This window comes from Dryobates pubescens, chromosome 10, assembly GCF_014839835.1.
Source record: "Dryobates pubescens isolate bDryPub1 chromosome 10, bDryPub1.pri, whole genome shotgun sequence".
NCBI classification, from domain to species: Eukaryota; Metazoa; Chordata; class Aves; order Piciformes; family Picidae; genus Dryobates; species Dryobates pubescens.
In genome coordinates, this window is record NC_071621.1 from 34,010,736 (window position 1) to 34,140,914 (window position 130,179).

Below are 130,179 nucleotides of genomic sequence, written 5' to 3' on the forward strand. Positions count from 1 at the left end.
TCCACATGAGGCATTTGCCATTTTGCTCTAATTTGTACAGTTTAACTCCTATAATGGGAGGCATTACAGTATTTCATTAGAACTATTCCTTAACCATTAATTCCTCAAGGAGCAGAACATTACCAAGCAGCTGTAGCAGCTAAGACCAAACAGTCCTGTTTATTGTTTGGTTATATCTTCATCCTGTAGGGACTAAATCCATAAGGATATCATTGAAGAAACCGGCCAAGCCATGACAGAACATGAATACAAGCAATTAGTAACTACAAAACAAACCTTTATCTTTAAATAAACACAAGCATGTTTATTTAAGTAAGCATCACTCAGACAAATGCCATTGGAACCTTCAACTAATTTTCTTCCAGAAAAGTATCCAAACACATGCTTTGGAAGCACTACTGGCTTGTATTAAAACATGTGCTGTTGCTATCCTGTATATAAACAGTATTTAGGCACATGCTCTCTATCTAGGGATATTTAGGCCTTTTTTTTTCCCTCCCTGCTCAGTACTTCAGGAAATGCACTGGAAAAAAAATAAAGGCAATGTTATTGATTATCAAATGGTGAATCACAGTATCACAGTCTCACAGTATCACTAAGGTTGGAAGAGACCTCAAAGATCATTGAGTCCACCCTGTCACCACACAACTCATGACTAGACCATGGCACCAAGGGCCACATCCAATCTCCTCCTGAACACCTCCAGGGATGGTGACTCCACCACCTCCCTGGGCAGCACATCCCAATGATGAATAACTCTCTTGATGAAGAACTTTCTCCTCAACTCCAGCCTAAACTTCCCATGGCGCAGCTTGAGACTGTGTCCTCTTGTTCTGGAGAATAGAATAGAATAGAATAGAATAGAATAGAATAGAATAGAATAGAATAGAATAGAATAGATTAGAATTGAACAGGTTGGAAAAGACCTTTGAGATCATCAAGTCCAACCTATCACCCAACACCATCTAATCAATTAAACCATGGCACCAAGCACCCCATCCAGTCTCTTCCTAAACACCTCCAGTGATGGTGACTCCACCACCACCCTGGGCAGCACATTCCAATGGCCAATCTCTCTTTCTGTGAAGAATTTCTTTCTAACATCCAGCCTAAACTTCCCCTGGTGCAGCCTAAGACAGTGTCCTCTTGTTGTGTCACAGGTTGCCTGGGAGAAGAGACCAACCCCCACCTGGCTACAACAGGTAGTTGTAGAGAGCAATGAGGTCTCCCCTAAGCCTCCTCTTCTCCAGACTGAACAATGCCAGCTCCCTCAGCCTCTCCTCACAGGGCTGTGCTCCAAACCTCTCCCCAGCTTTGTTGCCCTTCTCTGGACACCTTCCAGCAACTCAACATCTTTCCTAAACTGAGGGCCCCAGAACTGGACACAGGACTCAAGGTGTGGCCTAACCAGTGCTGAGTACAGGGGCAGAATGACTTCCCTGCTCCTGCTGGCCACACTGTTCCTGATGCAGGCCAGGATGCCATTGGCCTTCTTGGCCACCTGGATGCACTGCTAGCTCATGTTCAGCCTACTATCCACCAGTACCCCCAGGTCCCTCTCTGCCTGGCTGCTCTCCAGCCACTCTGACCCCAGCCTGTAGCCCTGCATGGGGTTGTTGTGGCCAATGTGTAAAACCTGGCACTTAGATGTGTTAAATCTCATGCCCTTGGACTCTGCCCATCTGTCCTTCACACACTGCTTATCAACCCTACGTTTGCCACAACATTGCTGCAGGCAGCACAGAGAGCTGTGTTTTGACACAAAGTCCTACCTTTTATGCATTAAATCTGAATCCCTATATCACACCAAAGGCAGCTGGTTCAGCTCTACAGAGGATTCAATAATTTTTAAGCAGCAGAAACCAGAATGGTGTTTTATATCTTTTCCTTCTCAAGGGCTTGCTTACACAGGCCTGTGCTTTAACACATCTGGTATCTATGCAGAAATCTTGAGCTTGCTTGAACTTGATTTCCAGAGCTTGATTTCAGGCTGTAGGGATATTGGCCTAATGCTCTGGAACAGTTCCAGTTTGCTGCATAAGGGTACAAGAATATGAAGAGTAACTGAGGCCCAGGTTCTGGGCAGAAACAGCAGTTAATGGTGCTGAGTTCACATAAAAATCAGTTCTGGAAATCATGCTTCTGTAAGGAATATATTTCACTATATCACCCAAACTCTGGAGCACTTGAAATGATACCAAGTCTCAGCTTCTATAGGTTTCCAAGATTTCTGTTTTCTTCTCAGTTTGCTAATCTGTAGCTTTAGCATCTGACAAGGTTTTTTTCCTTACTTATTCAGAGGGAAATCTAAGGGCATGAAACTGCATTTGCTTCCCAAACTCTCCTTGATGATGCTCTCCTATGAGCATCTCACTGTTTCATCCAGAAAAACAGAGCACTCTCTTGTGTCAACAGAACCAGTGATCCCAAGAGTGTAATGTGAGCTAAACAAACATGAAACCAAGACAAAGAGCAAAATACTTCTACAGAGAGAAAAAGAGTTATAAAGCCTTCTGAGCTAATTGTTTAGAGGTAGTAAGAAAGGTTAAGAGAGTACAACAGTTACAAATTCCTCCTTCCCAGTGGAAACAGCATTGCTTATCTGTGTTTACACTGCAGCACACATCAGCACAAAAACATGATCATCACTGCAAGAATCATGTACCATTTAGACAGGCTTCAACACTTAACAAATTGTGTGGCTGGGATATAAACTCACCAGGCTTAATGTGCAAATAAGCTTGATAGCTAAACGCTATCTTTATGTAGACGCCACAGTAAAGACCCTCATCTGCTGAAATCTGCAAGGATCTTTTTACTCTCCAACCAATCTCAACACAGAATTACCACCAGAGGTAAACAGACAGCTGGGCTTTTGCTGCTGGTGATGCTTCTCTGTCTCAAGCACAGCACCAATCCCACCACGGCCACCACTGTAGCACGGTGTCTAGAGGAATTCAGTTCCTAGACAAACAGCTGGCTTCAGTGTAAAAACAGAATATACACCATAGTGGGGTTTTAGCATACTTTTAATGCCATACTGATTTTCAGCATACTTTTAATTTTGTTTTTTTTTTCCCCCAAACTGCATCTCCTGAGACCTAGATCCTGACTTTGGATTGTTACAGAGGCTACAGATTTGCACAGACATCACTCGTGAGTGGAAATTGGATTCAAGAGTCTTGGGGCTCTAAGGATATTTTGATTGGGGACTCTGCCTGGAGCATCTTTGATTCAACAAATCTGGTTGGCATTTATGATGAGATTATGTTATTCTCCCAAACTTGCTTGATTACACTTCTGCCTTGGATCAGCTATGATAATATGTATTCCAGTGGGATCTCATTAGTTGCAATGGAGGAAATTATTGCTAAATTAACTGACTCAAAATATTAGTTCTGTATAGTCTGGCCAGCCTGAGACCAGCCTAGCAGTGGGGGGGAAGAAAGAGCCCTGGGTTTTTGGGTATACCCTCAGGTGAGGAGAAGGGAAGTGTTGGGAGGCTTTTTGGTGTGCTGTAGAGGACTCTGTATGCTTTGGGATTCTTTTGTCACTATGCTTGTAGCTCCTGTGACACACTTGCTGCTTTGCCATTTATACTTTCCATCACTTCTGCACTCCATTTGTGTGAGTGTCATTCTTTTGCCCCTTTCTTGGGGCAAGAGAGGATCTGCCTGGCCTCAAACCAGGACATTATCCAATATCAGTTCTTTACACATGATGATCTTGAAGGTCTCTTCCAACCTGGTTTATTCTATTCTATTCTATTCTAGTCTATTCTAGTCTAGTCTAGTCTAGTCTAGTCTAGTCTATATTACACGAGTCACTCCTGTAACTCTCCAGGCAAAAAGCATGTCAGGTAAAAAAAGGTATATGGCCAGAACTGGTTACAAATGTTGGCCACATTCTCAGAGCTATTACTTAGATCTCTTGTGAGCTAAGTTAACTAAATTGAGCTAAACTGTTGGTTTAACAAAGAAAATGCTTCTCTATACCACTGCTCCATAAAGATCCAGATCATTATTCCTTACTGCTAGGGGATTTCTTGTCCTGTATTTAAAGAATAGTGAGACAAATGGGAAATTAAATCTACATTTACCTTTTCTCAGGAGAGGGAAGGATTCTTACACACAACTGTTCCAGGTGCTGATAACACTGTTGGATTCTGCAAGCTGATTTGCACAACTATGATAAAGAGAAGCTGTTTACAGGAGTCCACCACACTCCAGAGTTTACATATGTAGGGGCAGGTTATTTAAACATTCATTCTCCCTCTCTTATTTCCCAGCAGCATGGATGTAGCCGAAGGCAATGCCTGCAGTCACACATTAAATTCCTTCTCTAGCACAACCAACTTTCAAACTCTTTTTGCCTGCAGAATAGAGCAACCATTTAATTGAGAACAGTGCATGGCCTGTGCCAAGTCCTAAATTATGCCAGGGAGTTGTTTAGGAAACTGTGAGCATAAAAATACCCCAGGCTTTATCCTGAGAATTAAACAGGGTAAACAATCACTTGCTTGTTTCTAAGCCTTTGCCCTGGTATTGTTTAATTTACTGTTATTGCTAACAGAAGTACATGCTGGTGATGCAAAGTATCTCAGAGTATATCAATTCTGAGCCACGCTCAAAGGAATTAGAATAAACCCCAATAAGTGTAATTCAGAAGCAGATAGGGCTGTGTTTGGAACAAGCACCAAAGGAGATATTTCCATTTAAGAACTAGAAATACCTATTTCTTTGCTACACATGTCAGTGTATTCTCACCTAGGGTTACTCCCTGCTTTGTGTTCTGCCTGCTATACTCAGTGGGGTGAATGGTTAGTATTTATAGATGTCCAGTATGAGTTACATTCATCTGGGTAGTTGTCCCACATGGATGAGAACCTGGTTGAAACAAGGCAGCCAGAACCAAGTGTGCACTTGCAGCACAGAAGGCAAATTGCATCTTGGGCTGCATCAAAAGAAGTGTGGCCAGCAGGTCAGGAGAGGTGGTTCTGCCACTCTGCTCTGGTGAGACCTCACCTGGAGGACTGTGTCCAGCTCAGGGGCCCTCAGCACAAGAGAGACAGAGAGCTGCTAGAGTGGGTCCAGAGGAGGGCCACAAAGATGATCGGAGGGCTGGAGCTCCTGTCCTATAAAGACAAGCTGAAAGAATTGGAGCTTTTCAGCCTGCAGAAGAGAAAGCTCTGGGGAGACCTTATAGCTACATTTCAATATCTGAAGGGGACCTACAGGAAGGCTGGGGAAGGGCTGTTTTGAAGGGCTGGTAGCAATTGGGTGAGGGGCAATGATTTTAAACTGGAGCAGGGTAGATTTATGCTGGATATAAGGAAGAAGTTCTTTATAATGAGAGTGGTAAAATACTGGAACAGATTGCTCAGGGGTGTAGTTGAGGCCCTGTCCTTGCAGACATTCAAGATCAGACTTGATGTGGCCCTGGGGAGCCTGATCTAGAATAGAATAGAATAGAATAGAATAGAATAGAATAGAATAGAATAGAATAGAATAGAATAGAATAGAATAGAATAGAATAGAATAGAATAGAATAGAATTAACCAGGTTGGAAAAGACCTCCAAGATCACCGAGTCCAACCTATCACCCAACACCATCTCATCAACTAAACCATGGCACCAAGTGCTTCATCCAGTCTCCTCTAAAACAACTCCAGTGATGGTGACTCCACCACCTCCCTGGGCAGCACATTCCAAGGGCCAACCACTCTTTCTGTGAAGAACGTCTTCCTAACATCCAGCCTAAACCTCCCCTGGCACAGCTTGAGACTGTGTTCTCTTGTTCTGGTTGCCTGGGAGAAGAGACCAACCCCCACCTGGCTACAACCTCCCTTCAGGTAGTTGGAGTTGTCCCCACTTGCTGCAAGGGGCTTGGACAAGATGACCTTTGAGGATCTCTTTCAACCCAATGCAGTCTGTGAATCTGTGAACACCCCCGCTGTTTACCCAGATTCCTCCTGGACCCTGTTCTCCCCTAGCAGCAGCCTTGCTTTGCGCTCCCTCCCTTTTCGCTCACAGAACTCTCCCAGACGCCAAGTGCTGTTTCTAGCTGCAGCCATCCATGTGAATTCAGAGTTGCTTTTTGGGAGCAGAAAAGATCTAGTCTTGGCTTTTTGACATTTTTTCCACTATGTCCTTGCTGCAGCACTGGCAGTGTGATCCACACTCCAGTCTGACTTCAGCCAGTGCAGTTCTTCATTCAGATGATGTAGCTACAGACCCTGACTTCTCTGGATATGGCTTCTGTGAAAAAGAGAGAGTTCACCCTAGAGTTAGAGGAAGGGAATTCCTTGTTCACTGGGGATTCTCCAGATATAACTGGACAGGGCACTAGAAAGCCTCACACAGGATCCCCTTCCCACAAAAGGTTGGACCAGATGGTCCTCTGGAGGTCCCTTCCAGCATGGGCTGGCTCTGGTGGTGTTGAAGGATGGAAAGTCAAGCGCCTGTGCCTGCTCTTGGGACTTCATTGTTTTTCTTGCCGCCTCTTAGGTGTTTTTTCTGGGCTACTGTTCTGCAGGGAATTTTCCACACAAGATTTTCACTTTGCACATTAAAATGAAAGGCAAACTTTCTGTCTCAACAGTGGCAGTGAAAGGTTTGTGAACACAGCTTCCTTACATGCCTCACAATTACGGAAGCACCAGAACAACTCCAAATTCAGATTCATGTTTTTTTCAACCTCCTCCCTTTGAGGCTTCTATGGAAACTTTTGAAGTAATCAACAACATTTGAGTAACTGATTTTACCAGTATATGGTAGTTATTTAGAACTCAACTCTGCCATTCTCACTCTGAGAATGTGGGCTATTGCCTTACATTCACAGAATCATAGAATGCTCTGGTTTGGAAGGGACCATCCAGTCCAACCCCCCTGCTTCCTGCAGAGACATCCCCAACTGGATCAAGTGGCCCTGTTGAGCCCACTTTGAATATCTCCAGGGATGGGGCCCCTGGGAAACCTGTTCCAGTGTTCCACCACGCTCATGGTAAAGAACTTGCTCCTAACATCCAGGCTAAATCTGTTCTTCTCTAGTTTGAAGCCATTGTCCCTTGTCCTGTCACCACAGGCCTTTGTAAACAGTCTCTCTCCAACCTTCTTGTAGTCCCCCTTTGGGTACTGGAAGGCTGCTGTTAGGTCTCCCCAGAGCCTCCTCTTTTCCAGGCTCTGTCACTGCCCTATGACAGACAGGGTTCTTCCTTGTTCAGTACATTAGTTAAAAGAAATGAAAAACAAATCATCATAAAATATTACATGCAGGGCTGTAGCCACTAGATGGGAGGCAAGAGCTGGGTAGGAACTGGGAATGTGAATGCCAGGGGATGCACTTGGGGAGCTCTCATCAGCTGCCACCACCAGCTGTGACTTGCCACCCTGGAGCTGCACACTAGCACATCTGAGCCCGCTTTCAGAAGTGCACACCAGCAGGTTATCCACTGAACTGGAAACCTTTTCTGTGCACTGGCAGTGGTGGTGAATTGGGAGTGGGATATGTTAAAAATAAGTGGGATAATTCTCTGCCTTCTAATGGCTTTGCTGTGGGAAACTCCCTGCTTTTGTCTGTACCTGATGGAAAGGAGCATCATTCATAGTATCTCATTTACATGGAGTCTATTAAAAATACAGCTGCCAAAGACTTTTTTTTTTGTTGAGGCAGGAGTGGTATTAGTCTGTGTGTTAAGAGTGTGGAATTGAAGTCCTTACAATGGCACAGACTTAATGCACAGTTTTAGGCAAGGTGAATTTTCCTTCTATATTTCAGTTCTTCTTTGGCTGCTCTTTTTTATGCTACTTAAGCAGAATATAATGGAACTTCCTTTCTTCTCCAGTGGAGATTAATACTGTAAGGCTGTGCCATCATAATACTCTGCAATATAGAAATGTCTTTGAGCAATCTGTAGATACATTTTTAACACAAAAAAGTGTGAAGCTTTTTGCAGTTTTGAGTGTCTCCTTTATCCAGAACAACAGAAATCTGGACCAGCCTGTTGTCTAAAACTGTAACAGCTGACCATAGCAAAAAGATAAAGAAATGGAATAACTGGAATGGAATGGAATGGAATGGAATGGAATGGAATGGAATAGAATAGAATAGAATAGAATAGAATAGAATAGAATAGAATAGAATAGAATAGAATAGAATAGAATAGAATTAACCAGGCTGGAAGAGCTCTTTGAGATCATCGAGTCCAACCTATCACCCAGCACCATCTAATCATTTAAACCATGGCACCAAGCACCCCATCCAGTCTCTTCCTAAACACCTCCAGTGATGGTGACTAAACCAAAACACTTAGAAAAGGTTGAGTAACCAGTGGACAGCTAATTCAGATTTGCATTTTGGGATGTACCTGGCACTTGGACATGTTGAATGCCATCATGATGGGCAGAGTCCAGTAGGATGGCATTTAACAAGTCCAAGTGCTGGGTGCTGCACTTTGGCCACAACAACCCCATGCAGTACTACAGGTTGGGGTCAGAGTGTCTGGAGAGCAGCCAGGCAGAAAGGGACCTGGAGTTACCGATTGGCAGCTGGCTGAACATGAGCCAGCAGTGTGCCCAGGTGGCCAAGAAGGCCAATGGCATCCTGGCCTGCATCAGGAATAGTGTGGCCAGCAGGAGCAGGGAAGTCATTGTGCCCCTGGACTCAGCACTGGTGAGGCCACACCTTGAGTCCTGTGTCCAGTTCTGGGCCCCTCAGTTTAAGAAGGACATCGAGACTCTTCAACGTTGCTTCGTAAGCATGCTACCAGCCTCTGCAGTAGGGAGGGAAGCCTGCAACCAGGAAATGTGCAAAGGAGAGTCCCTTGCTGAAGCTACAGCCAGCCAGCGCTGTATTGACAGCCCCACCAGCTCGGAAGAGAGCCTGCCACTTAGCCCCAAGGGTAAGCCTTTAGCCGAGAGGGGGAGGACTCACCTGAATCCCAGCAGTCCAAGTGTGTGCCACAGCCTTAAGCAGCAGACGACAAGCCACAACCATGCATGTTAAAGCAGGAACAGTGCCCAGTCAGAGAACCATAGAATCAATAAGGTAGGAAAAGACCTCAAAGATCATCAAGTCCAACCTATCACCCAACACTTCATGACTAACTAAACCATGGCTTCAAGTGCCACGTCCAATCACTTTATGAACACCTCCAGGGACAGTGACTCCACCACCTCCCTGGGCAGCACATTCCAATGGCTAACATCTCTCTCAGTGAAGAACTTTCTCCTCACCTCCAGCCTAAACTTCCCCTGGCACAGCTTGAGACTGTGTCCTCTTGTTCTGGTGCTGGTTGTCTGGGAGAAGAGAATAACCCCCACCTGGCTGCAACCTCTCTTCAGGTAGTTGTAGACAGCAAGAAGGTCTTCCCTGAGCCTCCTCTTCTCCAGGCTAAGCAACCCCAGCTCCCTCAGCCTCTCCTCCCAGGGCTGTGCTCCAGACCTCTCCCCAGCCTCATTGCCCTTCTCTGGACATCTCAACATCTTTCCTAAACTGAGGGGCCCAGAACTGGACACAGGACTCAAGGTGTGGCCTAACCAGTGCTGAGTACAGGGGTACAGAACAGACACCATTTCCCGCCCTGCATGCTGGCTCCTGCCTGTAGAACAGAATGGAATAGAATGGAACAGGATAAGATAGGGTAGGATAGAATGGAATTAACCAGGTTGGAAAAGACCTTTGAGATCATCAAGTCCAACCTATCATCCAACACCATCTAATCAACTAAACCATGGCACCAAGTGCCCCATCCAGTCTCTTCTTAAACACTTCCAGTGATGGTGACTCCACCACCTCCCTGGGCAGCACATTCCAATGGCAAATCACTCTTTCTCTGAAGAATTTCTTCCTAATATCCAGCCTATCTGCTTAAGGATGGATTCATGTTCAGCTCCCTTCTTGAGCTGTGCTGATTATTTTACTTAGCTCTGAAGTTCTGACAATAGAATGGAAACCTGATTCATACAGTGCTGATACAGAGTTCCAGTCCTGTATGTAGCATAAAAAGAAACGACACTATCTTCATCCCTCTCTTGGTTTTACTAATCCTTTTCATTATTCCTTCCTCTTCTTTATTTGGGTTAGGGCTTGAGATAAGCTTGATGTCAGAAACCACATAACAAACAAAAAAGCAAAGTTATACAAAGGTGAAACTGCAAAGAAGGCATTGAGACAAGAAAGAACTGCTTCTTGGTGGAAGCCATTGATGGTTCCAGTAAGGTCTCCCCCTCTGTTGGTTTGCATTAAAGGATCACCTACTCTCTGAAAAAAAAAGTGTATGTCTTTGGAAATCTACCATTTTACATTACCAGGTCGTGTTCTAAATAGCAGAATTCTGGTGGAGATTGCTATTTGTTAGGAAGGAGCAATCATGGCTTCAGATTTTGAAAGGTGATAACCTGGTGTAAGTGTGCCAGTCCTCATTTGTGGGTGGGCTCCATGCCCTGTTACATAACCACTTGGACTGCGTCTATACCAGCAAGCACATTAGATGTTGGTTACAACCACTGCTCTGTGATCATCTGCATTAAATTCTGATTAAAAACCTGGCATCATTCTGAGCTGAGCTGAGCTGAGCTTGCACTTTCTCAGGCACAGCTTGCATGTGGACTGTTCCCAACAAGGAGATTGGATGTGATTGTCCCATTCTGGAGGGTCATGGACTTTAGCCATATGAGCTGTGTTTGGCAAGTTCTGCTAGTTCTTCTTACTTCATGCTCAGGAAAACAAGAAAGACTCTGCCCTGTTTTGGGCACTAGTCCAAGTTTGTTCACTGATACAGATTTTGTTCTACTGGTATAGATGCACTGAAAAAAGGGTCAGCAAGCAGGTGCTTCTCAGAGGAGCCAAGAGGTTGCAAAGTCTCCTTTGTCTGTAGCTGGAACAAGAGCAGAGCGTCTGCTAGGTGGATAGAGAAGGAAAGAGATGCTGTGTAAAGAAATGTTATAAATCATTACTGGGAGTTACAGGTTAACCATCTCTGATGCAGCTAATGGACACAGAAATGGAGATCAGAATCTCCTGAGCACAGTTATCCCTGACACTCCCAGTAAAAGGGTCTGTAATGATTTTTTTCAGTCATAGTTTGCTCAATAGCACCACACTCAGTAATAACCACTGGGGAAAATAGGACATAGTTCTTTTGACCTTCACCTGTTCAAACAAATTAGGATACTATGAAAATAAAACTCTCAGCTGCTGACATTTACCAGCTTCTGGTTCTGGTAGCACAGCAGTGGGAGGCTTTAAGGAAGGTATGGATGTGATTCCTGCTCAGTTCACCCAATCTGGGTCAACTCTCCCTGTGTGCACGGTAGGACTGTAATTATTAGCAGTTCAACAGCATTTCACAAATTAAATTGTTATGTAAATTGTTCTCCTATTCAGCAGAGCACTTTTGCTCTTAAAGGTTAGTCCAGACCAAGGAAGCAGCCAGAGGCTCCTTGAAGAACGGCTATCACTTCTGAGGAATGGAGGGGAGAAAAACAAATGAGCCAGGTCCATTTATATGTTTGTGTTCTAGGTATGCAGGACTTGGTCACATTTTGGGCAGAAGTAAGATTTCACTAATTAAAGGTGTTTATGTAGGAAAGAAGAGGCAGAAGCAGAAGAGACCAAGCATTGCTGGGCTACGAAATGATCCTAGGCAAATCCTTCCTTCACCCTATAATAAGAATAATTTAAGAACCTGGAGGGAGAGAAGAGGGAGATCTTCATGCCTAGTCAAAGTTACAGGCTTTCAATGATATTTAGTCCTGTAAAACTCTGTACTGAGGACACAGAAGGCTTTTCAGTGTGGGTTAATGCTGTTGTGTTTGCAGGACAGTGGATCATGTAACCAAAGTGGCTACCTTAAGATATCACAGGTATGCAGAGGACAGCAGTTCCTCTGAGACATCTCCATATACTGATAATCAAGCTCTAACCTCTACAGCATTAGTGGAGGTTGGAGCTCCTGCATCAGTCCCTTTTGGGAATGCAGACACATCTGTCTGAATTTGAGCAGCAGCAGAGAACAGCAATGAACAGCAAGGTTCTAGTGGTGAGCTTAGGGATGCTAACCCTTACTGTTAACAAAAGACTGCACCTAAGCAATCATTCAAATACCTGGAGTGGAGACAGGAATAGACTGCACATGTCAGGGGACTGAACTTTGGAACCCCAGGTGTGGTGAAGGTACCATGTGACCAGAATTATGCCCCAAATACTGTAAAACTTGTCCCAACATGTTTGGCCACATTCTCCCTTCTGCCTTCCTTTCTGCCCACTGGCCAAATCCAGCCTCGAGAAACCTACAAGCATTACCCCAACTTGTCAACAAGTCACTCGCTCTTTGGAAGCTCTTTGTGCTTAAGCCTTCGCTATTAAGCTCCGTAGCTATTGCTTCGATGGGGGAAGTTCAGGCTGGATGTTAGGAAGAAGTTCTTCATAGAAAGAGAGATTTGCCATTGGAATGTGCTGCCCAGGGAGGTGGTGGAGTCACCATCACTGGAGGTGTTTTGGAAGAGACTGGATGGGGTGCTTGGTGCCATGGTTTAGTTGATTAGATAGTGTTGGATGATAGGTTGGACTCGATGATCTCAAAGGTCTTTTCCAACCTGGTTAATTCTGTTCTGTTCTGTTCTATTCTATTCTATTCTATTCTATTCTATTCTGTATCATGGGACTTCATGGCATGCTGTGCTGGAGAGGTTGGTCATTGTAGAGTCCTTTCCAACCTGGTTTATTCCATTCTATTCTATTCTATTCTATTCTATTCTATTCTATTCTATTCTATTCTATTCTATTCTATTCTATTCTATTCTATTCTATTCTATTCTATTCTATTCCATCCCATCCCATCCCATCCCATCCCATCCCATCCCATCCCATCCCATCCCATCCTATCCTATCCTATCCTATCCTATCCTATCCTATCCTATCCTACCCTATCCTATCCTACCCTATCCTACCCTATCCAATGGGCAGGAGCCTGCGTGCAGGGTGGGAAATAGTGTCTGTTCTTGATCACACCCAGCCACAGTGCAGCGGTCCAGCAGGACTATTGCTGGCTCACAACTTGTATATATTATGCAGGCACAAACAAGGCCATCAATTATTTTATGAATTGCTTACACTGGGTCTGCCTATAAAGACAGAGCATGAGATATTGATTTTTACCCTGTTTAATAGGATGGCTTCTGTGGACGGAAGGACAGCTTCTGTCTAAATGCTTCCTGCATACGAGTGGCTGACCTGAATTTCTAAGGTAAATGCCAAATGGTACACTTTCTAGTTTTCATAGACTGTTACCTAAAGCTAAGAGCAGCTGAAAAAGGGCTGGATTATCATGTTCACTGAACAAACCACTACTACTGCAGGTACTTGTACATGCAGATTATCTGTAAACTTCCCAATTCTAAACTGATCCTGGGAGAATCCTACGGATGCATTTATTCCAGCACTCAGTTTTCTGATGATCACAGATTCCCTAACAGCTAGTACTTTCTGGCTCTTTCCAGGATAGCCTTCTTCTTTTTAATTTGATTTAATTGTTCCTCAGAATTAAATGGAGATTATCTATGCAGCTATTTTTTAGTTCCTATAACCAACATTTCCTGCAGCTCGAAAAACTGTTTTCAGCATCATCTTTATAAGCACTAACATACTATGGTTTTATGGTGTCCTGCAACTACTTTTACTTCAGGAAGCTCAATAATCCTCCTCTTCACGCTCCTTTTTTAACACTGCTTCACAGGAATACAAAGGCCATGAAAGCCTTGCAGCTGCTGGAGGAAGAATCCCCCCAGGGTGTATGAAAGGAGTCCCCATGGCGCATGCTGCCGTGTGGATGTTCAGTCGCTCTGAGCTGTAGTTCTCTGGAGGCTTTTCATAAATTAGAGCAGACACTAGGAGTAATGCTTTATGCCATAGGCTGCACTAGCTCCCAAAGCTGATGTGAATCAAAGCAGAGAGAGGCTGGGTTGCAGCTACCTTGTATGTCTCTGCTGGTGAGCCACATATTTCTGTGATATCACAGCTTTGGGCACTGAAAGAGACCTGCAGTGATGCATTTGTTGTATCTAGCTATGGAAACTACGAGTGGTAGAATTCCCTTTTAAAACAGGAGGGATTTGCCTTACATCACCACAACTCTTTTCCCTTCTTCTGTCATCTAGTTTCAGTTGTTGTGGGTATACTAAGTGCTCTGGAAACATTGCATGAGGACACATGGGCTGTTTGAAGGTGCAAAGCCTGGTGGAATAGTGTTGGAGGAACTGTGGAAATGGAGAGAGCCAGACTTTGTGCGTACTTATCCACAGTGAAGAGGACTGCTGTTCCCTCACTGTGCCTGGGCACAGTCTGAATACTTAGTACAAGACACAACTGACCATAAACTGGACATAGATGTTAAGACCTGAAGTGTGATCTGGTTATGTGCAGAACCTTAGACATCTAGCTCATTTCACAGGCTTAAAGGTAGGCTCTTGCAGATGCTTAGAGAAAACAGAGCGTTGCATTGCTAGAACACCCTTAGAATTCAGACTGTAGCTCTGGTGAGGGTAACAGGATAATGTGGAATACTGTGGTAAATCTGAAACACTGCTCAAAATTCATAGAATACATAGAATACATAGAATACATAGAATAAACCAGGTTGGAAGAGACCTTCAAGATCATCGCGTCCAACCCATCAACCAATCCAACACCGCCCAAACAACTAACCCACGGCACCAAGCACCCCATCATAGAAGCAATAAGAATCATAGAAGCAATAAGGTTGGAAAAGACCTCAAAGATCATCAAGTCCAACCTATCACCCATCACCTCATGACTACTAAACCATGGCTTCAAGTGCCATGTCCAATCCCTTCTTGAACACCTCCAGGGATGGTGACTCCATCACCTCCCTGGGGAGCACATTCCAATGGCTAACAAATCTCTCTGTGAAGAATTTTCTCCTCACCTCCAGCCTAAACTTCCCCTGGTGCAGTTTGAGATTGTGTCCTCTTGTTCTGGTGCTGGTTGCCTGGGAGAAGAGACCAACCCCCACCTGGCTACAACCTCCCTTTAGGTAGTTGTAGAGAGCAATAAGGTCTCCCCTGAGCCTCCTCTTCTCCAGGCTAAACAATCCCAGCTCCCTCAGCCTCTCCGCATGGGACTTGTGCTCAAGGCCTCTCCCCAGCCTCGTTGCCCTTCTCTGGATTCATTGAAGAGTCTCAATATCCTTCTTAAACTGAGGGGCTTACCACATGATCTCCTTTAGTGCAACTTGGTAGGTTTGTCATGCACTGAATCTGTTCCTATTTAAATAGTTAAGATAAATGACAGAAGAACTGACAAAGATCCACAAGTATCTGCACATTTGCAGTATCTTCCCAAGTGACCTACTTACTGAAGGGATGCTGTACTTTGACTCTGTACTGAAAGTCGTCACTGGCAGCCCACCAATTTACACAGTAGAAGTGAACCTTGATGTTGGCAAGATTGGAGTGGTAAGTCCCAGTATACACAGATCTGTATGCAAATACAGACCTTCCATTTTCATTAAGTGACAGAAAAAGTTTTTTACTTTAGCCACATGATTATGATTCACGCTAGAAAAAATCCTCTTGGCTTTCTCCAATGTTTTTCGTTCTTGAACTGTGCTGATAATTTCTACTTGAAAGTATGAACTACCACCAACACTTTTGACAGCTGCAGCATCTTCTGTAATCATATTTATTCTTCATCAAAACTTAGAGAGAGTCAACACACACACCAGGCTTTTAACGTTTTGTTACTCAACAGCAATCTTTCACAGATTCCAGTGGGCACCACGTAACATTCCTGTGCTCATCACAGCTGTAGCAATCAAACTTGCCATCGGCAATTTTTGGAGACCGAAGCATATCTGTTGAGCACAATGGTCCTTTCATGGTCTGTGTTCTTAACTGGTGACATTGACAGCAAGACCACTGTCTTCAGCCACACACCTCATGAACAGCCCTGAGCACAAGCTGGCAGCCACCTAGCTGGAAAGCAGCTTGATAAAAAATGTCCTGGGGGTCACAGAGAGAGTGATTGCCCACTGGAATGGGCTGCCTGAGGAGGTGGTGGGGTCGCCATCACTGGGGGTGTTCAGGGTGAGGCTTGACAGGATGCTTGGTTGCATGGTTTAGTTGATTGGGTAGTGTTGGATGATAGGTTGGACACGATGATCTCAAAGGTCTCTTCCAACCTGGTTTATTCTATAATTCTATAATTCTAATTCTATAATTCTATAATGGACATCAAGTTGAATGTAAGCCAGCAATGGGCCCATGCTGCAAACAAATAGTATTCTGGTCTGCATTTGACAAAAGTATTGGCACCATTGGCAGGTTAAGCAACCCTTTCTGTCTGCCCAGCACTGGTGTGCCCACCTGGAGTACTGCATCCAGTTCTGGGCTCCCAAGCACAAGACAGACATGGACACAGTCTCAGGCTGCACCAGGGGAGGTTTAGGTTGGATGTGAGGAAGAAGTTCTATACAGAGAGAGTGATTGCCCATTGGAATGGGCTGCCCGGGGAGGTGGTGGAGTCACCATCATTGGAGGTGTTCAGGAGGAGACTTGATGGGGTGCATGGTGCCATGGGTTAGTTGTTTAGGTGGTGTTGGATTGGTTGAGGGGTTGGACGTGATGATCTTGAAGGTCTCTTGCAACCTGGTTGATGATGATGATGATGATGATTATTATTAATATTATTATTATACTGGAGAGAGTGCAACGAAGGGCCAGAAGGATGATTAAAGGACTGGAGCATCACTCCTATGAGAAAAGGTTTACACTTGGGTCTGTTCAACCTGGAAGCCTGGAGAAGAGAAGCTCAGGGAGGATCCTGTCAAAGTATGTAATACCTCAATTAGGATATTGAGACACTTGAACGTGTCCAGAGAAGGGCAACAAAGCTGGGGAGGGGTTTGGAGCACAGCCCTGTGAGGAGAGGCTGAGGGAGCTGGGGTTGTTTAGCCTGGAGAAGAGGAGGCTCAGGGGAGGGCCTCATTGCTCTCTACAACTACCTGAAAGGAGGTTGTAGCTAGGTGGGGGGTGGTCTCTTCTCCCAGGCAACCAGTACCAGAACAACAGGACAGTCTGAAGCTGTGCAAGGGGAAGTTTAGTCTGAAGATGAGTAGAAAATTGTTCCCAGAAAGAGTAATTTGCCATTGGAATGTGCTGCCCAGGGAGGTGGTGGAGTCCCCATTCCTGGAGGTGTTCAAGAGGGGATTGGACTTGGCACTTGAAGCCATGGTTCAGTTAGTCCTGAGGTGTTGGGTGATAGGTTGGACTCGATGATCTCTGAGGTCTTTTCCAACCTTACTGATGCTATGATTCTGTGATTCCATGAATATAAACAAAACACACAGACACTGCCTAAGGGCTTGACACAAAAGTTGTAATTAATGAGTCGGTTCCTTAAATCAATAACCTGCAGTCACGAACTGCCTATGCAAACCCTTTTTGAAAACATACATTTGACAATTGAAAATGAATGGTATCCCCCTTGGAATGTCTTCAGTGTAGCTGAGTGAATTAATGACGCATGTCTGAGGATGAGTGAAGCTTCGGAGAGGCTCTCGCATTTCTCCTGCACAGAACAAAGCCAAACTACTTTATCATACATTCACAGTGCAAAAGAAAGTTTTATTTTAGGACTTTGATAGCTGGAAACTTCATCACTTAAGTCAAATCAGCCATAGATACAGGCAGAACCACGAAAGTTTTGATGAAAAAGTACCAATGGATTGTTTTGGGAGCAGCTAGCATGAAAGACAGGTTAAGGGTGTATGCCACATTAGTGGAAAAGCAGTCTCCAAGTGTGCAGAATCTGCACTAGACTAAGCTTGCTGGGTGATCCTTTTAGGCTACTCAGCCAGCTGAAAATCCTTTGGAGCATTCTGTTTTTCTTAAAGACAGGATAATATCCCTTTCCTTTCCCCCCACTCCCCCAAACCCACCACAACCAGCAGCCTTTTTAGTCTTCAAGCTACGAAACCAAGAGTTACAAAATTATAGACACTTTGTTGTGGAAGTCTAAAGTGCTTAATTTCAAAGGAAAGATGTAGAGAGTAAGGATTCTAGGATTCAGAGTATCAGTTCAGGCTGATCTGGAGCACTTATCATAGCTTTGATTACAGAGTATGGTTCAAATTTATTATGGCACCTTGATACATCTGGTTTCCAAAGATTCAAATAATTTATGAAGAATTACAGGAAAAAGCTGCTTTCTTTTAACATGGCTAAAAACATTTACTTAGAAGCAGGGGATTTCTAAATCCATGTTGCTTTGCATTGTTTTACTACCTGCATTTCCCTGATCTTTATTTTGCCTATTGGTGAAGCTGTTATGAAATCAGCTTCTTTACAAGAGTGGCCAGAGAAGATGCAGTGTTCCTATGGAATTCATGAAAGGTCTGAGGAAGTGAGTAATGTTATATGAAACAGGTTGAAACTTCACATTAGCAACTCTTTTCTTGTTCCAACAGTTGATCCATCATTAACTACGATTCTCACAAACATCCTCGTGAGCAACTAGCTGCGCAGTGCATCACAGGCCCCACCGCTCTTGCCGCTCCTCATGAGGGGAGGCCAGAGCTCCTGCAACCCATAGCACCATAGGCACCACAGCTGTGCACGGCCGAGATGCACAGAAAGGAGAAGCAAGCTCCGTGGAGCGTGAGGCGCAAGAATCTGCTGCAACGGAGATCCACGGCCAGGCTGTCTGGCAGAGTCCCTGCTCATACATACTTAGTGGTTCATGTCTCTTAATGGTCAAGTGGCTTAACGGTGCGATCCGCTGTGGCGGAAAGCGCAGGGCGAAGCGTCAAGCAGTTGAACGCGCCCCCGGCTGCCTTCCCACCTGGGAGCCCCAGCACCCACCCCACGCAGGCCGGCTCTTTCCGGCTGCCATCTACCGCTTGTTCCCGCGGGCTCAGCCCGTTGGGCGGGGCGCATGCGCAGCGCCTCGCCGCGCCGGCCGGCTCCACATTGGCGGAAGAGTGAGCGGAGAGCCGGTGGGGAGATGGACAACGGCGGCGGCAGGGAGGAGTTGGGTGAGGCTTGTTGTGCGGCCCGGCGGGGCGAGCAGCCGAGGGGCAGCGGGACGGCGACTCGCAGCGGGACGGAGAGTGGGGGAGCATGAGTGTGAGAAGCGGGTGTCCAACTTCCACCCCCCTCCCCTCGGGGTGGAATGGTGTGGCCCATGGTGGAGCCGGGGGGGGATGCGCTGCAGCGCTCGGCGCATTGAGGCGGGTGGGATGAACCATCCCACCCGGAGGAGGGGTGGTCCTTGTCCTGCTGCTGCTTGGCGTTAGTCGGCCGCAGCCGGGACCCGTCAGGTCACCGGGATGGGGAAGTGGGTGGCGAGGGCTGAGCGTCCCGGAGCCAACCCAGGGATACCTGGGGCCGAGCGGGGCTGAGAGGAGCGGAGCGCCGCGCAGACACTGCGGGGACCGTCTTCCCACTGCGCCTCCTCGGAGAGGGAGAGCCGACCGGGGGCTGCGCGGCGGGTCGGCGGGCGGAGGGCCGGCCGCGGCCCGCGGCGCTGTAACCGTCGCTCGGGGCGGCTGGAGGCGTCAGGCGCATCTGGCTGGTTCTTGGTTTCATTGGGAGGTCACGGTCTGGCATAGACGTTTAGGAAGTACTTTAGCATTACATCCTTAGGTGATGCGTTTATCTGCGATAAAAAATCGTGAGGTTTTAGGGGGGTTTTGTTTGTTGAGAGGGGGAGGGGTGCTGGGGGGACGGGTGGGATGCCTCTGTGTGTGTCTTGATACGTTAGCAGATTTTATCGCTGATTACTCTTCGGACCTTCAAATCTGAGTGTAGGAGGGTACACAGGTGCTCACGTTTGCATTTGTCCATCTGTGGACGGACAAGAGAGAGCTGCTAGCAGGTTTACTTGGAAAGTGTAGCTGATTCTGGGCTGGACTGGGCAGACTGAAAGCGTCGTCTCAAAGCTGTGTTTCACTGTAGTCTGCATCATTTGCCCTGTCCAGTGGTAATGATAGGAAGCAGGAGATGCGCTTCAGATCTTATTACACCGTGTAGCAGCTGATCTGTCGAGCAGGGAGAAATTGCCACCTCTGGACCAAGGGTGGCAGCAAGAGATTTTAGTCTTTTTGTGGCTGATTCTCAGATTTGCCAATTTCTCTGCTAAAAATGGTAGAATCTTTTAAAAATTTATTTATTTTAAGAGATTAACTGTTTAAAAATGCAGATCAAAACCTGCTAAGACTTCAGAAGTTCTCTATATGGTTTGTACCTATTCAATTGTACTTACTAAAATGTGAATCTTACCCGTGTGTCATTACTTGAAAGTGTGCTGACTGGGTAGAAATTTGGAGTTTGGGCCTGACAGGGCAGTGGATTATTGAAGACTTAACATATTTCCAAATACAGGAGCCATTGTGGTTTGGGGAAAAAGTACTCTGAAAGCATATAATGAACTGTGGAGACCTGTGTGTGCTTTGGTTTAATAATTCAAGTATCGTGCTTTATTAGCCTTCTGGATCTTACAGTTACAATGCAAAAGCAAACAGTGCTTCCTGCTTACCAAGTGCTGTTATTGACTTTGCAGCATTTGTTTAGAAACAACCATTCTCATGATTAATAAATTCTACCATAACCCAGAGCAAACTGGCTTTATTTTGTTACAGTCTGTACTGAAGAGGAATAACATGTCACAAAGAGGTATTTTCCAAAGAAAAAGAGTCGTTAAAAGAGCAGCACCAAAACTAGCTTTGAAGTTCTTGAAAGACAAACACCCTAAAAGCTAATACTATCTTCCCCTAGTCCCAAAAATGTAATTGTTAGAATTTAAAAGGACTCTTTAAACCAAATGGGGCTTCCATTTTAATTTTTGTTCTGGAAAATACATTTTTGTTTGAAGGGTTTTTGTTTTGTTTGCTTGTTCTGTGTCTTGTACTCAGTAGGAGTGACAGTAGTGGGAAATAAATAGGTATCTGGTCTGTCTGTGGCTGAATGGGGTTGTTTAGGATAGGATAGAATAGAATAGACCAGGTTGGAAGAGACCTTCCAAGATCATCACATCCAACCCATCATCCAACACCATCTAATCAACTAAACCATGGCACCAAGCACCCCATCCAGTCTCCTCCTTGTGACCGTTTGACTGTTTCCTTGTACAATATACTCTCATTTCTCCGACTGGGTTTAGCCGTGGTCTCTTTCTCAGTGGGGGAGGGAAAGCAGAGCCTTTCCTTTCAAACCACCACACTCCTAAACATCCCCAATGATAGCAACTCCACCACCTCCCCGGGCAGCACATTCCAATAGGCAATCACTCTCTCTATGAAGAATTTCTTCCTAACATCCAGCCTAAACCTCCCCAGGCACAGCTTGAGACAGTGTCCTCTTGTTCTGTTGGTGGTTGCCTGGGAGAAGAGACCAACCCCCACCTGGCTACAACCTCCCTTCAGGTAGTTGTAGACAGCAAGAAGGTCTCCCCTGAGCCTCCTCCAGGCTGAGCAACCCCATCTCTCTCAGCCTCTCCTCATAGGGCTTTGTTTGGGTTCCCCTTGAACTAGAAAAAGCTACAAAAGTATTCAAGAACCTTGTCAAGCATGGCCCTGGCACAACCATTCACAATCACTTGGTGTTGACCTGCAATTTCTATGGCAGTTGTGCAAGCACATGCCTGAGTAACACAGCCACACTAGTGTGTTTGGGGGACAATGCTGTCCTTCACAGTTTGATGCCTTCTGGCACAGTGCTGGGAAGGTTATATATAGGCTGAAGTTTGGGAAGTGGAGAGAGAGGTATTTGTCATTGAGGGAGTGACTGAGAGTTACACAGTGGGCTGCTTACTGAGCCACTTGCAGATACTGAAAATAGTTGCAATGTTTCCTTTGTTCTTTTTTTCTTTTTCCCCTTGAGAGCCCTGGTTCAGAACACTGAACTGAAAAGCTGCTCCATAGAGTCCATCACTTGTCCCATAGGAGCAGCCACATGCTTGATTAGGTGACAGTCTCTGTCGTGTCCTCTGGATCATTAATATGGCTTTCTATAGCCAGGCAACCAGCACCAGAACAAGAGGACACAGTCTCAAGCTGTGCCAGGGGAAGTTTAGGCTCAAGGTGAGGAGAAAGTTCTTCACTGAGAGAGTAATTTGTCATTGGAATGTGCTGCCCAGGGAGGTGGTGGAGTCGCCATCCCTGGAGGTGTTCAAGAGGGGACTGGATGTGGCACTTGGTGCCATGGTCTAGTCATGAGGTCTGTGGTGACAGGTTGGACTCAATGATCTTTGAGGTCTCTTCCAACCTTGTTGATACTGTGATACTGTATGGAGTATGTTTAACAGTAGTAATGGTTTCCATTATTGTTGTCTGTATTGAGTTCAGATCTGTTACTGTGATTCTTGGTTTTTGAAAAAGAACATCTTTGTTTCCAGGGATATGGTCAGATAAATAAATGTCTCTGTAATAACTGGGTTAAAATAAATGCCTCTCATCTAGTAAAAAAGGGCCAGTCTTTCAAGATAGTTAATGAAGCCTCCTACTGTGCTCTGCTTGTGTTCAGTTTTGCTGCTGTTGTGACCAGCTACTGCCTCAGAGAAAATCCAAGGGCAGTGGTCTTGGCCCTTTGGAAGGTCTGGTTGTATTTTTAAAATGCATTAGGTGGACTTTGTTTTCTTTTCATGATCATCAATGTGATGAGCGTTTTAGAAGTCTTAGGAGTACAGCAGTGTGGTAAAGTAAAACCAGATGCGTACTGCAGATACTGTGAAGAGTGGCAGAGACTGTAGAAAGAAGCACACACAGGTGTTTGTTTCAATTGAATGCAGCTTCACAAGTTTTTTAATAGGTGGCTTGTGGAAAATCACCTTTGTGGTCAAAAGGACCCATTTGTGATGTCAAAGTGAAGTGAAATCTTCCCTTCTCTCTGGAACAGTGGGTGCTACATTCTACACACAGGGAAATTCCCTGTGAAAATACCAGCACATGAATGTTGTCTGGCTGCTTCTGCTTAGCTTTGTTTGAAAGAAGCAGGCTGAAAAGAAATGCCTGAGATTGTATCACAGTATAACTAAGGTTGGAAGAGACCCCAAGGATCATCAAGTCCAACCTGTCTCGACAGACCTCACGACTAGACCATGGCACCAAGTGCCACGTCCAATCTCCCCTTGAACACCTCCAGGGATGGTGACTCCACCACCTCCCTGGGCAGCACATTCCAATGATGAACAACTTGCTCAGTGAAGAACTTTTTCCTCACTTCGAGTCTAAACCTCCCCTGGCACAGCTTGAGACTGTGTCCCCTTGTTCTGGTGCTGGTTGCCTGGGAGAAGAGACCAACCCCTATGCCATCCTGTTAAAAACTGTAGAAGTGTAATAGATCCTGTGATGCAGGACACAGCTTATCCAGGGAGTTTATTTAAAAGCATATAACTCAAACTCTCAAAAGAGCCAAGGATCATCTGAATTTGGTGTCAATGGAGTTGGCAGCCAGTAATGAAAGCACTTGACAGAAGCAAAGATGTCCAGTGGAGAGCAAAATCAAAGGTCAAGGACTCAACTATAAAGTGCACTGAAAGGCTAACACATGCTCCATGGTATTCTAATAGATAGATTTAATCATCTTTCATTACGTGGCCTATAATCTAGGCCAAAAAGAAGGATCAGCAAAGAAGTTCCTTCCCTCCCACAACATTGTGTTGAGTAATTCTTGAGGATTCCACAACCATCCCTTCTCAGCTCTGACTGACTGCTGGGCTCATTCAACACTCACCAAGACCTGCTAGTTCTGGAGTAAAAGTCTGCTCCCTCAAGGGTCAGAGGAAGTGAAATGCTGACACTGGAAACTTCCCCCAGTAGGCAGTGGGCACTGACTTTAACACTCTAAAGTGTTTTTAATAGGAAGAAGCCAAACTGTAAGTGTGCAAAGTCTGTGATCATATGAGATTCAACAACATATAAATCATAATTAAGTTGCTTTTCCAGTTTTGAGTCCAGGACATTTTGTAGGATGCTATTTGTAATGCTAAACAAAGACAATATGCAGCAAGTAAGGTTCCTTTGTATGGGTACAAAGGCAGCAGTGTGACTCAGGACCAACAGCACTGGTGAGTATCAGCAAGTATTCAGTAAAGGGGGAAAATGAATTTCCCTTATCATAGAATCACAGAATCAATAAGGTTGGAAAAGACCTCAAGGATCATCAAGTCTAACCTGTCACCCAGCACCTCATGACTATTAAACCATGGCTTCAGGTGCCACATCCAGTCCCCTCTTGAACGCCTCCAGGGACGGTGACTCCACCACCTCCCTGGGCAGCACATTCCAAGGGCTAACAACTCTCTCTGTGAGGACCTCCTCACCTGTCTCCCATTTCAGCCTGACACCGAGAGGTCTGATATGTACATCATACATGCACAGTGTTTACCAGGAAACCAAGCACCACTGAGAAGACTGAATTTTTTAGAAATCCTATTTTACTGTTCTTCCAACTTCTTGACCCTTCTTCTGATCAGAGGTAGTCCTTTAAGGATGGATTTAGACACACTGAAGGATTTAGACACACTCAAGCTTTCCCCTTATTTTTTCTAGTAATAAGATTTTTTTAAAGACAAGCTATTCCCACCCTCCCTCTGCCCATGCCTAAAGCTATGTAGTCATCTGAGGGTTATTGTTATTGCTAGTGCTGCTCTGATAACAACTTACTGTCATGCCTATAGAAATGCTAATCAACTCACTGCTCCACAGAATACAAAGAAAACAGCCTCTGCCCTAAGGAGGTCACAGTCTCATCATTCTGAGTTCACCTACTGTGGGCTCTTTTTAAAGGTTGTTTTATATAATTTTTTTAAAGCATTTATGATTTTTAACTTTTCTGATAAAGCAGATCTGTAGCTTACTGAAGGGCTGCTGCAGAGTCAGCTGTATTTTTAAACAAGATTGCTTTTGAGTAGTTCTTTATGGCTCATTCTGTCATATATGCAAATATCAACCCTGATAATCAGGACATTCCACCAATGAAACCTTACACCAAATAAGCCCAAACCAAAGTACACATATTTTAAGTAACTGCTAGGTTTAATTCATAGTGGAAACATCTTAGAATCATAGAATCAATAAGGTTGGAAAAGGCTTCAAGGATCATCAAGTCCAACCTATCACCCAACACCTCAAGACTAACTGAACCATGGCTTCAAGTGCCATGTCCAATACTTTTTTGAACACCTCCAGGGATGGTGACCCCACCACCTCCCTGGGCAGCACATTCCACTCTTTCTGGGAAGAACTTTCTTCTCGCCTCCAGCCTAAACTTCCCCCAGCACAGCTTGAGACTGTGTCCTCTTGTTCTGGTGCTGGTTGCCTGGGAGAAGAGACCAACCCCCACCTGGCTACAACCTCCCTTCAGGTAGTTGTAGAGAGCAATAAGGTCTCCCCTGAGCCTTCTCTTCTCCAGGCTAAGCAACCCCAGCTCCTTCAGCCTCTCCTCACAGGGCTGTGCTCCGGACCTCTCCCCAGCCTCGCTGCCCTTCTCTGGACGCATTCGAGTATCTCAATATCCTTCAAACTGAGGGGCCCAGAACTGGACACAGGACTCAAGGTGTGGCCTAAGCAGTGCTGAGTACAGGGGCACAATGACTTCTCTGCTCCTGCTGGCCACACTGTTCCAGATCCAGGCCAGGATGCCATTGGCCTTATTGTCCACCTGGGCACACTGCTGGCTCATGTTCAGCCTACTGTCAACCAGTACCCCCAGGTCCCTTTCTGCCTGGCTGCTCTCCAGCCACTCTGACCCCAGCCTGTAGCGCTGCATGGGGTTGTTGTGGCCAATGTGCAGCACCCAGCACTTGGACTTGTTAAATGCCATCATGCTGGACTCTGCCCATCTGTCCAGCCTGTCAAGGTCCCTCTGCAGAGCCCTCCTGCCCTCTAACAGATGACACACTATGATATCAAAATCTACCTTTTAAAGATATTCAGGGCATTTCCAGAGAATTCTAAGTAGATGTCTGTTTTTCCTGGGCAGTGATGTCCATCAGACACTGTCAGAGAAGTTAACTACCTCTTTGTCAGCACAACCAGACTAGCAAATTGCAGAATCACAGCATGTTATGGGCTGGAAGGGAGCTTGAAAGATCATCCACTTCAATCCCCCAACTTGCAATGATTTTTTCCTGAGTTCTGCTCTGGCAGGCTAATAATCAGCAGCTGTTTAGACACTAATGCCCAGCATCTATGTGAATTCTGCAATATATCATTAAAAATAAAAGGCTGCTTCCCAGTGTGCACTGCAGACATGCACAATCTGATTCTTCTTTTCCACTCTACCATTAATAAATGAATAGAACAAAAATGTTTGCTATACTTTTGCTACACTCTAGAGCAAGATGACCTGAACATGCATACATTCACCCTCACAAAGTGTGCTCTAACCTGGTACTTGCATTCTTTGCTTTCAGGATTTTCAGTTTCATCATCCGTTGTCACTGCAGCCAAGGCTGCCATCCATCACCTTCCATATTCATCAGTAGCAGAACCAGCAACACATTTGCTCTGTCTCATTAATCACTTGAATGAAAGAAACCATCCTGCAATCAGTCTACAAAAATTTTCAATTCTTTGGGCCTTGACATATTGCCTTGCTAGGAGGTTTTAGGTGGTAAAACTCCCCCATGAGAACCAGGGTCTGTGAAGAGAAGGTTTCTTCCAGTTGTTTAAAGAAGGCCTCATACACTTCTTCTTCCTGACTTGGTGGTCTGTAGCAGACATTCACATTTCCATTCCCCTGGTTGGCCTTACCACCGATCTTGATCCACAAGCTCATTTGTCCCACACAGCAATTGATTATGACAAACAGCAAAGCATTTTTGGATGTGAGAAAAGAGCAGATGGAAGGTGCATGCAGGTCAGACAAAACATACCATCCTATTCATTTTAATGCATTGTATTTGTCATGGAAGACTGAGAGAAACAGGATGGCAGATAACCCATGAAACAGGAGAGATGCTGCCTTCCCAGGCTTCAATCATCATTTAAAGAGGAGCCAGCCTCTTCACCTTTGTGAGGCTGAATGCCTGACCGTTACTGTGTCATCTTTTCCATGTTCAACTTGCATCCTGATCTTGCTCACGAGCAAGATGATGGCAGCAGTGAAAATACAAGCATTCTCAAAAGGGGTGGGAAAAAAACTCACACTGAAAGATTTACATCAGCAATCCACTTCAACAAGCCAACCTCTCCCCGAGGTGATGGACCTTTTCCTGCTTCTTCATCCTACTGTCCTTCATGAGTCATCACTTCCAATACATTAGTGTGTAGTGAAAAAGTCTTCTGCTCTCTGAAATAGTAGTAAAATGTGTTTTCCAGGGATGCCTCCTGAAGAAATGAGGACAGCTGGGTAGTAGGCTACTTTGTCTGCTACTGATTATGATAAACTTGAGTTTTAAGGAGATGTCTGTCTGAGCACGATGCAGTTTCTAAGAAGTGTCTTTCACATGGAACTTTCACCACACGGTTTACTCCTTGAGCTTGCAGCCAGTCATTTGACCCACCACACTGACCCAAAAGAAAGAGAACCAGCTTCCCCATCAAAAGCAGGGTTTTGTTCCATAAGTATAGTCAATGTAAACTTGAACATTTGTGTAACCTTTCATGATCATACTGTTCAACCTTCCTGCCATGGCCAGGGACAGCCTCCATGAGATCAATTTGCTTGAAGCCCCAACCAACCTGACCTCAAACACTTCCAATGATTGGGTATCTACAACTTCTCTGGGCAACCTGTGCCACTGACTCATCAGCCAAGAAAGTTTCCTCCTTGTGTCTGATCTAAATCTACCCTCTTTCCAGTTTAAACCCCTTGCCCTTTTTCCTGTCACTGTGTACCCTCCATCTTTCTTATAAGCCCCCTGGAAGTGCTGAAAGGCTGCAATAAGGTCTCTGCAGAGCTTTCTCTGAACAACCCAAACATTCTTAGCCTGTCCTCATAGGAGAGGTGTTCCAGCCCTCTAACCATTTTTGTGGCCCTCCTCTGGAGCCACTCTAACAGGTCCATGACCCTGTGATGCTTGGGGCCACAAGGCTAGATGTGCTGTCCAGGTGGAGTCTCATGAACGTTGAGAAGAGGAAAATCACATATGGTGGCAATTTTATACTGTTTCCTAAGCTAACAGCCACATTGTAATAGTTCATTGTAATAGTTCTTTGTACATGAGAAGAGTTTTTGCATTTCCAAACATATACTGCTGGAATATGATGGGATGTTCCCCTCTGCAGCTATCGCTGTGCTTGAGTAGCACAGACTAACTTTTACTGGCCTTGAGTTTTTGTTGTGGAGTATTTTGTCCTCATGCTGTTTCTTGAGCTTTCACTTGAATGATTTCCCAAGCACACACAACTTTTGTAACATTATCTTTTCAATCTCTTCATTTTTTGCTGGATCCACTGAATTGTCTCCATATTAATAATATAACACATAAGTAGTTTGTGTTTTTTTCACAGTACAAGTGCTTATGAATTCTTCTTCCTAACTTCTCCTTATGCCTGTTGGTGCATGCTGTTCTGTACTTGCTGTTCTGTACCTTCTCCAGACATTCTGTCATCACAAGATTCATTGACAAGATTCAGGAAGACCCATTAAAACTGCCTAAGATCACAAGGGAGTTCTCTGAACTGTGTCACACAGCCTCACAACTGAGAAGAAACAGCTGTAAGCATGTGCTCTTAGCATATTTTTGTATTCCAACTTCAGATCACTTCAAGCACAGTTGTGCTCCTTTCTCCCTGCAGTGTCTTCCAAACTATACAGTCATCTTATCCTGAAAGGAAGGCAACAGTGAGTTAGAATACAGAATACAGAATTAACCAGGTTGGAAGAGACCTTTGAGATCACCAAGTCCAACCTATCACCCAACACCATCTAATCAACTAAACCATGGCACTAAGTGCCTCATCCAGTCTCTTCTTAAACACCTTCAGTGATGGTAACTCCACCACCTCCCTGGGCAGCACATCCCAATGGCCAATTACTCTTTCTGGGAAGAATTTCTTCCTAACATCCAACCTAAACCTCCCCTGGTGCAGCTTGAGACTGTGTCATCTCCTTCTGTCACAAGTTGTCTGGGAGAAGAGACCAACTCCCCCACCTGGCTACAACCTCCCTTCAGGCAGTTGTGGATGGCAATAAGGTCCCCCCTGAGCCTCCTCTTCTCCAGGCTAAGCAACCCCAGCTCCCTCAACCTCTCCTCACAGGGCTGTGCTCCAAACCCCTCCCCAGCTTTGTTGCCCTTCTTTGGACATGTTCCAGCAACTCAACATCTTTCCTATACTGAGGGGCCCAGAACTGGACACAGAGTTCAATCTAGCCCTGCTCTTTTCACTTAAACCACTTGAGTGAAGTGCTTGATCTTCCTTTCAGGGAACAGGTGGGATCTAAATACATTTATTATAGGGCTTTGAATATTTATTTCCAAATCCGAGGGAGGTGTAAGCTACAGATTTTTTAATGGCTGTTCTCCTACACCATTCTGCTATTAGTGTCACTTATGCAGTAGAACATCCCAGTTCTGAAAGCTGTGAGCTGTGACTGATCATGACAGGAAAGCAATGCATCATAACAAATGCACTACATTTGTATTTGCGATGTGGCTCGATATACAAGGCAATAATACATTTCTGCCTCAACACGAGGAGACACTTTATGGTGAGGGTGATGGAGCACTGCAGTGGACTGCCCAGAGAGATTCTGACAACCCTTTTGGTGTTCCCCCCTCCCCAATATCTAATCTAAACCTCCCCTGGTGCACCTTGATGCCATTTCCTCTTGTTCTATAGCTTGTTACCTGGGAGAAGAGACTGACACCCACCTTGCTGCAATATCCTTTTAGGTAGTTGTTGAAAGGAATAGTCTCCTCTGACCCTCATTTTCTCCAGACTAAATTACCCTAGTTATTTACCCTAAGGCTTGTTCTTTAGACCCTCTCATGAGCTTTGTTGCCTGTCTTTGGATATACTCCAGCACCTTCTTAGAGTGAGATAGCCAAAACTGAGCACAGTATTTGAGGTGTGGCCTCACCAGTGCCAAGTACAGGAGGACAATCACTTCCCTAGTCCTGATGGCCACATTATGTCTGATACAAGCCAAGATGCTTCTGGCTTTCTTGGCCATCTTAGCACACTGCTGGCTCATATTTATCCACCTGTTGACTAGCACCTCCAGGTCCTTTTCCACCTGCAGCTTTCCAGTCACATTTCCTCAGGCCTGTTGCTTTGCATGGGGTTATTGTGGCCCTAGTGCAGGACCTGGAACTTGGCCTTGTTGAACTCATACCTAATTCCTTTCTCTTGGTTCTCTTGTCAGTGGCAGGAGACCTCTCCAATATCTCTTAGCTATGCATTTTAGAGTGAGATGACTGGGGAGTGTCTTTGTTCATCGCTGATGAGGGTAAACTAAATGCTGAGTCTTGCAGTAGTTAATGGTGGGTAAGATAAAACTCATCCTTCTGTAACAATGGAAGGCTTTTCTGTTTTCCTTTGTTCTAGTAGCTTGCAAAATGATCTAAACTGATCACATTTTGATGATTAAAAAAAAATAATGTTTTTTTCTTGATAAAAAACTGTAGTGCTGGACCACAGTAATAATGATGGTAGTGACAATGAGACTGTGTGCCACTTTAAAGAGAGAGCATTTCCTGTGCAGACTTGTGCTGTGCTTTTCTGTCTGCCGAAATCAACTTTATAATTGAGAACACTCATCACATTGGAAGCTTGAGCCTCATGTTTTACTTCCAAACTATAAGTTTGTTTCTAATGCTAATGTAGTGTTAACTCTGTTGTACAGACATGGAAGTAATGAAGCCTTTAATTGATGAACAAAATTCAGATGGCATCTCAGATGAAGAAAGTGAAAATAATTTCCTGCCAGTTGAGAAGCATTACCAGCTTGAAAATGAAGAAGGCATTACGTATGTATTACCCTTAAGTATCAGCTTGTTAACATTTGTTGCCTCCAACTTGTTTCTCATGAGCAGTTTACTGAAATCTCCAGAGGGTTTCTTGCACCTGCATCCAATTTTGTGGCTGCATGTCAGGACTTTGCACAGTTTTACTGAAAAGCAGCCCATTCTGAGTATGTTGTCTCTTCTTTGGAAGCTAACATTGTGCCAGGCATAAAATGTTCCAAGTTGCCCATTGCAGAGTGATTAGGTCACTCAGAATCCAAGCACTGTGTCAAGATTTTCATTGGGTTTGTTTTTTCATAGTATCAGTCAGGGTTGGAAGGGACCACAAGGATCATCTAGTTCCAACCCCCCTGCCATGGGCAGGGACACCCCACACTAGATCAGGCTGGCCAGAGCCTCAGCCAGCCTGGTCTTAAACACCTCCAGGGATGGGGCCTCAACCACCTCCCTGGACAACCCATTCCAGGGTCCCACCACTCTCATGGGGAAGAACTTCCTCCTCACGTCCAGCCTGAATCTCCCCACCTCCAGCTTCATTCCATTCCCCCTAGTCCTATCACTACCTGAGATCCTGAGAAGTCCCTCCCCAGCCTTCTTGTAGATACTGGAAGGCCACAATGAGGTCACCTCAGAGCCTTCTCTTCTCCAGACTGAACAGCCCCAGCTCTTTCAGTCTGTCCTCATAGGAGAGGTGCTCCAGCCCTCTGCTCATCCTCGTGGCCCTTTCATACAGAAACTTAAGAAGACATTGGAAATAATCTCATTGGAAAGAATCTCATTGTTAAAGTTTAATTGCAGAACTTGTAAAGCTGTTACTTTTTTGTCCCTTTTGATAAATTGTGGCTCTCAGACATGATTTGCAGCTAGTAGGTTTTTTTTTTGGTGCCTTTTTTGGTGCTCTTGATTCTAAAATAACTTCTTAAATAAAACTTGGTAATTGTAACTCTGAGGCAAAAGGACAGTAAAATTGCACAGAAAATAACCTTTCACAAGCTGGAGCAAGGAAGTGAAGATCAGAGTTGAATGTTCTGTTTGGGGTGGCTGACTTATAAAGATGAGTAAGAACATTATTGGAATGTGCTGGACATTTTGTAAGGTAGCCAGTCAACCTGAAAGTAGTAGAAGGTTACAATTTATCCTTTTATTAATAAATGACAAAGGCTGTGGGGGTTGTTTTCTCTTTTTTTTTTGTTCTTTGTTTTTTCCACCCACCAATCTCAGTTTCCTTTTGATGTGACTCTTAATAATTTTATCCTCAGGTTTATACAAACACTTACACATCTCCTCAAGGGAAACATTGGAACTGGCCTTCTTGGTCTTCCACTTGCAATAAAAAATGCTGGCATTATGGTAAGAATTCACTTATTTTTCATAGATTAGAGAAATTATCTAGGAAGGTCTGCAGTTAGGTATCTGAACTTGAGAAACTAAAATCTCAATACTTTTTTGTCACTACCAGCTTCAACAGAGGTATGTTCTGTTTCTCCTCTTCAGTCTAGTGAAGTTATTGTTGAAGATTGAGTTCGATGGTTTTTTTGAAGTTACTACTTCCCCTTGAAGACTTGATTGTGTTTTTGCTTAGTCAAAGTGGTTTTCTGTTAAAAACAAACTCAGGGCCTCATCCAACCTGGCCTTGAACACCTGCATGGAGGGGGCATCCACAACTTCCCTGGGCAACCTGCTCTGGTGTTTCACCACCCATATTGTAAAGAATTTCTTTCTAATATCCAGTCCAGATCTGCCCTCCTCAAGCTTCAATACATTCCTTCTTGTCCTATCACCTACTCCCTTCCCAGCTTTCTTGTAGGCCTCTTTCAGGTACCGGAAGGCTGCTCTAAAGTCTCCCCAGAGCCTTCTTTTCTCTAGGCTGAACAGTTCGTGTCAATTTGGTAGTGGCTTGATTGACCCTGAGTAGCCTTCTGTAAGGTAGTGAACAAAAAGTAAGGAATGCCATAAGACATGAGCAGCAAATCCCCTTCTGAGAGGGAGAATAAAAAAATCAGTTGTGTAGAATTTGTATTTCTTTAGGTACCTTGTGGAATGTGAAGATTTTACATCTAAAGAAATAGTTGCATTTTAGTGCATTTTCAAGCAAAAACTCTATTTATCTCTTGTGTCTTTTTTTCCCCCTTTCCCTCCCCCCTACTGCAGATTGGACCAATCAGCCTTGTGTTCATAGGAATTATATCTGTTCACTGTATGCACATCTTGGTACACTGCAGCCACTATCTGTGCCAGAGGTAAATGTGGAACTCCTCATTCTGTTGCTGAGTTTGAGTCTTCTTTTTTTTTCCTCCTTTTTTCTTTTCTGTTTCTGATTCTTGGCCTGCAGAATGCTGATGCTACATGCAGCAGTGTCTTCAATTCAGAATCCTGTACTTGCAAGAAACAGCACTCAGATTCTTATTGTGTAGCTGGAAGTGGCAGCTGAGCTTTGTGCAACACTGCTTAAATACCTTGAGAAAATATTTGTTCTCTGCTCATACTGAAAATGAAGCTGGTTTGACTTGGGTTGCCCAGGGTCTGTTCCCTGTGTTTGCTGGAAAATAATCAGGTTTTTATCATTGCAGTATTAATTGATTAACTTCAGTCCATTAGTCATAGAATCAGAATCACAGAATGGTGGGGGTTGGAAGGGACCTCTGAAGATCATCAAGTCCAAGTGCCCTGCCAGAGTAGGATTGCCTAGGGCAGTTCACACAGGAGTGTGTCCAGATGGTCCTTTACCTTCATAGCTTCCTTCATAGATTCTGATCTTCATAGCTCTGAAATAAATGTCCAGTTAATGAATAGTCAGTTTATAAATACTTTATAGGAATGAAAGACAAAGTAAGAATTGCTGTTAATGCCTTTCATAATTACATGTTAGCTCCATCTCTTTGGATTGTGACAACCTGATTCTTTGAAATTGCAGTGGTGAAGGAATGTGTTAAAATGATGCTAGTGAGTAGATAAACACTGGGTCCTCCTCCAAGTGAGATGCACAATACTGGGAGGGAAGCAGTTACTCCAGTTTGACTGATGGAGTATTTTAATTACCAGTGAGTTTTATTAAACATTTTTATCTTACTGTCAAATGTTAAAGGGAAGCTGTGGAAGGGTCTCTTATTTATAAAGTGCAAGGAAGTTTCTGAACAGAATAGAAACACAAAACTGTTCATGTCCCTGCAGCTTGAAAAGCTGCATTATCAGTTTAATGTGATACTGTACTAGGAAGGACTATTCTCATTCTTGAATTCTTTGCATTCTCCCCTGTAGTTTGGAATGCCTTTGAAGATGTACATAAATCTAAGACCACTGAAACAATTGGGGTTGCTTGTCCAGAAAAATCTATTGAATCCTGTTGAATCCTTTGAGATTAATTTCAGCACTGGTTAGGCCACACCTTGAGTCCTGTGTCCAGTCTGGGCCCCTCAGTTTAGGAAAGATGTTGAGTTGCTGGAAGGTGTCCAGAGAAGGGCAACAAAGCTGGGGAGGGGTATGGAGTACAGCCCTGTGAGGAGAGGCTGAGGGAGCTGAGGTTGCTTAGCCTGGAGAAGAGGAGGCTCAGGGGAGACCTTACTGCTGTCTACAACTACTAGAAGGGAGCCTTTAGCCAGGTTGGGGTTGGTCTCTTCTCCCAGGCAACCAGCACCAGAACAAGAGGACACAGTCTCAAGCTGCACCAGGGGAGATTTAGGCTGGATTGTTAGGAAGACATTCTTCACAGAAAGAGTGATTGGCCATTGGAATGTGCTGCCCAGGGAGGTGGTGGAGTCACCATCACTGCAGGTGTTTAAGAAGAGTCTGGATGAGGCACTTGATGCCGTGGTTTAGTTGATTAGATGGTGTTGGGTGATAGGTTGGACTTGATGATCTCAGAGGTCTTTTCCAACCTGGTTAATTCCATTCCATTCCATTCCATTCCATTCCATTCCATTCCATTCCATTCCATTCCATTCTCTTCTATTCCCTTCCCTTCTATTCCATTCTATTCTAATTTCTTAAGCTGATATTGTAACAATCTAATTTTGGATCAATTTATCCAGAAAGTTGTTCTGTAAGAAACTTCTTTAGTCCTGTTGAATTAAGGGCAAGCAGCCTTGTGTTTCACATGGGTGTAGAGTGCTGGGGAAAAGAAGCCTGAACTGTACCTCTAAAATTCAGCATCCCCAGAATGGTGCCAGAGGTGATTGCTTATAATCATGGGAGAGCAGCAGCATTGTCAAGGTAGGTATGTAGGCTCTCATAGTTTTTAGTAACTTTCTGCTTGCTTCACTTTCTGATTTCAGGATGAAAAGGTCCTCACTAGGGTACAGTGATACAGTTAGCTATGCCATGGAAGTGGGGCCCCTGGCTGCCTTTCAGAAACGAGCTGCTTGGGGACGGTAAGTTTCTGTTCTAATTTAAGAAATTGATTGTTAAAAATTAAAGGTTACACTGGGAATGGTTAGGAGATTTCCTGTTTACTGAGCTTGTACCTCCTTTAAGAACGTGTTCTTTGTGATTGAAATACTTTTATGCAGTGTTATTTGTGATTTCCAGCAACCAGCCTTGCTAGTGGTGACACAGGCATGAGGCCTTGGGTGACAAGTTGGATTTAATGATCTTTAAGGTCTTTTCCAACCTTATTGATTCTATGATTCTATTATAAGATTGGGGACTGTCTCTCTCCTAGGCCATTCATTTTTCAGGTCTACCTGAACTGGGATGAAAAGAACTGTATTTAGTACTGTAGGAAGGGAAGTATTGTCTATATCCAGAAATTGCCCCTCAGTTTAAGAAAGATGTTGAGTTGCTGGAAGGTGTCCAGAGAAGGGCAACAAAGCTGGGGAGGGGTTTGGAGCACAGCCCTGTGAGGAGAGGCTGAGGGAGCTGGGGTTGCTTAGCCTGGAGAAGAGGAGGCTCAGGGGAGACCTTATTGCTGTCTACAACTACCTGAAGGGAGGGTGTAGCCAGGTGGGGGTTGGTCTCTTCTCCCAGGCAACCAGCACCAGAAGAAGAGGACACAGTCTCAACCTGTGCCAGGGGAGGTTTAGGCTGGAGGTGAGGAGAAAGTTCTTCCCAGAAAGAGTAATTGCCCATTGGAATGTGCTGCCCAGGGTGGTGGTGGAGTCACTGTCCCTGGAGGTGTTCAAAAAATGATTGGATGTGGCACTTGAAGCCATGGCTTAGTTAGTCATGAGGTGCTAGGTAATGGGTTGGACTTGATGATCTTTGAGGTCTTTTCCAGCATTATTGATTCTATGATTCTATGAACTTAGACTGAGATATTTACTCTCTTGCCCTGGTGGAAAACTGCTGCCTCAGTGGCTCATGGATGCCTGCAGAATTTATCTGTGCATTGAATATGTGTCTCTGTTGTGTACCACATTTGTAAGTCTTTGCATTTTGGTTTATGCCACTTTAAAATATGAAAGTATCATGAGTGTGTTTGGTATTGTCTGTTTGTGTGGGTTTTTGAGGAACTTTGATAGAATAGAATAGGATAGGATAGGATAGGATAGGAGTAGAATTAACCAGGTTGGAAGAGACCTTTGAGATCAAGTCCAACACAGATACTTACTCAGTATTACCTTACAAAAGAAACACAAAACCAACCTCTTATGCAGTAAGAGGAACCTGCATTGCAGTGCTCATGAGAATAATGTGGGATTTGAATGTGACATCTTAACAACTGTAAAAAGGAGCAGTAATTTCATATCAAGTAGAAATATTTGAATCCTGAGTGTAATGTCTGTTTGTTTTTTTCTTCTTCAGGTATATTGTGGACTTTTTCCTGGTGATAACACAGCTGGGATTCTGTAGTGTTTATATTGTGTTCTTGGCAGAAAATGTGAAACAAGTGAGTAATGTTAATGTGTGGAGACAGTTGCAGTTCCAGATTCGTTTTTCCTCACTTTTCTCTCCTGTACTTATGAAGTCCAGAACTACTACTTGTAAAATGTGAAGTTGATAGATGTGCAGAATGGGCTCTACCATGGTTTCCACAGGAGATTTTGTTAAAAAGGAGCATTGTGCAAGGTGAACTAAATTCAGATCTTGTGCAAGTGTTTAAAGACCTCACTGCACTCTGATTTGCTTGCTGAGTATAGAAAGTAGAATAGAATAGAATAGAATAGAATAGAATAGAATAGAATAGAATAGAATAGAATAGAATAGAATAGAATAGAATTAACCAGGTTGGAAAAGACCTTTGAGATCATTGAGTCCAACCTGTCACCCAACATCATCTAATCAATTAAACCATGGTACCAAGCCCCCCATCCAGTCTCTTCTTAAATATTTCCAGGGATGGTGACTCCACCACCTCCCTGGGCAGCACATTCCAATGGCCAATTACTCTTTCTGGGAAGAACGTCTTCCTAACATCCAGCCTAAAGCTTCCCTGGCACTGCTTGAGAGTGTGTCCTCTTGTTCTGGTGGTGGTTGCCTGGGAGAAGAGACCCACCCCCACCTGGCCACAGCCTCCCTTCAGGTAATTGTACAGAGCAAGAAGGTCTTCCCTGAGCCTCCACTTCTCCAGGCTAAGCAACCCCAGCTCCCTCAGCCTCTCCTCACAGGGCTGTGCTCCAAACCCCTCACCAGCCTCGTTGCCCTTCTCTGGACACATTCAAGTATCTCAATATCCTTCAAACTGAGTGGCCCAGAACTGGACACAGGACTCAAGGTGTGGCCTAAACAATGCTGAGTACAGAGCACAATGACTTCCCTGCTCCTGCTGGCCACACTATTTCTGATGCAGCCCAGGATGCCATTGGCCTTCTTGGCCACCTGGGCACACTGCTGGTTTGTGTTCAGCCTACTGTCAGTCAGTACTCTCTTCCTGGCTGCTCTCAGCCACTCTGACCCCAGCCTGTAGCACTGCATGGGGTTGCTGTGGTCAATGTGCAGAACCCGGCACTTGGATGTGTTCAGTCTCATGCCGCTGCACTCTGCCCATCTGTCCAGCCTATCAAGGTCCCTCTGCAGAGCTCTCCTACCCTCTAACAGATCAACACCTGCCCCCAGCTTGGTGTCATCTGCAAATTTACTGATGATGGGCTCAATCCCCTCATCCAGATCATCAATAAAGATACTGAACAAGTAATTGTGGAAATGATAGGAAATAAGGTGTAGAAGCCACTTGTCCCTGAATTTATTAGGTTTTTCGACAGACCTTCAGCTGATTTCCTTCCCCTTCCTACCTCTTGGGCATATTTTTCCCTTTTCATGTCACTGGATTCTTTTTGTGGTTCTTGTTTAGTCTCTTCCCTTTTCTGGAATGGTCTCATCTGCTACAGAATTCATCATGTCCAAAGCAGTCCTCATTTTCGTTCTTAAAAATGCCTGACATGGAAATTTCTGCAGCTTCCTCAGTAGTCAGTTTCAATGATTATCTCTTAAGACAGCTGCTGCTTTGCTGAAGCTTAAAATTCCTTATTGGTGCTTTAAGTCCCTTATTTCATGTTCTATAAGTGTATAAATTCTATGACTGCATGAGCTGTAAGTCATTTACTATTTTCTATTTGGGTATACTTTTTGAATAGTGTTATAATATCTTCCTGAGGGGAGACCTCTACCTAATGGATAAGGTAGATGTGACAGGATCTTGCTTTTCTGTGAGCACTCTGCAGTTGGTCTCACCTCTCTCTCTTATTGTCTAAGTTTGATCTTAGAAGTTGGTTATGCCACTTCAGCTCAAGTTTTGCCTGTGGTCAATAAAGCTGAAGGGTTATTTCACAGGTCTTACAGACTCTGCTCTAGATTTGACACAGTATAAGAGTCATTTTGCAGGAGCATGTCATTGCTAACTCGTGATTGAGTTGTGATCCACTGTGATCTCTCAGTCCTTTACTGCAAAGCTATATTCCAGGCAATTCTGGTTCCTTCTGTACAGATGGTTTCTGCTTTTCTACAGAAGCCGAAATTTTGTGATACTGTATTGACTTTTAATTTCTCAGGCTTGAATTCTAATCCTGTTATTCAGTATTCTTTCACTTTCTATCTGGAATAGAGGTTTAAACCCTGCTTAGTGTGTCATATATCAAAGTATTGAATAGCACTGCAGATACTAGGTTTCATATCATAGAATCATAGCATCAATGAGGTTGGAAAAGACCTCAGAGGTCGTCAAGTCCAACCTATCACCCAGCACCTCAGGACTAACTAGACCATGGCTTCAAGTGCCACCTCCAATCCCTTTTTGAATGCCTCCAGTGATGGTGACTCCACCACCTCCCTGGGCAACACATTCCAATGGCAAATCACTCTTTCTGGGAAGAATTTCCTCCTAACATCCAGCCTAAACTTCCCCTGGCACAGCTTGAGACTGTGTCCTCTTGTTCTGGTGTCCTCGTGTTGCCTGGTAGAAGATATTACATTTCATATGTTTTACTGTAAATACTGTTGCACTTATAGTAGGTAGCATTTAAGATATGCAAGCACATGTTAATAGGCTCTGCACCAGGGGAAGTTTAGGCTGGAGGTGAGGAGGAAGTTCTTCCCAGAAAGAGTAATTGGCCATTGGAATGTGCTGCCCAGGGAGGCAGTCACCGTCCCTGGAGGTGTTCAAAAAGGGATTGGATGTGGCACTTGAAGCCATGGTTTGGTTAGTCCTGAGGTGTTGGGTGACAGGTTGGACTTGATGATCTTTGAGGTGTTTTCCAACCTTATTGATTCTGTAAATCTGTGATTCTATGATCTTACAGAAGAGTAACCTCTGCAAAAGAAGTGGCTTCAGGAGCCCACGACATGTATGCTGTGAATGAATTAAAGTCATGAGCAGTTCAGAAGTCCCACTTACAAGTGGGACAGGCCTGTGCCCTTGACTCTGTGCAGGAGGCTGCTTTGGTTTCTTCATGGCAGCTTTGTTTTGCAGAAATCTGTCCCGTAGAGGGCACCAAAGAACAGAAATTCATTCTGCTTTAATCGACTTATTGGAGAGGTGGACAGATGAGATAGGTGGATAGAGGGAATGGGGGATGTGGAGAACTAAGATAAAGGAAAACCATAGTAAAAGTGATACTAATACACCTCCTTGGCCAGTGCTTTTCAATATGCTCCATACTCTTCTGATTGTGTTAATGTGCTAGTGTGTGTAAATTAAGCCCATTGAAACCAGTGGGAACTTCCACTGAGATACTTTCTTTGATATCCTCTGTTGTAACTACTAGCACTCCAAATTTAGTAATCTCTTCCTTCACTTTATTCACTGTTTCAACATGAGCTCTCAGTGTGCACTTGCAGCCCGGAAAGCCAATCAGATCCTGGGCTGCAGCAAGAGAAGTGTGGCCAGCAGGGCAAGAGAGGTGATTCTCCCCCTCTACTCAGCTCTGGGGAGACCACACCTGGAGTACTGCATCCAGTTCTGGAGCCCCTATTGCAAGAGGGATATGGAGGTGCTGGAATATTTCCAGAGAAGGGCCCTGAGGATGATCAGAGGGCTGGAGCACCTCTCCTATGAGGACAGACTGAAGGAGTTGGGGCTGTTCAGTCTGGAGAAGAGAAGGCTCTGAGGTGACCTAACTGTGGCCTTCCAGTATCTGAAGGGGGCTACAAGAAGGCTGGGGAGGGACTTCTCAGGATCTCAGGTAGTGATAGGACTAGGGGGAATGGAATGAAGCTGGAGGTGGGGAGATTCAGGCTGGAGGTGAGGAGGAAGTTCTTCCCCATGAGAGTGGTGAAGCCCTGGAATGGGTTGTCCAGGGAGGTGGTTGGGGTGCTGTCCCTGGAGGTGTTTAAGGCCAGGCTGGCTGAGGCTCTGGCCAGGCTGAGCGAGTGTGGGGTGTCCCTGCCCTTGGCAGGGGGGTTGGAACTAGATGATCCTTGTGGTCCCTTCCAACTCTGACTGATTCTATATTTCAGACAGAGAAGATAAAGCATTTTACACTGCTTCTAACACATCATTGGAATATTAGTCAGTTCAGATTGTTTTGAGGTGAATATTTAGTTAGATGCACAGTGGTGCATTTGGGTCTAAATATTTGCTTTATCTTTTGAATTCTGTGAGATGTTTGATGTACCATTCTCACTAATGGATATGTCTTACACCTTCTGTTGCTAAATCTTCTCTGATTAGAATACATAGAATACATAGAATACATAGAATAAACCAGGTTGGAAGAGACCTTCAAGATCATCGCGTCCAACCCATCACCAATCCAACACCGCCCAAGCAACTAACCCACAGCACCAAGTACCCCGTCAAGTCTTCTCCTAAAAACCTCCAGTGATGGTGACTCCACCACCTCCCCAGGCAGCCCATTCCAATGTGCAATCACTCTTTCTGTATAGAACTTTTTTCTAACATCCAGCCTGAATCTCCCCTGGTGCAGCCTGAGACTGTGTCCTCTTGTTCTGGTACTGCTTGCCTGGGAGAAGAGACCAACATCCGTCTGTCTTGGGGAATTAGTGCTTGTTGGCTGCATTACATCACAGTTTTCCTAACTCTTTGTTCTACAAACCTCTATTTCCAGTTTTATCAAACTGCAAATAAAGCCATTTCCTAAGGAATATTTTCCTGGGATACCAAAGAATTTGTTGGTAGAGTTCCAGATAAGTCTGGCAGCATGCAAATATGGGGCTTATGGAACTGAAGAAAAACTGGAACAGGACCTGAAGGTTGACTGCAGCAAGACTGGAGCAGGAGCACACTGAGACAGAAAAAAGACTCTGTGCCCAAAAGAGTATCACAGTATCACACTATATTAGGTGTTGGAAGGTGCCTCAAGAGATCATGGGGTCCAACCCTCCTGCCAAAGCAAATATGGTCCCCTTTCACGCTATAGTTACTTTGCTGTTCCTGCTTGAGCAACAGAAAACCTTAAGTCAAGTGTCCTGGCATTTATCAACTCATTTGTGAATATTTGCTGAGTTGTCTGGAAAATTGTCCTTTTCTTGTTGTTTGCTGATAGAGCTAAAAAATGCCACAGAGGTCCTTGCTGCTGGGTGAACTTTTTATTAGATCTATAGACCTTTGAAGATGACCCATCAGTGGCATGCTATGTAATGGAATTATTGCCCCCCACCCCCCTCCAGCTTTTGTAAATTTGTTTATTCTAGTCTAGTCTAGTCTAAAATGGAAAGAAAAATAAAAGAAGAGATTTTACTTAAGTATAAAATTAGAAGTGTGGAAAAATAGGTAGTTTGAGTACTGAGTGATAACAAAATAGCAGAACTAAATGAACATTTGTCTTGCCTTTTCATGCCAAATTGCAGAATCACAGTATAGTCTTTATCTGCCTGATAACATTGGTTTTGTGCCAGGTCTGGCCTTGTCTGTTGTACTGACTGTTACTCCAAGTTGAATAAAGAAGGAATTAGAAGGAACCAGTGAGCTCAAACACTACTGTTTTGATCCCACTAGGTGCTGAAAAGTCCTGTAGCCTGTGTGACAGAAAGAGTGAGTTTTGGGATACAGAGATGGTCTTGGTCAAAGAGACTAAGGAAGTAGATGTCTTGCTTCTGAGACAGTTTTTACAAGAAGTGTATTCATCAGTTGAACTGAATTGTCTGCTTTAGTCATTTTCTGAGTGCTTGACATAAGGAATCTGATAACCAGATTTGCAAAAGTGTTTAGTCTCCTTGGATACTGCTGAAGTTGGTGAGTCCTGTGCTTCAGCTATCTAAATGACATATCAGGTGAAGCACCCCTGCAAAGAAAGCTGCTTCAGACATCACACCAATATGTAAGTTAGTACTTGAATAACTGAACTGATTGCTGTTGGAAGTCACCTTGTGACTGGGGACTTGACTAGTAGTCCTGATGCCTAGTGACTTCAGTGGCTGTGTGCTTCCTTTCTAAAGCCATAATGCTATTTCCTCATGTGGTTTAGGGAAATGTCTGTGCAACTCCCAGGTACACTCATGATAATCATAGAACAAAATGCAGATAATGTGTGTTCAAATGGGAAGTTAAAAAGCAGTCACTAGGCTCTGTGACATACACAGTCTCAAGCTGTGTCAGGGGAAGTTTAGGCTGGAGGTGAGGAGAAAGTTCTTCACAGAGAGAGTAATTGGCCACTGGTGGAGTCATCGTCCCTGGAGGTGTTCCAAAAAGGACTGGAAGTGGCCCTTGAAGCCATGGTTTAGTTAGCCATGAGGTGCTGGGTGACAGGTTGGACCTGATGATCTCTGAGGTCTCTTCCAACCTTGTTGATTCTATGATTCTATATACAAAAGAATATGTTTTGCATGCCTTTTCCAAGAACAGATCAATTGGATGGCTAAGTGAAAAGATTTGTCTAAACTGTCTGACACTCTGATTATGTATTTCAGATTGTTTTGCTTTCCTCAGGGAAAAGAAAGTTAGATGCAGTATCTGATGTTCTTGGCCCAGCATGACAGCCATGTGCAGTGATGCAGTAGCAGAAAGCAGCAGGAGATTGGAAGTGATTGTTGTCCAGAATACGAATCTAAGATTATATTAATTCAAATATTTCAGAGGCTGAGTTAGACAGACAGTGAGTCATAGTCCATCCTAACACAATCAGCAGTAAACTTGCACTAAGCTAAACAGAATATGAGACTTTAAAAAAATCCAAACTCCTCCTGCTGCTTGGTATTTCGTTACTTGTGTGAGCAGTTTTAAGAGTTACCTGATGAAACTTTGTAAGAATGCACTTTGGCAGTGATGGTGATGTTGGCCTGCACCTGAACAAATCCATAGAGGCTCATCTTCATTAGAATTTTCCTCTGCTGCTCCTTACCATCCAATCTCCCAGAGCTGGTTGCTCCACTCTGGGGGGGTATAATGACCCTTACTTTCTGTAATTCTTGTCTTTTACTTTCTGACTCAGCTTTCTCTCATTACTCAGTCAGTCTTGCCTGTTTGTTCAGATCTCCCACACAGCTGACTTTTGCCAGATCTTATCTCTCAAGCTGTGCCAGGGGAGGTTTAGGCTGGAGATTAGGAAGAAGTTCTATACAGAGAGAGTGATTGCCCATTGGAATGGGCTGCCCGGGGAGGTGGTGGAGTCACCATCACTGGAGGTGTTCAGGAGGAGACTTGATGGGGTGCTTGGTGCCATGGGTTAGTTGATTAGGTGGTGTTGGATGATAGGTTGGACGTGATGATCTTGAAGGTCTCTTCCAACCTGGTCTGGTCTATTCTATTCTATTCTATTCCATGCCATGCCATGAGCCTCTTCTGAGTCTGTACAGGATCAGTATTCTGTCATGTTTCAAAATCAGCTATTGTGGTATCAGTATTTTCTGTGACCTTACTGTAAGTGGTACTGCTCTGATAGTGTTAAAGCTCCTCTATTGATATGAAGTTGATTGAAAGGTATGCAGTACTCCAGGCCATACCTTGAGTCCTGTGTCCAGTTCTGGGCCCCTCAGTTTAGGAAAGATGTTGAGTTGCCAGAACGTGTCCAGAGAAGGGCAATGAAGTTGGTGAGGGGTTTGGAACACAAGCCCTATAAGGAGAGGCTGAGGGAGCTGGGGTTGCTTAGCCTGGAGAAGAGGAGACTCAGGGGTGACCTTATTGCTCTCTACAACTACCTGAAGGGAGGTTGTAGACAGGCAGATCTTGGTCTCTTCTCCCAGGCAACCAGCACCAGAACAAGAGGACACAGTCTCAAGCTGCACCAGGGGAGGTTTAGGCTGGATGATAGGGCAAAATTCTTTCCAGAAAGAGTGATTGGCTATTGGGATGGGCTGCCCAGGGAGGTGGTGCAGTCACTGTGCCTGGAAATGCTTAAAATAAGACTGGGTGTGGCACTTAGTGTCATGCTTTAGTTGATTAGATGGTGTTAGGTAATAGATTGGACTTGATCTTGACGGTCTTTTCTAACCTGGTTAATTCTGTGGTTTCTGTAACAGGAAAGAAACTCTCCTCCTGTGTCTTTGCATCAGTATAACTGTGTCCTTAGGATCAGTTACATGGTACATAGATGATCAGAGGGCTGAAGCTACTCCCCTGTGGAGTCAGGCTAAGAGTTGGGGCAGTTCAGCAGTGTTGCAGTCACAGTAGCTTTGTCATCTGATGGCAAGCTGATGTCTAAAATACTCTGTGTGCAATTTCAGCAGTTATTAAGGCGTGTGTGGAACTTCATTTCACTTGGGTTTTATTACTACACTAAGTTATAATCTTCCATAGGATAGGCTTTGGGAAACAGACCTGTTTCAGGCAGGCCTCTGACTTACATGTTTTTAAATTTATTTGAAGTAACTGGGGCTGAAGCACTTGCCCTGTGAGGGCTGAGGAAGCTGGGCTTTTGCAGCTTAAAGAAGAGCAGGCTTTTGGAGTACCTAGCAACAGCTGTCCAGGACTGCAAACAGGTTGTCTAGAAAGCAGAACCAAGCTCCTTGCTGAGGTCAAGTGGGAGGACATGAGAAAGTGGACATAGAATAACACAGGAGATTCTGATCTGAGGCAGAGAAAAACATTAAGACAGTCAAACAACTGGAACCAATTACCCAGGGAGGCTGTGCAACAGTCTCCATCGTTAGACTATTTCAAGGCCCAGCTGGAGAATGGGGAGAGGAGCAATCTGTTTTGACCCCGTAACTGTTGGAGCTATGAACAAGTAATTGGGCTACAGATTTCCTGAGGTCCTGTCTAACCTAAATAATTCTATGATTCAGTGACCCAAACCTCCATTTGTAAATGAGGTAATGCAGAAGACTGTTGAGAATATGATGTTTGGTGTAGTGGAAGACAAGCAAAGTGACTCAAATAAGAGATGGTGTGGAACAGAAGAAGGGGCAATAGGGAAACTGAATTACGTGGAACTAACCTTTATTACAGACCTAGAATTGCAAGTTTTGGGATAAAAACATACAAGAAGTAGGTGATTTTTCATAGTTAGGACTAAGACAGCCATGACTGTAAATCTGATTTGCTTTTTTTTTGTCCTTCCAGCTAGAATGTCCTTGATGCTCCTTCTTTCTTTAAACTGGATCTGACTCAGGCTCTGAAAATCATGACATTTTTGAGAATCTAGTTGGCCTTTGTTTTCTTCTGGTGAATGCTGAGGCAGGGAAGAGTACAGGGAGAAGGAGTAGCATGCTCACAGCATTGTAAAGCAGACTATAGTGTTGTGGGCTATCATAGAAATATAGCTCCTATCTGAAATGTGTGAGTGGGAAGTGGGAAGCTCAAACTGGGGAGTCACAGTCTGATCATTTTAGTTGACTGTGTTTTGCACCAATATTAGGACACAGTCTCAAGCTGTGCCAGGGGAGGTTTAGGCTGGATGTTAAGAAGAAATTCTTCACAGAAAGAGTGGTTGGCCATTGGAATGTGCTGCCCAGGGAGGTGGTGGAGTCAGCATCACTGGAGGTGTTTAGGAAGAGACTGGATGAGGCACTTGGTACCATGGTTTAGTTGATTAGATGGTGTTGGGTGATAGGTTGGACTCGATGATCTCGAAGGTCTTTTCCAACCTGGTTAATTCTATTCTATTCTATTCTATTCTATTCTATTCTATTCTATTCTATTCTATTCTATTCTATTCTATTCTATTCTATTCTATTCTATTCTATTCACTTCTATTCTATTCACTTCTATTCTATTCTATTCTATTCTATTCTATTCTATTCTATTCTATTCTATTCTATTCACTTCTATTCACTTCTATTCTATTCTATTCTATTCTATTCTATTCACTCATCTGATGATAGTTGTGGAGAGTTCATGAGCAACTGTAGTATGTGCCTCACATTTCTGTGAAAACAAAAGGCACATAAATATAAAGCCTAGTTTTGTATGACCACTGTTCCCTAACACGACATGGAGATGTGATCTGGTTTTAAGCCTGTCATCAGGGTAGCTGATCATAGGAGATCTAATGTTGAACAGAATTATGTAAGAATAGAGTAGAATAGAATAGAATAGAGTAGAGTAGAATAGAATAGAATAGAATAGAATAGAATAGAATAGAATAGAATAGAATAGAATAGAATAGACCAGACCAGGTTGGAAGAGATCTTCGAGATCATCGCGTCCAACCTATCAGCCAACACCACCTAATCAACTAAACCATGGCACCAAACACCCCATCAAGTCTCCTCCTGAACACTTACATTATAGTACCTTTTACAGTCATATTAGCCAGTAAATGCTGACTGAATGTCTAGTTGGAATTTGGTGTATTAATAGGAAAAGTCAAATCTTTCTGATTTTAGGAACATTTTGCAAGGGTTTGTGTACAGCAATAGAATGTCTTAAGAGAAAAATGAAGTGTTTAAATGCTTGAAATGATTTGAGTAGAAGCTGGTTTATACTGTGGTATTTGTAAAATGTGGTTTAGATCCTAAAGTGTATCCTGCTGTCAGTTACTTTTATTTTTTTCCCCTTAGGTATAATTTATTATTTTAAAACCAACTCATTAGGCTTAAAGAGATTTATATAAATTGAAGGCACTTTAGAATAGAATAGAATAGAATAGAATTAACCAGGTTGGAAGAGACCTTCGAGATCATCATGTCCAACCTGTCATCCGACACCACCTAATCAACTAAACCATACAACCAAGCATCCTGTCAAGCCTCGCCCTGAACACCCCCAGCGTCGGCGACCCCACCACCTCCTCAGGCAGCCCATTCCAGTGGGCAATCACTCTCTCTGTGTAAAACTTCCCTTCAGGTAGTTGTAGAGAGCAATAAGGTCACCCCTGAGTCTCCTCTTCTCCAGACTAAGCAACCCCAGCTCCCTCAATCTCTCCTCATAGGGCTTGTGCTCCAAGCCCCTCACCAACCTCGTTGCCCTTCTCTGGACATGCTCCAGCAAGTCAACATCCCTCCCAAACTGAGGGGCCCAGAACTGGACACAGTACTCGAGGTGCGGCCTAACCAGTGCAGTGTACAGGGGCAGAATGACCTCCCTGCTCCTGCTGGCCACACTGTTCCTGATGCAGGCCAGGATGCCACTGGCCCTCCTGGCTGCCTGGGCGCACTGCAGGCTCATGTTCAGCCTACCATCAACCAGCACTCCCAGGTCCCTCTCAGCCTGACTGCTCTTAGCTTAAATATTTGCTGTAACTGATGTTTTCAGTGGGGCTCAGATGCTCAAATCACACTGCAATTCTTAGAAATGCCTCTTGTGTGTCCTTGTGCACAGAGCAGCTCTGGCTGTCTGCGAACACGTGCACGCAAGTAAACACACGAGACTGCAGGTGAGGTGAAAGGTGGTTGGCAGTGTTTGCTTTGTATGTCTGTTTTAAGTGTGGTGAGAAAGCAGGCAACGTTTACAGAGAGCTTTACTTTATGCAGCGTGAGGGAAGTCATTTTGATTAAGTGTTCGACATTGTTTGGCAAAGTGGAGTTACTGAGGCTGCATGAATCCACTGGATTTCACTTCTAAATGTATTAATCACAGCTTTCTGAAAATGTTATCTTGGTGAAAACTAAACAAACGTTAGATGTTGTGTAAGTGATGCTTAAGATTCTCGCAAGGTGGAAACAGTGTTTCAGTAATAACGCAGTCTCAAGCTGCGCCAGGGGAGGTTTAGGCTGGAGGTGAAGAGAAAGTTCTTCCCAGAAAGAGTAACTGGCCATTGGAATGTGCTGCCCAGGGAGGGGGTGGAGTCCCCATCCCTGGAGGTGTTCAAAAAGGGACTGGATGTGGCACTTGAAACCGTGGCTTAGTTAGTCCTGAGGTGTTGGGTGATAGGTTGGACTTGCTGATCTCTGAGGTTCTATTCTATTCTATTCTATTGGAGGATTTCAGGAGAAGATTTGATGGGGTGCTTGGTGCCGTGGGTTAGTTGTTTGGGTGGTGTTGGATTGGTTGATGGGTTGGACGTGATGATCTTGAAGGTCTCTTCCAACCTGGTTTATTCTATGTATTCTGTTCTGTTCTGTTCTGTTCTATTCTACTCTATTCTATGCTACCCTACCATACATGACTGCATACCTGTTGCTGCCTCGAATTTCTGCAGCTCTTTTGGGTGGTGCCTCTTTAGGGTAACCATATAGTAAGTGGCATTTTTTTGCATCCTCATTTGTTTGCAAAAGTGTAAGTCCAGTCCCCATCACTCCCTCTCCAAAGCTGATTTAGTACCAGGGAATGGTGATAAAAAAAGTGCATTGCCAAGTCTAATGATACCTTGGCCAAAGGCTATTGTCACAGCTCCTTGATGCCATGGTCTAGTCATGAGGTCTGTGGTGACAGGTTGGACTTGATGATCTTTGAGGTCTCTTCCAACCTTGGTGACACTGTGATACTGTCTCTTCCAACCTTATTGATTCTATGGTGCTCGACTACAGGGGGAGACTGAAGAAGAACCATTAAACACAGGAGGCAATAAACTACTCACTGAGTTCCACCCAAGTAGGGGGGATGCTGCTTCTGTGTATTAGCCATTGAGGCTGTGAGGTGCTCTCATGCACCTAGCATGGCAAGGGATTGGTGCTAGTTGCTGGCAGGGTCACCATGCTGTCTGGATGGCTGGTCTGGCTCCAGCAGGACGGCGGGTGGTATGATGCATTTCCATGAAGGGTTCTTTCATCTTCCTGGGTAAACTGAGGCACAGCACAAATTCCAGTTGATAGGGATGCCAGGCTTGACTCCCAAGGCTCATGGCTTCTCGGGCTTGCAGTAAGTAGGGCTCATGGCTTCTATCCCAGGTCTTGGACAAGGCGAGTCTAGGCAAGGCAGGTCCAAGCAAGGCAGATCCAAGCAGGCAAGTCAGGGCGACTACAAATCAGCCTGTGTTTATCACTTGCCTGAGATTCAATGGGGCCAACAGGGCAGCTGAAGCCAGCAAACAGTTACACAATGAAATGGGAGTTTGCCAGGCTGTGACCATAGGAAGGCAGGGACATAGGCCTGGTCTAGGAGAGGCACGTGCTCTTGCCCAAAAGGGAGGCATTGTTTACCTGTTGTTTTGTCCCTTTTCCCATGTTAACTTGGACTCCTGCAGGAAGGAGTGGAGAGAGTGGGACCATATCTAGACATACCAGGATCTGTCTGGGTTTGTGCTGGGCCTATTTGGCCCTACCACCACACAGCTGCTATCTCCCTCTGCCTCATAGTGCTAGTGAACCTTTGATTGCCTCCTCTATCTGTGTCTTGTCTTCTTTTTGGGGGGGTTTGACAAGATGACCTCTGGGGGTCCCTGACGCACGCTATGATGCTATGATTTTCTCCACCACTTCTTATTCCTCAAAATACAAAAGAAAAGTAGTAGCCCTGAGTTAGTGTGACCTATAAAATAAACCAGGTGGATTTAAGCTCTGGCAGTGGTGATGTTTGCTTAGAAATACCACAGCTTTGTAAGAGCTTGCACCGCAATGATAATGATTGCCCTCTTTATTGTACAGCCTACCATGTTTGGATTTTTGAGGCAGGATCTATGATCTTATTTCACTTGCACAGATAATAAACTGACACTATAAAGAAGAAATGACATTGAGAGAATTGTCTATAAATTGAGCAGTCTTGGGCCCATGCCTGTGAGCAGTGTGATAAGGATAGTAATATTTAAGAATTGCTACACTTGTATGCTTCCTGTCAATCTTCTTTTGAATTTGGTTCCATATTAAGTTTTAAGACTGTGGCTGTAGTAGCTGGTTGCCTGGCAGTACCTGGGAGTCAGAGTACTGTCTTCATAGGTTATCTTACACATTGTTTTCCCATTTTTGTTTAAGACTTTGTGCAATATGGAACTTTTATTAAAAGTTTTTAATTTATTTTTCCCCTGCCTTGGTACCTTTTTGTAGTCATCAAGCCAAAGGCTTTCTGCAGCATGAGCAGATTGAGCACAGTCAAGTGCTGATTTGCTGCAGTGGAAGGGAAAAGGAAAAGATACACTCCTAGGGAAAAGGCATGATGGGATTTAAAACAAATGGATTCTAACCATTAGCATCTTGCAGCAAGCAAAATAACCATCATCTCTTGGTCGTGGTGTGCACATAGCACAGTTCTTTGCCTGAGTCTTTAATAGTTAGACTAGTTATTTTCAGGGTATTCAGCCCCCTGATTTGGAAGACAGAGATGAGGAACAGAATAAAGTCCCTGTAATCACAGAGAATCAGTTAGTGACCTGCTAGGCCTGTGGGGCCAGAGGGAATGCACTTGAGGATGTTGAGGGAGCTGGCAGAAGAGCTTGCCGGGCCACTTGCTGTCATTCATGAGCAGTATTGGCCAACTGAGGAGGTCCCAATTGACTGGAAGTTAGCAAATGTGACACCTGTCTACAAGAAGGGTCAGAAGGGCAGGATCTGGGGTGCTACAGGCCTGTAAGCCTGACCTTAATGCCAGGGAAGGTTATGGAGCAGATAATCTTGAGTGTGACCATGCACAGTCAGCTTGGGTTCATGATACGCTGGGACAAATTCCTCTCTACATAAACAGCCACGTGCCCATCTGTATACAGAGGTTCCATACTACCCCTGTTTAATGTATTTTCTTTATTCTTCTATCCTACAGGTCCATGAAGGATTCTTGGAAAGCAAGATTGCTTCCATAAATGTCAGTGCCACCAGCAGTTCCTCTGAGAGGAGGAGTACTGATTTGCGCACATACATGCTGTGTTTCCTGCCCTTCTTGGTCCTCCTGGTCTTTATTCGTGACCTGAAGAGCCTGTCCTTGCTTTCATTGCTTGCCAATGTGTCCATGGCTGTCAGCCTGGTGATCATTTACCAGTACATTGCTAGAGTGAGTATAAGAAAACAAATACCTGCATTTTCAGTGTGGCAAGTTGCATTTGTTGCATGTGACAGCTGATATCTGGTAGATACTGACTGCCAATCTCTGAAAGGCAGAATTACCTTGTATTTTTAGAATAGAATAAACCAGGTTGGAAGAGACCTTCAAGATCATCGTGTCCAACCCCTCAACCAATCCAACCCACCTAAACAACTAACCCATGGCACCAAGCACCCCATCAAGTCTCCTCCTGAACACCTCCAATGATGGTGACTCCACCACCTCCCTGGGCAGCCCATTCCAATGGGCAATCACTCTCTCTGTATAGAACTTCTTCCTAACGTCCAGCCTAAACCTCCCCTGGCACAGCCTGAGACTGTGTCCTCTTGTTCTGGTACTGGCTGCCTGGGAGAAGAGATCAAGATCTGCCTGTCTACAACCTCCCTTCAAGTAGTTGTAGAGAGCAATAAGGTCTCCCCTGAGCCTCCTCTTCTCCAGGCTAAGCAACCCCAGCTCCCTCAGCCTCTCCTCACAGGGCTGTGTTCCAAACCCCTCACCAACTTCGTTGCCCTTCTCTGGACATGCTTCAGCAAGTCAACCTCCTTCCTAAACTGAGGGGCCCAGAACTGGACACAGGACTTAAGGTGCAGCCTAACCAGTGCAGTGTACAGGGGCAGAATGACCTCCCTGCTCCTGCTGGCCACACTGTTCTTGATGCAGGCCAGGATGCCATTGGCCCTCCTGGCTGCCTGGGCACACTGCAGGCTCATGTTCAGCCTAGGCATCTTAATTTAAGGAGATGCCTTAGTACTTGAGACAGGCTTTAAACACAAGGTTGTCCAGTATTTTTGAAAGAAAGGATAATATTGCTGCAACTGAGATAATAAAAATATGTCTTGTTACAACTTGGAGGCCTTGAGTGGAAGCATGTGTGAATTTGTATGAGTTGCAGACAGAACTTGCAAGGTTTTTCATCTGTGGTCAATCTTTCTGGTGCAGCACCAGAACAGTTCATAGATTCATAAGTTCATAGGATGGTTTAGGGCAGAAGTGACATTAAAGATCATCTATTACCAGCCCCTCTGCCATGGGCAGGGACACCTTCCACTATACCAGGTTGTTCAAGGCCTCATCCAACCTGGCCTTGAATGCCTCCAGAGAGGGGACATTCACAACCTTCCTGGGAAACATGTTTCAGTGTATCACCATTCTCACTGTCAATAATTTCTTCCTAATACCCAGTCTAAATCTACTCTTCTCAAGTTGGTCTCTTCTTCCAGGCAACCAGCACCAGAACAAGAGGACACAGTCTCAAGCTGTGCCAGGGGAGGTTTAGGCTGGAGGTTAGGAACAAATTCTACACAGAGAGAGTGATTGCCCCTTGGAATGGGCTGCCCAGGGAGGTGGTGCAGTCACCATCATTGAAGGTGTTTAGGAGGAGACTTGATAGGGTGCTTGGTTGCATGGTTTAGTTGATTAGGTGGTGTTGGATGATAGGTTGGACACGATGATCTCGAAGGTCTTTTCCAACCTGGTCTATTCTATTCTATTCTATTCTATTCTATTCTATTCTATTCTATTCTATTCTATTCTATTCTATCCATTCCCTTGCATCCTGTCATTGAGAGCCCTTGTAGTAAGTCCCTCTCCAGCTTTCTTGTAGGCCCCCTTCAGGTTACTATAAGGTCTCCCCAGAGCTTTCTCTTCCCTGATTGCCTTGACCCAGGTGTAGGACCTTGCACTTGGCCTTGTTGAACTTTTTGAGGTTGGTTTGGGCCCACCTCTCAAGCCTGTCCAAGTCCCTCTGGATGGCATCCCTTTCCTCCAGCATGTCAGCTGGACCACACAGCTTGGTGTCATCCACAGACTTGCTGAGGGTACACTCATTGCCACTGCCCATATTGCTGACAAAGATGTTAAACAGCACTGTCCCAGTACTGACCTCTGAGGGACCTCACCTGTCCCTGGTCTCTATTTGCACATTGAGCCATCGATTGCAACTCAAGAGTGTTAGAACAGCAATATTTATTTCTAGTTTTCCTCCAGTACAATCAGGAAAATGTTAAGACTTACCCTTTGGTAATACACATTGCAGACTTCCATCTCCTGAGAAGTTGAATAGTTGCTGCATTTTCTGGGTGCTGCTGGTTTTTGTATTTGGAGGTATTCCATAATGGAACAAATTAAACTGAAGGCAGAAAAAAAAAATCACATCTGGAAAGCTCTAATTTTTTTTTCTGATGGTTTTTTAAAAGTGCTAAGTGATAGACACAGTTGCATACATGGTGTAGGTACATGGTGAGAGCCACTATTGTTTCACATGAGCGTTATGAAACACGTAGGGAGTGGAGGATGGGAGGGAAGGAGGAGGGTGGAAAAGCCAGCAGGAGATATTCACTGGGAGAGGAGGCAGGAGATGTTACATAAAGAGATTGGGGAAGATAGAGAGCAATTAGTTGGTCTGCAGGAACCCAACTTGTATAAAAAGGATTTTCTTAAACTGTCCCTTATGTATATGAAGAGTATCTGTCCAATATGAAAGCAGATAAGAAAATGCAACACAGTCAGAATAGCATAAGATTGCAAAAGAGTAAGCTTGAGGTGTGAGCTTTGCCTTTTGTTTTAATTGATGCTCACTCCCATACACCAGTGGGATAGTTTGAGGATTTCTAGTGTCAGCAATGTGGACATAGCTGGGGTTGCTTAGCCTGGAGAAGAGGAGGCTTAGGGCAGACCTTATTGCTCTCTTCAACTGCCTGAAGGGAGGTTGTACACAGGCAGGTGCTGGTCTCTTCTCCCAGGCAAGCAGCACCAGAGCAAGGGGACACAGTCTCAAGCTCCATCAGGGGAGGTTTAGGCTGGGTGTTAGGAAGAAATTCTTCATAGAGAGAGTGATTGCCCATTGGAATGTACTGCCCAGGGAGGTGGTGGAGTCACCATCACTGGAGGTGTTTAGGAGGAGTCTTGGTGGGGCGCTTGGTGCCATGGTTTAGTTGATTAGATGGTGTTGGGTGATAGGTTGGATGCAATGATCTTGAAGGTCTCTTCTAACCTGGTCCATTCCATTCCATTCCATTCCATTCCATTCCATTCCATTCCATTCCATTCCATTCCATTCCATTCCATTCTTACCTGCAAATGTCTGTGTATGGGTGGGAAGGTGGCTCTCAATGTGTACAAAGGACTAAGTTTGGGAGGAAAACCAGGGAGTGCCAATAACAGTCTATACACCACTGTCTGCATGTGCCGAGGTCTCTTTCCTGTAGCATGACACATCGATCAAAGCTGTAGGAACAGCTAATGTGCTTTACATATCACTGTGTGGTTTTTTTTGTTGTTTTTCATAATTCAGGATATGATAGATCCTAGAAAACTGTCTTTTGTGGCTGGCTGGAAGAAATACCCACTGTTTTTTGGGACTGCAATATTTGCCTTTGAAGGAATTGGTGTGGTAAGTCCTTTTTGCTCACTCCTCAGAATACCTGAATCTGTGCTGAATGGTGGGATTCAGGCAGCTTTAGTCCTGCTGTTATTTAGTTGTTGTTTTTGTTGAAGCACTGCTCTGCCATGTTGGTATGAAAAGGGTTCATTTGTTTTGTCAAGTAATGCAGAAGTTGAGGGTGCAACAACCCCATCAAAGGGGAGCTTGGTGAATGCTGGTTGCTACTTGGACACTTAACACTTCCCTGAATTAGGAGAATGCCTTTAGTTGAAGGTAGATTGAAATAATGGTGTAATAACTGGTATAATAAGATGATATATAATGATATAGTACTCAGCTAATCATATGATGATACCATAATTAGAATGATTCAACAGCTCAGTTTGAGGTGACGAATGTGTAAAAATAGGAACACACTCAGCATCCTTCTTTCCTTTTTGGGATCACAGAGGACAATGTGATTTATCAGAAATGCATTATTCTTGCCTCAAACTTGCCCTGTAAATATGAATTGATAGAGATGATTAAAAAAAAGGGTAGAAATACCAGACTGGTTTTTCATTTGTGGCTTTCTGACAGTGAACCTCTCTTCTTCATTGTTTCCTGAAGTATCTTGATTAAACAGACCTAGCACTCACAAATCCAGTTAGTAAATGTGGATCTCTTGCAATCAACCCCCACCTGGCTACAACCTCCCTTCAGGTAGCTGTAGAGAGCAATAAGGTCTCCCTTGAGTCTCCTCTTCTCCAGGCTGAACCACCCCGGCTCCCTCAGCCTCTCCTCACAGGGCTTGTGCTTGAGACGTCTCCCCAGCTTCATTGCCCTTCTCTGGACACCTTCCAGCATCTCAACATCTTTCCTAAACTGAGGGGCCCAGAACTGGACACAGGACTCAAGGTGTGGCCTAACCAGTGCTGGGTCCAGGGGCAGAATGACTTCGCTGCTCCTGCTGGCCACACTCTTCCTGCTGCAGGCCAGGATGACATTGGCCTTTTTGGCCACCTGAGCACAATACTAGCTCATGTTGAGCTGGCTGTCAACCAGCACCCCCAGGTCCCACTCTGCCTGGCTGCTCTCCAGCCACTCTGACCCCAGCTTGTAGCACTGCATGGGGTTGCTGTGGCCAATGTGCAGAACCCAGCACTTGGATGTGTTAAATCTCCTGCCCTTGGCCTCTGCCCATCTGTCCAGCCTGTCAAGGTCCCTCTGTCTTGATGTTAGAGACTTGATTTTTAGATTGTATTCTGGAGCGGCTTGCAAATAACCCTTATCCTGTGATGCTATCTGAAGGTTACATTATAAAGGAAAGACCTATGGTCTTAATTTTATCAGTTGATTGTGGCTGATTTATTTTATGCAGTAAGTTAGCCTTAGACAGTTCTGAGGCCTCATTTTTCCTTTTCCTTGACTCCAAACATTCTTTATTGTAATTCATCCTGTATTCACCTGAGAGCAGCCAGATTATTGATTGTTCTGAACAGGGACAGCAAATGAAGTTCTGAGATTTTTTTGCCTGGTTAAACCACCTTAAGCACAACCTGAGGAAAGGAAAAATTCCCTTGGTGTGGTGTCTCTGTCACCACCGATCTGTGTAAAATGGTCTTTCCTGCTAGGAATATTTAATGATCAACAGTTTGAGTAGGGGAGCAGAAGATTTATAAGGCACAGTATAAAACAGTCCTGAGTCTTAGCCATAGCAGTCAGGAAGATTTATTTTCAAAGATACTTAATTGATTTTTGTTTTTATTAACAGGGGAGTGGCTAATGTAGACAGGAAATAAATAGCAGTTCATAATGCCATGCTCTTTTCTTTGAACAAAGTAATTGACTAGGGGGAAAGTTCTCTAGCACTGATTTTTTTTGATCCTGTTGTTACAAACAGATTTTTATATATGGATTTCCACACCCACCCCCCCCACCCCCCCCCTTGTCTTTCAGTTTAGTATTTGTCATCATGTGGCTTGGACAGGTGCACTCTCTGCTGGGTTGGGAACTGGCTGGAGGCTGAGCCCAGAGTGTGGTGGTGAATGGTGCCGCATCCAGCTGGCAGCCAGGCACCAGTGGTGTGCCCCAGGGATCAGTTGCTGGGCCCCAGCCTGTTCAATATCTTTATTGATGATCTGGACAAGGGGATTGAGTCCACCATTAGTAAATTTGCAGACAACACTAAATTGGGAGCAGGTGTTGATCTGTTAGAGTGTAGGAGGGCTCAGCAGAGGGACCATGACAGACTGGACAGATGGGCAGAGTCCAAGGGCAGGAGATTTAACACATCTAAGTGCCAGGTTCTACACATTGGCCACAACAACCCCATGCAGAGCTACAGGCTGGGGTCAGAGTGGCTGGAGAGCAGCCAGGCAGAAAGGGACCTGGGGGGTACTGGTTGACAGTAGGCTGAACATGAGCCAACAGTGTGCCCAGGTGGCCAAGAGTGCCAGTGGCATCCTGGCCTGTATCAGGAATAGTGTGGCCAGCAGAAGCAGAGAAGTCATTGTGCCCCTGTACTCAGCACTGGATAGGCCACACCTTGAATACTGTGTCCAGTTCTGGGCCCCTCAATTTAAGAAGGATATTGAGACACTTGAACATATCCAGAGAAGGGCAATGAGGCTGGGGAGGGATCTGGAGCACAGCCCTGTGAGGAGAGGCTGAGGGAGCTGGGGTTGTTTAGCCTGGAGAATAGGAGGCTCAGGGGAGACCTTCTTGCTGTCTACAACTACCTGAAGGGAGGTTGTAGCCTGGTGGGGGTTGGTCTCTTCTCCCAGGCAACCAGTACCAGAACAAGAGGACACAGTCTCAAGCTGCACCAGGGGAAGTTTAGGCTGGAGGTGAGGAGAAGGTTCTTCCCAGAAAGAGTGATTGGCCATTGGGATGTGCTGCCCAGGGAGGTGGTGGAGTCACCATCCCTGGAGGTGTTCAAAAAAGGATTGGATGTGGCACTTGGTGCCATGGTTTAGTTGTCAGGTGGTTTTGGGTGATAGGTTGGGCTTGATGATCTCTGAGGTCTTTTCCAATCTGGTTGGTTCTGTGATTCTGTTACATCCAGCAGTAATCTAATCACTTGAAGTATGACTATAATTCTTCAGTAATTATTAAAATTAATGAGTCTGCTTCAATGGAGGAATCTAAAGTCCTGTTTTCCATGGGGAACATGATTCAGGGAGGTGCAGTGACTCAGCACATTCCTAGTAGGATTTATTTCTTTATCTTGAGAGAGGATATTTCTCTCTTAGGCAGTTAGTGTGAAAACATGAGTTTGTGTTAATATGTGTCATTAGTTTGGGACTGATTAGCTGTCCCTGTGTAATAAGAAAATGAGCATTATGGAAACAATTTGGAGTACTGTTGCTTTGGCTATAGCTTACCCCTTGATAAGTAGACTTTAAGAACATTAATTTTACTGACTGGTGTCTGTAGTAAGTCAAAGAGGAAGAGTAGGCTGCTTATAATTGAGATACAGAATCTCTAATAAACTAAGGCAGTGCCTTGAAGCTAGCAATTGTGGAATAGTAAGAGCTAGTTAAACATCTTTGTTGCTTCGTGGTATAGCACCACAACAACCCCATGCAGTGCTACAGGCTGGGGTCAGAGTGGCTGGAGAGCGGCCAGGCAGAGAGGGACCTGGAGGTGCTGATTGACAGTAGGCTGAACATGAGCCAGCAGTGTGCCCAGGTGGCCAAGAAGGCCAATGGCATCCTGGCCTGCAGCAGGAAGAATGTGGCCAGCAGGAGCAGGGAAGTCATTCTGCCCCTGGACTCAGCACTGGTTAGGCCACACCTTGAGTCCTGTGTCCAGTTCTGGGCCCCTCAGTTTAGGAAAGATGTTGAGTTGCTGAAAGGTGTCCAGAGAAGGGCAACAAAGCTGGGGAGGGGTTTGGAGCACAGCCCTGTGAGGAGAGGCTGAGGGAGCTGGGGTTGCTTAGCCTGGAGAAGAGGAGGCTCGGGGCAGACTTTATTGCTGTCTACAACTACCTGAAGGGAGGTTGTAGGCAGGTGGGGGTTGGTCTCTTCTCCCAGGCAACCAGCACCAGAACAAGAGGGCACAGTCTCAAGCTGTGCCAGGGGAGGTTTAGGCTGGATGTTAGGAAGAAATTCTTCCCAGGAAGAGAGATTGGCCATTGGAATGTGCTGCCTGGGGAGGTGGTGGAGTCGCCATCATCGGAGGTGTTTAGGAAGAGACTGGATGGGGTGCTTGGTGCCATGGGTTAGATGATTAGATGGTTTTGGATGATGGGCTGGATGCAATTATCTTGAAGATCTCTTCCTACTTGGTCTATTCTATTCTATTCTATTCTATTCTATTCTATTCTATTCTATTCTATTCTATTCTCTCTCATCAGCCAGTGTTATAAAAATATTTTAAGATAGTTTTGAGAATAATATATGCTGATGACTGAGATGTCCATATCTTCTTTTGAGGTCAATCTAAACTGGTTTGATGGCAGATACGAAGAACTGCTGTAGTCCAGGCTGCTTGTTCAATTGTTGCTTCAACTACTAAGGCAGACATAAGGTTACAGCCACATCAAAGGGCTGATTAATGCTAATGCATGCTAAACTCTGAGTGATACTTGTAACAGGATTAAAAAGTGCTGCACTCTGTTGCTTGTGCTGTTCAATTCTTTGCTCCCTGCTTGAGTTGTCTGTAAAAATGGGGTCACAGCTGTTTGGTATAAGGTATCTGCTTCAGATTGTGAGTATCTTGGCAGCCAGGTGGTCTGCCATCACTGTGTGCTAACACGAGGAGTTGGCAGCAGGCGTACTCAGTGATCCCTTACTATTGAGTTAGCAAACAGCAACTGGAGAGCTCAGTACTGTCAATCTGGTGATCATCACTCAAGGTCTTCAGAGTCAGTTTGAGATTTCAACACTTGTAAGTTCAGATTTTAAGCTGACCAGGGTGACCTTGTGAAAGTCAATGTTACGACATTTTGTGGAATGGTAGAGCAACAGAGCTGCAGCAATCGAGTGAATATAACACACCATGTAAGATACTCAGTTTTGGTTTCAGCTTTAAATTGAAGATTTGTCTTCAGAAAGCAATAATATGTTTGTTAGAAGATGGGGGAAACATATATTCAACCCTCAGTGGCCCTTTCTCAGTACAGGGCTGCGTTGGGGATGGGAGAATCTGCAGCTGCTTCTTTCCCTCTGCTTTAGCTTCTTTCTGTCTGTGGGCTCCCTGTACTAGGCCAGGCTACCTGGCAAATCATGGGGATGGTGTTCAGGCCACAGAAGACAACACCACTGCTTGAATACAATAGTTGCAGGTGATGGGACAGAGTGAATGTGTCTTACACAGAACATGTAATATTGTTTTGTAAGAAGTATGTTCAAGAGCCTCTTTCCTATCTCAAAGGTGAGTAGGTCTGTTTAATAATGAATGTGAAATTTTGGTTACTTGAAGTGAAAAGTAACTTCAGACTGTGCCAAAAATGTAGTTAAACCTCTTGAATATCCTTCTCAGAGGGGTGTAAATGCAAAGCCTTAAATATGCCTGCAGCATTATCATGTGCAGGTAATAGCTTTGCATAATGTCATGCTTATATAATAGCAGTTAAACTTAATGAATGTTTTGCAGTGGAAGTCTGGTTGCCTTTCTCATTCAAGGTATAAAAACCAAAATCAAAGGTGGAAATGGTATTTCAAGATAAGCTTCAGGGGAAAGGAGGATGAAATACATTTGTAATGTTTAAACAAGAAAGAGAATGTTTTCTTCTCTATTACTTATAAATATCCTGAGCTATGTACAGTTTGTACAGCTGAGTGTGGTGGGGGTACTTTTTTGTTTGGTTTGAGTTAGGATGGAATGGAATGGAATGGAATAGAATAGAATTGAATTGAATTGAATTGAATTGAATTGAATTGAATTGAATTGAATTGACCAAGTTGGAAGAGACCTTCAAGATCATTGTGTCCAACCTATCACCCAACACCATCTAATCAATTAAACCATGGCACCAAGCACCCCATCCAGTCTCTTCCTAAACACCTCCAGTGATGGTGACTCCACCACCTCCCTGGGCAGCACATTCCAATGGTCAATCACTCTTTCCATGAAGAATTTCTCCCTAAGATCCAGCCCAAACCTCCCGGGGTGCAGCTTGAGACTATGTCCTCTTGTTCTGGTGCTGGGTGATGGTGCTGGTTTTTTGTTTTGTTTTTCCCCTGTTGAGTGCTGATTAGCCTTGAGGAGGTAAAATGTTACTTTCCAACAGTAATTTGAGGTATGGAAAATAAGGCTTCTGATACTTTATTTTGTTGCTTGAAGATGTCTTTTAAAACTGCTTTTGAACCTGGATATCGCAGCCTTGCAGTAAAAGGTAGGGTGGTATTTGTGTACCAACAGACAGGCTTTGGAATCACATTAGGCAGCAGCTAACCAATTCCAGGAGATATAAAAAGCCCCCCAAACTAAGTGGATTATAATTGTAAAATGTCATTTTGGGGGGATTGTGGAAGTGATGTGGATGAGCTTGTTGGGCCTGTGGTTTTGAGATAAAAGCCTCATTGTCAAAAATTCTTTTGCCAGATTCATGTTACCCTTTAAAAAAAAAATAAGGAAACCCAGTGACAGTCCTCTCTTGTCTTTAAAGCCAGCCTGGATTTGCCAGACAGGTAACATGACATCATCAAGCACAAGCCCTGTGAGGAGAGGCTGAGGGAGCTGGGGTTGCTTAGCCTGGAGAAGAGGAGGCTCAGCGGAGACCTTCTTGCTCTCTACAACTACCTGAAGGGAGGCTGTAGCCAGGTGGGGGTTGGTCTCTTCTCCCAGGCAACCAGCACCAGAACAAGAGGACACAGTCTCAAGCTGTGCCAGGGGAAGGTTAGGCTTGAGGGAAGGAGAAAGTTCTTCACTGAGAGAGTTGTTAGCATCCCTTATGCTGTGCACAAGTGGGAAAAGACATCTCTTATTTGTGAGATGTTTCATTGCATTTGTTAGAAATGACTATGTAGCAAGAAGCATATTATGTACATTCCTCAGAAATTTCTTACTGATAATCAGTCATCATTTAGGCTCAAGGTGAGGACAAAGTTCTTCCCAGAAAGAGTAATTGGCCATTGGAATGTGCTGCCCAGGGAGGTGGTGGAATCTCCATCCCTGAAGGTGTTCAAGAGGGGACTGGCTGTGGCACTTGGTGCCATGGGTTAGTAATCATGAGGTCTGTGGTGACAGGTTGGACTTGATGATCTTTGAGGTCTCTTCCAACCTTATTGATTCTATGAATTCTAGTGCCTGAAGAGAGTCTATAGGAAGGATGGAGAGAGACTGTTTATGAGGGCCTGCAGTGACAGGACAAGAGGCAATGGCTTCAATGTAGAGAAGAGCAGATTTAGGTTGGGTGTCAGGAAGAAGTTCTTTATTATGAGGGTGGTAGAACACTGAAACAGTTGCCCAGGGAGGTGGTTGAGGTCCCTTCCCTGGAGATATTCAAGGTGAGGCTCAGTGAGGCCCTGGGCAGCGTGGTCTCGTTGGGGATATCCCTGCTGACTGTGGGGAGGTCGGACTGGATGACCTCTGGAGGTCCAGCCTGGACCATTCTATGATTCTGTGAATTCAAAAAAGCCTGAATCATCCACTGCTGAACATCTCTGCAAGCATCAGTAATAGCTCTCTAGTAAACATTCTGGCTTAAAAAGCACTGATTTCTCAAAAGCAGCAGAAAAAAACCCTTAAAGTAGATGGGAGAGGTGGAAAGAAAAAAAATGTCCTAATGACAAAGACATTGCAAAGAAGATTTCAGCAGGAAGTGGTAAGTTGTGTATTTGTCAACTCATCTCTGGAATTCTTCAGTTTGTACTTGAGTGCTTCACAGGAAAAGGGGTGAGTGGCTTAGATCTAAAAGTGCTGTGCTCTCCTGTCAAATGGAAGTGTGTGAAACTTTGTGTTCTTCTAAGAAAAGCAAACCCAGTGGTCAGTGTCTTCCCTTCTATATTGGATGGATTGATTTTTTCAGAATACAGTGATTATTTCTTTGAAGGATGGTTGTGGTAAAAGGTAAGATGTGAACTGCAAGACCCTTTCTATTGCTAGGATTTCTCTGTTGGGTCTTCTTGGTATTCAACTGTCTTAATCCAGAAGTGTGCTTGGTAGTTTTAAATGTTCTTTACCCCAGGATAGAGAAGCTTCTGTGTTTAGAATTGTAAAACTTTGCAGGATAGGGTAGGGTAGGGTAGGGTAGGGTAGGGTAGGGTAGGGTAGGGTAGGGTAGAATAGAATAGAATAGAATAGAATAGAATAGAATAGAATAGAATAGAATAGAATAGAATAGAATAGAATAGAATAGAATAGAATAGAATAGAATTAACCAGGTTGGAAAAGACCTTTGAGATCATTGAGTCCAACCTATCACCCAACACCATCTAATCAACTAAACCTTGGCACCAAGTGCCTCATCCAGTCTCCTTTTAGACACTTCCTGTGATGGTGACTCCACCACCTCCCTGGGCAGCACATTCCAATGGCCAATCTCTCTGTGAAGAATTTCTTCCTCACCTGCAGCCTAAACCTCCCCTGGTGCAGCTTGAGACTCTGTCCTCTTGTTCTGTTGGTGGTTGCCTGGCAGAAGAGACCAACCCCCACCTGGCTACAACCTCCCTTCAGGTAGTTGTAGACAGCAAGAAGGTCTCCCCTAAGCCTCCTCTTGTCCAGGCCAAGCAACCCCAGCTCCCTCAGCCTTTCCTCATAGGGTTTGTGCTCCAAACCCCTCCCCAGCTTTGTTGCCCTTCTCTGGACACGTTCAGGTGTCTCAATGACCTTCTTAAATTGAGGAACCCATGTAACACTTGAGTGATTTTGACAGGGCAGGTATTTTAAAACAGTGACAGAACTAAGATGCTGCTTTTTAGTTTTCAGTTTCCATTGTAGGGAAGTATTTAATATTGTATTCTCAAAGTCACACGAGGCATGATATTACATAAACTTATCTTAAGATTAAACAAATGTCATAATGGAGAAATAAATAAGCTCTTAAATCATGAAAAAGTTAAAAGAAGAGTAGAACCTATGGAGAAATGCTGGGTTTGGATGGCAGGCTAACCAGGATTTAAAGAGTTCCTTCATGAATTGTTAAATCAAGGCCACCAGAATTGGGCAATTGGGTTTTTTTGTGGATATGAGTAATTCCTTTTCCTGGTGAAACAGGTAGGAAGCTGCTTTGCTGGAAACTGAGGAGACTGGGTTTTGGAGTGATAGAATTGCTCAGCAGATTTCAGAAGTGTTCTGTAATGAGAACTTGCCTTCTGTATTTATTTGCTTTGTATAGGTCTTTTACTATAAAAATTGATGTACAGTCACCATTTGGCTTGCATCTTTCCTTGGGTAATAGTAGTCATCCTTTTATTTGTGGTCTTGAGGGATCTGTTAAGGAAAATTAAATTGTTTTTGTGCTTGTTGCAGAACAGTGATAGTCTGTGTCTCTCTTGAGCAAGCTTACAAAATATGTCTACAAGTGACGGAATAAAAGGTTGCTAAAAACACTGTGTACAGTGAAAGACAAGGACAGGCAAGGAAAACATAGCAATGTAATAGATATATAGGATAGGATAGGATAGGATAGGATAGGATAGGATAGGATAGGATAGGATAGGATAGGATACAATACAATACAATACAATACAATACAATACAATACAATACAATACAATTAACCAGGTTGGAAAAGACCTTTGAGATCATTGAGTCCAACCTATCACCCAACACCATCTAATCAACTAAACCATGGCACCAAGTGCCTCATCCAGGCTCTTCCTGAACACCTCCAGTGATGGTGACTCCACCACCTCCCTGGGCAGCACATTCCAATGGCCAATCACTCTTTCTATGAAGAATTTCTTCCTAACATCCAGCCTAAACCTCCCCTGGTGCAGCTTGAAATTGTGTCCTCTTTTTCTGGTGCTGGTTGCCTGGGAGAAGAGACCAACCCCCACCTGGCTACAACCTCCCTTCTAGCAGTTGTAGACAGCAATAAGTTCTCCTCTGAGCCTCCTCTTCTCCAGGCTAAGCAACCCCAGCTCCCTCAGCCTCTCCTCACAGGGCTGTGCTCCAAACCCCTCCCCAGCTTTGTTGCCCTTCTCTGGACACCTTCCAGCAACTCAACATCTTTCCTAAACTGAGTGGCCCAGAACTGGACACAGGACTCAAGGTGTGGCCTAACCAGTGCTGAGCACAGGGCAGAATGACTTCCCTGCTCCTGCTGGCCACACTGTTCCTGATATAGGCCAGGATGCCATTGGCCTTCTTGGCCACCTGGCGCACTGCTGGCTCATGTTCAGCCTACTATTGACCAGTACCCCCTGTCCTGCTCTTCATGGCCTCTCTCCAGCCACTCTGACCCCATAAACTACTTTTTCTGCAGACCATTTCACACTACACTTTAGGTTTGTAAATCCACCTTTCAGTGGACAGATGAATTCATTCAGAGAAGAGGAAATGGAGAAAGCTTAGGCTGAATGGTTTTGCTAAGGATTCAATCTTGTATCTTTGGGGATGAGTTAATAGAATTCATGTTTACATACACTGAATGCCTTGGAACTCCACTTTCTCAGCTTTTTTGCTGTGAATGAAAGTGTTTTATTTTGTTGCAGATGTGATTATAGAAGGACTGTGATTTTGGGGGGGATTGATTGTTGATAAGTATATTTTCTTCAGTTTTCAAAAGTTCTTGAGTTGTCTGTACCTTAAACTAATCAAAACCTCTCTATAGCTGTCCTTTCTATATGAAAGACTTAATCTGAAAGTGTAAGTCTTGGAGGATTCCTTCATTCTTGCCATTTTGGTGGTCTTTCCCTAAAAAAGGGAAATATGACCATAAGCATTAAACAGGTCTGTGATTGTTACCCATTACAAGATAAGTTTTAGTGGCTATGGCAATTAAATCAGTTTATCTGATTATCTGGAGGCTGAATTCTCTTCTGGGAGTTTTTTTTTTAGAGTCCCATTGTGTAAAACAGATTTCTGATTAGAATTACCCAGTCCCCTGCAGCTCAGCTGTAGAAGGACTGGGTGCAGCAGGGTATTCAAGGCCAGGACTGAGGAGACAGCAGTATTACTGGAGAATGTTTGTACCTACTTCCTGCAGCTTGAAATGAAAGGGAAGATACTTTCCATAATGGATGATAGATTAGGCAGGGTATTTCAAGGATTTGATTATACTCTTTGCCAGAAAATTATGGGTATTTTTGAGCTAATTTGGTGGATGAAAGGGAGATGGATTATACATGTTTTGAAAATTAAGAAACCAAAGGTTGATAAAGGAATCAAGTAGGAAGAGGATAGTAGTGATGTGTCAGTGTCTCCAAAAATCAGTAAGGAGGACCTTTGTGAAGCAGGGTGCATAGAAAAAGAGCACAGAGAAAAATGAGAAACTATGAAAAGGGTTAGTTTTGTCTGAAATACCTGATGTTCATAGGTGTTTAATGCTATGACAGGGGTCTAGTGTGAGCTGGATGAGGAAGAGCATGAAGAAAGCAGAGCATGGAAATCAGAAGCAGGGAGAAGACACATTAAAGAAAAGTAAATTAAAACATGTTCAGAACTCTGAAACTCATGTCATGGATTTCACTGTTCCCTTGCTGTCAGCATTCTGCTTCTGGTGATCCTGCTTGGGAAAGAAGACTATTGCCCAAAGCATTCCCTGATTATCATGTCACTATCCTTCGACTATCCATGACTATCCTGTTCCTGTCACTACATTGTGCAATGGTTGTATATCATAAAATCACAGAATCAACCAGATTGGAAGAGCCCTCCAAGATCATCCACTCCAACCTATCACCCAGCCCTATCCAATCAACTAGACCATGGCACTAAGTGCCTCATCCAGGCTTTTCTTGAAGATCTCCAGGGATGGTGACTCCACCACCTCCCTGGGCAGCACATTCCAATGGCCAATCACTCTGTGAAGATCTTCCTCATATCCAGCCTAAGCTTCCCCTGGCACAGCTTGAGACTGTGTCCTCTTGTTCTGGTGCTGGTTGCCTGGGAGAAGAGACCAACCCCCACCTGGCTACAACCTCCCTTCAGGTAGTTGTAGATAGCAATAAGGTCTCCCCTGAGCCTCCTCTTCTCCAGGCTAAACAACCCCAGCTCCCTCAGCCTCTCCTCATAGGGTTTGTGTTCCAGGCCACTTTCATCGCCCTTCTCTTGACATGTTCCAGTACCTCAACATCTCTATTGAGAGCTGGACACAGGACTCAAGGTGTGGCCTAACCTGTGCTGAGTTGAGGGGAAGAATAATTTCCCTTGTCCTGCTGGCCACACTATTCCTGATGCAGGCCAGGATGCCATTGGCCTTCTTGGCCACCTGGGCACACTGCTGGCTCCTATTCAGCCTACTACCTACCAGCACCCCCAGGTCTCTGGGGGTCATTATAGGTCTGAAGAATGTGGGAGGACTTTTTTCCCCACTAGATTAATGATACTGCCTGCTATAGTAGAATTGATTGTTTGAAGAAGCATAAACCAGCATAGAAACACATAGTGTCGAGGTACTGAATTGGTGCAGTATCTCTTTTGCAAGAAGATGCTATGATGCAAGTATTGGACAGAGAGAGAGAACCAGAGGTGTGGGGGGATTTTTTGGTTTGTTTTTTGTTTCCTCTCATAGCTACTCAATGACCTAGGTAGGGTGTTAGCTTGTTCAGAAGATAGTGTAAAAGAACTGAAGAGTGAGGTTAATCTCTGGTTCCAGAAAAAAAGGACAAGGAACGATGTTGAGCTGCAGTGTTCCAGAAAGGGAGCAATAAATCCAAAACTAAAGGGTATTTGTGAGAAGAGCCTTATCTCTCTTGCATTCAGTTAAAATGTTAAGTTTTCTGAAGGTATTGCAACAAGGACTACACAAGGACTGCAAAGACATTTAGTGTGAAATTCTTTCCAGCAGCTGCCCAACAGTGACATTGTGTCAGAGCAAGCACTGGCTAATGTCATAGATGCCACCAGGCTCTGTCTTCTTATAAATACTTCATGGATCCTTTGGATCCTGATGAAATTTGACAGCATTGGGAGTTTGTGTAATTATGTGTAATTGTGTAATTGCTTGGCTTCATATTAATCCTGGGAGATACAGAACTTTTCAGCTTTTCTGGAGCAGGTGAAAGTGGATACTATATAAAACCTGGCTCAAGTTCTTTGCATAATTTCTTTGGGAATCAGTACTGTCAAGAGAAGCATATCCTGCAGTGACAGCAACTGCCTCAAAACACCTACTACTGCTCAGAGAGAGTGCCTCAACCTCGGAAGGCTCTCTGCTGAAGCTGGGAATTGATGCTCTCTCCTGGACTGAGTGATGCAAGGAAGGCTGCATTAGCATCCTGCTCATCTGTTCAGACTGGAGGCAGATCTAATTCTGGGCCACTCAGTTTAGGAAAGATGTTGAGTTGCTGGAACGTGTCCGGAGAAAGGCAACAAAGCTGGGGAGGGGTCTGGAGCACAGCCCTGTGAGGAGAGGCTGAGGGAGCTGGGGCTGCTTAGCCTGGAGAAGAGGAGGCTCAGGGGAGACCTTATTGCTGTCTACAACTACCTGAAGGGAGGTTGTAGCCAGGTGGGGGTTGGTCTCTTCTCCCAGGCAACCAGCACCAGAACAAGAGGACACAGTCTTAAGCTGCGCCAGGGGAGGTTTAGGCTCAATGTTAGGAAGAAGTTCTTCCCAGAAAGAGAGATTGGCCATTGGAATGTGCTGCCCAGGGAGGTGGTGGAGTCACCATCCCTGGAGGTGTTTTTGGAAGAGACTGGTTGAGGCACTTGGTGCCTTGGTTTAGTTGATCAGATGGTATTGGGTGATAGCTTGGACTCGATGATCTCGAAGGTCCATTCCATTCCATTCCATTCTATTCTATTCTAAAGGTGAAGCAGGAAAAGGTAGCATTTTAAAATGGAATTTCACAACCTAAGTATGTTAAAGTGCCTTTAGCTAATGACAGCATTATTATATATTCTTTTTTGTGTATCTTTTCCTGAAATGAATGATAAGTGAAAGTTGTAATGTTAAAGCGAGGTTGTGTTTAGATGATGTAGGATTTTATTTTGACCCACTCATTAGTGTGCATAAAGTGACTTCCTTGAGTTTAATGACTAAGACTTGATTTAACAGATAGCTAAAAAGCAATAGTTGCTGTACTTCTGGGAATTGTCCTGTAATGGTTGTGAATGGCTTTTTTTCCTTTTAATTGAGTCTTTGTTTTCTTGGAGAAATGTGTAGCTTCAGTTGGGTGGTAGGTTGGACTTGATCTTTGAGGTCTTTTCCAACCTTATTGATTCTGTGATTCTATGATGCAGACCGGGGTTTAACTGCAAAAAAACATAATAAAATAATTGCACTGCAGGTAGAAATATTAAAAAAATGAATAACTTGAATGATCCCTCTGGAATCAAGCACATTGAACACAGAACTGGCCACAGAATCACAGAATCACCAAGGTTGGAAGAGACCTCAAAGATCATCAGCCCATCGCCACAGACCTCATCACTAAAACATGGCACCAAGTGCCATGTCCATTCCCCTCTTGAACACCTCCAGGGATGGCGACTCCACCACCTCCCTGGGCAGCTCATTCCAGTGGCTAAAAACTCTCTCAGTGAAGAGCTTTCTCCTCACCTCAAGCCTAAACTTCCCCTGGTACAGCTTGAGACTGTTTCCTCTTGTGCTGGTGCTGGCTGCCTGGGAAAAGAGACCAACCTCCACCTGGCTACAACCTCCCTTCAGGTAGTTGTAGACAGCAATAATGTCTCCCCTGAGCCTCCTCTTCTCCAGGCTAAACAATCACAGCTCCCTCAGGTCCTTTGTTTTCCTTTCTGAACTCTGTTTCAGGTAGCTAATTGTATGATAATCTTTTCTGCCTGTGTTAAGATGCAGTAAGATGAATAACTGGAAAATAAAATAGAGCTGCTAGGAATAGAACAGAACAATAGTTTATAGGTTGCCTGTAAACAGGACTTGCTCTTTATTCTATTGATTTCACATTTCTTCAATTCACATATTGATGTCTAGATTGAATTTCTCATAATAATCACTTTTTCAAGTTTTTCTACATATGACCTATGAATAATGTTGGCAATAACAATGTTCATCCATAGATCCACAGAAAAACTAAGTTGGAAAAGCCCTCTGGAGGTGGTCAAGTCTAAACTGCTTCTCATAATATAAGTTTACCTTCAGCTGGCTTTGTTTCATCAGACCCTATCCAGCTGAGCTATGAATGTATTTGAGAATGGGGGTCTGCACTCCCTTGGTAGCCTGTGCCAGCAATTAGCTATTCTCTTTATATAATTATTTTTCCTTATATCCAATTGAAAATGCTCCTTACTACATCTAGTCACTGTTATTTCTCATTCCTTGACAGAGCACCTCTGAGAATTTGACTCTGTCTTCTCTGCATTGAAGCCATGGTTTAGTTAGTCATGAGGTGTGCTGGGTGACAGGTTGGACTTGATGATCTCTGAGGTCTTTTCCAACCTTACTGATTCTAGGAATCTACAAGCCCTCTTTTCCTCTGATTAGCTGAAAGCTTCAAGGAGATTCCCTGCCCTAGTCTTCCCTTCAGCATGAGTTGTTCACCTTACAGCTAATCATGTGCTCCAACCTGCTAGCCACCTTGACCACTCCCAGCTCAACTTCCCCCTCACATCACTGTCTATAGAATAGAATTGAGTCGAATTGAATTAACCAGGTTGGAAGAGACCTTTGAGATCATCGAGTCCAGCCTATCACCCAACACCATCTGATCAACTAACCCACGGCACCAAGCACCCCATCCAGTCTCTTCCTAAACACCTCCAATGATGGTGACTCCACCACCTCCCTGGGCAGCACATTCCAATGGCCAATCTCTCTTTCTATGAAGAATTTCTTCCTAACATCCAGCCTAAACCTCCCCTGGTGCAGCTTGAGGCTGTGTCCTCTAAACATCTTCTCCTGGGTCACCAAAACTGAACATGGTGTCCAGGTGCAGTTTCTCTACACATATTTTCTTGTAACCTCTGTCTTTCGGAATGGCTGTAGCCAATGTTTGTCACACATAATGTAACACCTTGCTGTTTCAATTGAAGGTGCATCCAAAAAATGAGAAGTTTCTTTCTTCTCTGGATTTTTATGAATAGCCTGCAGGGTGGTTTCTTTTGTCTGAATGAAGGCATCATAATGAGCAGCCCTGTAGTCTTTGACTTGAGCTCCCTCTGACTGTGAAACCACAGGAAGATTTTCCCCATTAGTGGTCCCCTACAGATTGCTTTTGCAGTTTCAGAGGGGTGGGCAGTTTCTAGGATCCCTTTCCTGCCAAGATGTTGTTTTCATGCCTGGCATGTGTATCTGAGTTCACTGGCCTCCTTCTGCCGGGAAGGTCCAAAATCAATGCCGGAGCCTCAGGAAATCAAATCTCTGGGCCAATGAACGTATTAAGAGACCACTGATATCTGTAAGATGGCTATCTGGGCAAGCAGTTGCCATTAAATCTCTGCAGAGATAATGTAGTTTGGAATTAGATCTTGCTGTAACCATTTGTGCTGGTTAAGAATCCCAGAAGCTGTAGAGCATTGCACAACTTACGCAGTAAATATCTTCCCTTTCTAGTCACCAGAGAATTAATGGGGACATGCTGAATGAGTGCTTTTATTAGTGGTCTAGGCCCAAATGCTGTCTGGTTATAGGAAGTCAAGAGTGGGAAACTCAGGCAAGGATAAAAATTGTCTGTAATTTGCATACTTCAGAACTCCTAATGAGGAGGAATGCTAAAACAATCTTAACTGCAGCTGAGGACAAAAGGATCAAAAGTGCTCTCTGTCCCCACCTGGCAATTTTTGACTGTGAAATATATAAGGATGACTTGATTGGCATTGTATGGACACACTGCTTAATTCATTTAGAGGAATGAAGGTATTTTGCTTGTGTGGCAGTAAAGAAATGCTTCTAGCCAAATGTCACCTTTTGTGTCTTTTTTCTGATGCTCAAATGTGCCATTAAAACATTTATCTTTGAAACCCTTCCTTGTCTCCAGCAGGTGAAGTTGCATTCCAAGCTCAGATTGCTTTCTGGAGGAAAAATGTCAGCATTGGAGGCTCTGAATTATATAAAGATCCTCAGTTGAGATGTATAAGGAATTTTAATTATTTCAATTTAATTAAATCAATGAAAATTTGGAAATGCCTCCAAATGAGAGATTTGGAGATCTCTTTGTTCCCAAGTGTAAAATGTCTTCTTTGGGATTAGTAGTATGGAAGAAATAGAACAACATGATGGATTGGCAGTGGTGATACTCCACAGTAGGTCAGGAAGTGACTGTCAGTGCTTGAGCAAGGGGAAAGGAATGATTGTCCTATAGAAAATAATAGGGCAGCAATTCAGATATACCAATTGGTTTGTTAATTAATGGATGAAATCTGCTTTTTTCATAACTTACATTGGTTAAATTGAAAACAGTAAATATTCAGTCATTAAAAAGGCTATTTTGTATGGTGGACAGTAGCCCTTACAGGGCTACTGTTGCCCTGAAACTGTTTTATCCCTATAAGACTGGGCATAAGTGTTACCCAGAGATGACAAGCTTGTTTAATTACAGTGGCATAATCAAATATAACCTACATGTGTACTGAGAGAGGAGCTGAACTGCATTCCTTATTCCATTGACTAACTTGATTAGCTCTATCATTACCAGTCTTCATTACAGAAGATTAGACATTTTACTTCTATGTGGGCATACAAAGTTGTTTCAATTTTGAATCATGTCTGATATTGAGTGCCTTGAGGTAAGTGTGTAGTGCTTCTGAAAGACATGAGGAAAGTATGCTTGTCTAGGACCATCCACTTACTTCCAGCTTGTGTCATAAGACATAGCAGAACTTGTAATGCTGGTGAAATTCAAGGTGGGAAGAGCAGCATGGGAGCTTGTTAACTGGATTTCCTGCTTTGCCTGGCAGGTTTGTGTTGGTGGCTGAAAACTTAAGTGCAAACATTCTGTAGGCTATACAGTATATTTTAGCCTGGAGAAGAGGAGACTCAGGGGTGACCTTATTACTCTCTACAACTACCCGAAGGGAGGTTGTAGACAGGCAGATGTTGGTCTGTTCTCCCAGGTGGCCAGTACCAGAACAAGAGGACACAGTCTCAGGCTGTGCCAGGGGAGGTTCAGGCTGGATGTTAGGAAAAAGTTCTATACAGAAAGAGTGATTGCCCATTGGAATGGGCTGCCTGGGGAGGTGGTGGAGTCGCCATCACTGGAGGTTTTCAGGAGAAGACTTGATGGGGTGCTTGGTGCTGTGGGTTAGTTGTTTGGGTGGTGTTGGATTGGTTGATGGGTTGGACGCGATGATCTTGAAGGTCTCTTCCAACCTGGTTTATTTTATGTATTCTATGTATTCTATTCTATGTATTGGTAGAAGGCAGTCTCTCCAGCAAACTGCATGCAGTAGTGGTTGTGGTGCCTTTATCTTCATATTGAATTTATGGCAAGCCCAGAAGACTCACCTGACAATAGTACAGGCTTAAAGCACCTACACTGCATTTAGGAAAAGTGGTGCTTAGTGCCTGTCCCTACTTCTGTCAGCAAAATGAGAAAGAGTGTACTCAGCACTGCTTAGGCCACATCTTGAGTACTGTGTCCAGTTCTGGGCCCCTCAATCTAAGAAGGATATTGAGACACTTGAACGTGTCCAGAGAAGGGCAACGAGGCTGGGGAGAGGTTTCGAGCCCAAGCCCTATGAGGAGAGGCTGAGGGAGCTGGGGTTGTTTAGCCTGCAGAAGAGGAGGCTCAGGGGAGAACATATTGCTGTCTACAACTACCTGAAGGGAGGTTGCAGCCAGGTGGGGGTTGGTCTCTTCTCCCAGGCAACCGGCACCAGAACAAGAGGACACAGTCTCAAGCTGCACCAGGGGAAGTTTAGGCTCGAGGTGAGGAGAAAGATCTTCCCAGAGAGAGTAATTGGCCATTGGAATGTGCTGCCCAGGGAGGTGGTGGGGTCACCATCCCCAGAGGTGTTCAAAAGAGGATTGGATGTGGCACTTGAAGACATGGTTTAGTTAGTCCTGAGGTGTTGGGTGGCAGGTCGGACTTGATGATCTCTGAGGTCTTTTCCAACCTTATTGATTCCATGATTCTATGTGTTTTATGTGTTCTTGTGCTCATGAACTCAAGCTTCCCTCTACTTGGGGAGAGCTGGGGCTGGCAGCTGAGCATGAGCTTGTGTCTGGTACATTTTTCTGTGATGGAGACTGATAGGGCAAACCCACCTAATAAAAATAGAATTACCCTTGGCTTCTCAACAATTCTGTTACAAAAACATTTGTGTTACTCATATTGTTTATGTAATTTTCCTCTGGGCATGGTAAGTTTCTCTTGTCAGTTTTTTTAACCTGTAAATACTGCTTTATGTTTCCTCAATGATGCAGTTTTCCCCTCGAGATGGGAGCTGGTCAGTAATTGGCCATTTCTGCTTGGTGCATAAAACACTGGGATATTTCAGGTTATAGACCATCATTGTAGAGCAATCTTATTAATAAACTCACTTACATTTTGGCAATTGGCTTCGAAAGGGGGAGGGGGAGAGAGAAAAATATGTGAGGGCATAAAGGGTGATTGATTCTCCTTCCATTTCAAGGTGCTCCCGCTGGAAAACAGGATGAAGGACAGCACCCGTTTCTCACAGGCACTGAACGTTGGCATGGGGATAGTCATGACCTTGTACATCTCCTTAGCTACTCTAGGGTACCTGCGCTTTGGGGATGAAATCAAAGGCAGCATAACTTTGAACTTGCCACAAGACAAATGGTAAGTGCATGTGACTTAAAACCAGTAGTCTAGAAGGCAAAAGTGCTGCAAAGGTTGTTCCCTGTGTCGGTGTGGTCAGGGTTGATAGGTGCTCAAACTCTTTTAAACTTGGGCTGCATATAGTACCTCTGTGCCTTCTCTAGCTGAGCTGTGATCCTAGCCTGCAGTTTCTTGCATATTAAAAGGAATTGCATAGGGAAACAGAAATCCATGATAAAGTATTCCATCTCCAGCTGGAGCTAGTGACCAGTGTAGTTGGTTTAGTTGATTAGGTGGTGTTGGATGGTAGGTTGGACAGATGATCTTGAAGGTCTCTTCCAACCTGGTTTATTCCATTCCATTCCATTCCATTCCATTCCATTCCATTCCATTCCATTCCATTCCATTCCATTCCATTCCATTCCATTCCATTACATTCTATATTGAAGGGGAGAATATGCAGTTTGCACACAGTTCTACTGCAGTTCTGAAACCAGCTAGTTTTGACTTGGATATCCTCATAATAATAGAGGCCCTTTACAGTAGAATCACAGGTAAACAAGTGGAATAGAAGGCAAAAAAAACAGAGTAAGTTTGTCGTTCAGATGCAAGTCCATGGATAATTCATAAGCATAGAATCATAGAATCAATAAGGTTGGAAAAGACCTCAGAGATTATCAAGTCCAACCTAGCACCCAACACCTCATGACTACTAAACCATGGCTTCAAGTGCCACCTCCAATCCCTTCTTGAATACCTCCAGGGATGGTGACTCCACCAACCCCCTGGGCAGCACATTCCAATGGCAAATTACTACTTCTGGTAAGAATTTTCTCCTCACCTCAAGCCTAAACTTGAGGCTGAGGGAGCTGGGGTTGTTTAGCCTGGAGAAGAGGAGGCTCAGGGGAGACCTTATTGTACTCTACAAATACAACCTGCAGAGAGGTTGTAGCCAGGTGGGGGTTGATCTCTTCCCCCAGTCAACCAGCACCAGAACAAGAGGACACAGGCTCAAGCTGTGCCAGGGGAAGTTTAGGCTGGAGTTGAGGGGAACGTTCTTCCCAGAAAGAGTGATTGGCCATTGGAATGTGCTGCCCAGGGAGGTGGTGGAGTCACCATCACTGGAGGTGTTCAAGAGGGGATTGGATGTGGCACTTGAAGCTATGGTCTAGGTAGTCATGGGCTGTTGGATGATAGTTTGGACTTGATGATCTCTGAGGTCTTTTCCAACCTTGTTGATTCTATGATTCTATTGTAAAAACTGAGATTTGGGCAGTATTCTATTTCCCATTTTGTGGCCTTTTTTCTATATGACATTGTGGATCTGGTCTTGGTGCATAATGTTTGTGATGGATGTTTAATTGTTCCCTTCCATTGGACATAACATGTTCATTATAAAAACCAGAAGTCTTCAAATGCTTACTGTATCCACATCATGCATCTGAAAGGGAAAATACTTCTGTTGATAATGTGCTATAATACTGCTCATTGTTGAAGGTTGTTTCAGGTGGTAGAACTGGGTTTATTTATACCTTAAGAGATGTGGTCTTAAAAGAGAAGGAGAAGGAACGTGGAAGATAGTAAGGTTCCTTGCTCTGTTGTTTTTATTGTGCTCATGCACACGACAGGATAGACTTTATTCTGCTGTAATATTCACTTTATTCTGCAGCCCTGCTATCTGAAAGGTCTCTTCAAATCAGAGTTTCCAAATAGCTCTTGGATACAGTGCAGATGTGATAGTAAGGTGATATTTATCCTGGTGGCTTCACAGACCCAATGCAAAGAAAGAGCTAATAAAAGAGATGGAAATTAGCATTCTGTAAGGTGGAGAATTGGCACTAGAAGTTTAATAACCTCAGAGGTGCTCAGGCTACATAAAGAGATAACAAAGTCATCTGTTTTCATCTTACCCTGGATAGTACCCCAGAGCACCAAAGAAAATTAGAAGGAAAAGCAACTCAGTGGTATGCCCATAGGCTGTGATGTACAATGGTATTGCTGTGCAGTGCTGTGGCTCTACCTGGTACAGCCCTGATGAGCAAATGTGTGCCATTAACTGTGCTAGCAAAACAAAATTCCAGCAAACCACATGGCAATATTTTCTTATTTGGTCCTCACCTAAAAAGCCAGTAAGTGGCCAGACTGAGCCACAGAAACACAAGGAGTGGATGAGTTTTTATAAGCAAGTGGTCATGTGAAAGACCATGGAATATAGCTAAGGAGTGAGACTTAAATTAAGTGTTTAATTTGAGCTGATGACCCCTGTCTTAAAAGTAAACCTTTCTTTATACATGAAATAAAAATTCTGCTGATTTCTGAGTTTTATTTGATATTCTTGCACATAAATTGAGCAGAAGGCATGAACAGGCCCTAGAGCAGGTAAGCCCTAAAGTTCTATTTAAAACTATTCTTCTGAATGAGAGCTTTTGGAGAAGGGATTTGTTGCAGTTCTAGTTTAGAATGTGTTTTGGAGCACAAACCATTGGTCAGCATAGGCCACTCAGTTTAGGAAAGATGTTGAGTTGCTGGAAGGTGTCCAGAGAAGGGCAACAAAGCTGGGGAGGGGTTTGGAGCACAGCCCTGTGAGGAGAGGCTGAGGGAGCTGGGGTTGCTTAGCCTGGAGAAGAGGAGGCTCAGGGGAGACCTCATTGCTCTCTACAACTACCTGAAGGGAGGCTGTAGCCAGGTGGAGGTTGGTCTCTTCTGCCAGGCAGCCTGCACCAGAACAAGAGGACACAGTCTCAGGCTGCACCAGGGGAGGTTTAGGCTGGATGTTAGGAAGAAATTCTATACAGAGAGAGTGACTGGCCATTGGAATGGGCTGCCCAGGGAGGTGGTGGAGTCACCATCATTGGAGGTGTTCAGGAGATTTGATGGGGTGCTTGGTGCCATGGTTTAGTTGATTAGGTGGGTTGGATTGGTTGATAGGATGATCTTGAAGGTCTCTTCCAAACTGGTCTGGTCTGGTCTGGTCTGGTCTGGTCTGGTCTATTCTATTCTATTCTATTCTATTCTATTCTATTCTATTCTATTCCATTCCATTCCATTCCATTCCATTCCATTCCATTCCATTCCATTCCATTCCATTCCATTAATGTACTTGGTTGGTGTCTTAGAGTTTAAAGTTGTTTTAATTTTACTGCATTTGGTGTTCCATCAAACCTTACCTGATAATATAGAGTGTTAAAATGATGAGTTTTAATCTTCATTGAGAAATATAAACAGGCTTCCTTGTATTTTGTTTTCCCACACATGATCACACTTGTGTTGGATTGCTTTGCCCATTATTGCAGCTTCTCTGTTAAAGAAATGATCTGATGTACAGGTTTAGAAAAAAGCCACCATTGTCCACCAAAAATAGTATAAGAGGGGAAAAAATGATGCTTGCTTTACCTGCTTTTTTAGTTAACAACTGTTAGGACTTGTGTAAACCTTGAAGAAACAAAAAAGGCACTGAACAGGTTCTAAGTTAATAGGCCCTTAAACGTTGTTGACTATCTGAATTCACATAGGAATTAAAGAATCTGGATCTGATTAAGATGTGAGGGTTTGCTTGCTTAGCCATTAATGAATTCTCAAATGCCATATGATACAAAATCCTTTAAAAGGGGAAAAACCCCCCTCAAACCCTACTGTATTTAATGAAGTTTGCAACGGGCATTAACGTGTCAAAATGTTTTGAACAGGTTGTATCAGGCTGTCAAAATTCTGTACTCCTTTGGGATTTTTGTCACCTATTCGATTCAGTACTACGTCCCTGCGGAGATCCTCATTCCAGCTGCCACCTCCAGAGTGCAGCAGAAGTGGAAGTTACTCTGTGAGCTTGTGGTGAGAGCGCTGTTGGTCTGCTCAACGTGTAAGTATCTGCAGAGCACTCATGGAAGGACTGTTACATGTTGTTGGGGGCTGCTTATTTAAATGCATGTTTTATCATTTACTCTTTGCTATTTATTTCTGGAGGATAGTGTCTCAATCCAGAGAGGGAAAGAGACTCAGTTCTTTTGAATGTTCCTGTGGTATGAAATTTGAGGCACAAACGAGGCCAAAATATCAACAGCCCTCGAGGCTATTTATTAACAGAATAAAGCGGATGGATCAGAAGGAGAGGGAGAGAGAAAAAAGAGAGAGAGGGAGAAGAGAGAGAAAAGAGAGAGAGAGGGAGGGAGAAAGAGGGAGAAGAGGGAGGGAAAAGTGGAAAGGAATTATGTTACCACACCCCTCACCCCCCAAGACAGTTTGGGTCTGTGGAGCAAAGGTGCTGCCGCTTCAGTGTGTAGATGTTGGGTCTGTGAGGAAGACTGCTGCAGGTTTGGCGTGAGGAGAGGAGAGAAAGATCCCAAAATCCAAGTCCAAGTCCTTCTCTGAGCAGTCTCTTCAGGTCCATGAGTTGCAGCAGGTGGAACTTACGACACGGAGAGAGGGTTCCTCCTGATGTGCTGCCTCCAGGCTATGTGGTGATGTCTTTTCTCCTGTCTCTGTCCTTTTCTCTCCTGGTAGTCTCCATTTTTTTTCAGAGCAGCATTGTGCAGGTGTTTTCCTTCTTCTGAGCCAGTAGTTGTTCAGATCTTTTATAAAGTTTTTAGGTATGTGTCTGGGTGGTCAATATGCATATTCCAGAGAGTATCAATAGCACTGGCCTCTGCCCATTATTTCTAGGGCAGCTGCAGTCTGGTGAGCAATCTTTGGCCTTTGCACCATCCTCCCTTTCTGGGGTAGCTGATGGGCAGAGATGATCTTGCCTATGCACATTCCAGAGAGCTGTTATCCAGTGCCCTCTGCCCAATACACATCAGCTATTGTCTGGGCAAGCAGCAAAGGTGATTTTGTCTTTGTTGAGTCACATCCAGAGAGACAAGGTTTAGTCTCTCACAGCCAGCCAACCTGGAACTTTGATTCAGTGATGCAGTGTGTATTGGTTGTCATGCACAAGTGAACCTAATGTTGTATTTATGTTTTAAGCACTTTTTATTAAAGTAGATATAACAGTTTCTTTCACAGATGTCTTTTACCAGCAGTACCAAAGCTGCCAACTTAAAAACTTTCATTGTTTGCAAGTAATAGACACACCCTGGTGTTTCATGTTACTCATGGAGAAATTGTTTTTCTGCTGGTTGGTTTGGTTGGTTTTGCTTTGTTGTTGTTGTTGTTGCTGCTGTTGTTTTTCTTTTTTTGTCTGAGGACTGAGGCTAAGTTGTGCTGCTCTGCAACTGTAAAACAGCACTGGCAAACATGGATGCCTGGTCAGGGCCCCTTATTTTGGGTCATAATGCTCCAAAGTAGTTTTGTATCTCTGCCCTCACTGCCTGTTACTTCTGTTGTTTTTCTCTCTTGTCCCTTAGCCTTCCCATCCCTCTTACTGTGTACCTGCTTTGCTCAGAGCTGCTCTAGATAACATAGATACTAGTAGGAACCAGCAGTGCTTATTGAATGCTGAGCATGATCTCATCTTGGAATCAATAATGAACTGAGGAGGAAGTTGAGGTTTGTCTATGCTGAACAACACAAGAGTTTTTGTTGAGGATATTACAAAAACTTGTTTGTGACACAGTGATGGCTTCTTGACTCCATTGCACTGAAACAAGCTGCTTACCTTAAAAAGAATCAAACCCATGAAACAGGCAAAACATGCCAAACTTTGTTCTTTAGAGGGAAAGCATTGGTGAAAGAGAAGAGTTCAGTTATTGGCTTTATTCTCATGGTGAGTGTTGACTAGTGGATAATGGGCTGGACAGCAGCTAATAATTGCTTATTTCCAGAAAGATCTTGAACATCCAGGGAGACCTTCTTAAGGTCAAGCCTGTTGAGAGAAAGAGTTTGGTGTCAATGCAATTTAATTACTGCAGTAAACAAAGGGAAATACAATTGATTGAATAACTTGCTGCTCTGATAGTACATCTGCTACATGAAATTTTAAAAAAAGCTAAAAGCTTTCTTGAATAATGAAGTGCAAATCTCCTGGAGCACCATGTAGGCCATGTTCTGCTTCTAGAGGAGAATAGAATGGAATGGAATGGAATGGAATGGAATAGAATAGAATAGACCAGGTTGAAAGAGACCTTCAAGATCATTGTGTCCAACCTATTATCCAACACCATCTAATTAACTAAACCATGGCACCAAGCACCCCATCCAGTCTCCTCCTAAACACCTCCAGCGATGGTGACTCCACCACCTCCCTGGGCAGCACATTCCAATGGCCATCACTCTCCCGGTGTACAATTTCTTTCTAGCCTCCAGCCTAAACCTCCCCTGGCACAGCCTAAGACTGTGTCCTCTTGTTCTGGTGCTGGTTGCCTGGGAGAAGAGACCAGCCCCCACCTGGCTACAGCCTCCCTTCAGGTAGTTGTAGAGAGCAAGAAGGTCTCCCCTGAGCCTCCTCTTCTCCAGGCTAAGCAACCCCAGCTCCCTCAGCCTCTCCTCACAGGGCTGTGCTCCAAACCCCTCCCCAGCTTTGTTGCCCTTCTCTGGACACCTTCCAGCAACTCAACATCTTTCCTAAACTGAGGGGCCCAGAACTGGATACACGACTCAAGGTGTGGCCTGACCAGTGCTGAGTCCAGGGGCAGAATGACTTCCCTGCTCCTGCTGGCCACACTAAGTGCAGAACATAGTGCCTGAAATGATTCAGAAAGTGTTTCTTTGATAGAAAGAAAAAAAATAAAATAAATCCAAACCCTTTTAAATTGAGTTTCAAATATTAAATGGTTTTGGTATCAGTGACAGAATATGTTGTAATGTCTGGACTATTCAGAAGTTAGAGGCACTCTACTTACTCGAGAATAATTCTCTGAAAAGAGAAACTTCAGCTGTGTTGCTAATAATGCATTAGCTTTCCAAGAGAAGAGTTGGAAAATCAGTTGTTATTCATTTTGGAGGCTTTTGCATTACAAAGCAAAAGAATAAATAGGTAATTTAAAAATCATTTTGGTATATCAGAAACTTTGGGGAAAAGCATGCCCTGGAGGGTTTTGGTTTTGTTTTTATGTCTGGTAAGCAAGTAAGGACTTGGCAAAAGTCTGGAGATGTAACATGCATATGAAAATCCATATGTGTGGCTCAGGGTTTTTCATTATTTACTTCTCACTTTTAGGCTCTTAGCATTGCATGAAGATCAACACAAGTATATTATGTCCTTTTAGGTTTGCATGTTGGGCACCCTCTGCTCATGTTCCATGAAAAAGACCTTATCTGACAGGTCTTGAGTGCAAGCCCTGTGAGGAGAGGCTGAGGGAGCTGGGGTTGCTTAGCCTGGAGAAGAGGAGGCTCAGGGGAGACCTTCTTGCTCTCAGTGAAAACTGGTTAAAAAAATGAGGCTGTGGCAAGAAAGTAAGTTTCTAGTAGGATGTAAATGTCTGTTTCTCAGTTACCATCTAGCCCAGGCTAATGCATGTCTTGTGCCAGGAAGCCATCAAAATGAAATTGTGCTCGCTGGATCTGCTGGAAGAATTAATAATAATAAAGTATTGAGAAAATGGTTTTCATCTGCATGCTGTCAGCAAATCCACGAAGAAGTGAAGGAATAAAATACCAAAAGAACAATTTAAGCAGTACTTCAGTTTTTAAAGAATAAGTTGTCTGATATATTAGTTCCCAGACAGTACTGAGAGAAGGTGGGGATTTTTTTTTTTGGTGAATTGGTAAAAGCTGCTGAAGAGGATCAGCAAATATAATGGAGACAACTGGAGTGGAGAGTTAATACTATCTTTAATACATGCAAGAAATAGAGCTATTTTATTTTAATAGCTTAATCTAGGGCTGTGTTTCTGCAGCCACGATGCTCCTGCTAAAATGAGAACAAAGCAAGAGTGCCTAGTCAGCTGTTTTGATTGTTTGTTTGAAATGAAATAAATTGAGTTGAATGGCTGATCCAGCTGAGCATGAACTGAGCTATTAGTGAGCTGATTTCAGTCAAAAAAAAACCCCAAAACAAACTAGCCTGAGTTTAGTGTGGATTTTTGCCGAGAGAATAAATGAATTATTCAGCTGAACTTGTCACTTGTGCTTGTCTAAATATTTCCCCATTGTAACTGTACCTGGGTTTAGGAAAGAGCAGTTCTCCATGCTGAGCAATTAGAATACATAGAATACATAGAATAAACCAGGTTGGAAGAGACCTTCAAGATCATCGCGTCCAACCCATCAACCAATCCAACACCACCTAAACAACTAACCCACAGCACCAAGCACCCCATCAAGTCTCCTCCTAAAAACCTCCAGTGATGGCGACTCCACCACCTCCCCAGGCAGCCCATTCCAATGTGCAATCACTCTTTCTGTATAGAACTTTTTTCTAACATCCAGCCTGAACCTCCCCTGGCGCAGCCTGAGACTGTGTCCTCTTGTTCTGGTACTGCTTGCCTGGGAGAAGAGACCAACATCCGTCTGTCTACAACCTCCCTTCAGGTAGTTGTAGAGAGTAATAAGGTCACCCCTGAGTCTCCTCTTCTCCAGGCTAAGCAACCCCAGCTCCCTCAGCCTCTCCTCGTAGGGCTTATGTTCCAAACCCCTCACCAACTTTGTTGCTCTTCTCTGGACTCGTTCCAGCAAGTCAACATCCTTCCTAAACTGGAGATACCGTGGTGTTTACCAGGTATTTTACACTCTTGAATGACATTGTGCCACTAAAATACTCACTTAGAGTAGCTGTGGCAGAGGGTGACATGAAGGAATTGTATAGATTTGGATAGATTTTAACACATGAAGTGTTAGGGTGAAGTGATAATTATTAAATAGGTGTGGGCCTTTTTATCTTTAGACAAAGAATGGTTTAAATAAGAGTTTCTTCTTTTAAGGGGTAATGATAAAGACAGATAAACTGAATAGGTAACTTAGTGATTAAAAAAATGGAATGGAATGGAATGGAATGGAATGGAATGGAATGGAATGGAATGGAATAGAATAGAATAGAATAGAATAGAATAGAATAGAATAGAATAGAATAGAATAGAATAGAATAGAATAGAATAGAATAGAATAGAATAGAATTAACCAGGTTGGAAAAGACCTTTGAGATCATCAAGTCCAACCTACCACCCAACACCATCTAATCAACTAAACCATGGAACCAAGCACCCCATCTAGTCTCTTCCTAAACATCTCCAGTGATGGTGACTCCACCACCTCCCTGGGCAGCACATTCCAATGGCCAATCTCTCTTTCTGTGAAGAAGTTCTTCCTAACATCCAGGCTACCTATCCAGTGATAGGTTGGACTCGATGTTCTCAAAGGTCTTTTCCAACCTGGTCTATTCTATTCTATTCTATTCTATTCTATTCTATTCTATTCTATTCTATTCCATTCTATTCCATTCTATTCCATTCTATTCCATTCTATTCCATTCTATTCCATTCTATTCTATTCTATTCTATTCTATTCCATTCCATTCCATTCCATTCCATTCCATTCCATTCCATTCCATTCCATTCCATTCCAGCTGAGCTTAAGAAAAGGTTTAAGCATCACGACTGAAAACTAAAACAATTCATATTTATGTCTACTGAGATTAATTTCTTGGATCTAATTCTTATTCAGCTTTGTGCCATCTAAACTCTGATGTAGTGAGAAATTCTTGTGCCCTCTGAGGGTACAACTGTCTGCTGTGGTCTTACTTGAAACTCTGAATTCCTAGGCAATGTTAACATTTGTTCAGTAGAAATAAAAGGACCAGACCCTTGGTGTCTTGAGTCTTGCTGGGCACCTTTTCATGAGTCAGTGTTTTAGAACTGAGTCTTCCTTCTTGTACCTCTTTTGTTTTGTTTGTTCATGAAGGAGCTCCAGTCCCATGCAGTAGTAGTATAACTAACTAAGGTTGGAAGAGACCCCAAGGATCATCAAGTCCAACCTGTCCCAACAGACCTCACAACTAGACCATGGCACCAAGTGCCATGTCCAATCTCCCCTTGAACACCTCCAGGGACGGTGACTCCACCACCTCCCTGGGCAGCACATTCCAATGATGAACAACTCGCTCAGTGAAGAACTTTTTCCTCACTTCGAGTCTAAACCTCCCCTGGCACAGCTTGAGACTGTGTCCCCTTGTTCTGGTGCTGGTTGCCTGGGAGAAGAGACCAACCCCTTCCTGTCTACAACCACCTTTCAGGTAGTTGCAGAGGCCAATGAGGTCACCCCTGGTCCTTCTCTTCTCCAGGCTAAGCAACCCCAGCTCCCTCAGCCTCTCCTCACAGGGCTGTGCTCAAGGCCTCTCCCCAGCCTCGTTGCCCTTCTCTGGACATGTTCAAGTGTTTCAATGTCCTTCTTAAACTGAGGGGCCCAGAACTGGAACTATGCAACTATGGTTGTGTCCACTTCAGTGTGGAGAAAAATGTTTGAGGTGTTGATTACAGAGATGAATCTAGTGACTTATTACCCTTGCTATTTTGTTTGTGTATTTAACTGTTTTCCTTTTTCTCTGTTCCATTTATGAAGTTTCACCTTTGAGATGGTGTGGTTGCTTTCTTTCGACTGCTAGTGTAAGGATCCTTCCTTAGCACATTTTTTGTTCCACATGTTATTGCAAGCAGGCTATCATTAATTTATAGCTGGTGTACTCTTTGGTAAACTAAACAGACTGAGTGTAGGAGGCATTTTCCAATACTCCTTGTTTAAGGTAATATTTTTTTCTTCAGAGTATAAAAGAATGCTGAGAGTCATGCAGTCTCTTTCACATCTGCCAAAACACAAACAATTTTCTATACAGAGCAGTAACTTCTTTATTTTCACCTATATTCTTTTGTGCCATGTTATCAGTTGTATGTCCAGAGAAAGGCAACGAGGCTGGGGAGAGGTCTGGAGCACAGCCCTGTGAGGAGAGGCTGAGGGAGCTGGGGTTGCTTAGCCTGGAGAAGAGGAGGCTCAGGGGAGACCTTATTGCTCTTTACAACTACCTGAAGGGAAGTTTTAGCCAGGTGGGGGTTGGTCTCTTCTCCCAGGCAACCAGCACCAGAATAAGAGGACACAGTCTCAAGCTGTTCCAGGGGAAGTTTAGGCTGGAGGTGAGAAGAAAGTTCTTCCCAGAAAGAGTAATTGGCCATTGGAATGTGCTGCCCAGGGAGGTGGTGGAGTCCCCATCCCTGGAGGTGTTCAAGAGGGGATTGGATGTGGTACTTGAAGCCATGGTTTAGTTAGTCCTGAGGTGTTGGTTGGACTTGATGATCTCTGAGGTCTTTTCCAACCTTATTGATTCTATGAGTCTATGAATATGCAGGTGAGGACTATGCATCTAGCTCACCATGCTTTCTGCAGAGAATAAACCACTTCCTTATGCATGTAAACATGTCTTAGTCAGTGGTACAAAGAATTCTTGTTGAACATCTGCTGGTGACAGCTACCAAAGAGCATCATGTATGATTACTTATTTGTAGGACAAAACCCAATTACTGCTGAGTTTGGATGTGTTACTGCTTGCTGGAAGTTTTATCCTAACAGTCAGACATCCTGGAAGCTCTAATTTGGTCTGATTGTAGCTCTGCCATACTGTTTAACATTCACATTGGGTCTGTTCTCTCCTGTCAGATACTTCAAACTGGTTTGATACTGCCTCAGGAAAACAAATTAGATATGGCATCTCAGCTCTGCCTACCAATATGTTTGAAAATGAAAGGCCTGTTGTACAGCTCAGTTGTATGAGAAATTAGGGAAGAACACTACTGTTGCATTTTTTAAATGGTGTTTGTTTATTCTGGTTTTGTTCCTTTTGTTTGTGACTCATAGAAGTCTCATACGGAGAAGCTAATGTACTGCTTGCTTTTGTGTCTTTCAACTCCAGTTTTCTCCCTTAGCTTTAAAGAAGTGAGTTAATAAAGGCCCCATGCTGTGACAGGCTTCCATGGGCTTTCTGACAAATAGGCCTGGCTTCAAATTTCATCTCTTTCACATGTGTAGCCTCAGACACATCTCATTCTACACAGATACTCTGTTTATCATAGCTGCTTCTGATGCCCTGATACAGACTCCACTATGTTTATAATGCTTAGCATTTTGACACTGCAGATTTTCTAGAGCCTTTTTGCCAATTAGGCCATAATGCAGAGGGTGCTTTGTTAGCACACTGCAAATCATCATCCACTTACCCTTCAAACTGAATAATTGCCAAAGTGTTTCTCCTTTGCACTAGTTCTTAAATGAATTATAAACACAAATGTGTTTTCAGAATTACTACACATGAACTGCAAGGTGAGAGTTGGAAAGACTAAGGTCAGCTGTGCTCTTTCAGTGTTAAGTGCTCAATTTGAAACATTTAGAGTATGAATTTCAGGGTACTTGGCCTTATATAATGTAATACGGCTCTTCATGTGGGTTCAAAGCAGACTCTGTTTTCATCAGGTCCACCCATAGGTCCTCTGCACTTCTGCAACTCTCCCTCATTTGCATCAAAGTGCTTTTGTTGTGTGTTAGAATAGAATAGAATAGAATTAATAAGGTTGGAAAATACCTTTGAGATTCATCAAGTCCAACCTATCCTCCAACACCATCTAACCAGCTCAACTATGGCACCAAGTGCCTCATCCAGTCTCTTTTTAAACACTTCCAGTGATGGCGACTCCACCACCTCCCTGGGCAGCACATTCTAATGGCCAATTACTCTTTCTGGGAAGAACTTTCTCCTTACCTAAAGCCTAAACTTCCCCTGGCACAGCTTGGGACTGTGTCCTCTTGTTCTGTTGGAGGTTGCCCAGGAGAAGAGACCAACCCCCACCTGGCTACAACCTCCCTTCATTTGCTGTCCCTGGGGGTGTTCAAAAAGGGATTGGAGGTGGCACTTGAAGCCATGGTTGAGTTAGTCCTGAGGTGTTGGGTGACAGGTTGGACTTGATGATCTCTGAGGTCTTTTCCAACCTTATTGATTTTATGATGGGAAAAGTAATTTAAATTGTACTTAGCAGTGCTGGGCTTAGAAACACCTGTTAAAACCTGGGAAGGGACCTTGGAGTCCTTGCCAAGAGGTTTCTGAAACCATTAGCTCAGCATCCACCAGCAGCAAAAAGGCCAATGGAACTGGCAGGGAATGCAGTGTGGGACATCATTCTGCTGCCCTATGAAACCTGGCTTCCCATGGCTGTTCTGGTCTCTTATTTTGACAAGAATGTACTGGGCTGAGAGAATATATGTGGAAAAGCAAGTGTTCTCTGGCTTCAGCCCAGGTTCAGCTCTGTGACATTCAGTTTCTCACTGGTAAGTATCTCTATTTTTAAAGCTATTATTTGGCCAAAAAACTCCCCACCTGGTAATTAAATGCAAAAATTAATGATGCAGTAGTGCAGCATTTGTCCTTATTACTATTGTGTTTTTAATTGCTGGGTACCACAGGGATGAGAAGATAGCTTACTGGTTTAACTTACTTATTCGTTCTTTGCATAGTGTTTTTTGTTTGCTTGCTTGGTTGTTTTTTTGATGATCTCTGAGGTCTTTTCCAACCTTATGGATTCTATGATTCTATTTTATTTTCTGTAGGAGGTGGTTGAATCTCAGGGAAAAGAACAGCTCAGATATTAAATGGTCTGTGTATGCAGAGCTGAGTCCTCTCCTTTGGCAATGAGAGAGATGGAATGACAACAGTCACAATAAAAATAAACACCCAAGCGACTGAGAGCAATTGTTTTAGCTCAAATAAGTGCCCTTCTATACGGCATAAAATTACAGAGAGTAAAGCATAATAGAAATAATTGCTGTGACTAAATATGAACAAAGCAAAATCTTAGTATCATCATAGAATCAGTCAGTGTTGGAAGGGAGCACAAGGATCAGCTAGTTCCAACCCCCCTGCCATGGGCAGGGACACCCCACACTAGATCAGGCTGGCCAGAGCCTCAGCCAGCCTGGGCTTAAACAGCTCCAGAGACGGCACCCCCACCACCTCCCTGGACAACCCATTCCAGGGCTTCACCACTCTCATGGGGAAGAACTTCCTCCTCACCTCCAGCCTCAATCTCCCCACCTCCAGCTTCATTCCATTCCCCCTAGTCTTATCACTACCTGAGATCCTGAGAAATTCCTCCCCAGCCCCCTTCAGATACTGGAAGGCCACAGCTGGGAGCCTTCTCTTCTCCAGACTGAACAGCCCCAACTCCTTCAGCCTGTCCTCATAGGAGAGGTGCTCCAGCCCTCTGCTCATCCTCCTGGCTCTTCTCTGGACACCTTCCAGCACCTCCATATCCCTCTTGTAATAGGGGCTCCAGAACTGGGTGCAGTACTCCAGGTGGGGTCTCACCAGAGCCCCCCTTGCCCTGCTGGCCACACTTCTCTTGCTGCAGCCCAGGATCTGATTGGCTTTCCAGGCTGCAAGTACACATTGAGAGCTTATGTTGAGCTTTCCAGCCAGTCACTGCCCAGCCTCTATTTGTGCCTGGGATTGCCTCGACCCAGCTGCAGGACCCTGCAGTTGGTCTTGTTGAAGCTGATGAGGTTGGCTTGTGCCCAGCTCTCCAGCCTGTCAAGGTCCCTCTGGATGGCATCCCTTGCCTCCAGCATGTCTGCTGCACCACACAGCTTGGTGTCATCAGCAAACTTGCTGAGGGTGCACTCAATGCCACTGTCCATGGCACCCACAAAGATGTTGAACAAGCCTGGTCCCAGGACTGATCCCTGAGGGACTCCGCTTGTCCCTGGCCTCCACTGGGACATGGACCAGAAAACCCCATTGTTGCTGATTTGGTTACCAAAGTGCAGGGCTGCACTTTGAGTTCACTAAAGGTGATCAGTCTTCCAAGTTCTTTTTAACAAAGGACTATAAATAATGAATAAATAGTGTAGTTTAATAGGTTTTTTCTCAAAAGGATCTTGGGTCCTGTGGATCTTGGTGCTGCAGCTTGAATCTAAAAGCCATGAACCTGGTAGTATTCATGGAGTGGTTTCAGATCAATTCACAATGCTGAGTATTGCCCATCTCACTTGCCAAGGTATGGCACATAACAAAGAATTCTGTCCTTAGGCAGGCAGGCTAGATAATGTTTCTGCTTTGTGTTGAAGGCCTTTTCTTAAATAAAAGGGAACAGAGAGGAGTTATGGCTATGTTTTTTGTGTTGTATTTCTTCAGCTCAGTCCCTTGGAATACTTGCACTTTGCAAATGAATCAGCTGAGAAAAGCTGGTGTGCTGACATTCAGCTTAGTTCATCTGAAGCTCACATTCTGTGTGTTAGTAAACATTAGATGTGTTGATTCTCTTCTGATGCTTCAGAGGGAGTTTCTTTTTAGGATATTATTCTTATTTTCTCTTCTGAAACAGGATGTTTTGAAAAGGGAGAGCATTTCCACAAGGCCACCTGCTGGTTTAGGTACAGGTAAAAAAATCATCCCATAAGCAGAGAGTCAAAGTAATTTCATCTAATAATAGCACAATGTCAAAATACATTATGTAATAGTTTCTTTTGCTTCTCAAGCTGGGCCAGGGGAAGTTTAGGCTCAAGGCGAGGAGAAAGTTCTTCCCAGAAAGAGTAATTTGCCATTGGAATGTGCTGCCCAGGGAGGTGGTGGTGTCACCATCACTGAAGGTGTTCAAAAAGAGATTGGACGTGGCACTTGGAGCCACGGTTTAGTTAGTCCTGAGGTGCTGGGTGACAGGTTGGACTTGATGATCTCTGAGGTTTTTTCCGACCTTATTGATTCTATGATTCTATATGTTCACATACAAGTCTGTATAATTCCCATGAGGACCACAAAATACTTCAGGGGGAGAAAATTTCGGAAACAGATTCTGACCAGTCTGTTATAAATCCAAATTCACTGAATTTTCCACAACAGTAGAGTAGGTGAACATTTTTTACACTATAGACTAGACTAGACTAGACTAGGATAAACCAGGTTGGAAGAGACCTTCAAGATCATCGTGTCCAACCTATCATCCAACACCACCTAATCAACTAAACCATGCAACCAAGCAGCCTATCAAGTCTCCTCCTGAACACCTCCAATGATGGTGACTCCACCACCTCCCCGGACAGCCCATTCCAATGGACAATCACTCTCTCTGTGTAAAACTTCCTCCTAACCTCCAGCCTAAACCTCCCCTGGCGCAGCCTGAGACTGTGTCCTCTTGTTCTGGTACTGGTTGCCTGGAAGACGAGACTAACCTTTGCCTGTCTACAACCTCCCTTCAGGTAGTTGTAGAGAACAATAAGGTCACCCCTGAGCCTCCTCTTCTCCAGGCTAAGCAACCCCAGCTCCCTCAGCCTCTCCTCACAGGGCTGTGTTCCAAACCTCTCACCAACTTTTTTGCCCTTCTCTGGACATGCTTCAGCAAGTCAACCTCCTTCCTAAACTGAGGGGCCCAGAACTGGCCACAGGACTCGAGGTGCTACAGTCTGCAGTGTATAGACTAAGACTATAGATCACCAGAATAATGACTGGTATCAAAACCATGCATAATAGCTACAATTACAGTTAACCTTTCCTCCTAGTTGGTGGTGTGCTTGCACAACAGCGTTTCATGCATTAACATATCAAGATGATTTCTGCAGTAAATGTCTTTCTCTTACCTTCAAACCACTTTTCCTTCACCTTAAAATATCCACAGTATTTGTACTAAGAAAATTCAATAAATCAGTAACAGTGGTTTTATTTGATACTGAAGAATACTGTTTGTGTTTTATATGTGTGTGTGTGTGTGTATATATATGTGATGATGAGGTGCTGCAGCAGCTTGCAAGGAGATACCTGTGAATAGAATAGAATAGAATAGGGTTTGGGTTGTTTTTTGTTGTTGTTTTTATTCTTTTTTTGACCAACAGTTATTTCTGTTTTCTGTTTAACATCAGTGATGTATTTCCTCTGTGAAACAGCAAGGCTAATGTTTGTGGGGTCTGTCTAGCACCGTGTAAAGCCATGGTGCTTAACACTGTTTTCATTGTCCCTTATTTGCTCTGTAGGGGATGGCACGGAGCTGATACATACTATGAAAATGAGATGTTCCTTTGTTACCATCTTATGTTTTTGCTGCCTACTTACTTGTCCAAGTGCTTTCAGAGATATCCTAATTATTAGGTACTTTGGAGCTCTAGAGAACTGGTGCCATTTAGCACACATAGGACTCATTATAAATACTCTTTTTTTTGCTTGATGTTCTTACAGTGTAGTTTCTTCTCCTTTCCCTTGTTGCTAGCTGAATGGTTTGGGCTAGAGACAAAGGGACACTCTTTGGTCATTTGCAAAGATCTCTGTATTGAGATAATTAGGCACAGGATCTCAAGGATAGTACAAAGCACAGATTTTTATGTTGCTAGTAATGCTGATATTCACAGTGCTTGCCTTTCAGAATTGCACTTTTGTTGTAGCCATATACAAGTTTTGAAAGCTTTCTGGTGTGGTGTAAAAGCCATAAGCCAGTACATTAAAATCCTTTCACTGGGTTTATTCTGTAGGTATATGAAAATCAAAATGCAGTCTGTTAAACCTTCATTAGTTGTAGTGTCACACTGAAAGAGGTGAATGCTTGTATGATCAAGTTATTGCAATTACCTCTTGTGCTCTTCAGTTTAGACTTTATGAAGCTAACCTTTGTCTTTTCTTACTTTGTGTTCAGTGCTTCCATTTAAATTACTTGTACTCTAATCTGTTTGTGCAACTCTGTGTACTTCATATGACTATTTAGAAGGCCAATGGCATCCTGGCCTGCAGCAGGAATAGTGTGGCCAGCAGGAGCAGGGAAGTCATTCTACCCTGGACTCAGCACTGGTTAGGCCACACCTTGAGTCCTGTGTCCAGTTCTGGGCCCCTCAGTTTAGGAAAGATGTTGAGTTGCTGGAAGGTGTCCAGAGAAGGGCAACAAAGCTGGGGAGGGGTCTGGAGCACAGCCCTGTGAGGAGAGGCTGAGGGAGCTGAGGTTGTTTAGCCTGAAGAAGAGGAGGTTCAGGGGAGACCTTACTGCTGTCTACAACTACCTGAAGGGAGATTGTAGCCAGGTGGGAGTTGGTCTCTTCTCCCAGGCAGTCAGCACCAGAACAAGAGGACACAGTCTCAAGTTGTGCCAGGGGAGGTTTAGGCTGGATGTTAGGAAGAAGTTCTTCACATAGGGTGATTTGTGGTGGAGTCACCATCACTGGAGGTGTTTAAAAAGAGACTGGATGAGGCACTTGGTGCCATAGTTTAGTTGATAAGATGGTGTTGGGTGATACATTGGACTTGATGATTCCAAAGGTCTTTTCCAACCTGGTTAATTCTGCATTCTATTCTGTATTCTGAAGTAAATTATTTTGTGTGTCTATTGTCTAGGTTTGTAAGGTGAACATTTTATGAAATGAAAGCCAAGAATGAATACAGTCTAGGTCTAGACAGTTGCTTGACTTTCTGAAATGTCAGGCCATGCAACAAATGCACCTGAAGAGAAGTGGTGGTTGTTTGGTGATTGGCATTTCTGACACCCAGCAGATGCTTGACCGTGGATCTGATAGTTCATTTCCTGAAATCTGTCAGAGGAAGCAGAAAATGTCTCTTTTGTTGTTGTCATTGATAAGTGAGGGTTTTTTTTGTTACTAGTGTGAGGTTATTCAGCAAAATGGGAGCACCCACTCTTAGCCAGAAAGATAAATGTATCCTGCAGCTTTGCAGTCATTTGGAAATGTTTTTAAAATCAATACATGCAATCAGCAGCAGAGGTGATAAAAAGGACTTATCCCTTGGTGACCATGGTGAAAATACCTGTGATTATATACTGCAAGTTTATCTAGAAGAAAGAAAGAAAGAAAGAAAGAAAGAAAGAAAGAAAGAAAGAAAGAAAGAAAGAAAGAAAGAAAGAAAGAAAGAAAGAAAGAAAGAAAGAAAGAAAGAAAGAAAGAAAGAAAGAAAGAAAGAGAAAGAAAGAAAAGGAAGGAAGGAAGGAAGGAAGGAAGGAAGGAAGAGAAAGAGAAAGAGAAAGAAAGAAGGAAGGAAGGAAGGAAGAAAGGAAGGAAGGAAGGAAGGAAGAAAGAAAGGAAGAAAGAAAGGAAGGAAGGAAGGAAGAAAGGAAGAAAGAAAGACCAAAAAAACCCCAAATAAACCAACCAACAAGAAAAAGTGTGGTATATGAGGATACAATTTGTTTGAGCCAAGAAATTTAAATTACTTAGAGTACATTGTTCAAAAGTTAGGAGAACAAAACCTGACACACACACAAAATCTAAGTACAGTGATGATTTATATCCAGTTGCTCAATTCATAAGAACACAAAGAATGGGAAGCATAGAGGTGAGATGTCTGGCGGTGTGCTGCAGCAGAGCTGTGCTGTGAGCTTCAGGAGCAGAATCGATTATCAAGAGGAGCAGAATTTCCTGAGGAGAGGTTTTCAGCAATTTTGTGAAGCTTCAAAACTTTATTCACTAAGTGGTATTGTAATATTTCATAGTATTGTGGTTTTTCTTTATTATTGTCATGGAAGTCTTTGTTTGGCATCCCTTATGCTGTGCACAAGTGGGAAAAGACATCTCTTATTTGTGAGAAGTTTCATTGCATTTGTTAGAAATGACTGTGTAGCAAGAAGCATATTATGTACATTCCTCAGATAATCAATCATCATTTAGGCTCAAGGTGAGGGGAAAGTTCTTCACAGAAAGAGGCCATTGCAATGTGCTGCCCAGGGAGGTGGTGGAGTCACCATCCCTGGAGGTGTTCAAAAAAGGATTGGATGTGGCACTTGAAGCCATGGTTTAGTTAGTCATGAGGTGTTGGGTGATAGGTTGGACTTGCTGATCTCTGAGGTCTTTTCCAACCTTAATGCTTCTATGATTCTAAGATTCTATGATCATTCCTAAGGATATATACTTTAGCTGATGAAGAAGTACACCTGGGAGATTGAAGAAGTATTATCAGGTCATCCTTTCTGCACAAAACAAAATATCCACAAATGAAATAAAATAATCCAAGCAAAATTATTTTCACGCCTTCACCGACTCCAGAGGAGCAAAGAAAACTGATTCTGTGAAGTTATGTGAAAGGAGCAAATAAAAGAATGAAAGAGAAACAGGAGATGTGTATCTATGCTAGTCCTTGCCAAGAGAAATGAGTCTGAAAGCAGAGAATCTTCTTGGGTTGCTTTTGTAGAAGAACAAAATGACAGACAGAAATAGATTCAGGGTGCTTAGATTCAGCACATTCCTACTGAGAAAAAAAATCCCAAACAACAACCAAAACCTACCAGAATTGTGACATCCTGAGGGAACAGATGTGTATCATTTGCATATTAATTATCACTGCTTCAATTTCCATTGAGTTCTTCAGGAGCCTTCTATTCACACTGGAAAATATGGTGAAAACTTCATTCCTCTTGCACTTGGATCAGTAGGTGAGGTGAGGAGAAAGTTCTTCACAGAGAGAGTAATTGGCCACTGGAATGTGCTGCCCAGGGAGGTGGTGGAGTCACTATCCCTGGAGGTGTTCAAGAGGGGATTGGACATGGCACTTGAAGCCATGGTTTAGTAGTCATGAGCTCTTGGGTGACAGGTTGGAGTTGATGATCTTTGAGGTCTTTTCCAGCCTTATTGATTCTATGATCATAATGAAATATTGAATTACATTTTACAAGAACATAAAGCAAACTTCTTGGGCTTTATGTTAACAGGAGTTGTTGTCTTTAACAGTGTGTGGTGTAGCAGCTGCCTAATGGTGACAATTGAACAGCATCCAAACAAGGACACTTTCTTACCCCACACTGCGTAGTTGAGACCTAAGTAAGCAGTGGTGCAGCGCTGATTACAGCTTGCCAAGCTCTTCAGGCTGCTGCTCTGCACTTAACTGAAGTAGATATTTTCTGAAAGTAAGGTTCTCCAGCAACACCACTAAATTTCAGAAGTTTCTATTTCATACTATTTTAAACTGTGATATTATTCAGGAAAAGATATTCTTTAAATTGATTTTTTTTCCCCCCTCTCTCAAATGGAGAAAAGAAATTGTTTTGGATTCTTTTCAATGCCATTTCTGAGAGATTTCATTTTTAGTGTACAATTTCATGGGCAGCTGAACAATAATGCAAAGCAGACTACTTTTTTATTTCTGACACTCTAATCCAGGTCTAAGAAAATAAAAAAACCCACTTAGCATTGAAGCAGGCAGCTATTTTTAGAATAGAATAGAATAGAATAGAATAGAATAGACCAGGTTGGAAGAGACCTTCACGATCAACCTGTCATCCAACACCACCTGCTCAACTAAACCATGCAACCAAGCACCCCATCCAGTCTCCTCCTGAACACCTCCAGTGATGGTGACTCCACCACCTCCCCAGGCAACACATTCCAATGGGCAATCACTCTCCCTGTGTAGAGTTTCTTCCTAACATCCAGTCTGAACCTCCCCTGGCTTGAGACTGTGTCCTCTTGTTCTGGTGCTGGTTGCCTGGGAGAAGAGACTAGCCCCAGCCTGTCCAGAACCTCCCTTCAGGTAGCTGTAGAGAGCAAGAAGGTCTCCCCTGAGCCTCCTCTTCTCTGGGCTAAACAGCCCCGTCTCCCTCAGCCTCTCCTCACAGGGCTGTGCTCCAGACCCCTCACCAGCTTTGCTGCCCTTCTCTGGACACCTTCCAGCAACTCAACATCCTTCCTAAACTGAGAGGCCCAGAACTGGACACAGTACTCAAGATGTGGCCTAACCAGTGCAGTGTGAGGGGCACAATGACCTCCCTGCTCCTGCTGGCCACACTGTTCCTGATACAGACCAGGATGCCATTTTTGCTCTGATGTGCAGCTACTGCATTTTATAGTTAGCTTTTTGTTTGATTCTAAATTCTGCAGGGCAGGGATTTGCACATAGCAGATATAAAGCAGCTTGTAAACACTAGCATGATGCTGCATCAGTCCTCTTACAGGATTAAAAATACAATTGCCTCCTTCTTGCAGACCTTCAATGTTTCTCTGTTGGTATCTATTTACAAGGAGATTGTGCTGGAGTCAGAAATGAGATTCTTGTTCACCTGAAGGCATGAGAGATTTTCTGGAAGGAAATAGAGCTCTATGAAACAAAATTGATGGGGTTCTCATCTGGCATTTCACACAGTGAACTCCTGCCATAACCATATTGTTTCTAGATACTAATTATCACAGTGTCATCTTACCTTATTGCATTCATTATCTCTCTGGTATTTTTTTCCCCTTGAGAACCATTATTTTCCCTTTTGTTTTGCCTCTTTACATCTGCATTCCTACCACCGCAGCTAATTCAGGGTTCCCAGAAGGGTTTGAGTGTGGCAAGAACCTGAGTCAGCCGCTGCTCTGTTGATTTCAACTACTCATACTGATGCAGCCTTGTAACTGTTTGACACTCAGTGCATTGAATCGAGAGTGACAAGTCTGCCAGTAATAAAAGTGGTGTCTGTTCAGATCAAGAAGTGTTTCTCTTTAACAACATTGAGAAAAAGTGAGTGGAAATCCACTTACACTGCAGTAGATAACAGCGCTCTTGACAGGCTCCCTGGGTGCATCACCTTGCTACCTCTGCAACTCTTCCTCATCATGCTTTCTTTACTTTGCTTCTTTTGATTGCATTATTACCCATGGAGGAGATGAAACCATTTATTTTTATCACATTCCCTTATATTTTCTTCTGAAAATCTAAGCTGACTTTTCAGAGACATTGTTAATAGGTAATTTATTAACAGTAGAATAGAATAAAAGGGAATAAAATGGAATGGAATGGAATAGAGTGGAATAGACTAGACTAGAAAGCAATGGAATAGAATAGAATAGAATAGAATAGAATAGAATAGAATAGAATAGAATAGAATAGAATAGAATAGAATAGAATAGAATAGAATAAACCAGGTTGGAAAAGACTTTTGAGATAATTGAGTCCAAACTATCACCCAACACCATCTAATCAACTAAACCATGGCACCAAGCACCCCATCCAATCTCTTCCTAAACACCTCCAGTGATGGTGACTCCACCACCTCCCTGGGCAGCACATTCCAATGGCAAATCACTCTTTCTATGAAGAATTTCTTCCTAACTTCCAGCCTAAACCTCCCCTGGCACAGCTTGAGACTGTGTCCTCTTGTTCTGGTGCTGGTTGCCTGGGAGAAGAGAGCAGCCCCCATCTGGCTACAACCTCCCTTCAGGTAGTTGTGGACAGCAATGAGGTCTCCAGTTATAATAATCAATGATGTATTTTCCTTTATTTAGTAAATTCAGTAATAGGATTGTAAGAATAGCTGGAATTTATTTACTTACTTTTGACAGCACACAGAGAGACAAAGGATTGTAGATGGAATAATGCAGCCCATAAGTAATAAAACAATCATAAGCTCTATTTGCCAAAATGTCTCTGACAGTGAGTTTTGTTCCATTCCTTACTTGTATGTTGCTTTTTGTATTTTTAAATTACAGGCAGGGATTCTAATTGATATGGAAAACTTTATCCTCAGTACCGTTCTGCACCTTACAGTCATGCATTTGGCCTTAATTATAGCTTCTTCTGACAGCAGCTTGAGACTGTGTCCTCTTGTTCTGACACAGGATGCCTGGAGAAGAGACCAACCCCCACCTGCCTACAACTTCCCTTCAGGTAGTTATAGAGAGCAAGAAGGTCTCCCCTGAGCCTCCTCTTCTCCAGGCTAAGCAACCCCAGCTCCCTCAGCCTCTCCTCACAGGGCTGTGCTCCAGACCCCTCACCAAGTTTGTTGCCCTTCTCTGGAGTCGTTCCAGCAAGTCAACCTCCTTCCTAAACTGAGGGGCCCAGGTTCTGTTTGTTTGGATATTTTTTTCACATCTACCAAAGCTGTATGTTAGTATTTATACAATGGGAAGTTGTCAATAATTAGAGAAAACCTCTTCAGCTTTGTAGGAAATGTTGAAGCCATTCTGGGGCAAAAGTGGTTTTGTACAGGGTTTGGTAGAGCTAAAGCACACAGCTCGGGAGGAAGTGCACCTGAGCTGCTTTTGGTATGGGAGTACAAGATGAAAACAAAAAACTTCAGTTTTCTCATGGAGAGGGTTTGAAGAAGATTTTTAGGGATGGTATTTGAAGAAAATTAAGCTGGCAGGAGCAGGGACCAAATTACTATAATAATGGAAAGGAAGAGCCATAAAAGAGCCATCTTCTCAAGATAAAAGTATCATAGTTGTAATGTAACTTACATAGTAGTCTTTTAGTCTTAGTAATCTCTTTCTCTTAGTGCTTGAGCAGCCAGCTGAAGTGATTGCTTTTTTTCACAGCCAGAGCTGCTCTTTACATTTGGTTGGGTTTTGCATTGCTGTTTCATTGTCCTTTTGATGTGTCCTGGTTTTGGCTGGGATGGATTTAATTTGTCTTCCTTGTAGTTGGTACAGTGCTGTGTTTTGCATTTGCTGTGGGAATAATGTTGATAACACACTGATGGTTTTGTTGTTGCTAAGTAATTCTTACCTTAAGTCAGGGTTTTTTCACTTTCCTGTGCTCTGCCAGCAAGCAGGTACACAGGAAGCTGGGAGGGAGCATAGCCAGAACAGCTGACCTGAAGTAGCCAAAGTATATTCCATACCATGCTCATGTCATGCTCAGTGTATAAACTGGGAAGGGTTGACTGGGGAGGCTTGATCGCTGCTCAGACATTGGTCAGCAGGTGATGAGCAATTGTCCTTTTCTTGGGTTTTATTTATGTCTCTTTTTTATTCTGTTATGTCTCTTTTATATTCCATTAATATTAGGAGGTTGTAGCCAGGTGGGGGTTGGTCTCTTCTCCCAGGCAAGCAGCATCAGAACAAGAGGACACAGTCTCAAGCTGCACCGGGGGAAGTTTAGGCTGGAGGTGAGGAGAAAGTTCTTCCCAGAGAGAGTTGTTAGTCCTTGGAATGTGCTGCCCAGGGAGGTGGTGGAGTCCCCATCCCTGGAAGTATTCAAGAGGGGACTGGACGTGGCACTTGAAGCGATGGTTTAGTTAGTCCTGAGGTGTTGGGTGACAGGTTGGACTTGATGACCTCTGATGTCTTTTCCAGCCTTATTAATTCTATGGTTAATATTAAGAATAATAATAATTTATTCTGTTTATTGTTATTATTATATTTGATTCCATTTTAGTTATCAAACTGCTCCTAAGCCACAAGTTTTATGGGTTTTTTCCTATTCTCCTCTCCATCCCACTTGAAGGGAGGATGAGTGAGCGAGCACCAGCTGCATGGTGTTTAGTTGCTAGCTGGGGTTAAACCATGACATAGTGGTAGGCTACAGCTTATGTTTCAGAAAGTTCTTTAAAAATCCTTTACTTCTATGACTGAAAATAGATCTGCACAGAATGTGTCTCTCACTTCCAGGAATCCAGTTTGCAGCAAAAGAACAAGTGAGTCTGTTACCAGGGGAGGTTTAGGCTGGATGTTGGGAAGAAGTTCTTCACAGAGAGATTGGCCATTGGAATGTGCTGCCCAGGGAGGTGGTGCAGTCACCATCACTGGAGGTGTTTTGGAAGAGCCTGAATGAGGCACTTAGTGCCATGGTTTAGTTGATTAGATGGTGTTGGGTGATAGGTTGGACTTTATGATCTTGAAGGTCTTTTCCAACCTGGTTTCTTCTATTCTGTTCTATTCTGCGGGATAACTTTTGTGTTTTAGAGCACGAAATAAATAAGTCTACTTTATAAAGCTGTCTCATTAAAGAAAACAAACATTACTAGTGTGACTATTTAATTATTTTTATTTCTCTGCATAAGAGGAAATAAAGTCTGAAGTATTTACTCAGTATAAGTCCCAAGAATTCTAGGCATAAGAATTCTGCCCAGAGCTGGTGTATCTTGTACATCTTTTACCCTGTCCAACCCCTGTCCAACTGTTGTGCTCTTTAATTGATCTGACAGGTTGGATTTGATGATCTTTGAGGTCTTTTCCAACCTTATTGCTTCTATGATTCTGTGTGTTTCTTGTAGTATTTCTATATGAACATGGCTTAGGAAAGGAAAGCCTAGTATCAAGTGACAGAATGAGAGGAAGTGGCCTCAGATTGCACCAGGGAAGGTTTGTTTAAACACTTCCAGAGACAGTGACCCACCACCTCCCTGGGCAGCCCATTCCAATGGCCTATCATTTTCTGTGAAGAATTTCTTCCTAACATCCAGCCTAAACTGCAAAATTGTTTTAGAATCATAGAATCATAGAACTGTTGGGGTTGGAGGGGACCTCAAATACCATCCAGTTCCAACCCCCCTGCCATGGGCAGGGACATCTCACACTATAGCAGGTCACCCGGAGCCACATCCAGCCTAGCCTTAAAAACTCCTGGGGATGAAGCTTCTACCACCTCCCTGGGCAAACCCTTCCAGTGTCTCACCACCCTCATGGGGAAGAATTTCTTCCTAACATCCAATCTGTATCTGGATTGGGTATTAGGAAAAATTTCTTTATTGAAAGAGTGGTCAGGCATTGGGATAGGCTGCTGAGGGAGGTAGTAGAGTCATCATCCCTGGAGGTGTTTAAAAACTTGGAGACATGGCATGTCAGGACACGTTTAATGGCCATGGTGGTGTTAGGTTGGACTCTTTACTGTCTTTTTCAACTGAAACCATTCCATGATTCTATGAAGTTAGGCTTCATATTTCTCATTCTCATAAATTACTTCACGTTCATGTCTTAAGTGGCATCCAGTCATCCTGGAGTGCCAGGATCTTCCTTGTGGCACTGCCTTAAAAGAAGGATGGGATAGTCAGTGAACCCCTCAATGAATTTTCCTGTTTTCAGACTGGACATTTATGTAGGCAGTGGAGACATTGAGGCTAATTAGTAAGTGGGAAGATGCTGAACATTACCCCCTCCTGCTGAGGATCTATCTCAGTAAAGATAAACATTTTAGTTAAGGAGTAGTTCAACTTTAAAGAAAATGATGGGGGGGAAATCAGCAAACCCAGCTAAGTAGTATTTGCTGAAATAAATGCCTCTGGCTAATTGACAATGAAGTTTATCAAGTTACTTAATTACTGATGTTGCTCAATGTACTTTTGAAAGGCATTTAAATAAAATTACAATTTGTTTTCAGATGCATGCCATAAATAAGATATAGAATCGTAGAATCAACAAGGTTGGAAAAGAGATCAGAGATCAGTGATCATAGAATCATAGAATCCACAAGGTTGGAAAAGACCTCAGAGATCAGAGATCATAGAATCAACAAGGTTGGAAAAGACCTCAGAGATCATAGAATCATAGAAGCAACAAGGTTGGAAAAGAGATCAGAGATCAGTGATCATAGAATCATAGAATCAACGAGGTTGGAAAAGACCTCAGAGATCAGTGATCATAGAATCATAGAATCAACAAGGTTGGAAAAGAGATCAGAGATCAGTGATCATAGAATCATAGAATTCACAAGGTTGGAAGAGACCTCAGAGATCATAGAATCATAGAATCAACAAGGTTGGAAAAGACCTCAGAGATCATAGAATCAACAATGTTGGAAAAGACCTATGACAAGCATGCTGCGATGCAAAGGGAGGAATATAACTAGGGAGCAAAGTAATTCAATGAGGAAAGGAAACTTGAAAATTATTGTCAAAAATATTGAAAGTGCTTTTTTTCCCCTTCAGGAATGTATGTAAAACATACAACAAAAGCTAAGAGATGATATTACTTACTGGTCTTTGCAGTGTACATACCGAAGACGTTTCTTCTTTGGGGTGTTGCTTTCTAACCCCAACAAGGTGAAAAGAGAATTGTAACCCAGCTAAGGTCTGTGGGATTTCATTTCTCTTTGGATGTATTGTCCTTGCAATAAGCTTGTAGAATAAAATGGCCTCATTGGTGCATCTAACTGAGTAGGAAACCGTTTCAAGCAATGACATGTGCCTGTTCTAATGTCTTAGCCACAAAGAAAAGATTTGACTACTGAGCAAGAGGGAAATGACTCAGCTGAACAGCTGGCTGCATTTTATGTTTACAGATTGCTGACATTTTGTTTTAATTTGCTGGTTTCCTACCTATAAGTAGACAAGCAAGATGCTCAACTGTGGCACTAGTAATGGCAAACTCTGATCTAGCAAATGCTCTGCTATGGGCTCTGTCCTACCTATAATTGCACAAGCAAGATGCTCAACTGTGGCTCTAGCAATGGCAAACTCTGATCTAGCAAATGCTCTGCTATGGGCTCTGTCCTACCTATAACTGCACAAGCAAGATGCTCAACTGTGGCTCTAGCAATGGCAAACTCTGATCTAGCAAATTCCCTGCTATGGGCTCTGTCCTACCTATAACTGCACAAGCAAGATACTCAACTGTGGCTCTAGCAATGGCAAACTCTGCTCTAGCAAATTCCCTGCTATGGGCTCTGTCCTACCTATAACTGCACAAGCAAGATGCTCAACTGTGGCTCTAGCAATGGCAGACTTTGATCTAGCAAATTCTCTGCTATGGGCTCTGTCCACATGGAGAATTTACTGAAGAAGTGACACACACTTATGTGTGTTACATGTGTGTGTGGCACTCTCGTCACTCAACTGACAAGGGGCACTTGAGTAAGATTTAACCCAAATTTAAGAGTGACAGGGAGTCAAGATGATTGCTTTCCTTCAGCAGCACTAGTAGAGAGCAAGCTCCGATTTCCCAGGCAAGGCAGGGAAAGAGCAGTCAGCATCAGACTGACTGCAGTCTCGTGTGAGCTCCTCAGTGAGCAGGGTTCTTACCCATCTGTATTGCTAGGTGAGCATGAGAGAGCATATAAAATCTGAGCAGCAAAATACTGCACTTCATGTATACTGAGTGGGGAAAAAAATACCTGAAAATGGTTTGGAGTCTCTTGAAATAAGCCCCAGCAGGACATCTGCTGCAACTAGCAGGAGGTCCTGAAGGCAGACATCAAATTAGAAGAGCTCTTTATTTTCAAAATGATTTCCTAATTTATAGATGGGGAAAAGTTTTCCTTCATGCATTGTGTAGAGAGCCAGACATCCAGGGTTTTGCTTGCAGGATGCTAGAATTGTTAGATTGCAATAAGCCTTTCGAAGATGGCAAAGGATAAAGGCAGCGAAAGCATTCCCTGAAAATCTTGAGAGCTCTTCCACTGTACATTGAAAACAATTAGCAGTAATGAAAATACTCAGGCCTGTCAAAGGATAGCTTTTTGGCCACTTTGTGTCCCAGCACCCTAGTGCTTCCTTTTCTTTTTGGTAAATGTGAAAAATTGCTTTGCTTGAAATTGTTTCTTACATTACTTTGTAGCTGGAATTAGGCCCTCCAGTTACTTTCTTTCTTAGTGCTTCAAACAAGCATAAAAGCTGTAATATTAATGATGTCTTAATTTGTGATTAGGGTCATGTGGTGGGTTGAAGTTTCCCCCCCGACATTAACTTTGCCAGACCAATTCAGAGGCAAATGAAGCTGTATCTACAAGCAAAATCTACACTCTACAACAGAATGCAATGAATCTGTACAAAATATACAGGATTTGCCATATCATACAGATATTTACAATTAATAAACAGCACAAGGACCTCCCTGGCCAAGGACCAGGGGAATCCACTAGCACTGCCCTCCCTGCCTCTCCCCTTACCCCCCTGTACAAAAGGGACAAGAGAAAGGAGCAGATGAGTTAGAACCTTGGTGATACTGTGATACTTAGCCAAGGCCAGCCAAAAGCACGTTTTCTCTCCTAAGTGAAGCAAAACCAGCCAGAGATCAGAAGAGAAGAGAGAAGGAAAGAGTTGTTATGGTACAGCTCCTCTTATTCTAGCTATTTACCCAATGAATTGGTTTAGAATGATCCTTTGTTTTCCTTTTTGTCTTCCTAACATCCAGCCTAAACCTCCCCTGGCACAGCTTGAGACTGTGTCCTCTTGTTTTGGGGCTGGCAGTCTGGGAGAAGAGACCAGCCCCCACCTGGCTACAACCTCCCTTCAGGTAGTTGTAGAGAGCAAGAAGGTCTCCCCTGAGCCTCCTCTTCTCCAGGCTAAGCAACCCCAGCTCCCTCAGCCTCTCCTCATAGGGCTTGAGATCCAAACCCCTCCCCAGCTTTGTTGCCCTTCTCTGGACACCTTCCAGCAACTCAACATCTTTCCTAAACTGAGAGGCTCAGAACTGGACACAGGACTCAAGGTGTGGCCTAACCAGTGCTGAGCACAGGGCAGAATGACCTCCCTGCTCCTGCTGGCCACACTGTTCCTGATGCAGGCCAGGATGCCATTGGCCTTCTTGGCCACCTGGGCACACTGCTGGCTCATGTTCAGCCTACTATCAGTCAGTACCCCCACGTCCCTTTCTGCCTGGCTGCTCTCCAGCCTCTCTGACCCCATCTCACCTAAAGAGCTGGTGGACATCAATGCCATGCTTCATGCTCATCTCAGATGTGCTATAAAAGGAAGCATGCTCACTTGGCTTGCCAGGTTTCTGCATCTTTATTTGGAATGCTGCCAGCAGGCACCATTTTTCCTTTGGGTAACTGATGCTTTCAGGGATATTGGCAGTGGTGGTTGTAATGTCTGCTAGTTAAAAAAAGGTCATTATAGTACAGCAATACCTTTTTGTTCTGTGGGAGTCTATGTGCTTTATAAACTCTATTTAAACATAATCATTTCAGGGTCCTCTTAAAAGTGTTACCAAGGGATCATGGTAGAGTTTGGTATAGGAAGGAAAACATCCTTAAAACAGAGTGCAAAGCATTTGAGGATTGCCAAAAACAACTGTCTGATCACATATCACCAGCTCAGTTGACCCTTTTGGTGTAGGCACAGAGAGAGTTAAGAGTAATGCTGTTTGATATCAGAGTTCCAGGATAAGTATTAAAGCTCTAACAGCTACTGCAGTGATGCTACAGTTTATTATTTTTACATTGTTTTTATCTGTCCATGTGCCTTGCAGAGGAACTCACTGTTGCCATCTTGCAGATAAGGAAGCTGAGCTGTGGGGAGGGGAAATAATATGCCCGAAGCTACTAAATGGCCCAGTGGGGTGAAACATGGTGAAAATAGATTTCCTATGCTTCATTTCTAAGGATATGGTGCCTTCCCTTTGCTCATGGAGATATCATAGTATCAGTCAGGGTTGGAAGGGACCACAAGGATCATCTAGTTCCAACCCCCCTGCCATGGGCAGGGACACCCCACACTAGATCAGGCTGGCCAGAGCCTCAGCCAGCCTGGTCTCAAACACCTCCAGGGATGGGGCCGCCACCACCTCCCTGGACAACCCATTCCAGGGCTTCACCACTCTCATGGTGAAGAACTTCCTCCTCACATCCAGTCTGAATCTGCCCTCCTTCAGCTTCATTCCATTCCCCCTAGTCTTATCACTACCTGATATCCTGAGCAGTCTCTCCCCAGCCTTCTTGTAGCCCCCTTCAGATACTGGAAGGCCACAGTTAGGTCACCTGGGAGCCTGCTCTTCTCCAGACTGAACAGCCCCAACTCCTTCAGTCTGTCCTCCTAGGAGAGGTGCTCCAGCCCTCTGCTCATCCTCATGGCCCTTCTCTGGACACCTTCTAGCACCTCCAGACCCCTCCTGTAATAGGGGCTCCAGAACTGGATGCAGTGCTCCAGGTGGGGTCTCCCCAGAGCTGAGCAGAGGGGGAGAATCCCCTCCCTTGCCCTGCTGGCCACACTTCCCTTGCTGCAGCCCAGGATCTGATTGGCTTTCTAGGCTGCAAGTGCACACTGAGAGCTCCTGGTGAGCTTCTCACAAAAACTAAAATCACAGGACCTGCAGTCCTAACCATTGCAGCCATGGGGGATTTCTCAGCTGTTTGAGAGACTCTCTTCTTCTGGGGCTTCTGCGGTGTGGCGCATGGCTTGCACTGAGCATCTCTTTAACCCAGCTGCACAGCTTCTCTCCGGATGGACTGTGAAAACCTTCATTTTCCAGCCAGCAGTCCGTCGCTGTGCTTTCTGCTACTTTCTGGTTTTGCTTCTGAGATAAAGCACTTGTTTGCTGTGCTGCTGTTTCTGAGCAGCCTACCTCTTATGACTTCACCCTAAGCAGATTTGTCAAATCACTGCCCCTTATGAGTGCTGTTTTTAACAGACATTTTCGTGAAGGCTGCTTACTGTTTTACCTTGGCTCTTATGGGGCAGGAAATAAAACTGCTTCACTCTTAAGTAGGAAGCTGGTTTGAAATCTAACTGTAAGTTTGCTAAACTTGGGAATGGTGGCAAACCTCTGAGTTTCAGAAAACTGCCTGCCCTGAAGCCATGATGAGACTTCTGTAGCTGTATCATTTGTACCTTGACAGCATGCACAGCTTTTTAAATGTTTCCTGTACAAGTACTGAAATGGAGCTGTGTTTTAAACACCCTGCAGAAAATCAGAGAGTTCTGCTGCTGGTACTTCAGTGAATCAGCAATTCAGGGATTTTTCTTTTCTCTTCTCTTCTCTTCTCTTCTCTTCTCTTCTCTTCTCTTCTCTTCTCTTCTCTTCTCTTCTCTTCTCTTCTCTTCTCTTCTCTTCTCTTCTCTTCTCTTCTCTTCTCTTCTCTTCTCTTCTCTCTTCTCTTCTCTTCTCTTCTCTTCTCTTCTCTCTTCTCTTCTCTTCTCTTCTCTTCTCTTCTCTTCTCTTCTCTTCTCTTCTCTTCTCTTCTCTTCTCTTCTCTTCTCTTCTCTTCTCTTCTCTTCTCTTCTCTTCTCTTCTCTTCTCTCTTCTTTACCTCCCCTTCCCCTTCCCCTTCCCCTTCCCCTTCCCCTTCCCCTTCCCCTTCCCCTTCCCCTTCCCCTTCCCCTTCCCCTTCCCCTTCCCCTTCCCCTTCCCCTTCCCCTTTCCCTTTCCCTTCCCCTTCCCCTTCCCCTTCCCCTTCCCCTTCCCCTTCCCCTCCCCTCCCCCCTTCCCTATTGGTTGGACACAATGATCTTGAAGGTCTCTTCCAACCTGGTCTATTCTATCCTATCCTATCCTATCCTATCCTATCCTATCCTATCCTATCCTATCCTATCCTATCCTATCCTATCCCATCCCATCCTATCCCATCCTATCCCATCCTATCCTACCTGTGCCTGAATTTCCCTGTGCTGAGCTGTAGGCAGCTCTGTGTTTGGCAGTGGAGTTTTCCGGCATGATGAAGCAAACTGCTTTCTCCAAACCTCACTTTATGAGGTGAGATGCCAAAAAAATTAAGATTAAAAACATCTGCAGATGGCTGCATTTTTTTGATGCATTCAGACTGCAGGTCACAATTCAGTACTTAATCTGCCTGAGCCTGTCAATACAGGGAGCTGAACTTCAGCTAGCTACTGCATGTGATTCTCTCCGGGAAGCCAAAGCACTTAGCAACTTCTTCTTCCAGTATCATCAGTCAACACAGCAGGCTTTAACTAACTAGTGCCTGTGACACCAGCTGTTGCAAAGCCTTGTTTAGGAAATGCATTGGTCACCTCCCTGTGTGATTGTTGTCTTTTTATGGGCATGATGTTTTTAATTTACTTTTGATAGGTTGCAGTAACTTCACAAGTCATTAATGAGCATGTCAGCAATAATTCAGTGTGTGCCACGTGCAGTAGGTGCTGATCCTACCAAACCAACTCTGTGTTTTCACAGCCCCAAAATTAGCAGGCCAACTGTGGTGCTTTTAGGCTGTGCCTTTAAAATTTAGTTGCAGGGTTTGAGCAGAAAAAGTAGTAGAAAAATATAAATAAATCACTGTTGGGTGTGAAAAGGAAAACAAAAGATCATTCTAAACAAATTCCTTGGGTAAATATTTATCTAGAGTAAGAGGAGCTGTACCACAACAATTCTTCCCTTTTTCTCTTCTGATCTCTGGCTGTTTTGCTTCGCTGGGGAGAGATAAAGTGCTTTTTGCTGGCCCTGGCTCAGTCTAACTTCTCTGCTGCTTTCTCTTGTCCCTTTTGTACAGGGGGGTAAGGGGAGGGGCAGGGAGTGAGAGATCATCAAGTCCAACCTGTCACCCAACACCTCATCACTAACTGAACCATGGCTTCAAGTGCCACGTCCAATCCCCTCTTGAACACCATCAGGGATGGTGACTCCACCACCTCCCTAGGCAGCACATTCCAATGGTCAATTACTCTTTCTGGGAAGAACTTTCTCCTCACCTCCAGCCTAAACTTCCCCTGGCACATCTTGAGACTGTGTCCTCCTGTTCTGTCACAGCTCCTCTTATTCTAGCTATTTACCCAATGAATTAGTTTAGAATGATCCTTTGTTTTCCTTTTTGTATTCCTAACATCCAGCCTAAACCTCCCCTGGCACAGCTTGAGACTGTATCCTCTTGTTTTGGGGCTGGTTGCCTGAGAGAAGAGAACAACCCCCACCTGGCTACAACCTCCCTTCAGGTAGTTTTGGATGGCAATAAGGTCTCCCCTGAGCCTCCTCTTCTCCAGGCTAAGCAACCCCAGCTCCCTCAGCCTCTCCTCACAGGGCTGTGCTCCAAACCCCTCCCCAGCTTTCTTGCCCTTCTCTGGACACCTTCCAGCAACTCAACATCTTTCCTAAACTTTTTGTCTATGCATAATGTATGTTACAGAATGATAATGCTGAAAGAGCTTTTCATAGCAGAGGGAGTAAGAACAAACCATATGATGTCTGTGGTGTTCCTGTGTGCAGCCTGTATCTCTTTTCCTCCCCGGTGTGAAAGAATTTGTCACCCTGTAATATAACCGCAATTCATCGTCTGCGTTGTTGCTCTTCCTGTTCAGTGTTGGTTTGGGGATTGAGCTGGTATTGCATGGCATGCTTCACAAGAATTCAGGTGAAGAGTTGTTTTGGTTTGGTGAAGACTGAATCTAAGTATTTTAAAAAGCAGTTATCTTCTCTATGCATCTTACAATCATTTGGTGTCTTAAAAGAATAGCTAAAACAAACACCACCTCAAACCCTATGTTAATTAGCAATTCTAGGCAGAGAATAATCATTTTCTAATTCACAGGACTTAATCTAATATCCTTTTCTTAAACTGATTCTATCAATATGCAAATTTTTTTCTAGCTGTGTGCAAAGCTCTGTAAATTATTCACAAAGAGTCTTAACTGATTATTTGCATTAGTTTATCTTCAGATTAGAAACATGTTTCTACTTGGTATCATATTCCTTTGTACATATACAGTAGAGTAGAGTACAGTGAAGTAGAATAGAATAGAATAGAGTAGAACAGAGCAGAATAGAACAGAATAGAATTAGAATAGCATAGCATAGCATAGAATAGAATAGAATAGAATAGAACAGAACAGAATAGAATTAGAATAGCATAGCATAGCATAGAATAGAATAGAATAGAATTAACCAGGTTGGAAAAGACCTTTGAGATCATCGAGTCCAACCTATCACCCAACACCATCTGATCAGCTAAACCATGGCACCAAGCACCCCATCCAGTCGCTTCCTAAACACCTCCAGTGATGGTGACTCCACCACCTCCTTATGCAGCACATTCCAATGGTCAATCACTCTTTCTGGAAAGAATTTCTTCCTCACCTCCAGCCTAAACCTCCCCTGGCACAGCTTGAGATTTTGTCCTCTTTTTAGGTGCTGGCTGCCTGGGAGAAGAGACCAACCCCCACCTGGCTACAACCTCCCTTCTGGGAGTTGTAGAGAGCAAGAAGGTCTCCCCTGAGCCTCCTCTCCTCGAGGCTAAGCAACCCCAGCTCCCTCAGCCTCTGCCCGTAAGGCTCTGCTCCAAACCCCTCCCCAGCTTTGTTGCCCTTCTCTGGACACCTTCCAGCAACTCAACATCTTTCCTAAACTGAGGAGCCCAGAACTGGACACAGGACTCAATTTGTGGCCTAACCAGTGTGGTGTACAGGGACACAATGACTTCCCTGCTCCTGCTGGCCACACTATTCCTGCTGCAGGCCAGGATGCCATTGGCCTTCTCGGTCACCTGGGCACACTGCTGGCTCATGTTCAGCCTCCTATCCACCAGTATCCCCAGGTCCCTTTCTGCCTGGCTGCTCTCCACCTCTCAGGGTAGTAATTATTTTTTTTCTTACCTATTGAGAGAAACAGTATTAAAATACTACATTTTGTTAGACTTTGTCATTTACTTTTAAAATGATTTGTTCTAATTGTGACACGATGTGTTACTGTTCTATAAAAGAGAGATAAATGATTCATTATGGTTCTCTAAGTGAGCCTGCAATTCCCAGCTGATGTCTAAGGAGTAGCACACAGTGAGCCTTAATCTTTAAATTTTTTAAATGTTTGTCACAAATTAAGTGCCACAGAGATGTTGTAGGACTTGTTTCTTCAGCTGAGATTCTCAGACCTTGAAAGTTTCATGACTCTTTGTTAAGGTTTAGATTTTCTACTTGGGTGTTGCATATTTAAAACCTGTGCATGGCTGGGAAAATCAGGCTCCCTACCTGTAGGAATGCTCCTTGTTTACTTCTCCTTGAAACTGGGCCTCTTTCTTAGCTTTTGAGGACATTCTTTAGTAAGTAATAAACACAAATTGCACTTCTCTTTGATTGTTAGAGAATGAACAAGGCGCTGATTAAAACCTTGAAACACGTGTGCAAACTTCCTCCAACAGCAGTATCCAGGTGTGTACAAAATGGTGTGAGCCAGACAAACCTTTGGCAAGATCCAAACCAACACACAGCACAGTTTGCTTTTCTGTTACCTGAAGCAATTATAAACTGTAGATTAATTTTTTTTCCCCCCAATTAATTAAATAACTAAATTCTCATTATTTGTGATGAAGCAGAATGTTTCAAAGAAACCTATGAGCTAATTAATGAATACCTTCTATACTCTGGACACATGTAGAATCAAAAGTGGTCTGTTACATAAGTTGGAAATCTGAATCTGTTTAACTGACAATAAGTGTGCAGCCCTCTCAGCGACTTCAGAAGAGCACATTCAACATACTCAGAGTGGCTGGAGAGCAGCCAGGCAGAAAGGGACCTGGGGGTACTGCTTGACAGTAGGCTGAACATGAGCCAGCAGTGTGCCCAGGCAGCCAAGAAGGCCAATGGCATCCTGGCCTGCAGCAGGAACAGTGTGGCCAGCAGGAGCAGAGAGGTCATTCTCCCCCTGTACACCACACTGGTTAGGCCACAAATTGAGTCCTGTATCCAGTCTGGGCCCCGCGGTTTAGGAAAGATGTTGAGTTGCTGGAAGGTGTCCAGAGAAGGGCAACAAAGCTGGGGAGGGGTCTGGAGCACAGCCCTGTGAGGAGAGGCTGAGGGAGCTGGGGTTGTTTAGCCTGGAGAAGAGGAGGCTCAGGGGAGACCTTATTGCTCTCTACAACTACCTGAAGGGAGGTTGTAGCCAGGTGGGGGTTGGTCTCTTTTCCCAGGCAACCAGCACCAGAATAAGAGGACACAGTCTCAAGCTGCACCAGGGGAAGTTTAGGCTGGAGGTGAGGAGAAAGTTCTTCACAGAGAGAGTAATTGACCGTTGGAATGTGCTGCCCAGGGAGGTGGTGGAGTCACAATCCCTGGAGGTGTTTAGGAAGAGACTGGATGGGGTGCTTGGTGCCATGATTTAGCTGATTCAGTGGTGTTGGGTGATTGGTTGAACTCGATGATCTCTAAGGTGTTTTCCAACCTGGTCTGGTCTATTCTATTCTATTCTGTTCTGTTCTATTCTATTCTATTCTACTCTATTCTACTCTACTTTACTCTACTCTACTCTACTCTACTCTACTCTACTCTACTCTACTCTACTCTATTCTATTCCATAAGTTGAAAATCTGTATCTGTCTAACTGACTAAATAATAAATGTGCAGCCCTCTCTTCTACTTCGGAAGAACACATTCAACATACTCATTAGCTGAGAGTTTCACAAGTCATTGCAAATTTACTCCAGCTACACTTTTTGCTTATGGACTGTGAATATCTGTGTCAGTCAGTCTGGTCTGAGCGCTTGTCCAATGTTGTTTTGTGCCTGCTTCTAAGGCTTGAGTACAGTTATGGCTGCAAAAGTTAACTTTGGCATAATTCTTCACAGAATCATTCAGGTTGGAAAAAGCCCTCAGGATCACCAACCATTAACTCTACTCTACAAGGTTTGCCCCTAAACCGTCTCCCCAAGCACCACATCCAAACGGCCTTTAAACACATCCAGGGTTGGTGACTCCACCACCTCCCTGGGCAGCACATTCCAAGGCCTGACCACTCTTTCTGTGAAAATTTTTTCCTAATGTCCAGTCTAAACCTACCCAGTCACAGCTCTACCACTAATTACCTGTGAGAAGAGACCAGCACCAGCCTCTCCACAATGTCTTTTCAGGTAGATGTGGAGAGCAATGAGCTCTCCCCTCTGCCTCCTCGTTTTCAAACTAAGCATCCCCAGCTCCTTCAGTCACTCTTCACAAGATTTATTCTCCAGGCTCTTTCCCAGCTTCGTTGCCCTCCTCTGTACTTGCTCCAGTACCAGTTCTTTTCTAATTTTGTTCAGTTTTGTCCCAGTTAATGCATAAACATAGGACATTTCCAGTCCTTGTCACATTCATGCAATGGAAGAAACAGTTTGACATGGAGTAGGTGTATTGTAACCGTGGGATAAAAAACTTGTGTTTATACTTCTGAGTGTCAGAGTGTTCCTAAGGTTTCCTGAAGGACACCTCTGTCTCTGCCCCAGCTTGTTTAGGCCACATAGTGCCTCTCATAGCTCTGTAGAAACACAAAGTGTTAAACTATAGTCATGGCAAGCAAGAATAAGTTAATTATTTTTCTTGTCAGAGCAGTGGATGATATGTGTCTGATATGCTGCTTTCAAATGGGAAGGGCTGGAGAATCCTTTATCTCTCTGTGAGCTTACACCTTCCATCTTGCCTCCTTTCTTATGTGCAATATCTGTAGTTAGAGATTTTATTAATATCTGTAGCAAATGGTTACCTGGTGGCAGCAGATAACTGTTGTGTTCTGCCAGTGAATTTTGAGTATGTTTGCCAATGTAGTTTTTCCCTAGTTAGATACTCTCAACAGAGAGCATCACAACATAATTTGAGTATGTTGCTTTTCAGAATCACAAGTTGTCAACATTCGTGGCAGCTGGTGGCATTCAGCCCACAGCAAAGACACTCTGCAAATAGAAGCTCATCTTGAGGAGTGATGAAGTTGATACACACCTTCTGGTTTTCATCCTCATGTCTTATATGAGGATTTCCTTCCTACTAGTTCTGTGTGTCTGTTGCCATAAACATTGTCTACATAATATCTTCTTGGCAAAGGAGTTGCTTTAAAGACAATCTTTTATTATGGCTTAAGAATGAAGAATAAAACCACAATATGTGTCATTTTTGATATGCTGACAGTTTTCCCCATTCCCTCTCTCCCTGATTACTTGCTCATCTTGATGAGAAGTGATAGATAGTGGCAAGCAGGCAGATGTTGTGGATGTTTATGCTGGTGTCTGACAGCTAGAAGGTGATGTATTTGTGGAAGAGAAAAAGGCTGACATTCCTGCCACAAACAAAGAGTCAGTTGGCCAAGAAGGCCAATGGCATCCTGGCCTGCATCAGGAATAGTGTGGCCAGCAGGAGCAGGGAAGTCATTCTGCCCCTGGACTCAGCCCTGGTTAGGCCACATCTTGAGTCCTGTGTCCAGTTCTGAGCCCCTCAGTTTAGGAAAGATGTTGAGTTGCTGGAAGGTGTCCAGGAAAGGGCAACAAAGCTGGGGAGGGGTTTGGAGCACAGCCCTGTGAGGAGAGGCTGAGGGAGCTGGGGTTGCTTAGCCTGGAGAAGAGGAGGCTCAGGGGAGACCTTATTACCATCTGCAGCCATTTGCCATTGGAATGTGCTGCCCAGGGAGGTGGTGGAGTCACCATCCCTGGAGGTGTTCAGGAGGAGACTTGACAGGGTGCTTGGTTGCATGGTTTAGTTGATTAGGTGCTGTTGGATTATAGGTTGGACATGATGATCTTGAAGGTCTCTTCCAACCTGGTTTATTGTATTCTATTCTCTCCAACTACCTGAAGGGAGGTTGGGGTGAGGAAGGGGCCAGCCTCTTCTCCTTGGTGGCAAGCGACAGGCCTAGAGGAAATGGTTTCAAGCTGTGCCAGGGGAGGTTCAGGATGGATATGAGGAAATATTTCCTCACAGAAAGGCTTTTCAAACATTGGAATGGTTTGCCCAGGGCAGTGATGGAGTCACAGTCCCTTGAGGTGTTTAAGCAGCGTGTAGAGCTGGTGCTTAGGGACATGGTTTAGCACTGACCCTTCAGTGCTGGGTTGTAGGTCAGACTGGATGATCTTCGAGGTCTCTTTCAACCAAATGCTTTCTGTGATTCTCTGAAGCTCTGCCAGCCTATGCAGAAATTCAGAGTGTCTCCCATGGACATGAAAATGCATCTCACAGTTGCAGGTATTAGTCTGTATAGTGCACAGCACTTGTAGCTAGAAAAATAATGAATGACAGAGCTTTTTAATCAGCACCAGAAGATTTGTTTGACACAGTTATGTTTTTCCTGAGGATGTTGAATGTGAAACCACTGTCCCTCTTCTTGTCGTTTTAGGCGCTGTAGCAGTTTTGATCCCTCGCCTGGACCTGGTGATTTCTTTAGTTGGAGCCGTCAGCAGCAGCACTCTGGCGCTGATTCTGCCGCCTTTGATTGAAATCCTCACTTTCTACAAGGAAAACTTGAGCTTGTGGACAATACTTAAAGACATTTTTATAGCTGTTATTGGAGTCGTCGGATTTTTGACGGGGACCTACGTGACGGTTGAGGAAATCATTTCCCCTGCATCCACAGCGCTAGCAAACACAACAGAGAGCATCTCCGGGGATTTAAATGCTACAAACTCCCTGGCTGGTTTAAAATAATGGCCAGCCACTGTGAACTGTATTGTTCCTTAACAAGAAATCCTGGATGGATGGCAGGCCTGTGTGTGGGCCTCATTCCAGTGGGTTTTAAATGAATTTTTGAAAACCAGCATGCAGCCCTTTCTCCCTCTGCTCTTTATTCTTTTCTTCACTCCCTTCCCCCTTGCTACCTGCATTAACCCCTTTGCTCTCAACCTCTGCTGGGAAAAACTGAATTGATGTCATGGTTTAAAATATATCTATGTGAGTACAGTAAGGAAATATGATTTTAGCTTATTTGCAAGGAACAACAAAGAAAAGGATTTTTAGAAGGAAGTCAAGATGCCTTCCCCCTCAGAAAAGATGGAAAGCAGTCCAGTTCCCATATCCAGGCAGCTATTTTCATGCCAGCTCTGTTGTAAGGGTTGGAATGGGAGCTGAGTGGTGCACAGATCTTCTCTTGGCTGCCTCTGATGGGTGAATTAAACACCCTGTTGAACCAGGGGCACCTTAGTTTTGAAAGGGGCATCTGTGGGTTTTGCAGTTGCAGTTGCCTGGCTGTGGTTCCTGGGAGTCAATATGTCTGCAGACTGTGCTGTGAATTCTTGTTCAGTTTCTTTCACATTGACTCCAAGGGTTTTTTGGAAGCAATTGGAAGTACCAGCCCTCCCTGGTTAGTACAGCAGACCACTGCTGCTGAGGGCTTACAGTAAGCATAAAGGAAGTTTTTCATGCTGGACATCTTAATATTTATGCTGAAGAATGGACAAGACTGTAAGGTAAGGTTTTGAGGTAAAGGCTGGATCTTTGCTTAGACCAAATGTTATCTGCTTAGGAGTGTACTTGCTATCTTACACAATCTGTTCCCATATGTTCCTCTACCATGCATGAGCTGTTCAGCGTGGCACAACCCTTGCTCCAGGGAAGTGTCAGCTGTGGTGGTTGTTGAAACCAAGGTCTGGCTGCCCAGAGCAGCTTAGAAGGGTCACGATGTTACTTTCTGCATGAGAAAGGAAAGGATGTGACACTACTTTCTAGACTGAAGCCTGTGCTATACTTTCACACCTATAAACTGTGGGTTATTTGTGAAAGAACTTATGATTCCACAGCACTGTGAGCTGGAGGGGCCACCAAGGATGTCTGTTTTGAAGCCCTTTCTTCCTCAAGCATACCACCTACCTGCAGGTTGTCTGAAGAAATGACTCAGGACTTGCTTTCAGCTGCTGTGACTTTGTAGAGAGGTACAGTTTATATGAGATGTATATGTTCAAAATAGGATACTCTTGTAGAAAGCAATGATCTATCCCTTTTGGGTTTGGAATGAAAGGCTATAGGACGTTGTTAATCACAGCAATATTGCTTGCACAATCCCAAACCATTCAACTGCACAAATGATAAACAGTTTATTTTCTTACATTTTTGGTAGCTGCTGCCCTAACCCATTTTTTACCCATTTTTTACCCATTTTCCCCTTGATTTCAACTATACAAATGTATGAAACACTTTTGTAGACTGCCTATCTATATTTCTACTGGAGGATACAATGATTATTTTTTCATGCTTCTGTTCTGCCTTAAAAAAGGATCTAACATGCCCTTTACAGAGTTGTGCTTCTTTCCTCTATTGTGGAAGAGAACAAAAAGGGGTAAAAAAAGGTTGATAAGTTGGTAATTGGATGGAAATGAGTTTTGTTCAGCCAGCCCATGCTGGAATCCTGATTTTCAGGGGTCATGTTTGGTTTTGTGGCTCACACTTCGTAGCTGTTTCTGACTCCAAATGCTAACCCTCTATTTTTGGTCGTTTTCCACACACACTCCATATTTTCTATAATAATAGGACTGTATTTATCATACTCAACCCTGTTACAAAGACTCTTCTTTTTTCTATACTTTTTCTATGTTTTAATTATAGCTTTCCCCCAGGAAATATGGTATGCCAAAACCTCCCTGCTGTATTCATACACATTAGGATAGGAATATGTGTAATATTTTGCTTGCCTTCAGTATGTTGCACACAAGTCTACCACTTGGCATTTCAGTGCTAGAGTAATACTGCTAGATATATCTATATTTATATTTTCTATTCAGAGTATTTCCCTAGTCATCCACCATGTGGTGACTGCATTTGAGCACTTTCATCTCTGTGCTGATGAGGGCATGTCTAGTAGGGGTTTGTTACAGCATGCAGTTCAAACTGCATGTAGTTGTTCAAGCAATAGTATCTGAGTAATGCTCTTGTTTTCATTTTAGCATGGACAAAGTTAAATACTTGGCAGGCACTTTAAAGGGATGAATCTCTGCAGATATGATGCTCTAGAAATAACCTTTCTTGAGGAAGTGCCACAGAGGAGCAAACACAGAGAGTTAGCAGAGAGGCAAAAGGTAACTTCAGCTTTTTGTCTTAAAGACTTTTTAGCCTTTAAGCTGTTTTAAGACACTGAATCTGTTTCCATCTGTTTCATGATGAGCCTGTCATTTGCATAAACATACACTACAGACTGATAGGAGAAACTTCTGTGCAGCATATTTTACTTGACATCACATACTTCTATGTGGGACAATTTTAGCAGCGCTGGTAGGGTTTGAATTAAAGTTATTTGTCCTGCTAATTCTGCTTCTTTCTACCCATGTGTTTGGAAAATAAAGGACTGTTGAGGCCTTCCTGTTAATTCTGCTGCTTTCTACCCATGTGTTTGGAAAATAAAGGACTGTTGAGGCCTTTCATATCACCTGTTCTGCACCAGTTGTGCCCTAGTGAGCAGCTTCTACCGGAGTGCAGAAGGACTTAACCAGAGTTCAGTGGTGGTGTTTTGCAGGTGCAAGTGAGTATTGAAATGGTACTATCAAAGGTTTGCTGAGCTGGGTACCTAGAACCTAAATAGGTGGGTACTGTTTGAAAGTCAAGTGACTTGCTTAGGAGCTAGATAGGTGTGAGGAATCTGATCTTACCCATCAAACTTTGTATAACCTGGCCCGAGTACAAACCCTTACACATCTTACAGCTGTGTCTGACCCAGAAGCAGCCTGGCAAGGAGCAGATTTGCAGGCAGGTATTTCATACCTGTATTTTTGGTCTTGTTTTCCAAACACACTCCATATTTTATATAGCAATAGGACTGTATTTACCATACTCAATCCTGTTACAAAGAGCCTGACCAGGTATGAAATAGTGAGTTCACTCAGTGGGCCAACATTGCCATGTCTAGCAATGCTGTGTCTTTTGGATCTGTAAACTGTTTATTAATACCTTTTCTCCTACAGTGTAGGATTGCTGCTGTTCTAAACACTCATACAGTGCATTTGCATGGCTTGCTCTTTCAAATAGAAGGAGCTGGGAGTCAGAGTGTCTTGCTTTGGATATGGTTAAAGTGTCACATAGTAAAAAACATGCTGAGTAATGAGATTGTTCCTGTGAAACATTGCCAAAGATTTGAAAAGATAGGAAATTGTGGCAGAAACCTGAGTAAAAAGAGTGTTCACTCAGCTTTTAACAGTACTGTAATATAAGTTGTGAGTTAAGGTGCAGGGAGTGAAACTGCAAGATTTAATAGCTATGGTTTACATTATTGTATATTTAAGATAGGAGTGTACTTTTAGCAGGAGCTAAATGAAACTGAAAGATGTATGTGATTGGCTTATGTTCCTGACAAGGAACAGAAAGCTGTTGTATTTATATACTGTACATGCACTTATATTTTGCAATATAATATTAACAGTTTTACTGTAATCAATAGCTGCACTCTGAAGTCACTGAATCATTTTGTTGTCTGTAAGTGTTCATCCTCAGATATTGGGCAAGTGAAGAGGGTGGGTTTGCCTGATGTTCTGTAACTTAAATCTTCTGTATCAATAAACACTAAGGTAATATTGCCCTGCTAACTCACTGTTACATCACTGGAAGTGATTGGTGTTGGAGTATTAGCCCTCTAAGATACACATTGTTTTCAGTGGTTAGGAAAGTAATCTCAGGGTGGTGCTTAGGAAGAAGTTCTTCCCCATGAAGGTGGTGAGACACAGGGACAGGTTGCCCAGGGAGATGGCAGAAGCCTCATCCCTGGAGTTTTTTAAGGTTTTAAGGTGAAGAAGTTCTTCCCCATGAGGGTGGTGAGATACTGGAACAGGTTGCCCAGGGAGGTGGCAGAAGCCCCATCCCTGGAGGTTTTTAAGGCTTTTAAGGTGAAGAGGTTCTTCGCCATGAGGGTGGTGAGACACTGGCACAGGTTGCCCAGGGAGGCAGTAGAAGCTTCATCCCTGGAGGTTTTTAAGGCTTTTAAGGTGAAGAGGTTCTTCCCCATGAGGGTGGTGAGATACTGGCACAGGTTGCCCAGGGAGGCAGTAGAAGCTTCATCCCTGGAGGTTTTTAAGGCTTTTAAGGTGAAGAGGTTCTTCCCCATGAGGGTGGTGAGATACTGGAACAGGTTGCCCAGGGAGGTGGTAGAAGCCCCATCCCTGGAGGTTTTTAAGGCTTTTAAGGTGAAGAGGTTCTTCGCCATGAGGGTGGTGAGACACAGGGACAGGTTGCCCAGGGAGGTGGCAGAAGCCCCATCCCTGGAGGTTTTTAAGGCCAGGCTGGATGTGGCTCTGAGCAACTTGATGTAGTGTGAGGTGTCCCAGCCCATGGCAGGGGAGTTGGAACTAGATGATCCTTGAGGTCCCTTCCAACACTGACAATTCTATGATTCTGTAATTCTGTAATTTATGATTGGGTGATAGGTTGGACTTGATGATCTCAAAGGTCTTTTCCAGCCTGGTTAATTCTGTATTCTGTCAATTTGAAGTTACTAATTGGAAACAAAAGTCTCAGCATAAGCTTTCTCACCAATTATTTGATATGAATTTGGAGAGCTACTTCTGCATTTTAATACAAGGCCCCTTGAAGGTGTGCTCACTGAGGTATCCACAAGCACCCAACTCTTTAGAGATGCCTATGAAAATACAGTTTAGACAGAAGTGGTACAAAAATGTTCTTGAGAGGGAAAAGACTTTCATGAATTAGAAGCCCGGGTCTGAAATTCCTGTTAAACCAGCAGAGAGACTGCAGCTGTGAGCCTGGAAAAATGGGTTTCAGCCTCCTGGGAGTAAAGAAGACTTTGAATCCTTATCTCCCTAAAAGATGAGCAAAAGCACACATATGGTGGAATTTCCTCTTGGATCTAGCCATTGGGGACATGTACTTTATAAGCTGACTCTCAGCAGCACTGCTTTTAACCTGAGTTTTTGGTTCCTAAATTTTGTGGGTGCTTTAAAGTCTGTTCCTTGAAAAATACGCCCTAGGTGGCTATTTACTGGGAACACTGAATTCCATCAGGCTCTAATATGTGGAGGAAAAAAGCCAAACAAAACACATGACAGACAACACTTGACATTGTGATTTTCACAGAATCACAGCACGTTAGGGGTTGGAAGCGACCTCAAAATCCAGTCCAACCCTCCAGCCAGAGCAGGATCACCTAGAGTAGGTCACACAGGAATGTGTCCAGGTGGGTTTTGAGTCTCCAGAGGTGACTCCACAACCTTTCTGGGCAGCCTGTTCCAGTGCTCTGTCACCCTCACAGTGAAAAAGTTTTTCCTTATGTTCATGTGGAACCTCCTCTGCTCCAGCTTGCACCCATTGCCCCATGTCCTGTCACTGGGCACCACTGAGAAGAGCCTGGCTCCATCTTCCTGACACTTGCCTTTCACATACTTATAAACATGAATGAGGTCTCCTCCTCTCCAAGCTAAAGAGCCCCAGCTCCCTCAGCCTTTCCTCACAAGGGAGATGTTCCACTCCCTTAACCATCTTTGTGGCTCTGCGCTGGACTCTTTCAAGCAGTTCCCTGTCCTTCTTGAACTGAGTGGCCCAGAACTGGACACAATATTCCAGGTGTAGCCTCACCAGGGCAGAGTAAAGGGGGAGGAGAACCTCTCTTGACCTGCTAACCGCTCCCCTTCTGATACTCTCCAGGATACCACTTGCCTTCTTGGCCACCAGGGCACATTGCTGGCTCATGCATAACTTGGATGTCTGTGGGATAGAACTACAGATTCAGAAGTGTAAAAGACAAAATGAATGCAAGCATAGAGTTTTCCTTTTTCAAACATTCATATTTATTGGCCTGAAAAATAATGCCTCTTTTTTACTATTTCAGTATGTAGGAGGTAAGTTAATTTCCAAGATGTGAAGAAAAACCTCTGTGAGAGATCTGAGTCTATGTGAATGAAGCAGCAATCAGGCATGAGTAAGATCTTCCCTCTCCAGTTTCAATCCCTGATCGTGTAACTAGCTTGGTGCATATAGATAAAATAATGAACTGTCATCAAACTGGACTCAAGAAGCATCAGCATAAAGATTCAGGCACAGGACACATTACTCACACATAAGCACATCTTGTCATTATAGTTAGTGTGGAGTATCTTGTATGGCATTCACCTGCTGTTGTCAACAAAAGGACTGTGTCCAGTTCTGGGCCCCCCAGTTTAGGAAAGATGTTGAGTTGCTGGAAGGTGTCCAGAGAAGGGCAACAAAGTTGGTGAGGGGCTTGGAACACAAGCCCTATGAGGAGAGGCTGAGGGAGCTGGGGTTGCTTAGCCTGGAGAAGAGGAGACTCAGGGGTGACCTTATTGCTCTCTACAACTACCTGAAGGGAGGTTGTAGCCAGGTGGGGGTTGGTCTCTTCTCCCAGGCAGCCAGCACCAGAACAAGAGGACACAGTCTCAGGCTGCACCAGGGGAGGTTTAGGCTGGATGTTAGGAAGAAGTTCTACACAGAGAGAGTGATTGGCAATTGGAATGGGCTGCCTGGGGAGGTGGTGGAGTCACCATCACTGGAGGTGTTCAGGAGGAGACTTGATAGGGTGCTTGGTTGCATGGTTTAGTTGATTAGGTGGTGGTGGATTAGTTGATAGGTTGGATGTGATGATCTTGAAGGTCTCTTCCAACCTGGTTTATTCTATTCTATTCTATTCTATTCTATTCTATTCTATTCTATTCTATTCTATTCTATTCTATTCTATTCTATTCTATTCTATTCTATTCTATTCTACCTCATGTAAATCCTGTGTCAGACTGACCTCTTCTGTAATTACAGATATTTTAGATACCAAGGGGCAGAACTAGATGCTGAACACAGAATAGAATAGAATAGAATAGAATAGAATAGAATAGAATAGACCAGGTTGGAAGTGCTTTTTAAACAGGTCAAATACTGCTTTAGACTTGTGGATGGGGAATTTTGTGGAGTTCTTTTCATGACTTCTCTGGATAATTTATGCTGGATAATTTATGTCTTTGTCTCCTGGCCTGGATTTATTTGAATGAGCGAACACCAGCTACCGAAGCCAATGAGGTCTTTTCAGTTCTAACCTATGCTCTCAGAGACAGTTTTGGTTTGGGAGCACTCCCATCTGTATCTGCACACAGATACCTAGGGAGAATTGGTTCATTTTCAGCAGCTGTCCAAAATGGTATTGTAAACACCCCAACTTCCAAATGGATCCAGCCTTCAATGTTTCCATGTCTCTAAACATCGACGTCAAAGTACCATTGCAAAGTTCAGAGTTCATTGATTTTTTTTTCCCCCTCTACCATTTTCTTATCTAATACAACTGCTTTGCAGATCAGAACAGATTTTTTTTTTGGTTGTTATTTTCAGCTGCCAGCCCTGAGAAAGCAGAGTTCTGGGAAACCAAGCCCCATGCTCTGTTTTCATAATTCATCATGGTTATTAAAATACTTGTAAGGATTAGTCTCTCAACGTCAGTTGTGCTAGACCATCTGTGGCAGTTTAGGCTGGGTGCCTCCTGTTCCTGCCACATAAGTTACACCCGCGGTGTCCCAAGTGTCCAGCCCAGTAGGTGGACACAGGAAACAGTGTATTTCATACCCATAATGTCCTGTGCCCTATAAATCCATCTGCAAAGTCTTTCTTCCCTCTCTGCTCCCATGGGAGATGCTCCCTATTGGGTAACGCTGGGGGAGTTCTCTCAAGGCCTCTTAGGTTTGGCCAGGTCTAATGCCAGGAGGAGAAGGGAGAGGGGCAGTCTCAGACCTGGCCAGCCTGAGACCAGCCTAGCAGTGGGGGGGGGAAGAAAGAGCCCTGGGGGTTTTGGGTATACCCTCAGGTGGGGAGAAGGGAAGTGTTGGGAGGCTTTTTGGTGTGCTGTAGGGGACTCCATACTTTGGGATTCTTTTGTCACTGTGCTTGTAGCTCCTGTAAAACACTTGCTGCTTTGCCATTTAAACTTTCCATCACTTCTGCAATCATTTGTGTGAGTGTCATTCTTTTGTCCCTTTCTTGGGGCAAGAGAGGATCTGCCTGGCCTCAAACCAGGACACCATCTTCAAAGTCCATGGCACTACTGCTGTTCTTGGGTTCATAGTGACATAAAGTAATGGAGCAGTTCTGGCATAGAAGGGAGAGGATCTGTTGCTTCCCACAGCTGGGCAGGTTCTGAACAGTGCCAGCCTAGGTCTCAGCAAACATTATCATGGAAGTAGCTAAATATGACTCAGCTGTACACAGGGAAGAAGTCTGTTGAGTGTGAACTTGTCCTCTTTCACCATGTTGGTCTTACAAGCCACCTTTGAAAGAATAGAATAGAATAGAATAGAATAGAATAGAATAGAATAGAATAGACCAGACCAGACCAGACCTAGTTGGAAAAGACCTTCAAGATCATCAAGTCCAACCTATCACCCAACACCATCCAATCAACTAAACCATGGCACCAAGTGCCCCATCCAGTCTCTTCTTAAACAGCTCCAGTGATGGTGACTCCACCACCTCCCTGGGCAGCACATTCCAATGGCCAATCACTCTTTCTGTGGAGAACTTCTTCCTAACATCCAGCCTAAAGAATGCACAGTAGGTGGGTCTCCCTGCATATCTGTTGCCTTTTACAAAAGAGGTGCTTAAATGTCCCTAACTTTGATCAGACTCTCCAAAACTTGTGCACAAATGGTTGGGTCACATTAATCTTGCTTTCCCTTTGCAGCTGACAGCTCTTTGTTGTCTTTCTGTCAGAACTCGTTGTGCATATGCTGCCTCTGCAGGGTTATTGCATCAGACTTCTCTCCTTCCTGAGCCTGATAAGCCCTGATACTTCTGTGGCTTCCCAACTTAATGCTTCACCTTTCCTGTCACTTAATGATTCCTTACTTTGCTGATTTTTAGCCTGAATTCTTTGCCTTTTGGATGTCTATATTGCTATTGTAATTGCTGAATTCATGGCACCTTGGGTGAAAGGTTCTTAATTTTTTTGGTATTTGAGTTATGTTTGTTGACACTCCACCTTTTCTTCCTGTCTAAGCCATTTTCTTGCTATGCCTTGCATCCAGACTTCTTTCCTGGCTCAGAGAGCGAGTCTTGCTCTGCTCCTGGCTTTCTGTTTTAGACTAAGTCATGCTGCTTTTCATCATGCTGTGGGCTGTTATTTATGCTCTGTTTTGCTTGTTCAAAACACCAATATATCATAAATGCACACCTGAATGAAATGCATTCCAGAAACTCAAATTTCCACTTGTTTTGCTGAATCCAGTTGGCACAGCTGAATTTAAAAGAGAATCAGGGGGAGTTTAAGAACTCAGCTGACAGAGATGCTGATAAGAAAATGTGCCTGGTGCATTCAGTTGTTGTTGTGCTTATTCCTTCAGGTAGGAAGCAAATAAGTTCATTGGAAGGCTTCCTGAGACAGATGTAGCTTTGTACAGTGGTGCCATAGATCACACTAACAACAGTGTCTCAAAGATCACATGCAGCAGTGGCACCACAGCCTGCCCCCAGCCGGGGGACCTCTCTGCTTTCTCAATGCAGCACAATGATTACAGACACAGTAAATTCCTGATGAGCTCCCTAGTGTTTTGACAGACCCCAACCAACCATGAGACCCTGTGTCTGATGCCCACATACATAATAGCTGCAAGCAACAGCTTGTAGTGGATCTTTGATTTGCCAACAAGATGAGAACTTTTACCCTACTCAGCTGTCTCACACATTCATTCCCTCAGTACACCCCAGTGCTATTTTCGCTAGGCTGTGACTTCAGCAGGGAGGTCAGGCACAAAGTTTTGTTGGTTGATGATTCAGTTCCTAGTCCTGGGAACTGCTAACTGAGGTCCCTGAACATCCCCCAGTGTTTTTAAAAGACTCTTACATATTTCCTAAACTCTGTTAGTGAAATGGGATTGAACTGCCATTGGCAGCCTGGTGGATTTATAACTAGCAGAGAGAGACTAATGTTCCTCTAAAGCCTCTGTGCTTCTTTGACTAGCTCATCTGCAAGTGTAGCTTCACTCTTTATTTGCTTAATTCATGAACAATCACTGTTCTCTGCAGCCATGTGAAGAGCTCCTAGATTAACTATAGGTTTGAAATATTTAGGAGTGCTTGAACTTGAGTTGCAAAGGGGCTCCAAGCATGTATTGGCCAAAGACCTGCAGGTATTGGCCTGTCCTTCCCTCTTTCCTACTTGCTGATGCACAAAAACCATGGCAGGTGCATACACATGCTTCCTCGTCTTGAGGAATCCTCTTCTGATGTTTGCTTGTCTTCAAGGTGCCTTTCCAGTGGCTGTGTTGCCTTTTATAGCCCTAGCTAGGAGTCTCAGGACTTTTATTCTTGGTGTGTTGCAGTGAATGCCATGGGTACATAAATAAGTAGGTGCTTTGTTTAGATCATGTGTGCTTCAGAACATTTGAAATCAAACCCCCTCTCTTTTAGCACATTGGAGGACACTTCAGATCCTGACGTACCGGACAAGTGCTGGAAGACAGAAAAAGCTGCTAAGCTTTGTAATTTCTCATTTCTTGGGCTTTCTGTTCTGAGGCGCCAAGGAGAGATGACTCTGGAACTGAAAGGTAGTGTCTAAAGGTAGAAAAGACCACATTTCACAGCCAGTTGTACTGCCTGTGATCTGATACTCTAAAGGAGCAAATTATGCATTCGACCTGAGTTTTTTCCTCCTATTTTTCTTTTAGAATGGAATGGAATGGAATGGAATGGAATGGAATGGAATGGAATGGAATGGAATGGAATGGAATGGAATAGAATAGAATAGAATAGAATAGAATAGAATAGAATAGAATAGAATAGAATAGAATAAACCAGGTTGGAAGGGACCTTCAAGATCATCGTGTCCAACCCCTCAACCAATCCAACACCATCTAATCAACTAAACCATGGCACCAAGTGCCCCATCCAGTCTCTTATTAAACACCTCCAGTGATGGTGACTCCACCACCTCCCCAGGCAGCACATTCCAATGGGCAATCACTCAGTCTGTGTAAAACTTCTTCCTAACATCCAGCCTAAACCTCCCCTGGTGCACCCTGAAGACTGTGTCCTCTTGTTCTGGTGCTGGCTGCCTGGGAGAAGAGACCAACCCCCACCTGGCTCCAACCTCCCTTCAGGTAGTTGTAGAGAGCAATAAGGTCAGCCCTGAGTCTCCTCTTCTCCAGGCTAAGCAACCCCAGCTCCCTCAGTCTCTCCTCATAGGGCTTGTGTTCCCTATTCTAGTGTGTTCCCTTTTCTTTGTCATAAATACTTATGGTCCCCTAAGCTACTAATTTTGAGGAAGTAAAAGATACTACCTAGAGGTGAGTCTAATTTTAATTTATTTTACAGTTATCTACAAGTGATAGCTGTGTAAATAAACTCGCTGGGTTCTTTCAAAGGCTGGCTTTCCATGAGGCTGGTTCTGGCCAGAAATCAACACTTTATGCTTTACTATAAATGTTTAGGACATAGCTTGAGCTTCACTACACACTGAGGCCACTTTGGCATAAACTTCCTGGCAAAAAGTAATTCCTGCCCAGAAAACAAAGAGAAGACAAAGAAATAGCAGAGGAAGAAGCAGGGTTCCCAGTAAGTCCAGTTACTGGGCATGGATCATGCAGCTGAATATGAAGCTTGGAAACAGATGCCTGATGGTGTGACTAGTATGCTGTCTTCCATCTGTGCTATGCGCTCTCCAGAGGCCTTGAGTTGTGTTTTCTCTGTCTAGGTAGAATTTCCTCCTGTTTCCAATTCAGTGCAAAGCCCAAACATGGATTAAATCTTATTTTTGGAGCTCATTATGTACCCAGCTAGAACACAGGCTGATTCAGGGGACAACGTGTCACTGAGGATTGTTTTGGCAAAACCTCATCTTTCTTTATTTCGCCATGGAGATGCATTTTCTGGTTAGCTTTGTCATTTTCCTGGACTATGTTTATCACTTCAGAGAAATTTGCAGGCACTTGAGGAGTTTTTTCCCTGCCCCACATGTGGAGAAATTGTTCTATGACCCTGCACAGTCAAGTGGCTCCCAAACCCCCAAAAGATCTGCACAGGTCTGCTCTTGACATGCTGGATTTTCCTCTTGCTCTGATCTTTGCTTTCCCTGTTTTCCCCAAATGGAGTGTTGATGTACACCTTTGTCAGACCTCCCACTACTTGCTCTTCTGGAAAATTGCTGTTGTCCTCCCTACCACTGCAGCAGAAGTAACTCTGCTAGCTCTTGCCTCTGGCAGGATTGCTCTGGCTTAGGGTAGAACCCTCATGCTCAGGACTGGTTTGATGAGCTGCTTGTTGTGTACTCAAATGCAGTTTGAAAACACAAACAGAAGAAACACAGGGCATTACCTTGAGTCCTGTGTCCAGTTCTGGGCCCCACAGTTTAGGAAAGGAGTTGAGTTGCTGGAAGGTGTCCAGAGAAGGGCAACAAAGCTGGGGAGGGGTTTGGGGCACAAGCCCTATGAGGAGAGGCTGAGGGAGCTGGGGTTGCTTAGCCTGGAGAAGAGGAGGCTCAGGGGAGACCTTATTGCTCTCTACAATTACCTGAAGGGAGGTTGGAGCCAGGTGGGAGCTGGTCTTTTCTCCCAGGCAACCTGTGACAGAACAAGAGGACACAGTCTCAAGCTGCACCAGGGGAGGTTTAGTCTGGATGTTAGGAAGAAGTTCTTCACAGAAAGAGTGATTGGCCATTGGAATGTGCTGCCCAGGGAGGTGGTGGAGTCACCATCCCTGGAGGTGTTTAAGAAGAGACTGGATGGGGTGCTTGGTGCCATGGTTTAGTTGATTGTATGGTGTTGGGTGCTAGGCTGGACTTGATGATCTCAAAGGTAGCTTCCAGCCTGGTTAATTCCTATTCTATTCTATTCTGTGTTCAGCATCTAGTTCATTGCTGCCAGCAGTTAACTGGTGCTTGAAAATATCTTTACCTCAGCTTTGTCCATTTCAGTCATAAATATCTGGACGTTGGGAGTTTGGAAGGCCTTATCCAGTCCAATGCCTCTTTTTCTCAGTCCAGTTCAGTCATAAATATCTGGAAGTTGGGAGTTTGGAAGCTCTTATCCAGTCCAATGCCTCTTTTTGTCAGTCCAGTGCAGTCATAAATATCTGGAAGCTGGGAGTTTGGAAGCTCTTATCCAGTCCAATGCCTCTTTTTTGTCAGCAGATTAAGGCTGGTTGAATTGTTCATGGGGAATACATTTCTCTTTTGAGTTGAACCTTCTTTGCCCTCTCTTCTTCAGCTAATCTCCCTCAGCCTGAATGCTGCTGCTATCATCTGTCTTTTAAACTGTGTCTTTAATTGGAGCCTGATAAAAGTGAATGCATTCAAACTTTCCCCTAACCACTGTGTTACCTACAGCCCACAAATCTCATCACTTCTAAAAAACTTTGCTGTTAAATGAGTTTTTGTTTGGCTTATAATACATATAGGGACAGCATCAGTAGCTACAAGTAATGTGGTTTGTGATCATGACATCCTGGGCTGCTCAAAAGAAGTGTGGCCAGCAGGTCATGGGAGATGATTCTGCTGCTCTGCTCTGCTCTGGTGAGATCTTGCTTGGAGTACGGTGTTCAGCTATGGGATCCCCAACACAAGAGGGATGTAGAACTGCTGGATCAGATCCAGGGGAGGGTCACAAAGGTGATCAGAGGGCTGGAGCACCTTGAGTGCTGTGTCCAGTTCTGGGCCCCTCAATTTAAGAAGGACATTGAGACACTTGAACTGGCCCAGAGAAGGGCAATGAGGCTGGGGAGGGGTCTGGAGCACAAGCTCTATGAGGAGAGGCTGAGGGAGCTGGGGTTGCTTAGCCTGGAGAAGAGGAGGCTCAGGGGAGACCTTCTTGCTGTCTACAACTACCTGAAGGGAAGTTGTAGCCAGGAGGGGATTGGTCTCTTCTCCCAGGCAACCAGCACCAGAACAAGAGGACACAGTCTCAAGCTGCACCAGGGCAATTTTAGGCTGGATGTTAGGAAGAAGCTCTTCACAGAAAGAGTGATTGGCCATTGGAATGTGCTGCCCAGGGAGGTGGTGGAGTCACCATCCCTGGAGGTGTTTAAGAAGAGACTGGATGGGGTGCTTGGTGCCATGGTTTATTAGTCGTGAGGTGTTGGGTGATAGGTTGGACTTGATGATCCTTGAGGTCTTTTCCAACCTTATTGATTCTATGATTCCTGTAAAGACAGGCTGAAAGATTTGGACTTTTCAGCCTGGAGAAGAGGAGGCTCCAGGGAGACCTTAATAGCTCCCTTTCAATATCTGAAAGGGACCTACAGGAAGACTGGAGATGGACTGCTTAGAAGGGCCTGCAGCGACAGGGCAAGGGGCAGTGGTTGCCTGACAAGGCACTGAATTGCACAGTTGCATATGTGGATCCTTGGCTGTGATATCACCTGACATTGACATTCTGTCCAATTCACTGGGCTTGGAGAGGGCAGAGCTATCACCTTTGAAACTGTGCCAAAGATAGTCTTTACAATTTTGTCAAAACCCTGTCTCTGGGAAAGGCTTTTGAATTCATCCTGTGTGACTGTAACCTGATCAGCCTATTACACTGTCCCGTGGGGCGTGCTGCCTCTCAAACCTTAAAAGCAGCCACATCTTGCATCACCTCTGCATTGGTTAGGCTACACCTTGAGTCCTGTGTCCAGTTCTGGGCCCCTCAGTTTAGGAAGGACATTGAGACACTTGAATGTGTCCAGAGAAGGGCAACGAGGCTGGGGAGAGGCCTTGAGCACAGCCCT

At 44.0% G+C, this 130,179-nt stretch overlaps 1 protein-coding gene across 1 annotated transcript; it reads left to right on the top strand.

Annotated features, from left to right (window-relative positions):
* The first annotated feature begins 18,954 nt into the window (after positions 1-18,954).
* On the top strand, positions 18,955-115,466 carry SLC36A4 (solute carrier family 36 member 4). Its single transcript, XM_054164582.1, has 11 exons — positions 18,955-19,051; positions 30,810-30,933; positions 32,190-32,280; positions 33,082-33,170; positions 35,202-35,297; positions 36,670-36,754; positions 51,269-51,496; positions 54,840-54,938; positions 74,517-74,686; positions 78,352-78,521; positions 114,902-115,466. Exons 1-11 carry the CDS (start codon positions 19,021-19,023, stop codon positions 115,207-115,209), a joined length of 1,491 nt encoding a protein of 496 aa, XP_054020557.1. The 5' UTR covers positions 18,955-19,020; the 3' UTR covers positions 115,210-115,466.
* The last annotated feature ends 14,713 nt before the right edge of the window (positions 115,467-130,179 follow it).

Coding starts and splice junctions, on each gene's coding strand:
- SLC36A4 (XM_054164582.1), top strand. CDS start 19,021: ATGGACAACGGCGGCGGCAGGGAGGAGTTGG. Junction 19,052..30,809: donor CGGCGGCAGGGAGGAGTTGG/GTGAGGCTTGTT, acceptor TCTGTTGTACAG/ACATGGAAGTAATGAAGCCT. Junction 51,497..54,839: donor TTTACCAGTACATTGCTAGA/GTGAGTATAAGA, acceptor TTCATAATTCAG/GATATGATAGATCCTAGAAA.